General features: G+C 35.3%; 5 protein-coding genes and 1 long non-coding RNA gene across 7 annotated transcripts; 3 read left to right on the top strand and 3 right to left on the bottom strand.

The window, feature by feature from the left end:
- Positions 1-8,950: 8,950 nt before the first annotated feature.
- LOC127849300 (T-cell immunomodulatory protein-like) lies at positions 8,951-29,463 on the top strand. Its single transcript, XM_052382018.1, is given in 12 exon segments — positions 8,951-9,162; positions 10,949-10,997; positions 11,365-11,428; positions 12,485-12,606; positions 20,100-20,179; positions 21,373-21,416; positions 21,820-21,898; positions 23,610-23,728; positions 24,886-25,012; positions 25,424-25,430; positions 27,150-27,267; positions 29,188-29,463. Coding segments are annotated over 12 exon segments (1,038 nt in total). The 5' UTR covers positions 8,951-8,993; the 3' UTR covers positions 29,248-29,463.
- On the top strand, positions 12,040-13,876 carry LOC127848354 (uncharacterized). The gene is made up of 3 exons (XR_008034461.1): positions 12,040-12,132; positions 13,028-13,116; positions 13,743-13,876. It is a non-coding gene; the product is annotated as an uncharacterized LOC127848354 (long non-coding RNA).
- Positions 29,464-33,226: 3,763 nt separating the features above from the next.
- Positions 33,227-44,348, bottom strand: LOC127849298 (uncharacterized). Its single transcript, XM_052382017.1, has 7 exons — positions 44,000-44,348; positions 39,342-39,399; positions 37,967-38,137; positions 37,169-37,339; positions 36,389-36,559; positions 34,139-34,816; positions 33,227-33,615 (listed from the first exon to the last, which is right to left on the bottom strand). Exons 1-7 carry the CDS (start codon positions 44,303-44,305, stop codon positions 33,437-33,439), a joined length of 1,734 nt encoding a protein of 577 aa, XP_052237977.1. The 5' UTR covers positions 44,306-44,348; the 3' UTR covers positions 33,227-33,436.
- Positions 44,349-76,483: 32,135 nt separating this feature from the next.
- LOC127848688 (biogenesis of lysosome-related organelles complex 1 subunit 5-like) lies at positions 76,484-91,142 on the top strand. Its single transcript, XM_052381279.1, has 4 exons — positions 76,484-76,625; positions 77,315-77,444; positions 87,939-87,994; positions 90,676-91,142. The coding sequence occupies exons 1-4, from the start codon at positions 76,518-76,520 to the stop codon at positions 90,850-90,852; spliced, it is 471 nt and encodes a 156-aa protein (XP_052237239.1). The 5' UTR covers positions 76,484-76,517; the 3' UTR covers positions 90,853-91,142.
- A 4,569-nt stretch (positions 91,143-95,711) lies between these two features.
- Positions 95,712-130,046, bottom strand: LOC127848686 (coiled-coil domain-containing protein 90B, mitochondrial-like). Of its 2 annotated transcripts, XM_052381276.1 has the most exons (10): positions 129,891-130,046; positions 124,362-124,499; positions 122,975-123,078; positions 122,073-122,174; positions 119,499-119,612; positions 113,798-113,851; positions 108,314-108,367; positions 101,978-102,092; positions 100,274-100,353; positions 95,712-96,991 (listed from the first exon to the last, which is right to left on the bottom strand). In XM_052381276.1, the coding sequence occupies exons 1-9, from the start codon at positions 129,937-129,939 to the stop codon at positions 100,310-100,312; spliced, it is 774 nt and encodes a 257-aa protein (XP_052237236.1). In that variant the 5' UTR covers positions 129,940-130,046; the 3' UTR covers positions 95,712-96,991; positions 100,274-100,309. The 2 variants fall into 2 exon arrangements, with proteins under 2 accessions (XP_052237236.1, XP_052237235.1); XM_052381275.1 differs by lacking the exon at positions 100,274-100,353.
- Positions 130,047-131,604: 1,558 nt separating this feature from the next.
- Positions 131,605-133,116, bottom strand: LOC127849297 (uncharacterized). Its single transcript, XM_052382016.1, has one exon. The coding sequence runs from the start codon at positions 133,114-133,116 to the stop codon at positions 131,605-131,607; it is 1,512 nt and encodes a 503-aa protein (XP_052237976.1).
- Between the last annotated feature and the right edge of the window lie 11,063 nt (positions 133,117-144,179).

Below are 144,179 nucleotides of genomic sequence, written 5' to 3'. Positions count from 1 at the left end.
TGTTGGAAAACAGAACGAAAACGCTATCGATAAGACTTGTTTTTCAGAGCTAAGGCGTTTTAACACTGTTAACGCTGACTCGGACTCGCTTTCGCACCATCGACCCACGTCAGTGTGTTTACGCTTGCGGGCAAAAAAAGTGTGTCCCTCGCTGTAAACTGAGGAGCCTTGCCCGAGTTTGAGCGCCAACAATGTTTAAACGTCCTAGCTCTATAAATCAAGTCGAATGGACAGTGTTGTTTGTCTGCATGCCAACAGCAGTTATGCTTACCAAAGGAGGTCAATAACAATCGCACATCACAATTATCTCTTTAAGCATACCTGTCTAACGTCATCTTTGACCTTAAAAAATGTTATCACTTAACTTTGTATTGACAGCATTGGCAGAGATGACGGTCCATACTTTAGTCTGGTATAGGTGATCTTCAGCGGTTGGCCATGGTGTATCGGAGCTCATGTAGAGTTTCTGCCCTTACCCCAATGCACGGACAGCTGTTGAACAAACATATGTTAGAGATATCACCAAGACGTATATTTGATACAGACACAGAATATGCGCCAAATATATTTTGTCCAAACATATTGATTAAATTGTGTTCCAAATGACCATTTGCTATATTTGTTTCCAAAGTAGTTGCAGATCAATAACATAAACACGTATAATCATATATAGGTAAATTAGAATACGTCCATTTATAACAAAAAGTCAGAGTTTACGTTCTACTGCTGCCCTGAAAAAAGGGAAAAAATGATGCAATACCTTACTTTCTGCCTTTGGTCAACAGTATTGCTGTTGGAAAACAGAACGAACAGTCTATCGATTAGACTTGTTTTTCAGAGCTAAGGCGTTTAAAAACTGTTTACGCTGACTCGGACTCGCTTTCGCACCATCGACCCACGTCAGTGTGTTTACGCTTGCGGGCAAAAAAGTGTGTCCCTCGCTGTAAACTGATAAGTCTTGCCCGAGATTGAGCGCCAACAATGTTAAAACGTCATAGCTCTATAAATCAAGTCGAATGGATAGCGTTGTCTGTCTGCATACCAACAGCAATAATGCTTACCAAAGAAAGTCAACGACAATCGCACATCACAATTATCTCTGTCTTACGTCATCTTTGACCTTTAAAATTGATATCACTTATCTTTGTATTCACCGCAATGGCAGGAATGACCATCCATACTTCAGATTGGTGTAGGTGACCTTCAGCTGTTGGCTATGGTGTATTGGATCCCATTTAGAGTTCCTGCCCTTATCCCAATGCACGGACAGCTGTTGAACAAAAATATGTTAGAGATACCACCTACGACGCAGATACAGACAAAGAATTTTTCCCCAATATTTTTTTTCCAAATCTATTGATTAAAGTTTATATGTGTTCCAACTGACAATGTGCTATATTTATTCCAAATAAGTTGCAGCGCGAAAACCTTCCATTTACGATAATTGACAGTGTTGAAAGCTAAAACGATCGGTTAAAGAACGCATACACATTTAGACGCACATGTGAATTGTTTAATACCTATCTTTTTCATGGGGAATACAAAACACATATAAATTTGTATTTAGGTTATGCTTCTTTTCATTAATATCATCATGTTTTTTAATACTTCGAGTGGTAAATTAGTCACCTAACACTATTTTGTTTCAAATAGTTTTACATCTTCATTATGTATAATTTTCAATTAACTAAAACTTAATCTAAACAACGTATCTTTCTCTCAAGCACCGACACAATTGCAAAGCACACACCGATACAGCATGCGTAATACAGTTTCATATTTACCTTATCAGGTGAACTACACATCCATCCAATTCAATATCCCGACAACCAATGGTCTAAACAATCAAATTTCACACCGTACCATATCACCTGATCACATCTCAGAAAGGTGCAACACGCAATTAGAACAACTCAACAGATGAAGTGGTGGTACATATTTAACCATTTACCACTTAGGAACGTATTTTGACGCATGTGTAGTCCCATAGAAAGTTAAATTAAATAAAAGACATTTCTTACTAAATTCAAATTTAAAGGCTTCATTTCCAACCCTTAGATACTGATGAGCAGCAAACAGCATAAAATTTTAACAGACTACGAGTTACTCGCAGGCTATTCTGGTTTTATGTTGTTTGCCCATAGGCATTTTTACTTTGCTTCTGAGTGGGAACTGGGTATATGTTTTATACGGTAAAAACATCATCCGATTTCAAATAAGATAATCCTTACATCTAGTGCCAGGAAAGGCACTGAGCAATGCTCAGTTATCATCTATGTATCGGACAAAGCCTGTGCAGACATCAGGCGGCCACCTGTACAGAAATCAGAATGTAAATGCGGCTGCATAAACTCGATTCCTCTTTCTGCGAATTCACTTTGCAATAATGTACAATCGTGCATGAGAAAGAGCCTCTAGGTTAAAATCAAATCACAGGAGCGCCATCCAGACATGTTTCGGTTCCCGCCGTTCTGATCGAGCAAAATATATACACGTATAAAGCATAGCGGTTGTCCGAAAAACTGTCAATGCTAATATAAAACGATATGTGTGTGCACTGTTTATCCCCATATTTATGTTATAGAGATAACTTAGACAAAATAACAATAACATGTCTCTTTTTTGACGTTCTGAAAGCATTAACAATATTATAAAAATGGTATAATAATGTCGCATAATTGATGTATATTTCTTGTTTGCAATAATGCATGCCCTGGTTTACGTCAGTATGGCCGGAATTCATTAGTTTGTTGACAGTAGAAGCGCGCTTGTAAATGGGTTCAGTCCGTTTAAATGATGTTTGTTTTCGTGTCGGTGCAATTACCAGATACTAAATACGCCCGTATATGCATTTCAACATAGTGGTTTGACCCATCAAGTTGACATGTTTATGTAACGATACATGTATATAAGCAAAGCGTCTTTTGACATAAAAAGAAAGGATTTAACCAATAGGAGAGACGCTAGAGGTTTATCTTCAGGTACCCCTTAGGGTTGGGTCCTATAAGAATAGATTTGGACGGATTTTGTCATCTCTTGGAAATGTTGTTAGTTACTTGGAGAATTACATAAACTTGGAAATATTTTATTAACAACTAATTTACAGAAGTATATGGACTTGGAAACATTATGTTAAAAATTGAATAAAGAGCAAAGAACTATCCATCGAGTTGATTTATGTATGTGTTGCTACGGCACAAATAAGAAGCAGTTAATATAAAATAAAATTTGCAATCGCTATCATATTAAATTAATATTGTTTAAATATCGAATACATATCACACTATAATTCCATGATGGAAATTCCCTTTAGAAAGCTTTTTTGACACCATATACAATTCAAAATATTCAATAAGATAATTGATGAAAATAAATAAAAAATAAATCTTCGAGCAGCAGTTTTTACTCACGCAATAGGACAGCGCTGTTTACCCTTACTCTGTTGTTGATGCATTACTTGTTACATTAGTAGTTCACACGGTGTCAACCAGTCTCTGACATAAACATCAGTATAGAACACTCGTGCGTGTTTTTCGAAGTAGCTTTTTGACCCAGCTTTTCTCCTTAAATGACATCAACATGACGCCAGCAGGCACGAATGAATACATTTTAAATAATATTTTAAAGGCTGATTCGAGAGAAATCCCCTGAAATTTGGCTGCATCACTGTGTCTTTGTTCAGCGTAAATGATGTAACACTGTTCAATTTACGGAATTCCGGACTACTCTCTGCATGTTCAAACGACACATAGACACACATTGTGGCCCAGTTACAATCACGCACTAAAGTGACTGTCCAACAGTCAAAAGCGTCGTTCGACGCGAATCGATATTTTGGGGAACTAAGAGAAGTGCTTAGTTAGCTAATAAAGACCTCCGCCTTTGACGTGAGTGTGTATGGTCGAGTAGTAAAGTCGGGAGACATTTAACTCCAAAACTCCATGGTCAGTGGTTCGATCTCTGTGGAGGTTAACGTTTTTTCTTCTTTTTTTAAATTGTATTCTTATTTTTTACTAGAGATTTTTAGTTCAAATGTTTAAATTTATCAATATGAATAATTTAAAGTAGTTAATGACACGCTTAAATACATGCCAAAATATGTTGGACAGTCTCTTTAAAATCCATCTCGCAGATTTTCAGGATCTGAACTCGGTCACTAAATCGTCAAGGGAAGACATAATTGACTATCGATAAACACAGTTTTGATTCAAGATGAAAAAAACACTACCGAAATGGTATAATGTCACGTCAAGAGAAAATTGTTTAATTATCTAAGCACAAATATTTGCCAGTTTGCTGTATTTGCTTTTTATAATTAAATTTTATATCGCAATGACTTGTGCTAAATTATGCCATTTACAACTCGAAATGAGATTTAAAAAGAAAAGCGTCACGCGACAATGGGCATTATGCCATATGCGCCCATAATAGCTATTGCAGAAGATGCAGCAGTTGTAGTAGTAGTAGCAGTAGTAGTAGTAGCAGTAGTAGTAGTAGTAGTAGAAGTAGTAGTAGTAGTAGTAGTAGTAGTAGTAGTAGTAGTAGTAGAAGTAGTAGAAGTAGTAGTAGTAGTAGTAGTAGTTATAGTAGTAGTAGTAGTAGTAGTAGTAGTAGTAGTGGTAGTAGTAGTAGTAGTAGTAGTAATAGTAGTAGTAGTAGTAGTAGTAGTAGTAATAGTAGTAACAGCAGCAGTAGTAGTAGTAGTAGTAGTATTAGTAGTAGTAGTAGTAGTAGTAGTAGTAGTAGTAGTAGTAGTAGTAGTAGTAGTAGTAGTAGTAGTAGTAGTAGAAGTAGTAGTAGTAGTAGTAGTAGTAGTAGTAGTAGTAGTAGTAGTAGTAGTAATAGTAGTAGTAGTAGTAGTAGTAGTAGTAGTAGTAGTAGTAGTAGTAGTAGTAGTAGTAGTAGTAGTAGTAGTAGTAGTAGTAGTAGTAGAAGTAGTAGTAGTAGTAGTAGTAGTAGCAGTAGCAGTAGTAGTAGTAGTAGTAGTAGTAGTAGTAGTAGTAGTAGTAACAGCAGTAGTAGAAGTAGTAGTAGTAGTAGTAGTAGTAAGTGTAGTAGTAGTAGTGGTAGTAGTAGTAGTAGTAGTAGTAGTAGTAGTAGAGTAGTAGTAGTAGTAGTAGTAGTAGTAGTAGTAGTAGTAGTAGTAGTAGTAGTAGTAGTAGTAGTAGTAGTAGTGTACGTTGTTGTGAAATATAATTATCTCCCTGTTAATACACAAATATATTCATGATTTCACTGTATCTTCTAGATCCAACGGATTTCCGCGGTGTTTCTAACATAGAGTGAGGGTAGTTTAGATCGAATCCTAATCGGATCTTGCCCTAATGCAACTATGGTTGCATGTTTGTAAATAAGTGTTTATGTATGTAACATTGTCCATTCTGTGTATGTAAAAATTGTTCCCTCGTCGAGATGTGTTGCGGTTTAAGTGCGAGATATATAACTGTGAATGAACCATCCTTTTTGGGGGGATGGGGATTTCATAGTATGTATGCCTCGTTCTGCACCGTAGCTAGGCGCACACGCCGAAGTCTCAAATGGGAATATGTAAATTTATTTAAATATTAATATATCATTTGATAATAACAGCTGTCAGAATAACATTGGTGTAACTATGTTTTTATGCTTTTATGTATTGTGATATTGTTTTATGCGTTTGACCTAGAATGTAAATAAATAAATAACGTTCTTGTTTTGGCGTAATAAATTCGGACCGTCCTGACCCGAAGTAAGGAACCAGACTGTATTTACAGAATAAACTTCCGTATTAGCGAAATGTGTCATATTTTGTCGAAAATATTACTATTTAACTTTATTTGTCAATGTCTTTCACTATCCGACGTGACAGACAAAATATTTGGTCATACACCTAGCGGTGTGACCCCTATTGATTTTCAGGTCACTAGGTCAAAGGTCAAGGTCACAGTGACCTGAAATAGTAAAATGGTTTCTGGGTGATAACTCAAGAACGCTTATGCCTAGGATCATGAAACTTCATGGGTACAATGATCATGACTAGCAGATGACCCCTATTGATTTTCAGGGCACTAGGTCAAGGTCAAAGTAACCTGAGTAAAGTAAAATGGTTTCTGGATGAAAACTCAAGAACACTTATTCCTAGGATCATGAAACTTCATAGGTACAATGATCATGACTCGCAGATGACCCCTAATGATTTTCAGGTCACTAGGTCAAAGGTCAAGGTCACGGTGACCTGAAATAGTAAAATGGTTTCTGGATGATAACTCAAGAATGCTTATGCCTAGGTTCATGAAACTCCATAGGTATATTGATCATGACTCGCAGATAACCCCTATTGATTATCAGGTCACTATGTCAAAGGTCAAGGTCACAGTGCCAAATAACGTTTTCACACAATGGCTGTCAAGGTCACGGTGACTCAACTTAGAAAAATGGTTTCCGGATGATAACTCAAGAATGCTTAAGCCTAGGATCATGAAACTTCATAGGTACATTGATCATGACTCGCAGATGAAATAATGATAAAACTTGATCAGGATGTTTGTCTGGACAATATCTAGGTCAAGTTTGACATTTGGTTAAGATTGAATGAACCGACTCCTCTCAGGTGAGCGAACTAGGGCCATCTTGGCCCTCTTGTTTTCATTAAACATAATTACATTATTGCATACTGTCAGGTCAGTGACTGTGAAATACTATAGTAACTGCTGTTTCCATACTATTGCACTAACTTGACTAAAAAACGTAAATCTGTTATCACATTGTAGCTTTGTATAATTTAAATAAATAAAAAACATTTACTGATTTGCATGCTTTTCATGATATCCAATGTGCAGCGCTACAAGATTGTGATATATAAAACGATACATCCACTCTTTCCATGTGGTTGTCATGACGTTGTACATGTAGCATGATTTACACGCGCTTTTAATTGAGACAAATTATCAACACGATATACATGAGCAATGTGTGTTTTTTTACAAGAGTTTGTTAACGTCACGTAAACATTAAAACTCGGACGTGCGTTAAGGATTACAAGTTTAATAACGCTCATCTAAGAATTCAATAAAACGTTTACAGTTGGGTGTAATAAATTCAACTATTATTGCTTAAAAACACTTAACATGTCGAATAAATGTTTTGACAATACATTTATTATGCATGAAATGCACAATTTCCGCAAGCATAACACCTGTTTCCCATCATCAGTTTTCTAATTAACTTGCCATGATTTCATCGTAAAGGTGTAAACAGTAGGGTCCGATAAGTGTGGTATGTATAACAAAGCCAATAAACTGCTGCAAAACCACGCACTAACGGCAACTACTTCACTGCAGGTATTGACTGTCTATGAATGCTGTTGCTCATTCAAAGCATGTGCTCTCATTTGACAATATTGACTTTTCAACACAACAACGCTCCCCCTTTAAGTTGCGTAATGATATACATGTAATTGACAAACGATCGTAAATCAGCTTTAAACATTTTTGGTGAAGTTGATATCACTTTGCTATTTAAAAATTACTCATGGATATCGAGTGTGCAAATTTTCTCACACATAAGCTAGAGCGAATCGCGCAATCACCCGTTCTAGAAAGGACACTGATAATTGTCATCATGAAGTAGCATACACTCCATTGGGGATTAAAATGTAACAATACAATTGTAAATAATAGGAGATATTTATTTTACAACACTCTTATTCTACTAATTTAAGTATGTCAACATTGGTGACAGTTTCATTGGGCCGCTAAAATAACAACGAAAAAGCTTTACTTGCAGAGTTCTAAATCCGCCGGCTTTACTTGCAGAGTTCTAAATCCGCCTTCCAAACAAGATGTTTAAATGTTAAAAAGTGCTGTTATTAAACCAGCTTTTGCTCAGACATTAACTTACCGGTAATGTGAATTTTATTATTAGCATTGAATTTTCTGTATTTCATCTCTGATAATGATTAACAAGTCCTATCAGAATGCTGTCACTAGAAGAAGATACACTGAATCTGAATCTGAATCTGAATGGATACGTTGAAGTGACCAAGTTTGGCTTTTATTCAACGGGGAGTGCGCATGAAATTAATATGAGCCTGGCAAATGTCCCACTTTTGCCGATATTGCGGCCTTAAAGCACTCAATAGATGTTGAGTTCACTGTGCTTTCACTGAGTAAGTTCCAGTCAAGGATAGTACGCGATAAGAAAGAGTGTTTGAATTTATCACTGTTTGTGTGTAATGGCTTGTAGCACTTAGAGTTATTGTTCACCGATTTTAACACTATATTGTCGTGGACGTAATCTTCAAACTTCTTAGCCCTAATAGTGCGTTTCGGTCTAAGTCGATGCAAATAGTGATCAACGTTTATAGCCGGTACGTGCCCTTCCACTACCTTGTACAAAAACGTCAATCTTTGGTGGCGTCGCCTCTCTTGTAGTGTGGGGAGGTTTAGATCGTCAAGCATGGCTGTTACACATCCTTCTTGTCTGAATTTGTAATCTCTGGTGATAAAGCGAGCCGCAGATCGTTGGACTCTCTCTAGCTTGTCATAGTATGCAACTTACACAATTCTGGCAAAATAAGTATGGCCTGAACCAGTATGGCCTGAACCAGTATAGCCTGAACCAGTATGGCCTGAAGGAAAAAAATATGTAAGGATTGGTAATATGCATTTATTGAAAAGTCCATAAAATGACAAGGGCAGATGGATTAACATTCTTAGTGAATAAACATATCAATCACCTGACACCATTCCCATCAAATGAATGGTCAAAGCAAACTTGATTTATGGCTTCTTTCTACTTACTTTTTACTGAATATGATACATTTTGCAAACCAATAATTGCTTTAACTATGTCATGAATAAAAAGTTTGTTTTCATAAAATTGACAAAAATTGAAAAACATGCACATAGTGACACATTTTTGTATGATAATAAAATGTTATTTAATAATATTTTAGGTTCATATGTGTCTGTGTACCTGGCAGATAGTGAGAAAAAGTATGAGTTTAAGAACTGATGGAGAATTCTACATTGGAGGAACATGCTACAATATCCAGCGTAGTTCCTGCAGACTTTGATGGTGACCTGCAGATGGACCTCCTGATCACTTCAACAATTCCTGGAAAAGAAAACAGCGCTGTTACTTGTAGGATTTACTGGGGCGATGAAGGAAACTTAGACACAGGTCTCTGCTCATTTTATTACCTGAGCAAATTAAAATTTGAACTATAAACTATGAAATAAAAACTTGAATGTCTATTCAAGATCAGCACTTTTTAGCTCAGCTGTTTTCGGAGAAAACCCGAGGTATTGTCATAGCCATCTTGTCGTCCGCTATCCAGTGTCTGCCGTCCAGAGTCTGCTGTCCGGCGTCCGCCATCCGCCATGCTAAAACCTTAAAATTGGCTCTAAAATCAAAGTGCTTTCACTTACAACTTTGAAACTTTATATGTAGATGCACCTTGATGTGTTCTACACACCACACTCATTTTTGGATCACTAGGTCGAAGGTCAAGGTCACTATGACCTCTAAAAAAAACAATTCTGACAAGCTTTCATTTATTCAAAACTGAACCCACAGTCAAGCGTTGGCACCCGTTATGCGGTGCTCTTGTTTAATAGTGTTTTGATGCCAATACTTGCAGAAAAAACAACAACAGAGAAACTTAAAATATCACTTGATTTTTTCTACTTGTTGAAATGCAGGAAATTTTAGAACTTTTGTTATTGTTGTTGATTAGCCCTGTGTCAGCAACTGGGAGTAAATTACTATTAAACTTCTCTTACTGCAAGCCCTGTATGAAGTTATTTAATAAGTCCACTGTCTGATGATGAATGATGTACATTTAGGGGGGATCAAAGGTTTCTATAGGCTATCGTAAATACATTTCAGGCCTTTTTCTGTCTATTTTGGGAAAAAGTACCTAGCAAAATTGGGATTTTTCGAGTAGCGAAATCTTCCAAATTGGGAAGAATTTTCATCAACAAAAGCATTATTTGGGCAGGGGGTTTTCCAGTCATTTTGGAAAAAATCATATAAATTATGGTTATATATTTCGTAGCTTGTTTAAAAATAAAATTGAGATATAGAGTCTTATAATCATAAGTCATAAGACACTTCTTTTAAAAAAAAAAAAAATTAAATTGGGATTTTTTTTGAGAATTGGGAAAAATTATGCATATTTGGCATTGGGAATGGGTCCAACTATCAGACCCGTGTGATAGGCAGAAAAAGGCCTGCATTTGCCTGTGTGTACCTGTACTAATCACATCACAATGTTCTATGAAGTTTATCTCATGGATGGTTAGTAGACCAGTGTTTTTTATCACCATATTTGGAATGGGGCGGGGTCCCATTGCATTGGGAAAATAGCGTGTTTTGGAAATTAGTGTTGTTTATTTTTTGCTAACAAATACTTTAAATTTGAGAATAAAAGTGATTTCAATATTACATTTACTAAAGTTCTTATAGAGCTGGATTTTATATGAATTAAATGTAAAGACTCATTAATTTTTAATTTTTTTTAACCTTCAATTGGGAATTGTTAGGTCCCATTTGGGAAAAAAACATACTTTTTTCGATTGGAAATAGGTCATCCTACAGGACTGAATTTGAACAAAAAAACAACAACACTGTAGACTTCACAATTTTGATGTATGTTTTGTTCAACTAAATTTTTTAAGCTTGACTCCATCAAAAACCTCAGGATTGTAGGTAAAATATAAGGTCTGTTTCCTATGGGTAAAGCTAATACTTCTTGTGTAAGAAAAAGGATTATACATTTACATGTAGGTACAACATAAGGTTTGATTTATGGGAAAAACTTATACTTAATTTGTAAGGAATGGCCTTGAAAACACTCATGCAGTAATATCAATTATGATATGCCGGCTAGTAAAAATAATACAACATTATATTGATATATAAATAAGAAGTTTACAGTTAAGACTGCACATTTTTTTATTTTTAGAAAACTACCTTGCATTACCAAAGATGGTCGACCAGCCTTTGGTTTTTGAGTAAGTCATTGTGTTTACTTTGAACTGTGCAAGTTTCAAGAACTACAGTAGAAAAATATTGTTTAATGTACATATACTCATATTCTTGCTGTTTTAAAAAAGGCATGAAAAACAATATTGATAGTTGCAATAATATACATTAAATACCTGTAGTTTTTTTGTTTTTAAAGGTCAGTACGACAATTGAGTCATCTTTGCTGGTGGAACCATTGTCCAGTTTCTTTGCGTCTTAAGCAAAGATCTTATCAAACCATAGACCTTGCTTGCTGAATGGACACCATATCCACTATGACTTATCATTTTTTAATCAACTTTGTTATGCTTCAGAATAACTTGTTGTGATAACAATTTGTTGTTTTCTTAACAGTTATAATGCAGACATGATACCAGACCTCTTGGGAGAGGTAGAGAAAAGAAAGAGAATGATTTGGGTATTGAGGTATGTTTCTTAAGATATCATTTTTGTTTAATGGTTGTTAATAAATAGGGACAACATTTTGAGCTTTTATGGATAAAGGCAGTCTCTTGCAAATAAACATTTGGTGTACATACATTTAGTATCGTCCCTTCTCCCTTTCCCACTCAGAAGCAAAGTGAAAATGGCTATATGCAAACAGTTTGCCGCTCATCAGTATCTAAGGGTTGGAAATGAAGCCTTTAAAAATTGCATTTGCTAAGATAGGTCTTAAATTAAATTTGACTTTCTAATTCCCCACAATTAAACAATTTAAACAAGTAACACAGACAGTCTGCTAATCAGGGAAGACACTGTCCACCTTTACTGAATTATTGCTAAGAAGAGACTTCCTTTAAACTATAAATACCATTTAAGCAGAGAGTGTCATCCCTGGGACACGCCAGAGAGTGTCATCCCTGGGACACGCCAGAGATTGTCATCCCTGGGACACGCCAGAGAGTGTCATCCCTGGGACACGCATGCATTAAGCCCAGTCTCCAAAGTGAGACTCACTTAAATTTTGATGTTTTATTGCCGAGTTTTGATAATCCTGAAAATACGTACTTAGTCATTTGTCACACTTTCAGGATGGTGTTTTGACATGGAACGGAACAACTATACCAGCAACATTTGAAAAACAACTGAAAGTATTTGGCCAGATTTCTTTCCAAGATTTAGGTAAGATTGCTGACATTGTTATAATATAACTCTGTTACGGAAGTTTCTTTAAATTTGACATTCATCTGTTGATTTTTTTTATGATAATGAAATGAAATTCCCCTGTAAAAAGTTATCAGTTGCACAAAAAATCTAGATTACATGCATATGTTGTTTATAGGTTATGAAATCTGTCTGTGTCTGAGGCTGTTTTATGTGAGGATGCTGAGTGTGTCACAGCACAATGACCTGATAAAGTTGCTACATTCACTTAAATTTAGATGAATTTTAAATATGGCTGCAATTAATTGATATTTAGCTTTCACTGATAAATACCAGCATACAATTTTGATGTGTTCTTGTGTTTTGGGAGGAAATCCCACCTGTCAAGTATGGTGACCAAAAACCAAACTCACATGACTTCTTCCCACCTCGTGGTGACAGGTTTGATCCCCAGTGTGGGAGCATTCTTAAGATCCTCATAAACTACACAAAGTACTGATTCCACACACAAAAGAATTAAAGAGCATTTCATTTTTAATAAGCCTTAGGTTTTCGATGAAATTATACGTAAACATGATCTGTGAGAAGGAATCGATTTAGAGTCACAAAATGTGATTTGCTCTAATTTGATATCTGGACAGTCCCAAACATTACTAATAAATGACCCTCACTCGTAAAAAACAGTTGTTTTTGCATGTGCGTAAAGTGTCGTCCCAGATTGGCCTTTCAGGGACAACTTTTTGAGTGTACACTGGATTTCAGTTCAGGAGAAATTTTTTTTAAACCCTAATTTCATAAAAGCATAAAGTTTCCCAAATAAGCCTCAGCAGCCTGCACAAGCTACCCCGGAATCACACTTGGTATGTATTAAGCCCTTTTTTCCCAGATCGCAACTCAAATATTTGTTTTTCAGATGGAGATTTAACAGTTGACCCGTTCTTACCAGGCTGTTTAGACGATGTGTGTGCTCAGAGTGTCCTGCTTGTCTACAATGGCAATAAGGTGGCAAGTTGCTCATGTCCATTTTATAGACATATTTGTGATGTCTTATTAATTTGACAGAAATTTGCAAAAACATTTATCATGCTAATTGGTGAGCTCTGTTTGGGTTCCCAATTTAATACAGCACATGAAAGAAGCAAGTATTGAATCATGAAGTAACCAGTCCGGCACGATTTCCCATTACATTCATCTATCCATTTGTTTTGAAGTTAATTTATTATATTTTTTACACGATATAAAATTTGTAAGATAAAATATATTATATCAAATATTATTTGCAACAGAAAATTGAATACTTTATCAATGAGCCTTGCATTGGGAAAACAGGGCTTAATGCATGTGTGTTAAGTGTCGTCCCAGATTAGCCCGTTCAATCTTTACTGGCTAATCAAGGATGACCCTTTCTTCTTTAATGGATTTTTTATTTAAAGGAAGTATCTTCTAAACCAATATCCAGTCCAAGCGAAAAGTGTCGCCCCTTATTAACCTATGTGGACTGCACAGGCTTATCAGGGATGACACTTTACTGTGGACTGCACAGGCTAATCAGGGATGACACTTTACGCACATGCATTTAACCCTGTTTTTTTTAGCAAGGCTAAAATGCATGTAACTTACACTTCCAGTGGGTGAACCTCCCTGTGAACTAATGGACCTTCATCCCCAGCCAGCCTTCTGGTCCCCTGCCCCTCCCCCCAACCCTGAGGGTGGGGGACTTCAACCTGGATAGTCACCCTGATCTTCTGGTTGTAGTGGGCAATGGGAAAGGATTATATGAGCAGAGCTTAAGAAAATGGGGCTTAACGCGTTTTCATAAAGTTCTAAACTAGCCTGTGCAGTCAGCGCGCACTTTCACTGCTATCTTGGCCAGCTCATGTGTCCGACCACCATCGTTGTCACTCATGTACAAATACACTTGTGCAAGTCTATATGATCTGCTGTCTGCAAAAGAGGGTCTTAATGCATGTGTATAAAGTGTCGAACCTGATTAACCTGTGAGGTCTGTACAGGCTATGTGAGGTCTGTACAGGCTATGTGAGGTCTGTACAGGCTATGTGAGGTCTGTACAGGCTATGTGAGGTCTGTACAGGCTATGTGAGGTCTGTACAGGCTATGTGAGGTCTGTACAGGCTATGTGAGGTCTGTACAGGCTATGTGGGGTCTGTACAGGCTATGTGAGGTCTGTACAGGCTAATCAGGGATAACACTTTCCACTGTGAGGTATGTACAGGCTAATCAGGGATAACACTTTCCACTGTGAGGTCTGTACAGGCTAATCAGGGATAACACTTTCCATTGTGAGGTCTGTACAGGCTAATCAGGGATAACACTTTCCACTGTGAGGTCTGTACAGTCTATGTGAGGTCTGTACAGGTTAATCAGGGATGACACTTTCCATTGTGAGGTCTGTACAGGCTATATTTGGTCTGTACAGGCTAATCAGGTAGGACACTTTCCATTGTGAGGTCTGTACAGGCTATGTGAGATCTGTACAGGCTAATCAGGGAGGACACTTTCCATTGTGAGGTCTGTACAGGCTAATCAGGGAGGACACTTTCCACTGTGAGGTCTGTACAGGCTAATCAGGGAGGACACTTTCCACTGTGAGGTCTGTACAGGCTAATCAGGGATAACACTTTCCACTGTGAGGTCTGTACAGGCTAATCAGGGATAACACTTTCCACTGTGAGATCTGTACAGGCTAATCAGGGAGGACACTTTCCATTGTGACTTTTGCAATATTGAAGATAGCAACTTGATATTTGGCATGCATGTGTATCTCATGGAGCTGCACATTTTGAGTGGTGAAAGGTCAAGGTCATCCTTCAAGGTCAAAAGTAAAAAATGCAATCCAATGGAAGTAATAAGCTTTAAAAGGGACATAATTTCTAAACCTGCCAAATGATATATTGAAATTTTATTTCAAAGCGACGCAATAGGGGGCATTGTGTTTCTGACAAACACATCTCTTGTTGTTTTAAATCTGGTCTTAGAAAAATCCATTTTTGGTGGAAAGTGTTGTCCCTTGGCCTGTACTAAATGCACAGGCTAACATGTGATGATATCTTAACGCACATGCATTAAGCCCTTATTTTCCAGAAGGCAACTGAAATGGGTGGTAGTTTGCTATTGGTTGAAAATTAAAGGGAAATATCAATGGCTGATATAGCATTATACTTTCAAAAATAAGATTATCGTTTTAAAAGTATTTATTAAAAAAATTATATGAAACATACATTTCTGTCTTGACTGTCAAGATTTGTAAAGTGTATTTTCAAGGCTTCTTGCAGAAGCGGGCTTTAAAATGTACTTTGGTCCAAATATGTGTGGCTGAAGATGAAATAGAGTGAAAAGAAGTTTTTGTTTGGCACCTTTTTGTTGACCTAAGCAAAATGTTCTTTGTTCACTATTAATAATTTCCTAAATTTTATGTTTACTCATAACTGACAATTTCTAAAGGAGGAAGGCAATATTTTTAAGGATATTTACAAAAATATTTCTGTTGCATAAAGATCTGCTTGCTTGCAGAAACCTACATCGGGCTGTGCTTATGTTCAACAAGGAATGTACGAGTAACTGTGGGGAGTTTTCCCGCACATTTGAGATCAACTGGAACACATGGATTGAAGGACACGACTCGAGATCTCTCCTACCTGACTTCTACAATCTCCGAGACAATGTACGTCCTGCTTAAAGGCAATGAAGCCTTGGTCTGGAAATACTGAGCTTATGCATGTGCAAAAAGTGTTGTCGCAGATTCGCCTTTGCAGTATGCACAGGCTAATCAGGGACGACACTTTCCACTTTTATGCTTTTTTGGCTTAAAGGAAGTCTCTTTTAAATGAAAATCCCCTTATCCAACACTTTAAAGGGACCTTTTCACAGATGTTGGCATGTATTGAAGTTTGTCATTAAATGCTTTATATTTATAAAAGTAAAAATTGGATCTTAAAAGCTCCAGTAAAAAAACAAGAATACAATTAAAGAAAGAACGAAAGCAACCCTCAACTGGGCTCGAACCACTGACCCCTGGAGTAAAAGTCTAAGGCTAATACCACTCGGCCATCTGTGCTCATACAATGAATGATGTATTTTATACCTTGTATAAGCAATCGTTGTAGTGTCACAAAATATGACGACATCAACAGAACTCTACAAATTGTTCAATCGTTTCGGCTCGCAATGCTGTATAGTTTGCAGGTTTTTCAATCATCAAATTTGAAAAGATGTATATAATGGATATTATAGAGCATGGTAAATGTTCAGTATTACTGTTTCCTCACAAATATCAAAACTACAATGAAAAATACAAATGTCAAACATTTTTTAAAATTTTTGTCAATTTACCAAAATGTGAAAAAGTCCCTTAGGCATATGCATTCAGATAGTTTTCCAAGAACGTGTCCAAATTTTCCTTTCTTTGCTTTTTCAGGGATTTTCAACTATAAATTAACTGTTGTTACTTTTTAGTCAATAATTTTGTTGTCCAATTAGACATTTATTAATCAGTGGTAATCATAGAATAGGGTTGCATAACCAAAGTCATTTTCTTCTTAATGTACATGTTGTGGAATATTAAGGGTTAACATGAATCTATTCCTAACCTTATTATTGTTGAAATGATTATGATTTACAGACCTGTGGTATATTGATCTTTTATCATACAATAATAATAATCTACAGTATTGTGTCACACATTATGATTATGTACACAAACAATTGTTCAACTATTGATCTGCAACATTTACTAATTTGTGATATATTGAGCAGCTGTTTGTTGCAGTCATAGATGTTATGACCGAAATATTATTGGAAACAGCTAAAAAAAGTACAAAGAAACACAATTGGCACTAAGTTCTCGTTAACTGCTTAGATTGGCTTTGCCTATCAAGAAAAAGGCAAAAACATGTTTTATTGCCACTGCTAAATGACTGAAATATGATACTGCCCAATGCTGTCTGACTGAAAAAGGTTTACATACAGTAAACACAAGTTATCTCAGCTTTTCAAATGTTTCTAAGGGACTTTTTCACATTTTGATAAGTTTTCCCGCACATTTGAGATCAACTGGAACACATGGATTGAAGGACACGACTCGAGATCTCTCCTACCTGCCTTCTACGATCTCCGAGACAATGTACGTCCTGCTTAAAGGCAATGAAGCCTTGGTCTGGGAATACTGAGCTTATGCATGTGCAAAAAGTGTTGTCGCAGATTCGCCTTTGCAGTATGCACAGGCTAATCAGGGACGACACTTTCCACTTTTATGCTTTTTGGCTTAAAGGAAGTCTCTTCTAAATGAAAATCCTTTTATCCAACACTTTTAAGGGACCTTTTCACAGATGTTGGCATGTATTGAAGTTTGTCATTAAATGCTTTATACTTATAAAAGTAAAAATTGGATCTTAAAAGCTCCAGTAAAAAAACAAGATTACAATTAAAGAAAGAACGAAAGCAACCCTCAACTGGGCTCAAACCACTGACCCCTGGAGTAAAAGTCTAAGGCTAATACTACTCGGCCATCTGTGCTCATACAATGAATGATGTATTTTATACCTTGTATAAGCAATCGTTGTAGTGTCACAAAATATGACGACATCAACAGAACTCTACAAATTGTTCAATCGTTTCGGCTCGCAATGCTGTATAGTTTGCAGGTTTTTCAATCATCAAATTTGAAAAGATGATTATAATGGATATAATAGAGCATGGTAAATGTTCAGTATTACTGTTTCCTCACAAATATCAAAACTACAATGAAAAATGCGAATGTCAAACATTTTTTTTAAATTTGGTCAATTTACCAAAATGTGAAAAAGTCCCTTAGGCATATGCATTCAGATAGTTTTCCATGAACGTGTCCCAATTTTCCTTTCTTTGCTTTTTCAGGGATTTTCAACTATAAATTAACTGTTGTTACTTTTTAGTCAATAATTTTGTTGTCCAATTAGACATTTATTAATCAGTGGTAATCATAGAATAGGGTTGCATAACCAAAGTCATTTTCTTCTTAATGTACATGTTGTGGAATATCAAGGGTTAACATGAATCTATTCCTAACCTTATTATTGTTGAAATGATTATGATTTACAGACCTGTGGTATATTGATCTTTATTCATATAATAATAATAATCTACAGTATTGTGTCACACATTATGATAATGTACACAAACAATTGTTCAACTATTGATCTGCAACATTTACTAATTTGTGATATCTTGAGCAGCTGTTTGTTGCAGTCATAGATGTTATGACCGAAATATTATTGGAAACAGCTAAAAAAAAGTACAAAGAAACACAATTGGCACTAAGTTCTCGTTAACTGCTTAGATTGGCTTTGCCTATCAAGAAAAAGGCAAAAACATGTTTTATTGCCACTGCTAAATGACTGAAATATGATAATGCCCAATGCTGTCTGACTGAAAAAGGTTTACATACAGTAAACACAAGTTATCTCAGCTTTTCAAATGTTTCTAAGGGACTTTTTCACATTTTGATAAGTTTTCCCGCACATTTGAGATCAACAGGAACACATGGATTGAAGGACACGACTCGAGATCTCTCCTACCTGACTTCTACAATCTCCGAGACAATGTACGTCCTGCTTAAAGGCAATGAAGCCTTGGTCTGGAAATACTGAGCTTATGCATGTGTAAAAAGTGTTGTCGCAGATTCGCCTTTGCAGTATGCACAGGCTAATCAGGGACGACACTTTCCACTTTTATGCTTTTTTGGCTTAAAGGAAGTCTCTTTTAAATGAAAATCCCCTTATCCAACACTTTAAGGGGACCTTTTCACAGATGTTGGCATGTATTGAAGTTTGTCATTAAATGCTTTATATTTATAAAAGTAAAAATTGGATCTTAAAAGCTCCAGTAAAAAAACAAGAATACAATTAAAGAAAGAACGAAAGCAACCCTCAACTGGGCTCGAACCACTGACCCCTGGAGTAAAAGTCTAAGGCTAATACCACTCGACCATCTGTGTTCATACAATGTATGATGTATTTTATACCTTGTATAAGCAATCGTTGTAGTGTCACAAAATATGACGACATCAACAGAACTCTACAAATTGTTCAATCGTTTCGGCTCGCAATGCTGTATAGTTTGCAGGTTTTTCAATCATCAAATTTGAAAAGATGTATATAATGGATATTATAGAGCATGGTAAATGTTCAGTATTACTGTTTCCTCACAAATATCAAAACTACAATGAAAAATACGAATGTCAAACATTTTTTTTTAATTTTGTCAATTTACCAAAATGTGAAAAAGTCCCTTAGGCATATGCATTCAGATAGTTTTCCAAGAACGTGTCCAAATTTTCCTTTCTTTGCTTTTTCAGGGATTTTCAACTATAAATTAACTGTTGTTACTTTTTAGTCAATAATTTTGTTGTCCAATTAGACATTTATTAATCAGTGGTAACCATAGAATAGGGTTGCATAACCAAAGTCATTTTCTTCTTAATGTACATGTTGTGGAATATTAAGGGTTAACATGAATCTATTCCTAACCTTATTATTGTTGAAATGATTATGATTTACAGACCTGTGGTATATTGATCTTTTATCATACAATAATAATAATCTACAGTATTGTGTCACACATTATGATAATGTACACAAACAATTGTTCAACTATTGATCTGCAACATTTACTAATTTGTGATATCTTGAGCAGCTGTTTGTTGCAGTCATAGATGTTATGACCGAAATATTATTGGAAACAGCTAAACAAAGTACAAAAAAAAACACAATTGGCACTAAGTTCTCGTTATCTGCTCAGATTGGCTTTGCCTATCAAGAAAAAGGCAAAAACATGTTTTATTGCCAATGCTAAATGACTAAAATATGATACTGCCCAATGCTGTCTGACTGAAAAAGGTTTACATACAGTAAACACAAGTTATATCAGCTTTTCACATGTTTCTACTTGTGTTTGCTATTTCATGGGATGCTTGAGATTGTTTACACCAGTTTGAACACAAAGGGTCAGCCTGTGATTGGTGCTACTGAACATGACTTTGTTGATGATGCCTGCTTTATGAAGGTCACAGGTAAACTCACTTGGAATAGTTCACAATATGAGTCACATTCTAGATAAACTGGCCAGATAGGTTCACCCATTTATGCCCAGTGGACTCTCCCATCCTTCTTAATTGGATCACTTTATTTCCAAAATTAGGGGTGTCTGGTATATTTATTTCTATTTTTAGAATATTTCTTACAGAATTTCGTTTAAGCAAACAGTGTAGACCCTGATGAGACGCCGCATTATGCGGCGTCTCATCTGGGTCTACGCTGTTTGCAATGTCCTTTTTTCAGGACGCTAGGCATGAATGGGTTAATGCTTGTGTGTTTAGTGTTGTGAAATAATCCTTGAATATTTTTAATTCAAGATTAATCTGACTATTTGACCTCAAACATAAGACTTGATTAAAATTGTGCTTCACTGGTCTGATCTTTTGAAATATATTATTTTATTTGCCTTTCATGTAAAAGCACTTGTACACTCTTTGCGATGTTAAATGAACCGACATGCTAGGGGGAGCTATAATAAATCCCATATTAATTATGGTTTTATATTTCTTAAATTTACTGATCCGTCTTAAAGTTGCATCCTTATTATAAAGATTTGTCAAATTTCAGCTGTGTATGCCTGGTAATTACTCGGATGAAAACGATAAAAAAATGTACTCAAAAAAGAATAAACAAGCCCCGAGTAAATTTATTTCTACGTAAACTGTTTTAAGTTCATGTGAAGAAAAGCTTATGTTGATGTCTGCCATATAACGAAATATTTTAGGCAAATTCTAAATGGCAGAAGATAACATTAGAAGAGTTAATTTAAATCTTACTGTTCCTTCATTTTTGCCTTTTTATTTGTTTTCAGCTTGGCCGTTTTCGGAGAAAACCCGAGGTATTGTCATAGCCAGCTCGTCGTCTGTCGTCTGACGTCTGCCATCTGCGTCGTGCTTAAACCTTGACATTTTGCTCTAAAATCAATGTGCTTCCACCTACAACTTTGAAAGTTCATATGTATATGCACTTAAATAAGTTCTTCACGCTACACCCATTTTGGGGTCACTAGGTCAAATGTCAAGGTCAATGTGACCTCTAAAAAAAAATAATCTGACAATCTTTCATTTATTCAAAACTGCACCCCCAGTAGAGCTTTGGCACCCGTTATGCGGTGCTCTTAATTTAATGATACTGTAACTTTTAAGCCAAAATTCTATTTTCTTTTCAGTTGTCAGTGGTAGATGTAACTATGATTGCCCAGATAATAGAAAGGTAAATCATGAACAAACAGAGTAAATATTCGTTTCAATATTTTATTTTCCGTCAATACAAAAGCACTAATTTAACATAATTGGAACCGATATTCTATTTGTTTATACCATGAACATTGCTCAATTTATTAAATATAAAGAATTATTTAAATACCAAACCCATCAATGATTCAAGCTTTTTATTGAAGCTCAAGTTAAACATGAAAGGTCTTGATGATCAGTATACCCTTTAATGAGTAGGGGTGTATTGATTGGCAACCAAGCAATGTGGTGTATACAAAAAAAACATATTCCAGCCAGTTTAATTAGCCATAGTTTAACGATCTAGTATGATAAACTTGTCATCTTTTGTCCGCACAATGTATCGCTTCAAAAAGCATTTCAAATCAATTAATATATTTCAGCCCTATGGTGTGAACCAGCCCGGCCCTACCATACGTTACAAAACTATAGATGTGAAGGGTAAAAATCAGGAGAAAGTTGGTAAGCATGTTTTTTATCCCCGCCGAAATATCGGAGAGGTGTAGTTATTGGTCTCATCCGACTGTCCGTCCGTCCTTCCGTCCGAAACTTTGTCCAGAGCATATCTACAAATTTTTCAATGGATTTACTTTAAACTTAAAATATAAACAGATGGCAACTAGGAGAAGTGCATTTATCAAAAACCATATCTCTATCTACCTTAGTTTTTGAATTATCTCCCTTTATATAATTTCAAAGTAAATTTTTGTCCGGAGCACAACTCTAAATCTTTTGAAGAGATTTACTTGAAACTTGAAATATAAACAGATGGCAAGTAGAAGAAGTGCAGTGACTAAGTACCATAACTCTATCTACCTTAGGTTTTGAATTATTTCCCTTTATTTCATTAAAATTAAATTTTTGTCAGGAGCATAACTCTAAATCACTGAAGGGATATACATAAAACATTGAAATATAAAGAGATTTCAACTAAGCAAGGTGCAGTGACCAAGAACCGTAACTCTATCTATCTTAGTTATCTCCCTTTATATAATTTCAAAGTAATTTTTTGTTTGGAGCATAACTCTAAATCGCCTGAAGAGGTTTACTTGAAACTTGAAATATAAACAGATGGAAAGTAGGAGAATTGCAGTGACTAAGAACCATAACTCTATCTACCTATGTTTTTGAATAATTTGCCTTTATATAATTTTAAAGTAAGTTTTTGTCCGAAGCATAACTCTAAATCTACTAAAGGGATTTACTTGAAACTAGAAATATAAACAGATGGCAACTAGGAGAAGTGCAGTGAACACAAACCATAACTCTATCCGCCATAGTATTTTAATTATCTCCTTTTATTTATTATTCTACTGTCTAAAACAAATGTTTTCATACAAGCAAACACATTTCGGCAGGGATGGCCATGTTAACATGGCTCTTGTTAAAATTGAAAGTGTTTTATTAAATTTTCTTAATTTGGCCATGATTAAGATTGAAGGGGCATTTTCTGTCTTTCGAAGTTAGCTTAATCCCAAGTGTGTTTGTGTCAAGTTATGGGCTGTTGTTGGCAAAGTATCAAATTACAAGTGTACAAATGTTGTTTTTTTATTTCCAAGTGATCGTGAAAAAAGATTATAATGTAACAAATGAATGCAATCTCCAAAGGCAGGTTATCTTATATCTGAAACTTTACAATTATGGCCTGTACTTTTAAGCTTTGAGGCTGCTTCTATGGTCTAGATGTTTAAAATCTTTATGTTTGAAGAAAACAGGGTAAAAATTTGGAATCTTTATTTATTGGCATTTATGCATCGCTACAAAAGTTAAGTTCTGCAGAATCTGTTAATACATTGAACTGACTTTTTATTGTGTTAAATTCACGGAAGATTATCAAATCTATGAGTGTATTAATCTTTACATTGGTTCTCATTAACCAAAGGGTATAAGGGCCCAATTTGTTCACTCTCAAGTACTGCTCTGGAAAAACAGGGCCTTATGCATGTGTGTAAAGTGCTGTCCCTGATTAGTCTGTGCAGTTGGCAAAGGCTAATCAGGATCCACACCTTTCGCTCTATGGAAATTTTATTTAAACACAGTATCTCATGAAGGAAAATCCTGTAAAGGCGGAAAGTGTTGTCTCTTATAAGCTTGTGCAGACTGCGCAGGCTAATCTGGGATGGCACCTGCATTAAGCTCTGATTTTCCAAAATGAAGCTCTCTTCATTTCCAGCCTACCAGTTATCCCTGTCAGCATACCTCCCCTTACAACTGCCATACAACGTGTTTGGTCTGGGACAGGCGCCAAACTTTGTGGACTCCTTGCAAGTTGGCATTGCCACAAACACTACAGTAAGTTGTCATTTCCGTAAGATGACTATTGCATGATATGTTTTACAAATTTGCATTTCACCTATTTCACAGCATTTGTTTATAGCGCTTGACCTGTTTGTTTGTTTGGCCTGTAAGTCTGTACAAGGTTAACCCGAAAGGATTCATTTCGTATCACATGAATAACTCATTGATATTTACATGAAAGTTGACTATGAAAATTGTCAAAACACCTACATTTCCGACCTAATTTTAATATTGAAATACTCCTACTTTTGGACTAAGAATAAGTCAGATGGTCAAAATTATTAGTTTACCCAATTTTCTTTTCCCTAACCCTAACCCTAACCCATCAATACAACCTACTGAAAGGCTTTGCTACTTTCATTCAACATTCAGCAAAGTCACATCACCTCACCTCATTTTCAACTTGACACTGTCCTTACTTTGATCTAAGATTTATTTAAATGGGCAAATAAGTTAATACTGAAAGAATTCCAACGGGAGCATCTGCGTTTATTGAACACAGCCTCTTATACTATTATACAATTACATTATGTAGACTTTGCCACAGAACACATTTCTCATTTGTTTTAAAATTTTAGCTGCTAAGCACAAACCAAACTGATAAGTTCATTTTAGTTGTTTAATAAAAATGTTCTTTTTTTCCTTGAAGTTGTTCACGTGACCTTAATTTTAAGAATAAACTGATAATAATATTGCATTGAACAGCACGATACATTCATAACTTAAACATGTTAAATCATAAAAATATTTAAAGTTTAAAAAAATTAAAACTTAAAATCTGGAGAGGTTTTTCAGTATTGTAAGCATACTTATCTCATTTAATAATTTATAACACATTTCAAAAGAAGCTTAATTTATTGTTGAGCCTTGCTTGGGAAAACAGGGCTTAATTCATGTTTGCAAAGTGTCTTCCCAGAGTTGCATATGTGATCCGACATGCCAATCAGGGAGAACACTTTCTGCGTGAACTGGATTTTTGCAAAGAAGAGATTTCCTTTAAATAAAATTTATCTTGTAAATTGAAAGTTTTGACCCTGATAAGCCTGTGTGAATTGCAGAGGCTCATTGAGGGCGACTTAACATTCATGCATAAAACCCCATTTTACCAGAGTGTAGTACAATTCTTTAAAATATTTTTGATATGTTTTCAGAAGCAGCTCAATCATGAATTCCAGTCGGTGATTCCCAACTCTCAGCTTGTTATCATTCCATACCCCATACAGGACCCATCAAATTTAGCATATTTCTGTTTCCTATTCTTGTTCAAGACTGCTGACTGTAACATTTGTATAATAATTGGTTTTGCTTCAGGTTTCCTTCCATCATATGATTGTCTTTTTTTTTTAATGTAAGCTTGCCACTGATTTTGTTGTTATGAACTATACCAAAAATGTCTAGTAAAAAGCAAAAAATAAATTCAATGCAAACATGAAATACTCATAAATGTTCGTGAAAAAAAAAGATAAAGATGGGTTTTATAAGAAGATATTAAGCATGATTTTTGGTATCTGAGTCTACCTACATACTAACCTACAGATGAAGTGTGAAAATCGTTCCATGCTATTGATTTTTGGCAAAGTTATGGGCCTTGGAGTTAGAAATGTTCAATACAATAAATGTCTGCTGAAGGTTTATTACGCAAGGCTTTCAGATATTGAACTGATTGTTGGTATATGAGTCTACTTACAGATGAAGTGTGAGTTTCCTTACAGTCTGTTGATTTTTTACTAAGTAATGGGCCTTGTTTTCTCTAAAATATCTGCTGTGGGACTATAAAGCGCAGTAGCGGGCATTGTGTTTCACAGACGCAGCTCTTGTTATTTGTTATGTTAAGTAATATCCGCATTGAAGCAATTACATGTGGATACCTTCCTAGATGCTAGTCATCTTTCTTTAAATGTTTTATTAATTATACCCCACCATTGGTAATGGGGGCTATATAGGAATCACATTGTCGGTCTGTCTGTTGGTCGGTCGATCTGTCGGTCAGTCCCGTAATCTTATCCGGGCAATAACTATGTTGTTCATTGTGAGATTTTAAAATCATTTGGCACATATGTTCACCATCATTGGACGGTGTGTCATGCGAAAGAATTACGTCGATATCTCAAAGGTCAAGGTCATACTTTGAGTTCAAAGGTAAAAAAAGGCCATAAATGAGCTTGTCCGGGCCATAACTATTTCGTTCATTGTGAGATTTAAAATCATTTAGCACATTTGTTCACCATCACTGGACAGTGTGTTGCCCGAAAGAATTTCGTTGATATCTCCAAGGTCAAGGTCACACTTTGAGTTCAGAGGTCAAAAATGGCCATAAATGAGCTTGTCTGGGCCATAACTATGTCGTTCATTGTGACATTTTGAAATCATTTGTTCACCATCATTGGGCGGTGTGTCGCACGAAAGAATTATATCGATATCTCCAAGGTCAAGGTCACACTTTGAGTTTAAAGGTCAACAGTGGCCATAAATGATAATGGCATAATAATTCTTAAAAATCGCCATAAATTAGATTCTCTTGTTTTGTGAAGACAGCAAAATAATCTGTGACTCTGTGTCAATTCGGCACGTGGGGGTATACGTCACGTCTGTGACAAAGCTCTAGTTCGGAATAGCAAATATTGGGAGGAGTAAAAACTGTTTTTATATTCATACATAATTTTAGAATAACATGCCTTAATTGTCAGTTTTACCATACAAATCCAGGACCCGTGTTCACATAACTATCTGACAACAATTTTTGATTTCAGCAAACATTAATTTCAATTTTCACCAGTTTTCATTCCCCAGGATCAAATGATCGGGGGAATATTGTTTTTTACCTGTCTGTCTGTCATTGTATCTGTGTGTCTGTGTGTCTGTCCCAAAACTTTAACCTTGGTCATAACTTTTGCAATATTGACGATAGCGACTTGATATTTGGCATGCATGTGCATCTCATAGAGCTGCACATTTTGAGTGGTGAAAGGTCGAGGTCATCCTTCAAGGTTAAAGCTCAAATATATTGCTTCAAAGCGGCGCAGTAGGGGGCATTGTGTTTCACAAACACAGGTCTTGTTTTTAATGGCCTTGCACACAAAATCAAAGCAAAATAAGCTTTGGTGTCGACAAACTTGCATTTATTTTGACTGTTTTCAAAGCAGGCTATATTAAGTCAAATCATTTCAGTTTGCAGTTCCTTATACTTTTGGATATGTCCTTCTACAAGGCTTTTTTTGGGAGTAAGGGGCCTTCCATTTATGGGGAAAATACATAATCAAAACAGAGAAAGGAAAATAGATCTTCAAAGATAAACATACAATTTGGGGAAATAGCATCATTTCAAGGATATTCTGTTTTGCGAAATACCCTATATAAGGCGCCTGTTTTACGAAGGAATAATAGCCTTTTAAGGACTGTGTGGGTATTGTTTCAGATGGAGCAGTAAGCTGTTTGTAATGCCAAGTCATCTCATGTTGCTCACTGGGGCAGCATTGCTGGGTACGTGTGGCTTCATAGCTGGCATTGTTGCTATACTCCACTGGAGGGATCGGGTAAGTTCAGCCTGATGGGATTGTATAGCTTGTTAATATGAACCTGGCCTTGACCTTTATGCACTGACATATTATAATAACGTTACTGGTAGCAAATGAAATTGATTAAAGCATACCTCACTAAATATATACTGTTATGACCTCATTTACTTTGTGCACAATGTTTAAAAACAAAATCCAAAGCAAATCTATGAAACATTTTAAGAGTATAATTTATTCTAATGGAGTTTAATAGGGCTTGGTTAGTGTTGTTTAGCTGTATCAGAGTGTCATGGTTTGTGGGACCCTATATTTCATAAGCAGTATATTTTGTGTTGGTATCAATTAGGATCTCATTAGCCATGTCTGGGAAAAATATGTATCAATCTTCAAAGTAGTGAACCATGTATTATATGTCCATGGTTCTAATTTGTGAACAATGAATCATTATTAAATGCATGTAAACAAATAGATATAAGTTGTCTTTGAAGTGAACAATATATTTTATTCTTCACATGCATGAAATTGTAATCATTCATAAATGTTAAAAAGGTGTCAGTATTTGAATTTGTGAAATATATGTGTCTTTCGTCAAAAGTGTTTACAAAGGTGCCATATTCTTTATATGTGAGAACAAGAGTGTCACATTCTTCATCTGTGTGAACAATATTTTTAAATTATTCATATAGGTGTACACTAGTTTTCACATTTTACATATATGATTGAAAACAGTACTATGATATTCTTCTAAGCATGACATTAAAGGTCATAATAGTTGCACATTATATTCTGTGCTTTTTATCCCCCGCCAGAGGCGGAGGGATATTGTTTTGGCGTTGTCCGTCCGTCCGGCACTTTTGTGTCCGGAGCCATATCTTGGAAGTTCTTTGGCGGATTTCATTCAAACTTGGTATGAGTATTTATATGCATAAGAGGATGATGCACGCCAAATGGCATTGTACACCATCTGTTAAAAACATACTTATGGCCCTTTGTATCTTGAAAAAATGCTTTTTAGTGTCCGGAGCCATATCTTGGAAGTTCTTTGGCGGATTTCATTGAAACTTGGTATGAGTATATATGCATAAGAGGATGATGAACGCCAAATGGCATTGTATCTTGAAAAAATGCTTTTTACTATAGGCACTTTTGTGTCCGGAGCCATATCTTGGAAGTGCTTTGGCGGATTTCATTTAAACTTGGTATGAGTATATATATGCATAAGAAGATGATGCACGCCAAATGGCATTGTACACCACCTGTTAAAAACAGACTTATGACCCTTTGTATCTTGAAAAAATGCTTTTTACTATAGGCATTTTTGTGTCCGGAGCCATATCTTGGAAGCGCTGTCCTCCGTCCGTCCATTTATCATTATGTTCATCCGTCCAATTTGCACCCATCCTCAAACAAAGCATATGTTGCGGGGGATACCTTGGGTCTTTCAGGCCCTCTTGTATATTTTAATAATAAACTTTTAGGATCACAACACTTCTCAGACATATATTGCATAGCAATATGAGAAAACATTCTTTTAAATACATTGAAATGGGTTATAAAGTTTACAGAGAAATGTTGTTTTATTTCAAGGGATACATTTGTTCATTGTATATGCTAAAATATAGAAGAAACAGATTCTCATATAAAAGGTTTCTGGTCTATCACTTTCCTAATACTTGGACTTGCACATGATAAAAAACTTTTCAGGGGTTTGAAAAAATGCAAATATGTCCTACATTGCCTTGATCACTAATTTGAAGTGTTGGTCCCTCCATCACTAACTTAAACATGAAGTGTCTTGTTTGGTTGTTTTAAATATGTCAGTATGATACTCCATAATATGTTTATTCAAGAATGCTTATTTTTGTATGATGAATACTTATTAATGATTAAATGGTTCTCTGTTCCACTGGTCTTGTGATTTCATATTTATTATTTAAGGTTGAAGACAGAAAAGAGAAGCGTCAATAAGCACAGAAATTCCACTTTGATGCCATGTGATGTACACAGTGATATTTAGATCTGAACTGTTAACGAATATTTGTAAATAACTTCATGTTTTATCATTGATTATGCCAAATGGTGTGATTACCTTATAATTATCATTCTGTTCAAAAATATTCTATCGTTATGTCCATTTATTTATTTATTATGATCAACATTTTGTTTGCATGTATGTGAATGAATGATAAAAATAATAATGTTATATGCTAATAATTAATTTTCGGTTTTCTTTTCTTTTTTCTTTATATTTCTTGTCTGACATCCAATGTATGTTTTATAAGTTATTCAATGAAGACACTTTTCAATCTTAATTGTATTAAGTATAAAATAAGCGTTCTGAAACTATTAATCAGCAATACAAGCACAACATAGTGACATTTAGGTAACATTTAAATTGCAAACAAATGCAAACATTAACATATTTTCACATTTTTTATTTAATTTTGATCAGGTTTTTGTTTGATTTGATCTGATTTTATAGTCTATATAAATTATAGATCAGTAACCGATGTGAGGCTTTTTATCACGTAGGCTCATTTCCTTCTGCTTTAAGTCCTATGCTTCAGAACTTGGTATCGTTGTTCATTTACCATTAAACAACAGTAGGGAGCAATTTTCATATAATCATTTGCTTAGTAACAAAACTAACCATTGATGACAAAATGTAAGTAAGAAGTAATTCAAGAATTCCACAAAATTGATACTTTCATAATTCTAATAACACAAATATAAATCTGTAACGTTAAATACTAGAGTACATGTCAAAGTGTTTTTGATCTACCTACACAACCCTACCCTACCCAACCCAACCCTACCCTACCCTATCCTACCCCCATACCCTACCCCACCCCAACCCACCTCAACCCACCCCACCCAACCCCATCCCAACCCACCCCAAACCCACATCACCCTACCCCTACCCTACCCCTATCTACTTTCCTACCTACCTACCTAAAAATATCCACCCACCCACCTACCTACCCACCAACCTTCCCATCCACCGACCGACCTAGCCAAAAGACAAACATTGGCACTTAAAAACAAAACATTTAATGCAATAATTTAACTGAAGTCATACCAGAACAGATGTTCTAGTTTGAAAAAGTATTGTTATGTAAATATATACATTTATGATTTATGACTTTCGTCTTTAAATGTTTCTCACATACAAATGCCACAAGCTTTCCTTTCATAAATTAGTTAGGTGTTTGTGTAAAGCCATACACTTTCAATCAGAGGACACAATTAATATAACAAGTGCATTAAGTTGCGTTTCTAATGATCCAGCTTCTTGTTTGATCATTTAAATATTTCAGTCAATCATATAATAATAAAATAGAAACATGACTTTTATATGATATAGGATATTTCTGAGATATTTTGCAAAATGAACAACTGAACCTTTAAAGGCGCAACATTTTGTCTATAAACATACGAGTGTTTTATATCTTTTTGGCACAGAAACAATACTCCTTTGGCATTTTCTTTGAAACACAATGCAAGCGCTTATAAATAACACTAAAACATATTATATGATAACATTTAAACATGTTCTATGATACAATGAACATTCACAAAGCTGAAAACAGATCAGTAGACACCAGTCAGCACTTACAGATCATAGATGTAAGGCGTCACAAATCCACACCTCTGTAAATCTCACTGTGTTAAGTGACTGGACGATCCTGACAACAAATCAACATGCTGTGTATTACTAAAAAGTCCCAAAATGTTTAAAGGGGTATATTGGTAATTTTCATAAATATATACACTTATTTAAACTGAACACATTCCCTCTTTTCAAGCAGGTATTGATCTTGTAACTAAGTTATGTACCGCATAACGCCAAAAAGGTCTTATTCCATATCCAAACGACAACGAGCGAGGCATAGTATTGTAATGCGCATTGGGGGGGGGGGGTTAGGGTAAGGGTTAGGAATAGGGGTCGGGTTTGGGTTAGGGTTAGCCTTAACCGATACCTTAACCCTAACCCGACCCATTACCCTAACCTAACTATAACACAGGGTTATCTCCCCTATACCATGCCTCGCTCGTTCTAATTGTCCTCTTCCCTATCCAAGCAAGCGTGCAGTATTTTAATGATCTAAACTTAGATCTCACGCAAGGTTTTATTGCCTCATAAGTGGACAGGGTATCTCCTGATCCGAATGCGGGGATGCAAAGGCTAGGCTGGAGCTAGTCTGACCATACAGCTTAAGATACATTTTCGCATTATGCGGATCTGAAATTGATGACATTATGAATAAAATATATACCATGCAACAGTATTGTTGATGCATGCCCCAAGTGGGATTCCAGCCTAAGAAAAAAAGCTTACTTAACCAAAATACTTTAAAAACTACTTTAACGTCCTCTTATTAAAAATGTATTTGTTTACAATGTTACTTAATGCGGATTCCATTCATTCGGATTCCGCAGCTCACGGTCACCTGTCACCCTTACGGACACTTCTTTTGGGGTTTAACCTTTTATGAACTACTTGACTACAAATTGACTGACAAAGTGTGACTACAAGACACAACTTAAAGGTTAAAATTACAGTGTGACTATAAGACACAACCAGAGTGGCTAAGCGTGACTAAAAGACACTGCTTATACTACCACCATGTGAGTTGAAGACTGGAGAAATAACACTCCGTCAGGACAACCGTCGCACTCGTAAATTATCATTAATTATAATAAATCTATAACGGTGAGTCTCGATTATTTTTAAAATCACAAGTTTTCAAATTAAAATATGTTGTAAAATTGTCTGAAGAGAAATGTGTCATGTCTATGTACATTTAAGAAACGTATGAAACGCATGAAAGGAGGATCTTTCTCGTTTAATACGTGTGAGACTGATCCCGGAAAAGCACGAGTTTAGAAAACCCCACTTATCACCCCGGTACAAACAACGCTGGTCCATTAAATCAACCAATGATAGCCTACTTTAAATTATAACGGTTGATACGGTGTGTGATTTTAAAAGGATTATAAATGGGTCATGTTTATTTGTACCTGTAGATTAGTGGGTTTTTCGAAAAAGTTGCTATTTCCGGGATACATATATACCGCATTTATCGACATTGTGACCATTCAAGCACGAAGGGAAAACGACACACTCCAAATAGCACGTATCGTTTTTTTTTCAACGCTGTTTTATGATGAATGAATCAAATGAAGACACAGCAGACGAATGCAATTACAACGCTAAAATGTGCATGTTCATTATATATAATTTACTTCTTTGCAATGAGGGTTTGAAACAAATAAGATTACAGATTGACATTTTCAAACACGAAAGACTACGGAGAATTGTGGAAAAAATCCAGCTTGACATTTCAGTTCTATACATTATGAAAATGTATAGTTATTGTCGCCGAAATATTTCACCTTATATCTTATTATACCCCCACTAAACGAAGTTTAGGGGGGTTTATAGGAGTGAGCTTGTTTACTATACTATAGTTAGTTGGTTAATCGCATTATATTTAAATTTAGGAAAATTAAAATATGGTTCGTGGTATGTTACTGTATTTCTGGTAAATATTGGGATACTGCTTGATCACGATATAAATTACGAGTACGCAGAAACAGGACTATCTACTGCAACATATTTATTTTAACAAAAAAACAAAGAAACAGATAACAAAGAAAATGTAATCAAATTAAATGTCATTGTCATTTTTGTTTCGGTACCACCACAAATAACTTATGGTAAGGTACAGGACATTAAGATGACAAGTATCCGGGGTAGTTCACTTAAGTAATTTGTAATTGCCTACGTAAAATAATCTAATATTTACAGAAAATGATTCATCTTTATCATGTATCTGATTATGAAGTTGTGTTTAGAAAAAGCAGGTCGGTTAACCTCTATAATTTCAACATGTTATGTGACGCATTACAATTATCTGTCATGTGATGGTAAGCAAAGCAAAGTATTTTGCTCTCTATATTTGCTCGCCTATATTAATCTTTACTGACCTGTTTGAATGACCGGTTTACAAGAACTATATGATGAAATACATCCGTTTCCGTTCTGGACTTTAAATTATTACCACATCTTGGCATTTGTCCTCGTGAAACTTGTGTACCAGCAAAACCGAATACGAACAACATTTAAATTATGCTCATAGAGTGTTATGTTAGCGAGCTATACAAAAACACAATTATATTGGATTTAACGTGTGCACGTGGGCTGTACGCCAGACCAGCCACCGGTCGGCGTGCACGTCCGCATGAGATCCCCTGAGCTCGTGTATCCAGGGTTACAGAGGTACGTCACTACGGAGCCCGGCTCGACGCCGCCAAACGTCTTTGTGGCGTCTCTGACGTCATCGGGCTCCGAACAGGTGATAACTGCAATTGTAAAACAGATATTACGGGATGTAAATAAAACGATTGTAAATCCGGCGTCTACAGTCATGTAGTTTGGTGTTCATGCAGAGTCACATTATATGCTTACTTTCCGTTTCCGATGAATAAGATATCTCATATACAACCTTCTGGATAGAAAGTTAATTGATCTGTTTGAATATGTATTTATAGAAAGGGAAGTAACTGAAATTATATAACTCTGAGTATGATGTATATGATTAGTCTCCCCGGTTAATTTGAACACGGTTCATAAACATTAGGTGAATCATATATTAAGAGAAATATGATATTAGGATATTAATATCATATATAAAGTAATTTATAATTATAATAGTTGATATTCAAAATGTAAACACTTATTATAAAATAAGTAAACGACAAATCAAATAAATACTAAAGAAACCTATAAATTACAAAGTACTTCCGTATTGATATGAAGTAATGGTTATGTTTACTGGTATACACTTATTGAATTTCAATACATAATACCAATATTCACACTTACTGAATCGCTGACCAATCGCGACTCCTGTGACGTCGGTTTCGGTTTTTCCGATGCTGTACCCTCCACAACCGCCATGACGGATCTCATAATCCGGTGAAAATATGGCCTCCGGAAGTAACTCGCTGACCGGAGTCGCCAGTTCATACCAAGCATACATCAGGGAAGACTTCCCGCCATTATTTGGTGTATAGCCGGCTTTGTTGGCATTGAGCAGAAGCGCGAAGTAGCTGTTGGGGTTTCCGTCGCAGTTGGTGAACTTGAACTCATTGCCGTTGACTTTCCAGCCCTGTGTGCCGTCTTTAAAGTTGACAGACAGGGGTACGAATCCTGTGAAGACGTATGGTCCCATGGCTGTGTTTATTACGCCGTTATAACCGTCATGCTTGTTGAATTGAACGGAGACTGGTAACGTTTTGAAGGCATCAATCTGTCGAATTGCCGCCTCATACTGTCTGCCATTCTGACGCCTGTGGATGACCTTAACGTGGCTTCTATCGTCAGAGAGGGACGCCAAGTTCAGGTCAACGTCGCTCGGGATCGAGGTTGAAATGTAGACGTATCCGTCACCGTCGCCATAGTTACAGTAAATGTGAAAGTTCCTTCCTCCGCGGTTTATTTGGTACAGCCCGCTCTTCAGTTTTCCATTAGCATTGTTTTGCAAGGTCACACAGTTCTGAACTGTAACATAGTTTATTGGTTTAAAGGTCCTGTATCTAAGCAACCGAAAACGTTTGACGGTAACCTTATATGTTTCGTGACTAATCTGCTTATTTTGGCAAACACATCTAGTCCAGTCAATCTAGCCCAAAAATAGGCTTAACCTCAAACAAATTGCAACAAAAAGTATGCTGACTGATTTTGATACTTCAACCCTCACTCTTAAACATATCAAAAGTCTAGAAGAATCTAATGAGGGGAAAACTAAACTATTCTAACACGGCACGCGACTTGTGTTCTATAGACAAAGAAGGAAATCAAGTGTGGGTTATTTAAGAAATAATATTTTTCTATCATGGTTTGTTGTCGAATAACCCACAGTAAGGAGTATAGATGCGTAGGAATAAAATCACGAGTGCGAAGCACGAGTGATTTGATAACACGCATCTATACAACAAACCACACTTGATTTCCTTCTTTGTCTATAGAAAACATGTCGCGTGCCGTGTTAGAATCTGCAATAACTTATGGGCGGAGCTTATTGTTTCGAAAATAGTTCCGAATAAATAAAGAAAATATTGCTGTAAAATGCACGTGCTAAAACCCGCCCTTAAAGAAATGTAATAAATGTAGTATGTATATAAATGTAATGAAACAATAAATTGTATATTTGGTGATAAGTGGCATAATCACACCTACAAAGAATGTTATTGGTTAGGAAGCGTAATACAGAAAACATTTAGAATCTATAGCATGTCAGCTTTTCAGTAGCATCAATAAACGTGACGTCATTAAGTTTCTACGATTGTTGTTTACAATGAAAGTGACGTCATTTGCAAAATATTTATGAATGAAAACGACGTCATATGTTTGTACAATTCAATGACGTCACTAAATAGTGAACTTTGTACTAAGAAGGGCGGAGTATTGAAAAATATAGTTCACGTCCTAAAGCTTGACCAAATCAATCAGAATCGTGTTAGAATCGAAATAATATTTTTCTATTGGTTTGTTGTCGAATAACCCACAGTAAGTTGTATAGATGCGTGTTATCAAATCACTCGTGCTTCGCACTCGTGATTTAATTCCTTACGCATCTATACTCCTTACTGTGGGTTATTCGACAACAAACCATCATAGAAAAATATTATTTCTTAATTAAAGCGGGATAATATTATTTACAATCATTAATGGTCGGTATGTTTGGTATTTTTATATTAAGTTGATGTCAAAACTATTTGATTTGATTTAACTTCTTAGTGCCATTTGAAATATGTATTAAGAACAGATCGATTAACATGATTCGATAATTGTGTCCAGCAGTTTGTTGTTGCAAAATAAATAAACGCGTAGCGCATATATTCATCCACAAAACGGTAGCTTTTGGTCCTGTTTAAATAATTGTTTTGATTATATTAAGGTAATGGTATACAATTTAGAGTAACAGTATAATATTGAAGTTGCAAATTTGTTAAGACGATCACCATCTGATCTGTTCGACAGTTGATGGAAATTTAATTGGTAATAATGATTAAAATTTATATAATATATACACTTTTAAACAAACGAATGTTTAGATTTCACAAATGCTACCTTTAACACATTCCGTTATGTTCGTCCAATGACCATTTTGACATCGGCTGACTACGATATTGTCGTCTCGGGGACTGTATCCGGTGTCGCAAGTCAAATTTCTAGTTGCACCTTCAAACAGAGAGTCTCCTGTAACGTTCCCTTTGCTGTTGTTCTCAAAAGGAGGGCAGTCTACAAAATAAGCAGTTTCCAAAGACAGCATATATACAACACTTGTGTTTTCGAAGAGGGGCAGTAGTCTCACAACTTAGCTATAATTGACACGTGCGTTGCCATATTTTTACTTTAATTAATTTTATCAACAGCACGGATAATTTAGCAAATAGTAAAACTGACCATATTAGCCGACTGCTGGGGGCTTGTGTTGAAATCAGAGCATCGTTAAACTATTAAAACGGACTAGTATTGTAAGCATTTCAGGTTGATATCTAACCTACATGATATTACAGTTTGTTTGAAAGTAAACTTCGTGTCTGTTTAGTAAATACATTTTAAGTTCAGATGGATTCACATGATTCGATATTTGTCTTCAGCAGTTCCTAGTTGCAAAATAAATGTAAGCATAGCGGTAGTGTTTGTTTCTGTCAAGGTCGTCGTTTTAATGAATAATTGTAAAGGTTGAATATATGAGTACATATATTATATTCAAAATGTAAATGCTCTAACAAAATAACAATCTGGCCTTTTCGACAACTGGTGGTAATACTTTGACATGGTGATGGACATTAAAATCAAACAATACCAACTGTACAAAAAAACATTTAATTTTATAAGTGATACCTTTAATACATTCCGTTATTTTTGTCCATTGGCCATTTTGACAAAGACTCAATACAGCATTGCTGTCTCGGGGACTGTATCCGGGATTGCAAGTCAAATTTCTAGTTGCACCTTCGAACAGAGTGTCTCCTTCAACTTTTCCGTTGTTGATGTTCTCAAAAGTAGGGCACACTACAAATGAACAATTTCCAAAGACAGCGAATAAAAACATCAAAAGAGGGCAATTATCCAGAAATGTGCCTTAATTGGAATGTGCGTTGAAATATTTTAGAAATGAATAGTTTATCGTAAAGACACAGACAATTTAAACAATAGTAAAATGACCATGTAGGCTGCATAAAGTGCTTAGGTTAATGTAGGGAACAGAGCATCGGTATGCTATTTAGGCCGAATGGTATTATTTGAATGTATTTATGGTCGGCATTTGATAAATAATTAAAATGTTTTCACTATTTTGTAAGAACACTTTTATAGGCTTGTGTGAACTATGTACATAAGGAATAGGCTGATGCGATATTTGTCTCAAGCAGTTTCTAGTTTCGTAATAAACAACGCGTTGCGCATTTACTCAACCCCAAAACGGTATCTTTTGTTCCTGTCAACATCGGTGTTTACTTAAATGAATGTAAAGGTTTAATAATTTGCGTAACGATATAATATTTAAGTTGCAAATGCTTTTAAAAGATTATGATCGGACCTTTTCACCGAATAGTGGAAATTTACTTGGTCATGGTGAAGGAAATTCAAATCAAAAATTCACTTTCATAAAATTAAAAATCTAACATTCACAAATGATACCTATAGCACACTCCGTAATTTTCGTCCATTGGCTATTTTTACATTGGCTCACAACGTTATTTCTGTCTCGAGGACTGTATCCGGGGTGGCAGGTCAAATTCTTAGTGGCACCTTCAAGCAGAGATTCTCCAACCACTTTCCCGTTCTTTTTGTTCTCGAACGGAGGGCACACTATAACGGAACAGTTTCCATAGACAGCACAGTTTTGTTTAAAATTTCAATGGCACTGATTTCAAACATATTCCTACATTCAGACGTGTTTAGCCATATTATAATTTGAATACTTTTATTTACACAAACACACACAGAAATAATCATTCAATGTGTGTTAACAATGAAGGATGGTGTGGGTTACATAATATTAGTAGCTACTACAGCGGACCAATGTTGTATATGCAGTCGTTTTCAGTATAGTTTATGTTATGTGTATGTTCTAAATCTCTGTTTTTAAGTTAATTTCTTAATCTTATTTAGCATATGTAAAAAGTACAAATGGATAAACAGAATTGGGAGTGGGTCTCAAGCACTACACACTACTGCTATGCTGTCACAATATGGTCTTCATTATTTCCGATATAACCTGTTCATTAATTCTTCTCTTTTTTATGACACGATTTAAACGTATAATATAAATTACTTTCAAACTATTGCAACATGCATGTGTGTATGTATTGTTTAACATGTTTAAAACTATAAGAGAAATATGTACCTTTGTACTGGAGACAAATAATTGTATTTATTGAATATTTACATATTTGCAATGTGAATGAGTTGATATAATGATAATTAGTTGGGATATACTGATCGAATATATAAACATTTCGGAACGTTTAATATTAGTTCATTAATAATGTTTATTTGTAAAATATGTCGTTGTTTTCGACTATTGGAATTTTCACGTAGCATCCTTTGAAGGTCAATTATTGTAGTGTTTGTTAACGCAGTTAAAGAGTCGGTTGAAATCACCTTTCAATGAACATGTGCATTACCTTTATACTGTACCATTAGATAACGCCGGTACATGTGTGATGAAAAACAATATCTTAATATATCAATATCTGTGAGCCGTTGTTTGTAGCTTGATTGGTTAGATGTTACTAAAAACGGCCGCTGCAAAATTTTGTATTTCAGCATATAAATGGACATCCTGTTGGCCATATATAAATATATATATATATATATATATATATATATATATATATATATATATATATATATATATATATATATATATATATATATATATATATATATATATAGTTTTATTGCACAGAGCTTAAATACCACAAAACTTTTACCGAATGTATTGTACTGCTTAATAAATGAAATATACCATCTGTACGACACATTTCTGAAAATCCTGACGATAACTCACATTTTTGCGAAGTTTTCGTAGAATCAGATGGAGTCTGGTCACCACATTTTTTCTTGACCTTTATTAATAACAAACACAAATGTTAACATTAAACGAAAATTATCATAATAAAAAAACATACACAAGTTTGCATTTCAATTTCATACATTTACACTTTTTAATAAACCATTAAAATTAAAATCAACGCTTTCACTATTTTTATTAGTTAGCAACGCAGTACTACATACAATTATTAAAACAATGCATAGCAAACGGTTCTATGACTTATTGCTTAAACGATGTGGCATCACGATTACTTAAAATATAGGAAACAGTATACAACGAATTAATTTATTTAAAAACAATAGATGTGTTCTTCAGAAACACAATGCCCCCTATTGCGCCGCTTTGAAAAAAAATTAACCTTTTACCTTGAAGGATTACCTTGACCTTGAACTTCCATTACTCAAAATGTGCAGCTTCATGAGAACGCCGCTTTGAAAAAAAAAATTGTTTCGACTATTGACCTAAAATAATGACCTTGACCTTGAATTTCCACCACTCAAAATGTGCAGCTTCATGTTAGCGCCGCTTTGAAAAAAATTGACCTTTGACCTTGAAGGATGACCTTGACCTTGAAGGATAACATTGACCTTGAACTTCCACCACTCGAAATGTGCAGCTTCTGTGAACGACGCTTTGAATTATTTTTTTTACCTTTGACTTTGAAGGATGACCTTGACCTTGAACTTCCACCACTCAAAATGTGCAGCTTCATGAGATACACTTGCATGCAAAATATCAAGCTGCTATCTTCAATATTGAAAAAGTTATGGCCAATGTTAAAGTTTTCGGACGGACAGGCGCCATATATTTTACATTTGACCTTGAAGGATGACCTTCACCTTTCACCATTCAAAATGTTCAGCTTCATGAGGTACACACGCATGCCAAATATCAAGTTTCTATCTTCAATAATGCAAAAGTCATGGCAAACGTTAAAGCTTTTTTTCAGACGGACGGACAGACTGACATACACACATACACACATACTGACATACTGACATACTGACTGATGGACAGTTCAACTGCATTATGCCACCCTACCGGGGGCATAAAAAATTACTTTTTTTAATATTGAAATTATAGTAATGTTCAACATCATCATGTTATTGTTATATTCGTTGATTAATTATTGAAAAATAATTAATCAGTGATAATTAATTGATTATGCACAATAAATCGATTAAAATGATTAAATTAGTATATTACATTTTATTGATCGGTGTCAAATGATTTACAATCATTGGATTGTTCTTATTTGTTCAAATGTAATCAACATTTTAAATAATTACGAATAGGAATATTTTTTAATAAATGTTAAGATTGGCAAAAGTGATTTGTTATCCATCAATACTTCCAAACATACTGGTATTGCTGGTTGCAAAAAGTAATCAAAGGGGCTTGGGGTACATTTAACTGTACTTTTATATCAAAAGATAAATAAATTTAAAATGCTACATAACTTCCATAAGGTAACTGTGCAGTCTTGGCTACAAAGCTAGAGGAATATGAATCGTAAGTTTCATTTGGAGGCATACCTGAAGATTAACTGAAACTGTTTGAAGCATTACAACTTATGGAAAATATGCTAAATTTGAATACCCCGGAGTTTATGATGAATCCTAACCTAGTGGGTTAAAGGTAATTTACTTCATGAACTTTTATCCCTATACACCGGTGCTGAAAAGGCTGGTCTATTAACCAATTTTCTAGGAATATTATAATTGTTTGGAAATGATGTGAGCTGCGGCAAAGTTTTTACAAATTACCAAATCATATTCGGTCTTCCAATCATTCCTAGAAATATTTATTATGGAAATTAGACGAAAAACTGTGTAGTTTTCATCATATAGCTCAATTCACAAGAGGAATATAATTTCATTAAAGAAAGTGATCGACTTCAAACATCGGTAAATGAAACTTTGAAGACCTATTTATTGATCTACACAATGAAATATAAAATATACGGTAATAATAATTAAAAGGGACTCTTATTCGTTATATAGCTAAATTGATAGAAGATGGGGAAAACCATTTACATTCTTGTCCTCACTTGATTCGAACCATTATGGCTGAATGGGTCAAGTTCCCCACGGTTACTACTTCCCCGAACCCTGGGTACTTTGAAGTATACTTCACCGTACACCGATTTTCAAATAATTCTTTTGGGTACCCCGGTATACTTAAAGGTAACACATCTTTCCTAATAAAAAAACTTCGTATCCAAAATTTGTCATACCCATTTTTGTCCAGCCCTAAAGATATCCGAATCTAAAACATGAATTACGACCCTAAAATGAAATAGTTTAAACTGTTTGTCCTGGATATTAAACGGTATATGTGACATTGTCAGACATGATAGAGCCATCAATCGAATAAACAGCAGAGTTTCAGTTTCAGTCGATAATAGTACTATCCAAATTTGTGCTACGTGTCATTATAATTATGTTCGATTCTTCCGTTGAAATGTGGCATCAATTTTATTGATCCACGTCGGCTAAAACTTAATGTAAATGCCATTTTGTTCAGTTTAAGCCGCGTGATCCGATTCGTTTCAGATATGAAAAATCGGCCCGGCAAAGCGGGTCGATAAAATTTATATTAGCACGTTAGATACGAATAACTGCCCGCTCACGACGCTATTTTATTATTATTTATAGAAACGATTTGTAATATTTATTTATATTACACAATGCAATTCAGCACTAAATTAAATTTCTAACTTGCAATATATTACAGATAAGATATACATACTTACAACTTAATTTATGTACCCATCAAATATATGTAATTAAAATTATCTGTATATAACATGCTTGTATGTGTATATGTAATATTTTACCGAGGAAATAAAATTATGCGCGCACACACACTATCAGTTTGTCGTTAGCGTTGTTTGTGCATTTGCCTTTTGCTTTTTTGTGTTTGGAAATATGTTTTGATGTTCTAAATCTAATAGTAGTTTCGTTATTTATGTTATAGTTCTTAATGTTGGTTATTGGTGGGGCTATTCCCGATAAGGTTGATATAAATGATGTTTTTATTTGAATTGAGTGATTGATGCAACTTGTTTTAATAAAAATATATGATTATAAAAGCGTTAAATACTATGTTAATTTAGTTTAAAACGCTTAAATATTGCATGTAAAATAGTCGTGACAAGTCAGTTTTCTTTATCTGCAAAACCATAAATAACATTTAACACGAATATAATAACATATAAGGGACTCTATGCCATATTATAAAAATAATGCATCAATGAATTACATAGATTGTAAGAACCAGATTCGAGACTCTTCGGTTCGTTCACAATTAAACCATAGTCTTAAACTATTAAACCAATACAAATATTCGTTTTTTGAACTGCCGAAGAAAGTAATACATTCACACATTTTTGTCGCGTAACGGTTCTTTCAAGATGGAGAGCGAACTGTATTGTCAACGTAATATCAATATTGGTCCTTTTAATGCGTGAAACGATCACGCCTCTGACCACAAAGCACGTTTGTGTAATTTAACTTCTAAATCTAATAAACTTTAACTTAGGAAATCTAATATAAATGAAATTGGTTGTATTCACATCAGTTTGGATCTGGTTTAATTGCTAATCAACCGAAGTTAAATATAATTTTGTTCTTAGTCGAAATAATGATAGCAATCAGCCGACCAATCTCGCCACGAATTCTTATGCTGATGTTTTAGATAGTGTGAGGGATTTTCACAACTTAAGCTATTTAATCCTACGAGAGTCGGATTGGTTTTAGCAAATTGCTGACCAGATTAGAAAATATTGACGAAAATCAGCGTAAATTGGACACAATCACCCTTAAATCAATAACAATCACTTGGCGGTTAAGCCGTCATAAAAAGAAGCGCAAGTAAATTGAAACATGTCAGTGCTTTCTGTCTGAGAAGTACGAAAACATGTTCAACATTTCCGACTCCAGAAACAACAAAATTGCAAACGTAAAAGTGCATATAAAAAATCGGTTCCTGTAAATCATGATATTAAGCAAACTAACACCTTCTTAAAAGAAGATATCTTAAAAGTCGGGAGATAAATTTTTGGAATTTCCGAATAACTCGATACCTAAATAAACGTTTATATCAACTAGCGGAAGTAGCACTATCGATTATGTATAATTACATTTAAAAAACTACCCTTCATTACTTATTATATAGTTTATGATAGTTGTCGTGTACACCACATGTGCATGTTCAGATATATTTAAACTTTGTCGTTAATAAGCCAGCGTGTTCGAATGAGAGAGTCAATTTCAGAGAACTTAGTTGGCCCAACGATGAATAAAGCACAATCTGTTCATATGCAACTTCTGAAGTAAAACATTCGACATAATTGTTCATAATATCACGTGAAATAATAAGAATAAAAATGCAAGTGGAGAACAATGTCCAAATGTATCTTCGTTTTTCTTTGCTTTTAACCAAGTTTTTTAAATCAAATGTATTATCGTTAGTACAAAAATATTAATTAAATATAAACGTCTCTGTAAACAATATTATATGACTTGCCGCTGGAACAGTTTTATAAATAAATTTCTACCAAATCATATAAATGGAATAAAAATACGCAGCAATTTAACTCTGAAAGGTACCTTTTCAAACGCCGTCGCCTTTTTTTCAGGGTTTCCAGTTTCAATTTTTACCGATGCGCATAAAGTACAATTTCTTTCAAGTTCATTGAATAACAATCCGTGACAATCGTCCTTGCAATCCCTCATGCAAGTTGTCACATCTGTTGTTCTTACAAATTTTAACACTACATGACAAGACAAGTCCTTCCTCATTTCGAACCTTGTACAATCGGAGCATGAGTCTTGTTGACCTGTGGTCAAGTGATCCACAAAAATAAAAGTTATGCAGTAAACTATAAGACATTTCAAAAGAAATGTCATATCCATGTTTGTTGCCTATTCAATCCTGCATCTTCTTACTTCGTAGACATTCCAGTGCGACGTGCTTTCACAAACTGATCATCATATACTTAGACGCATAACATTCCCCTGGTTTGGGAAATTATGCTTCCGCCAAAGTAGTTCTGCGTAGGAATGAACATGTTAATAATGAAAGAAAACTCGTTTATTGATTGTGTGTTTAAAACGGAATGTCGTTTACAGAAATGTTATTTCATTATGTTTAAATGTGATTTTGAATCTCTTTTAAGATTGATAAAGATTGTCAGAAGCACGATTACCTGACCTGCTTTCGCTTTCACTTTTTAGGTGTAAAAGAAGTGCTACCCACAATTCCTTTCGCGTTAGCACACAGGTCAGTAAGACCGTTGTGTACACAATGATAAGAGCGGTTTTGATATGTATGGTTGCCTGTTTCTGCCGGGACGTTTCGGGAGAGTTGACTAAGTTGAATGGCTTGAAACGATAATACGACAGCGGCTCACGTACCAAATTTATCGCAAATGCAAGCAGAGTAATTGTTTTGGCGAGGCAGTGTTATAATTGACCTTTTGAACAATTTAATGTTTGTATCTTCGTTAATAATGTGTTGGCTAATCGTTAAAGATGAATATTACTATTTTTTCGAAGTATCTAAATTTTCGTACGTCCTCGTTTTATTTATTTTGTGAGACTCTTATTTTTCGGATACTAGATGTTCACCTAATATTAATGACTCTCAATTTTCAAACAGTTACATTTTTAGCATAATTAATCTTATTTGCGTTAATCTTATCATACACCACACATATGTTTTAACAACCAGATAATGGGAATTAATGGGAACATTTATACGAGGAATCTGTATACCATAAGATTGGCTTGCTTTGTGTCAATAGGCATGTATATTTGTAAGTATTAATGGATTTGAAATTAAATTTGTTAGGAAATCACTAAAATCGGCTTAATTCATATATTTTGTGTGTTTACACAATTACGAGAATAATTGTTTGCTTTCATTTAGTACCAATGATATTCTCGATGCTATTCAACGCTATTGTTTTATTGGTGTATGCTTGTAACAACAATATGAATTTAGTTTTCTACGGCAACAAACTCCCTTTCGAATTTTGAAGTTTGACCAATTGGATGTTGTATAGTATTTGGATGCGTTATAGTAAATTATTCAATAATAGTTAAGGTAATCATAATAAGCAATAGTTAAGTATATATTAGCTAAATTTTAATGATAAACGGTTCATACCACTGTGGATTAAATAGCAGGCAGGTATTTTACTCGATGTTCAAATTGCAACATTCATTATCTTTTAGTAATTTAAACAATTAAATAAGTGGTATTTACAAACACGCGTTGTCCTGTCGGCAAGTGACATGGGGATACCTAAACATTGATGAAGGGCGTATTTTATTCATCACAATCTGCAGAAAACCAAAACAAAGTTTTTTAAGTGCGCTCGAAAAATAATGACGGTACCTACTACTCCATTATATGAATAACCTGTATGACGGTATCTCAACGACTCCGTAATGTTCAGCTTTAGAATAAATACACAATAACGAATGAAAGGGAGCGGTTTAGACTTTCAGTACTGCCGTCAATACATTTCAATACATTCATGAATTATTCGTTATAGTGTTTGGTCTCAGCCGACTTGTTTCTACTTCATCATTGTCATGTTAACGCGTATATTATTCTTCAGACAAAAGTGTCAAAAGGTATGATTCATGTTCCACCTATGAATTCGTAATGAAGCTCTTAAAAGGCAGACCAGGTTCTAATTGTTTTGAAAGCCAATATGATAGTAATGCCCGGCACAATACAACTTTTGTTCTATAGTATTATGTTATAAATTGCATTGAAAATAAGACAAAAGGTATTATGCAAAACTAGTTGCCAATATTGTCTCAAAAGTGGACAAATGTTATATTTAAACAGAACATTGTGAACATGTTATTCACAAAAGCACGTTGGGTAGTTCAATAGTATTAAAGCTTGAAACCCGATGACTCAGAACCACGTTATAGAAAACAAAAGAAAAAATATATGTGCCGTGCTCTGTGAAAAGGGGGTTTACTGCATGATCGTAGTGTCGTTCATGATTAGCATGTGCAGCCCACACAGGCTAATCAGGGACGACACTTTCTACTTTTATGGTATGTTTCGTTTACGGAAAGTCTCTGCTCATCAAAAATCCAGTTTAGGCAGAAAGTGTTGTCCCTGATACATAAAAGTTGACACTCACGGGCAAAATCCCTCTATGAAATGAGTTGTAATTAACATTTTAAAGGGGCCTTTTCATGTTTTGGTAAATTGACAAAATTAAAAAACGTTGTTTCAGATTCACACAGTTTCGTTTTAGTTATGATATTTGTGAGGAAATGGTAATACTGAACATTAACCATGCTCTAAAATATCCATTATATGCATCTTTTGACGATTTGAAAACCTGAAAAATATAAATCGTTGCAACGCGTAACGATTGAATAATTTGGACAGTTTTGGTGTTGTCGTTTTATTTTGGCAAACTACGAGGATTGCTGATATAAGTAAAAAATGCATTCGGACATAGCATGAGCACGGATGGTCGAATGGTCTAAACGGGAAACTTTTTACTCCAGGACTCCAGGGGTCAGTGGTTCGAGTCCAGTTGCGGGTTACTTTTTTGTTACTTTTTTAAATTGTATTCTATTTATTACTGGAGATTTTTAGGTCCCATGTTTAAATTTATCAATATAAAGCATTTTATGACAAGCTTCAATACATACCAAAATCTGTGAAAAGGCCCCTTTAATATTTTATTTACTGGAAATGCAAATTGTTTTCCATTAACCTATTTATCATAAAATGTTCAGTGAGGTTCTATAGAGTTATACAAATATTATAATCGAACTCGTCTATAACATTAAAATGTAATGCTTGTTGCTGTCAACAGATACAAAACCGGATAGAGATTTACATGCAAACAGTATCGATTTAGCGGACATTGGACATTGATTGATGACACAAGTGTTTGGATTCAGTTAAGTATATCACTCTATAACATGGCAATAAGTGTTCATGCGCAATAGGCCTACATAGTAAAATAAAATTGTCAGTTTAAATGCCTCACAAATTTGCATAGAAGGTTTTTTTAAGATAAGATTTATATGAAGTCTCCCAAAATAATAGAATGACAAGACCCTTACATAGCAGATGAATCAAAATAAGTATATCTTTAGTCTGGTATCTTCGCATTTTTCTCACTGTAGCGGATATATAGAAAATAACAGGTTACTGCCTGATCTTTTTGTAATAAATCAGGTAATGCTTAGAATAATAGAACGGCGAGGCTTGCCGAGCCGTTATTTTATTCGCGCCGAGCCTGATATATTACAAAAAGATCAGGTAGTATTACAACAAGATCAGGTTGTAACCTGTTTTTCTGTTTATCATACCTCTACGTCCCCGATTTTAAAGAAAAAAAATCGCTAGAAAGCTGCTGTTTTAGCGGGAAAGAATATGACTTTTGTCGTTTGATAGTAATGACGTCATGGGCAAGCGCGCTTCATTTTGTAAAAAATATTTTTTGCTGTTTTTGTTGCATTTTGTGTTCAAAATATATTACATCTTGGTATCAAAGTGTTTCTTTTGTTGAATCTGATTCGATTTAACTAAATAATATTGCTTTATAGTTGATTCCGAGTAATATGACCATCCTCCACACATGACTGATATAAGAACTTCCTGTTGACCATGATATAAAGAGAATAACAGGTTACTGTCCCATCGTTTTGTAATATATCATGCGAGGCTAAGAATAATATAACGGCGAGGCTTGCCGAGCCGTTATTTCATTCATGCCGAGCCTAATATATTACAAAACGATGGGACAGTAACCTATTTTTCTGTTTATCATACCACATTTTCCTTAAAATCTGCAAAATAATCCATATTATATTTAAAATGTACGGATCCCCGCTGATTTTGCTGATCCGGCTTTAACACGTTGACATACATGTAGCAACGGCGTTCTAAAAGACGACGCGAATAATCGCTTATTTTAAACATCGCATAGAGAAAAAAAAAGTTGTTTGCACTACGAATGAGAAGAGCAGACCCGCATTTATTCTAAACGTCTTGAATTAGAGATAAGGATGGGACTGCATCGACAAATTTAATCGAAGAACACACTTCACCAAATAGAATGCAGACGCCATTTTGGACATTATTTTGAAAATGACATTTTGATGATGGTGTCAAAATTGACATAAGCGTTTTAAATCCTTCGTTCAAATAGTTGAGGATTAGCATACAGTTATCATTTGTCTTGACTTTCTGTGCAACATTTGCGAGTGCAATGACTATATCGATATTTAAGATTTATTGTCTCATTGATGACGTCATTTAAAAAAATTAACGTTTTTGTGCTTTATGACTTCAAAATTGATTACAATATGTACGTTCTTGGTATCAAAGTGTTTTGTTGAACATGATTCATGTTGATAGAAATTGTTGACTTTATTACAAATCCCACGTTACTCCAGACATTGACATATATAAGAACTTCCTGTCAACCATGATATAAAAAATATATCAGGTAACGTTATATCAGGCCGATATCAATGTTGTGGTATGATACAAAAATATATAATAAGGCAACGTTATATCAGGCAGATATCAATGCGTTGTTATGATAAGTGTGTCGTTCTTTTGCATGGTATAGTATTCTTTTGCATTGGCAGGTTGGAGACCTTCTTAAAAATCTCCAACAAAACAGAACGCTATGCCAGAAATCAGCCACCTTTTTTAACAACGCGATCTTTGACCATTGCAAATAGTTTTGTCCCAATGTATTGCTTAATTCACTAATTTTGCAATATTTTGCGTCAGGCGGCGATTAAAATATCATCAGATGCAGTAAGTCCGATGCCCGGGTCCAGAATATGTCTCGCTAGCAACATCCTACATTACGGACTCCAGCTCAGTAGTAAGTTTACACCTATTTATTTTAACTCGATTGCATCGAAAGCCTCCTGCTTATTAAAACGTTCTCAAGTCCGTTTCCTTGGCCAAGAACCAGTACTTGGTTTCTTTGGGGAAATCTAAAGAACGCTCCCATAGTGGGGATTGAACCCAGGACCAACCGGGCGCAACGCAGACACCTTATCCATTACACCACGGCAACCTCCAGTCAATGGTTGAGTATATAACACCGGAAAGGTGACCATTCCTGTGAAATGAACAGAGTAGAAACATGAATGGCCGTGTTTAAAACATTGTGGACCACGTTTCAAAGACCCTAGTTGACCTTGAGATATCAGTGTTTTATCACTGGTTAACCATGTTTTATGCCTTGATGTTTGGCCGCTTTCATGACCATTTTCGATCATTTTCTTTATAAAGACTACGGTTAATCTCGGTTTATGGTAATAACATGTTAGCATGTTTCGTACACAGCGTGGTTTGGTGGTTTCAATCATGGTTTTATAATGATTATAACCATGATAATTGATTGGATTATATGATTATATGTTCATGGTATGGTTAATTTATATCCTCGATAGTAGTTAACCACGGTCCGACCATGAATATAATGATAAGTTGTGCCCCATGGTTTTGTAAATAGCCATGTAAATCGTGTATTATAGGCTTCCCTAATACTATGGTCAACCATGATTTGATTTCGTTCTTTTAAATAAGCTTCTTCAAGAATGTTCATAGTTCATAAGTCTGAAGCAAGTTCTCTTTTCTCATGTCAATTTATAAACAACCAAGATACTTCCTATACAGGTGGTGGTGGTGTTGGTGGTGGTGGTGGTGGTGGAGGTGGTGTTGGTGGTGGTGGTGGTGGAGGTGGTGGTGGTGGTGGTGGTGGTGGTGGAGGTGGTGGTGGTGGTGGTGGTGGTGGTGGAGGTGGTGGTGGTGGTGGTGGTGGTGGTGGTGGTGGTGGTGGTGGTGGTGGTGGTGGTGGTGGTGGAGGTGGTGGTGGTGGTGGTGGTGGTGGTGGAGGTGGTGGTGGTGGTGGTGGTGGTTGTGGTTGTGGTGGTGGTGGTGGTGGAGGTGGTGGTGGTGGTGGTGGTGGTGGTGGTGGTGGTGGTGGTGGTGGTGGTGGTGGTGGTGGTGGTGGTGGTGGTGGTGGTGGTGGTGGTGGTGGTGGTGGTGGTGGTGGGGTGGTGGTGGTGGTGGAGGTGGTGGTGGTGGTGGTGGTGGTGGTGGTGGTGGTGGTGTGGTGGTGGTGGTGGTGGTGGTGGTGGTGGTGGTGGTGGTGGTGGTGGTGGTGGTGGTGGTGGTGGTGATGGTGGAGGTGGTGTTGGTGGTGTTGGTGGTGTTGTTGTTGGTGGTGGTGGTGGTGGTGGTGGTGGTGGTGGTGGGTGGTGGTGGTGGAGGTGGTGGTGGCGGTGGTGGTGGTGAAGGTGGTGGTGGTGGGTGGTGGTGGTGAAGGTGGTGGTGGTGGAGGTTGGTGGTGGTGGTGGTGGTGGTGGTTGTGGTTGTGGTGGTGGTGGTGGTGGTGGTGGTGGAGGTGGTGGTGGTTTCGTAAAATAAACATAACCAATTAAAAATCAGTGTTCCTTTTGGCAATGCCGAAATTTCAACGCCAGTTGTGGTCTGGCAAAATAGATGTTTGTAGATACAAAATGATCATTTTTATTATTGTTTTTGCATATTTAATTCCATTTTAATTTCCCGCAACGATATCTATTCATACGACACATGAACACTAACATGGTGTTCGTGTGTCGTATGAATAGATATATTCGCGGGAGATTAAAATGGAATTAATTCTGTTACAAATAAATAAAAACAAGCATTTTGTAGCTACAATAATCTATGTAATCATACCACATCTAGCGCTTAAATTGTGGCTTTTGCCACAGTGTGCCAGTCACGGGTTTCTAATCCAGAACTTGTATGCGTACAAGCACTACCGCTTCCGCGTAGCAGATCAGACTTTCAATTGGCAATTCCCAGAAAACACATATCAGCTGAAATCATAAAAAGCTGGTAGCGAATCATTAACTCAAAAATCATAAGTCCAATGAGAACAAAGTCCTTTTAATAGATTTTAATTAATCCCATTTGACGTGTTCCCGCTTTATATGAACAATGTTGACGTAAGTGGTTTAAGGGTGCAAACATGTGATCAACCTAGAACGCCTTATACAGGTGGAGCTATGACAAAGAGGATACTCTGTCTTCTTGGGTCTATTAGTCAAGTCGCTCTTAACGTTCTGGCAAAACGTTCGTTTATCGTTTCGGCGCTCAAATTTGTAGTATATATGACAATAATCAGCCGCCATATGTTTAACTGTTGCCCTAGTTTCTTTGTAAAGTTCAACGAAGTGTATGAATATTTAATAACGCGGTTTTAAGTAATAGTAATCCCACCCCAGGAAACCCGATGCCTGGTGAGCAGCGTAAGACCAATCGAGCAGCGCGGTGTATTTTCGAATGAACTTACATAGGGTAAGTAAATTGGAAAAATTAAAATATTTCAAAGTCCTTTGAAAAAACTGTGAATTAACGTTGATAACAAAGGTATTGGCCTACATGTAGAAAAAATCCTGACAAATTTTCTTTAAAAAATGAGCGTAATGTGGCTCCTTGAAGTAGAAGATCAGGCAAAATGGGCCATGTTTCGGCATTTAGGGGAGAAAAACTGCTTTAATTTGCAAACCCTTACAATAATTAAAATATTTATACAAACATATAGATGTTTGCCATAACCTCTCAGCAGGGTTTCTCCAGAAAACTATTTATTGTGGAGAAATTTGCGTTTTTAATGACCATGTTGGGCAAACATGGATACCAAATGGAGAATACCGGGCCACATTATGTGAGCAGCGACTTTATAATTCTTTTTCGTGGCAAAAAACCTAATTTCCAGCCATTTTGTTGCAATTTCTTTGCTTTGTAGAGACTTATAGTAAGTGTATGTGGGCACATATGCATGCAAATGTACTTGTTATGCCTTATATATTATCAATAGTGCCTTTTCAATATGCTCCAGTTTTATTTCTTTTTACACCGCGCTGCTCGATTGGTCTAACGCTGCTCCCCAGGCATCGGGTTTCCTGGGGTGAATACGATGCTTATTTTAAATGGAAACCATAGAACAATTGCGACTTTGTACATGATGTATCGTGCGATGTACAGAATATGGAACAAACGCAATTTTCGCAAATTGATTCAAACTCTGACCCTGATATTTTAGTGGGAGAATTCTCAAAATATTAAAATTTAAAAGGGGAAAAATATTTTAAGCGCATTATAAAGCCTGAAAATAACCGATTTATATATTCTGATAAAAATAAACAAAAATGGTTTAATGAAAGTGTAAAAACAAACAATCTCAGCCAACATGAGCTTTATACGAGTACAATCTAAAAAAAAATGAACGTACGCGAGAAAAAAATGAATTCTATGAAAAAGGATTACAAGTATGCATGTAGGAAAACGAAATTAAAAGATAACATTCTCAAAAGCAAATGAATGAATAATATGAGACAGAAATCATCTCGTGAATTTTGGAAACTGTGATGAAACCTTCATCACAAATCTCAGACACGATAACGTTAAACGAATTTTATGATTATTTCAGTAAATTAGACAACGAAGGCAGTGTCAATCTAAATTTGTTTGACGCCGTAACTCTCTTGAATAAATTTGACAATAGGCAAAACACACTACAATCGTACCCCGAACTAGATAATTCTATGATATCGATAAAAGAAATAATTAAGGCAACAAAACGATTGAAATACAATAAAGCGCATGCACAGGACAATATAAAATTGTACAGAAACAATACACGTGAGTTCAAAGCCGTTAGAAATATTAATTAATTACAAACTGGATATAAAGTGTTTTCCACGCAGCTGGGCGTCCGGAGTTATCATACCAATGCATAAACGTGGCGACATTACAGACCCCGGGGAATTACGTTAATTAGTTGTTTTTCCAAACTGTTTACAAGTATATTAAATGAACGTCTTAAACAATGGGCGGAAACAAATGACATTTTAACGGATGCGCAATTCGGCTTTAAACCAAACTGTAGCACAGTATATGCAATATTTATTCTTAACGCCCTCATAGAAAGACAGTTGCAGAATAAAGAAAAACTAGTTTGTTGTTATATTGTCTACAGGAAGTACTCAAGCATGTGACTTTCTCTTTCTATCCCTCGTCCAACTGGGCGCTATAAGTTGGAAGGGTGAGCATTTTTATATATGGAAAACGTTACTACGGTGTTAACTAAACAGACTAAAAAGCCCGAGAATAGTCGCACAGGTCCTTTGCTTATAACGTAGGTACATTTATCTCTACAAAAGATATTGTCTTTCTTTCTATTTCACATATTTTAGATGCTTAAGATCAAATCTACGCATGATCTACAAGATTAATGAATTAGAAGTTCCTTCATTCAATCATGAATCTTTTTCCAAAATTCCAAAAAGTGTTTGTAGGTTTCAAAGTTTCTGTTACTTATATAGTTCATGACATATGCAAAATACCTAATGACGTAGATCACCTGAACTTTACTTCATTCTTGAGGTGTAAGTGAGTGTAGCAGGATTGTTAACGTGGTGAAGAAATTGTTTATTGTACAAATAAGATATTTGCCAGAGGAAACATAAAGTTACGAGTTTTTCAGGTTCATGAGGTGCCGAAAGGCAGTAGGAATGATAACTTTGTAGAGGTTGTTTGTTAAACAAAGTCAATGTTTATGAGACAAAAAATTTAATGATAATTAATCAAGATGTTGCGATCATAGAAACACTACTTGCATATTGCGTGAGGTTTAAAGCGATATCATGACAAACAATTAGCTTGACCTAACTTTCCTTTACGTTTTCCATCTGACGTTCCAATAGACCATAACTCCTTCTGAAGAGTTTGTTTTCGTTTTGAAAACAGGACTCCTGTTTCAAAAAAGCAGAAATTGCTCATGATGAGCGATTTCTCCTTTTATCACAATGAGTTCTACCCAACCCAGCCAATTTATAAATAGTCCTTTACAATATTATTTCTCGTCTGCAATCTCTTTCAATTTTGGGCAGTCCAAAAAGTGTCGTTTGGTAAAGGGTTAAAATTTATGGATAGTTAACATGTTGGTCTACCTTTCACGCTCGACATGTATGCATTTATCTCTTATAATTTAAAAGTTATTCCAAGTGTATTTTGATAATTTTTTTGTTTGAGAAGAAAATAGTTTATTCATCCCATAATGAATAAATAACAAAAACGCATAAACATGCAAAGTTCAACGACTTCCTGTGGCCATGTTTTTTTGATGAATCAAATCGTCTTGAACAACATTTAAATGGGAGCCTTCAAGGGATAAATTTGGCCCCAGGGGCATAATTTGAACAAACTTGGTAGAGAACTATAAGATGTCACTACATACCAAATTTGGTACCCCTACGCCCAATGGTTAGTAGTTTCATATTTTATTTAAGTGACACATAGTACATACATATTGTAATTATTATATACAATTTGAAAACAAACAGTACTACCAAGCCATGCAAATGGCTTACGAGTCAATAATTAGACATGGATACGTCTAGCCGTCTAATGTCTGTTAAAGAGTATATTGTTAAATACTCAATAATTTATTATAGGATATAGCATTTTATAAGTGTCATATACAACTTTGTTTAATAGCCATAATAAAGTCATATCGTCACACACAGTATACTTTCTCATTTTAAATAACAATCGTTTGTAAATAAAGCAAATTTATATATCACTCGTTTGTCCGTCATTAAACATTTGAGTCTGTCACTGTAATCCATACGAATCAGGTCTGGTATTATCGTTATGATGGAATTATAGAACATAAGTCTGAGGTTTGTATAACAGGAACATTCAAATAGGAAGTGGTACTCGGATTCGATTTTATTTGGTTCCTTGCAGAGCAAACATAATCTCTCTTCAGGCTTCAGATGTCGGAATCTCCCGGTTTCAATGCGTAGTGGCAAGGTTCCAGTTCTGATCTGTGCAATTAACTATCTGAGATGTTTCGGGATGCACATTGTCACGTAGTTTTCGCACTCATATAGATGTTTTATTTGCCGATAGGTTCTGGGTTTCAGCTGGGTTTCGAGGCCCTGCGTCCATTTGTTGATGTCGTTTTTCTTATAGTGTTCGGTCGCCCGACTGAGAAGACTATCTAATGAGATATCGCCCATCTATCTGGATGCAAAAAAGTGCTGGAGGTTCAGTGATTCAAAGATGTGTTTAATGCCGAAGTTCCAGTCCTTATTCTGCGAGGAGAAGTCCCAAGTAAAAGTCCTCTTTGTTAGCCTATCGTCTGGCATCTTAACAAGGCGGTTCAACAGGCGCAGCATCCCAATATGGTGTCTTGCGGTAGTAGTCTGCCACCCAACGTCGCCGTTAATTACAATATTCGATGCGTGTTTATGAACACCAAGAAAGGCTCGAATCGCCCTATGTTTTATAGTGTCGCATTTCGAGTATGTTTTGTATCCCCAAACACCTGCACTGTAATCCATCACAGGTATAGCACTGCTGTTATAAAGTTTGGTGTATACGGTAAACGTTAGTCCATTTATTGTTTTAGCTTTTTTTTTTAATCCCACCGAGAGCCCTGCCCGTCGATTCCGCCAGTGTGTTAGCGGTAACGGAGAAGTCAAGCGTGTCTGATAAAATGCACCCGATGTATTTATAAATGTTTGTTATGTTTATAGCGTGCTCTCCAATGTTAAAGGCACACGTTGTTTGTTGCTGACTTTGTTTTCGGAAATGCATAACGCTCTTTTTCGAAGGATTTATTTTCATGCGCCATTTTTGCACCATGTATCGATTTTATCCAGCATCTTTTGGAGATTTTGTTCGCTTTCGCTTAAAATTACAATGTCGTCCGCGTACAGTAGGATACATTTATTTTCACCGTTGATCATTATACCACAGTTCATTTCCTTCATTTCAAGAGCAAGATCGTTTATATAGAGTCCAAATAACGTCGGTGAACTTATGTTTCCCTGCTCGACCGAGCATTCGATGTTGAAGTAGTCGGTGAAGTGATTGTTAATATTCACCCTCGCTTTCGAAGTGCTGTAAAGATGACGTAGAACGTGATAGAAGCCTTCATTCACACCTACTGCCAAACGTTTGGCTAACAGACAATCTCTGCCCATCCAATCAAATGCTTTCATCATATCAATGAAACATGTATACGTTGCTAGTCCCTCTGCCTTTCTGTTTCGAATGATGGAACACAATGTGAATAGGTGATCGGTGCAAGATCTAAGTTTGCGGAAGCCATTTTGCTCATCGACAATTAGTTCGTTCTGGTCAAGGTAGTGTGTCAAACGGTTGTTAAGAAAACTCGCGAATATTTTGCTCACGGCCGGAAGTAGGCTGATTCCGAGAAAATTAAGTGGTATACGCGGGTCGCACGTGTTGTTCTTCGGGATTGGCTTGATTATTGACGCGGACCACATAGAGGGCGTTATCCCAGATGTAAAACATTTGTTAAACAGTTCGGAGAGCAGATGGTATGAACTTTCATTTTTTAAGACTTACGGAAGTGAGTCCTCTCCGCATGGTTTACCGTTTTTGTAGTTTGATAGAGCTTGTATCACCTCCGCCACGCTTATTGTTGCGTTAAGCATCTGGTTCGAGTTATCGTCACTAACATGTGCAGCCTCTGTGAACTGTTGTTCGAGTTCCAATTTAAACTTCTGTACTTCTTCGTAAAATTGTTCATCAAAGTTTGCGCCTTCGCATGCTTTCGCTTTGTCAAAAGGTTTTTGGAAGTCTCTCTCCCAAATTTAAGGACACTTTTATTGTCGGATAGTATGTTACCATCTTCGTCGACTTTTTCCATGGGTATGATGTGGTCTCTTCGAGGACTTAGCGCCTTAATATGGCGTCAAAATTCTTTTGGGTTTTTTCGTGCATATAGTTTCCAGTTCAATTTGTTTGTCCCTTTCAAACTTCCGCTTACATCGTTTAATTTCCCTATCAAAACGACGTTGCTTTATGTATACAAGCGCCTGTATTCAAGTTTGTTTCGTTTTGTACTGTTACACTTCAGGAATACATGTTCACTTTCACACACATCTTTGAAGAGAGAGTCATGGTCACTGTTCCACCACGGTTTTGACTGATGACGAAAGCCCTTTTTTGATCGTTTTGACATGTCACTGTGTTTTACTTTTGCAAGGAGTGTTTCAAAGTATAAGTTACACACCTCTGTATATAAATAATCGATTTCACTTTGGCGCAAATTACACGTTTGTTTTATATCGACCATTTTTATCAGTCTGTTGTTTTCGATAAACTGCGCTGGTATTAAGTCGTAATTAAACCTCTTCCCATTTATTTGATTATTATTATCAGTGCAAGTTCCGTTGGCTCTGTTTGATTCATTATTGATTCACGTTTTTACAGTCATTGTACAACATAGTACTGAGTCGTCAGGCATTGCGCAATCCGGTTTAATGTGGTACTTATCGTTGAGTTTTTTAACGGTATGTACCTCGAATCTGTTAAATAAATCGATGTTCGAGTGTGGAGTGAATATGTAGTCTACAACTGCTTTCGCTTTAGTAGAAATTGACGTGAAATTGTCATATTCCGGAGAAATACGTCCATTTAATAAGCAAAGTTTCGCTTCTCTTAAAAATTCTACAAATGATTCACCGTGCCTATTTTTTGTTAAGTCTATTGGGTTTCTGACATTCACATTATATTTACGATGGTGTCTTTTAAATCCGAGATTCGTCCGTTTATGTCACATGGTTATGGACAGGAAGATTTTTAAAGTTTGCACAAAAGAGGATTTGTATAAGCATATGTTTAAGCATCAGTTTTGTGACCCCCGTGGCTGGGTCAAACTTAAGCCCAGGGGAATAATTTGAACAAATTTGGTAGAGGACTATTAAATGTCACTACATACCAAATTTAGTAGCCCGAGGCTCTATAATTATGAACAAATTTTTTTTTAAAGTTTGTACAAAATAGGCCTTATTTAAGCATATGTTCATTTGTGTGACCCCGGGGCAGGGTCAAATTTGACCCCAGGGACATAATTTGAAAAAACTTGGTAGAGAACTTTAAGATTTTAATACATACCAATTTGGTAGAAATATGCCCAATGGTTATGGACAAAAAGATTTTTAAAGTTTGCACAAAATAGGCCCAATATAAGCATATGTTTAATTTTGTGACCCCTGGGGAACGGTCAAATTTGATTTCAGGGGCTTAATTTGAACAAACGTGGTAGAGGACTATTAGATGTCACTACATACCAAATGTGGTAGCCCTAGGCCCTACGGTTATGGAAAAGAAGATTTTTAAAGTTTGCAAAAAGACAGGCCTTATTTAAGCATATGTTCATTTTTGTAACCCCCTAGACAGGGTCAAATTTGACCCCAGAAGCATAATTTGAACAAACAAAGTAGAGAACTATTAAATGTCACTACATACCAAATGTGGTAGCACTAGGCCCAATGGTTATGGACAAGAAGATTTTTAAAGTTTGCACAAAATTGGCTTTATATAAGCATATGTTCAATTTATTGACCCCCGGGTCGGGGTCAAATTTGATCCCAGGGGCATAATCTGAACAAATTTTAAAAAGGTTTACTCCAGGAATACTTGTGAGAAGTTTTATCAGAATTGGACTTGTAGCTTAGGAGAAAATATTTAAAGAAAACGTTAACGCACGCACGGACGGACGCACGCACGACGGACACAGTACCAGGACATAAGCCCCGCTGGCCTCTGGCCAGTGGAGCTAAAAACGAGTATTGTATTCATATTCATAAGTTTATTTAAATTTTCGCCGAATCCAACCGCGTGGCTACCTCAGTTGATACAACGTTTGATTTTTGCAATCCGCCTATTAATCTGCCATATTTTGTATAATGCACACATGTTGATTCACACATGTTTTGGTGATTTCTGCTCATCACCACTGATGTTTTTTTACAGAATCATATCATGTATAAATGCGCATTTAGCTAAATTACGTGACATTAAGCACACTTAAATAGTACTTAAGTCATTGTGAGTTATGGGAAATCAACATCTATTTGACAGATACCAACATTTAACAAATAGCAATAGCCAATAAGCAAAATACATGGTGCATGTCATACAATCTTACGACAGTACTTTATAAAAGGAAATTGTTTCACAGATGTTTATTTTATATATACTTGAAAGATTTTATGTTATATTCCTCCTCGTATATATTAACAGACGTCGATACAGACGTATATATCTGTTGTTTTCCGCATGTTATTGTGAAATGTTGTAAATATATACGCACCACACTCTGTTATGTTTATTTTTTGTATAATCAACACGTGCTTATGTCTTATCACAAAGGTTCAACTACAAGCTTATCACAAATGTTTTTCCTTTTATATTTCGAGTTGGTGTTTTTTATACACATTTTCAAACAAAAATCCCCAGCTGGTAACTACAGTAATACGTTCCTAAGAATGCGTTGGAATATAGAATAGTATTTCGTAACTTTCTTTTAATCTTTTAACAAATAAGTCAAACGTATTGATAAGAATACTTATTAATTGTTGATACTTTAAACAACAATTTCCATGGATTCACTTCGTGCTTTGTACAAAAATTGATCATAATTGTTATGATGAATAAGCAGCTATTTCGGATGCTAGCCAATAAAGTCCGAAAAGGATGAAAATACCGGGTTGAATTTAAAAGAAGTTTGCAGTTTAGTTAATTAAGTATGAATTCTTCACAAAGGTCATCGAACAATAATTGTGACGTCGTCAGCGAAAATCAGTATTGTGTACGCTGACGTTAATGCTGGGAAATCGCAAGAGTAAAATCTGGTACGAAAATGTTTCGTCTTTTTATACAAGTTTTCGGCTAATTATTTGTCATGTTTTGAAAATTTCCACAATAAAACGTGGAAAGCATGTCCTTTTAACACTGGCAAATTGGTGGTTTGCAATATGGTCAAATGGTTACTTAATTTTGCCACCTTTTACCACCGTTTAGGGTACTTACGTACTGTTGTTAAAGCTGGAAAGGGCTGGAAAAACTCTGAAGAAAATATGGCGTCCTGCTATCCTTACTAACGCAGATTCAACTCTCTTCAATTCCCGCGATACGCACCGGGGCCGCAGGTAGAATTAATTGCCCACAAGAAACTCATCCAGTCTGGTTCCCACCTCATAGAGCCTTGTTCCCGCTGCCAATGTAACGAATACTGCACCCTTACTTTATTTTGTAAGGCAGTAACAAACTTTCAAGCAAAAATTAGTAAAAATAATTATTTAAAATAAATAAACAAACATATATACACAATCTGGTTGACCTCCTCCGGGATAATCTCAACAACAAGAAGTACATGCCACCCTTCCTTGAATGATACTAACCGGCACCCAATGTCACGAAATATGTGTGAGCAGTATCATGTCCACCATTTCCACTTCAACGCCCCATGGATCTAGACATGAAAAACATGTGTTGTACCTTCAACCTCCTCATCTCATATTATGTTCAACCTCCTCCACCTCCTCTTCAATTGGCAGTACCTCCTCCTCATCAACATCCACCTCCTCCTCCTCTTCCATTGCAGAAGAATCTCCAGATTACGATCTTCGTCTTGGTCTACAACCAGATCTTCAATTGAAAAATCCTAAATACTTGGTCCACCTGTATCATCCGCATCAACGCCTAAGATCTCAACCCCCCCCCCCTACCATTACTAGTTCAATATGTGCTTTAATTGTCTCCTCCTCCTCCAACAGTACATCTTTAGCCACCTCATGCAATTCTGGATCGCCTGATGGATTTATTTTGTTAATTTTGTACCACCCGGAGTCACGCGCAAAGATTCCAATATTCGAAATTACGGGTCGACTTTCTCCAGACCATGAAATACCACCACCATCATATGTCTGCACCGGTGAGTCTCTAATCAAGTTTTTGGCGTCTTCTTGATCAGAAGTTGAACTCATATTGGCTGTCTCCGATCCACACTTGGATCCTTCCGGAACACCCTTTAAGACCACCAGGGATACGCCCTCAGCCGAACACCTATTTCTATCTAATCTGGTGCTATCCTCCATATCCCAATTAATTTTGGTGCTACCTCCTCTCGCGATCATCTACCTTTGCACACCCACTCCCAACAGTACTGCTTTATCCACCTCCTCCGTGAATCTTGCCAAGTTTTTTGTGAGCCTTCTTACAATCATGGCAATTGGCTTTGAAGCATGGCAAATCTTTAAGTGTTGCTCCCATCACGTAATGGCTGCATACCTTATCCGGCATAGGCGGCCGCGATAAGGTATCTGCATTAATATGTTTCCTCCCTGGCCGATGCTTAAGGATGATATTTTATTGTGATAGCTCCTCCATCCAACGAGCTTACTATCCTTGGGGATCTTTAAAGTTTATCAGCCACGTTAAACTGGAATGGTCCGTTCGAAGTACGAACTGCTACCCTAACAGGTAGTGTCTGTATTGCCTGATGAAGCGTAATACTGCTACTCATTCCCTCCGAGTCACACAGTAGTGTTTCTGCTCAGGTGTCAATACATAGCCACCATAGGCTACAACTTTCTCCTCTCCACCTTGTTTCTGGAAAAGTATTCGTGAAATACTGCCAAAGGCTACAACTTTCTCCTCTCCACCTTGCTTCTGGAAAAGTATTCCTGAAACTACAACACCAGACGCATCTGTGTCCAGTATAAATTCATCCACTGTATTTGGTAAAGCCAACACTGGGGCCTGTGACAAAGCAGTTCTCAGCTTGTCAAACGCCTGTTGCTGTTCCTCATCCAACCTAAACTTGTGCTTTCCAACTACTTTATACAAGTCCGCACTGATTTCATCAATGTTTGGAACATATGTTCGGTGTTAATTCACCAGGCCTAGAAATCTCTGGACATCTTTAGTGTTTCTAGGTGTTGGCCAATCTTTTATCACCTGTATGTCCGCCTCGGCCATAAGTATTCTATCATCACTCACTATCCTCCCCATGAACTCCACCTTATGCTGGAAAAACAAGCACTTCTTCAGCTTCAATTCAATACCATACTTTCGAAAACGTTGTTCGCTGGAGAGGATGATGTGTCATGGGACTATGCACAGCTGGTGCACTACCCCCACTACTCTCATCAGGTATGTAAGCGTGTTATTGTCTATTAATATTTTTGTTCAATGAAACAAATAAGAACATGATTTGAACTAAGAAAAATATTTAAGCTGTACATATAATTGAATATTATGTTATTGTTTATAAAGATTTTTAGAAATGTTTAAGCGCAAATTTAATTATTATATAAAAGTGTTATGTAGATAAATAACCAATAATTTGATATTCTACAGGTTGGGAAGTTATTTTTCAAGACCCCGAGGAAGTGTGAGGTGTTTTGGAATCAGCTGTGAAGGATCTGGTATTTGAATTAGTTATCATTGCTATCCACAAACTGAATCAGTCTAAATGTAATTAACTACCCATTATTTACTCAGTGTGTGCGTGTGTGTGGGATATCATTCTCGTCTTATATCAATCTTTTATCATAAGACAGTAACCATGCATTATCTCAATGTTTCAAACCATTATTAATTAATTGGGAAAAAAGGAACTATTTGGGTATCTCTAGTAAGTCTTTCGGTTTATTTACGGTTTATTTATAAGTCTTCTGTTTCACAGCAAAGCAGATGTTTTACCTCGCAGACAAAGGTCAGTCACATGATAAAGGTGAAAATGCTGTGGTCAGCCAGGTTCACCACTACCTCAACACATACAATCTTGGCGAACTGCATGCTCACTTTCAGTGTGACAACTGTTGCGGCCAAATTAAAGACAACATGGTCATCTGATACCTTTTGTGGAGAGTTCTTGTAGGTTAAAACAAGCCCTTAGTTATTGTGTTTCTTTTTTCAGTATTGAGGAATTAATTTAGCTAAACATGTTATCAAAAATATTTGTTTGCAGTAACGCAATTGCAAAATTGTGAAGCGTATTGATATGTAGTGAAAATGTTAAAATTTACTTTTATACTCTGATATCAATCCCAAAAGGAAACATCTCTTAAATTAGATATCAAAATGGGTCAAATCATTTTTTAAGTCAGTCAATTACTACAAACATACATATTCTAAATTGTAGCCTGACCTTTTTAAACTGATTTTTTAACATTTTAGGTTTACACAGAAGCATCACACTAAGCTATATGTTGGTAGGACATAAGTTAATGTAAAATAACATAAAACAAGAGATTTGTCTGTAAGAAACTTAATGCCTTCTCCTGCGCTGCTTTGATTTATTAAAAAAAATATATCATTTGGCAGGTTCATGACTTACCTACCTTTAAAGCTTATTACTTCCCTTGGATTTTTTTTTAACCTTTGACCTTGAAGGATGACCTTGACTTTTAACCATTCAAAATGTGAAGCTCTATGAGATACAAATGCATGCCGAATATCAAGTTGCTATCTTGAATATTGCAAAAGTTATGATCAATGCACCATACCGGGGGCATAAAATGAGTGAAAATCTCTGACCCAGCCCCACCTCAACCCCCATAACTTTTGACCAAGGGGTCACATCAAAATTGCAAATAGTGCAGGTCGCACATATGCTCATAGCTACCATGTATGTGAGTTTCACGGTTCTAATATTTATAGTGTAGGAGGAGATACTGGCCAGGACGGACGGACAGACGGATGGACAGACGGCTGAGATAACCACAATATCCCCACGCTTAAAAAGCGTGGGGAAAACAACAAAATAATAATTTGATAATAGGATAACTATATTTTGAATTTGTTTCTTTATTAAATGGTAATCTTGATTCAATGTAGAAACGTTGTCCGATGTTGAAGCGTCTGTGGGGTTATCATCAAGGACGGGAAACAACATCCCCCTTCTTGTGGGGGACACTTCCAATCCTGTTGGTTTCTACGGCTGGAAGGATTACCTATCGACATTGTTTCACCCTATAAAGAATGTCACCAAATTTCCTCAATCCCATGTGTCAGTGGATCATCCCGGTGGAGTGCAAGGAATTTAGTGACTCACCAGTAGTCAGAATCACTATCAGGAAGGTCTCGAAAATGAATCTTAATGTGAGCTGTGACGACTTGCCAAAAGAAATGTTTGTGAAAAGGCTTGATCTGAACCGTCGGTGCTATTAATTTGAATACATTCGTGACTTCTGTCGCACAGATAAAGCCAAAAACTGTACATGTCCGAAACCCGCTACTGGTAAGCGAAAAAAACAGACTACCCCCCCCCCTCCAAACAATAAAAAACAGAAGATGCATTAAGATGCACATCCGATCTCTGATCATGCCACAACAATTACATACATCATTTATCAGTGTTTATTTTGGCCAAGGTATTGGGTGATATATTTTCCCCCAAACAGTGCCAAATTCCTCTAAAGTTAATACATGTGTACGAGTGCTAAATCTGTCAGTTGATACAGGTTTTGAACATATATATATATATATAATATTATGTGAGTTTTGGATAAATATCAAGTTTATCATGATGATGCGAGGCTTAGAACCTTGGAATAATTGATCGTTGTTGAAAATAGCATAAGTGACATATGTTAAAAAGGTTGTTTTCTAAATAAAATGTTTGTTATCTCATGGACTGCTTTGTTGTAAAATCTACGCGGAATGACACACTCGGGTCTGTCAACTACGGAAGAACAAAATTGTCAAAAAATGCGGTATTTTATGTAAAGTAACGAAAAAATGGGAAGAAATAATAAGATAAATATAATATTATGTGAGTTTTGGATGAAGAGCAAGTTTATCATACTCGGCTCGAACCATGAGTAAGAATCGGCAAGCCTCGCGCTACCATGGTTCTAAGCCTCGCATCATCATGATAAACTTGATATTTATCCAAAACTATATATATATATGAGCCGTGTCGCGACAAAACCTGTATTCGTGACATCAGTTATGACGTTGGTAAATTCTCTGTAAAGTGACGTCAACATTTTATTTTTAATTTGCGCGATTTCGTCATCACTGAAACATGTGAATATGTGTAGCAGTTTTTGAAAGTTTTGTATTTGTGAACTATCTTTAACATAGTTCACAAATACAAAACTGTCAAAAACCGCTAACATGAAATGACGTGATATGGGTAATGAAATAGAAGTAAGTAATATATTTTATTATAATTATCTATTTAGCAAAATTGGTAATATATTTTATTATAATTATCTATTTAGCAAAATTGGTTTGATCTAAACATTTAATAAAATATAGCAAACTAGACGTCTTTACAAATTAACCCACATGTTAAACGTTTTTTAAGATATTCAGTGAATGAAAATTTTATATTTACGGTATGGGTATGAGCAAATGTAGGTATGAACATTTTGGGAACGAAAAAAATGTGGGTACGACAATTTTGGGTATGAAAAAATTATGCCGCAAAAAAATTTGGGAACGAAATAAAATGTGGGTACGATGTACAAATTGGATACTAAATTTTGGGAACGAAAAAAGTATGCAAAAAAAAAATTGGGGTACGAACACAAATTTGGGTACGAAAAAAAAAATTTGGGTACGACATATTTGGGTACGAAAAAAAATTTGGGTACGAATTTTTTTAGTAGGAAAGATGGGGTACCTGTAAGTATACCGGGGTACCCAAAAGTATCATTTGAAAATCGGCGTACGGTGAAGTATACTTCAAAGTACCCAGGGTACGGGGAAGAAGTACCCGGGGGGAACTTGACCCATTCAGCGATAGTACGATGGCGACAATGCGATAATGCGATGACGACAGTGCGACAATACGATGGCGACAGTGCGATAGTACGATGGTGAATATGCGATAATACGAAGGCGACAATGCAATGATACGATGGCAAAAGTACGATATGATTATCGCATTGTCGCCATCGTACCATCGCACTGTCGCCATCGCATTGTCGCACTATTGCATTGTCGTCATCTTACTATCGCGTTGTCGCATTGTCGCCATCGTACTATCGCATTGTCGCAATCGTATTGTCGCACTGTCGTCATCGTATTTTCGCACTGTCGTCATCGTACTATCGCATTGTCGCCCTCTGGATTTTAATGTGTAACCACGATGGCACTAACGGTATTCCGTACCAAATATACTGAAATTATGAAAAATTAACAACTTTTTTTAAGTAATGTCATATACCAGTCGTGATATTTTAATCAATATAAACTAATAATTGTAAAAAATACGGTATTTTAGAACTTTTCTTTTTTCGTCAATCTGGTTGACAGTCCCTTTAAGAACTTGTGAAATGGATGCCGAACTTGAGGTAAGAACCTTAATACTATATACATTCATTTTAGGTTATGTTTATTTTGCAAAATCGTCACTGAATTAACTGTTTGAAGTTATTTATTAAAGCCCCCTATTGATAATTAAACCACGTCACGTATTGTTTTTGCACTGAATCATTGAATGAAAGACACTGTGGTTGATCGTAGAATATTTTCAAACAATTACTTTTTTATTTTTTAAACCATGATTCACGGTCTAATATGTGATGTTGTATCTAAATTGTATGACTGTTTAGTTCATTATTAACGCCTCTTAATATATTGCTGCTTGCGAAGAGCGAAGTGTACGGCGCCTTAAAATCACTTCTTTCAAAAGCATTTTCCGCACATTCGAATTTCCAAACCTAGAGAGGACGTTTGTGGCACGTGCGAGCGACTTAGCAAGTACATTGTCGGCGCTGTAACAGAAGAAAAGAAGTTACACGCACTGAGCGCAATTAAGAACCCACATCACTGACGCGCGCAAGGTTGTTAAATTAGTTACAACTAAATTGATTGTTAGCCTATAAATTTAAGTAAAAATGTATTTAATATCCCCATATTGTGCATGTTTAGTTAAAATGCCAGTGAAAATGAAAACCAAAGCGGTAATTGGTATTGATAATTAATTCATGTTCATATTTTTACATGAAAGAAATGTTTACTCAGACTGCGTGGAGCTGGCGTAAATGGAAGTCGTTCATAGACGAACACTTCAATGCGCTACCGGGCATCCGGTATGTAGCAGCGATTAAATAAAATAAAAAAGTAAATTGTACGCAAATATTTATTTACACTTATTTCATTTGGACAAACTACCACAAATAGAATGTGTACTTCCGCTACAGGAAATATTTGTACTTCCCGATGTCTGCAACCCCCAGCGTTGTCATGGTGAACACATGTAGCGACGGTGAAGAAACCTCCTTTTGTTTGCTGAAGAACGAATGTTTTCGCTTCACGAACACCGACCGCCTAGTGACGATACTTGCCGCTTGATTATCTGACATAACCAAACAGTAACACATTAACGTCATCGGTATCAAAAACAAAAACATTGAAATTATCAATCAATGATTACGGACATTAAAAATATAAAAGATATCCGTAGTGAATTTGAAAAAACTCCGTACGACATCACGTCAAAATTACGTCGTAATGACACTCGTATCAGCGTTACATAGGTGCACGAAAATGGAAATGATTATAGGCTATAGGAAGAAAAGTATGACGTTTTATACATATTTCGAACCGGAAAAGAACGTACATACCGAAAATGCAAAAAAGTAAAAATCGAAAAATTTGTCAATAAGGCTGGTTTTCTCATGGCGCGATTCATATATATATATATATATATATATGTTTGGATTTATTCGTCGTCATTATTATTAAAAAAATACATAGATATTGAAACTATCTCTCTATATAAAGAAGATAGCTCTAATTATTTTGTACCAGAATAATTATGTGAATTTAAAGTATTCGAGGTCAAGAACTGAAGCATATTGCTTTTTCTCTTCAGGACTTCGGCCACTGTGATACTGTAAACCCAATAGGCTGAGAAGGTACAATAACTGACCGTAACGATCTTCATAAACGTCTTAACGCTTAATTGGAATTTCAAACGCTTAATTGGAATTCATGATGTATAATTATTAAATCAATAGAACAGACTAGACTAGACTAGACAAAACTACACTAGACTTAACTAGACTAGGCTACACTCGACTAGACTACACTAGGCTAGACTACACTAGACTAAACTAGACAAGACTTCACTAGACTAGACTACATGCACTAAACTAGACTAGAATATAATAGTACGTGGTACGTGAAGTTTTCAGTGGTAAACCCAAATCATGATTTTGAGCAAAATATGCATTGACAAATTTGGCATTTATACCTGCTCTAACTGCCACACTTAAAATTATCGCATTACCTGAAAGCTTTAAAATGACGACGAAAATGATCATATGGACACTATCATAGACTTAAATAATCAATTGACATAATCGCGCCTGTAACTAAAGAAGCCTCTCCTAGAAAATATTCAGCAATCAATACAACCATGACCTTCTTGAATACAATGGCTGTTTATACAAGATTAACATGTATATTATGTGATTCACATAGCTACTGAAAAACACCACACTATGACTCATAGGCGCTTACAAGTAACAGGATACAAGATCTTAACTACAATGTAAAGCCTGTTGTTCATGAATGTTCCTTATTCTTGATCATACAAATAGTTTTCCGAAATGGCTTGATGTATAATACAATGCGTTTTGCAAAACATGTACAATAGCAGGAAAATAATATGGTCGGAAGAAATACGTATTAAATATTATTGTATAATGACACATCAGACCACCATGACATGCAACCGTTTGTTCTTAACTGTTAATACTCTCTTGGTTAGTCGTTGCAAACTCTACACATTCGATAATTATCATCCTGCAGTCATGGATAATTAAGACACTATATTCAGCTTGCTGGTATGCAAAATATATTAATGTAGAGCAGGCTTGGCTGGGATATTGATTTTATCAGACCGCGATTCCCGGGCGATGTTTAAGGTTGCAGGATATATTGCGTATTCAAATGTTTGTTTGGAAACTAAGGGCGCACTGTCATGTTTCAGCGCTAACATGCACGTAGGCCGTGCTCAAGTACGTTATACTTTTCCATTATGCCATTGAGGCCTTGACATTTATTATTGCATTTTTAAGTGGGTTTTAACATACGATTTAGTTGCAGTTTCATAACATGTAACCGCTGCGTGCTGTAAACATGAAGCTTTTAATATGATCCGCGGGGAAAAACTAGGCCTGTTAAAGGGAGCTTACACATTTGAAGGAAATAAGAAAACGAATGAGTTTTTTTGCCAATATATGAGGGTGTGGTCCTCAATTTACATGTAGTACTATATGTTTGTGCTTTATTATCCACATATCCTTAATACTTATAATGAGTATATGGAAAAGACGGTCATACAAAGTACAGCATGGTAGATAATAATACGAAACTTCATGTCACTTGCAGTACAAAGGACACTTGTTTTATGAAAAACAAACATAACAATATTCAACATGAATTAAAAACCATCAATAAATATAATTACACAATCTTATGTGTTTCTATTATACAATTACTCGTTTATAGGCTTGTTTCAAACAGAAAATGATAACTCATCGCACTTTATAAAAGAACTCATCCTGTTACGTGTATATACCAGTAAAGCATAACTAGTAGGAAAAGAATATACATACCCATCTAAAAACCTTTAAGTGCATTATCAATAACGTAAATAATGTCCAGCTTGTAGGGGAATTTACTTGTCTTTTCTTTATTTTAGAGTGTGCAAATCTAGTATCAGTTTAACGATCGGTATGTCCAGTTCCGAAAATTGGAATAACAAATATATAGTTCTCATTGATGACGTAATACGTAATGCAAAACAAAGTCTCACCCTTGGCCTATTTGCATGTATTTTGATAAACCCGGTAACGAACCAGACATAACAAACCTTTCAAACGAGTACATTATAGAATTAAGAGAGCGCGCATTTCACAATACGATTTTGTTTAACAGATTTTCAATGGTTTATTACTTAATCTAAATTACATTTAGGTTTATAAGCATGTTAATGTAAGACTTAAGTTCAGATTAAGAGTAACGCACCTTACAATTAAAAGTCAAGATTCGTAATTCGAGGGAACAAACATATAGTAATTGCGTTTCTTTGCATTTTTTAAAGGTTCTTGTTTTAATTTTACAGGGAACATGGTCAGTACGTTTGTATTTCACAGTTTAAATATGTATTAATGTATTAAAGAAATGAACTGTTCCTTACTAATGTAATGTAATGAACCTTTCTTCTGATTTACAGACAAACCGTATTTCATATGCTTGTAGCAAAAACAAACATTTTCTCCTTTTGTATTTTTTAGGCTATGAACATTTTCAATTGCGAATTAAAATCATACCATTTTTATAGGTGTGCATTGTTTAATAAAAGTAATGCGTGCGCTTAAACATGAAACTGTTGACTAACAAAAGTAACGAACCTGTCAACATGACAAATTTATGTTTAAATATTTATAATGTTTTGTTATGCACCTTAAAAAACTAGTTACACTTAGTTTCTATTTAGGGTGATGTAAACTGTAAAGCGCCTAGATATTACATATTCGTTGCACGATTTATAGTAAAGCTCGCCGACTTCGAGTACATGAATGGTATCATGTTATTGAGAATGGGCGACACAAATCTTTATTTTACGTCGGATATGAACAACAATAAACATTAGCTCACGAACTATTTCCCGTCAAACAGATGTATATAGCATAACAAGTATAAATAAGCTAAAAGAAAGATTAAACAAATTAAATAAGCATTTAAAGTACAAAGACATAGTTAAATCACATTAAACACAAATTAAGTTCAAATGTACATTGAGAGCATAATATTTTGCATATAACAAACACATACATATAAGACAGAGGGCAAAATACATAAAACTACATTAAAGTTATCTTGCATGGTTCAATATTAACACATACGTTATACACATTTAAACACTTAAAAAGCAAGTATAGCAAATAATACATGTTTAAAAGCATATTAAAGCACATGAATAACAACTACATAGCACATGTAAACATGTTTAAAACATTTTAAAGCACACAAGAAACAAAACATTTAAGCTCATAGATATGACTGATTTAAAGTATAATAAGGAACATAAGACAAACAGTGCAAAAACAAACAAACAACAAAGCAGGCATTGACATAAATACATGTGTAAAGGCATATTAAAGCCAGATTAACAACTACATAACACATATATACATGTTTAAAACATTTTCAAGCACACACGAAAATAAAACATTTAAGCACATAGATATGGCTGATTTCAATCATAATAAGGAACATAAGACGACAGGGCAAAAACAAACAAACAACAAAGCGGGCATTGGCAGTAAGCTAAGCACTAGGTTCTTACTGACGTGGGAATGTCTAAATCTGTCCAAAAATGGTGAAAACGTCCAATTTACAACATATTTGCTTCTTTAGTACTTGCTTTTACTAGAACCCTAGTACCCACTACTACTCAACTGAAAAAATATAGGCAGGCAGCACGAAAGAAAAAGCTGACATATAATATATAACATGGACAGAGTAACAAAGAAGAACAACCAAACAAGGGGTTAACTGAAAAAAATAAAAATAAGCAGGACAACAAGAGCAAGAAAAAAAAGTGAGATGCAGATTACTCACACATGGTGCATTTGCATTTTGGACCTGTCCAGGTGCGGGTCAGCTGGACAAAGTCTTTGTATTTGTCGACTGTGCGTAAGTCCTCTAGGAGGCTGTTCCACGCCCGGGCAGCTTCAAAACGAAATGAATTTTGTGGCTTCTTTTTATGCTCCTGCACCACTCTGTAAGTTCCATATTTCGTTTTATTTCATAGGTGTATTTTCTTTATTGCATACGCATATGACGCACCTTGTCATTCGCTAGAAATGCGTATTTGTCTGCTGTAAAGATTCCCACGCTGCAGCTAGTTATCCCAAAAATAGAATGCGGAATCACCGTATGACGTCATAGTGTTTTTTAACGGTGTGCCTGTCTGCTACCTATGTTTTATGTTCTTTTTTCAACTGTTTAGTTCATAATTAATGTTTGTCTTATTCAGCCTCAGGGTTGAAAGAAAAATAATCTTTATGCAAAAAGTTTATTTGAAACAACAGTAGCCATATTCCAAGTAAAGGAAGTAACGGCTACAACCAACGAAACACCAAAATAACCAAACATATTGGCGCGGAGAAGCTGTGAATATTATTTGCATAGAGTTTGGTCTCATAATTTACGTTATGTCCCTATTCGTTGTGGGAACTCTTTAGAGCTTTAGTTTAAAGTTAAATGAAGAATATAATTCTGCCCATTTCAATTACGGTATGTTTGTCGTTAGATACCCCTAACACCAATCAGGAAAGGATCTATGTTGTGGGTATTTTTTCTGATTTATTACTTAAGCTTAAAGTACTGGAACAAGTTTAAGGTTTTGAATCGGATTCTGCACTTCCACTTGTTTATGTAATTTCATTTGAGTTTCACTCTGTCCAAACTCTGCTTTCAACATGAGGATTATACAGTGTGTTCTTTATCTGTTCAGCTTTTCTGATAGCATGTTATATTGCCAAAGGTCATCGTTTCTAGTCAAACAGTGTAGATTCCGAACATTGCCTTATATTTTTGAAGACATGTTTTATAATGTTTTTTGTTTTGTTTTGTTTATTGTAGTTTTCACCAACATACATAACATACCATAGGATCGGGGTGAAGCTGTCCGCGGATATTAGAGATAAACTGTCTAACTTTCTCGGACTTTTTAAATTAAATCCTTTTGACGGAACAATCATGAATATCACCTATATCACCTATTAAAGCATGCTACATATCTTAGTTTATATCCCAGCGAATACTTTCAAAATGTCAGTATTTGAAGCACAGTGATTTATACTATTCATGCCGGAATAGCAAACACTTTATTGCACTATGTCTAGTATTTTTATTTTGTTAAAACGTGTACTGATTGTTCAGTTTATGTTGATTTTCGATGTAATTTTCTATTATTTTTTGTAGAAAAATATAATATTCTTAATTGAAATATTTCTTCGCAATACAAAAGGGTGTACAATTTATCAACTCCACCGGTGATCTAGCGTGTCTCCAAAACTAATAGTAAAGATATACGTTGGAAAACGAGGAATTTATCTTTCTTGTGTGAATTGTTTTTTCTCCGCTATCAAAGTGCCATCCGTTATCAAAATATTGCCATACCCTGCGTGCATTCGCACCCAGCTCTAAGTAACAGATGCATTATATAAAAGCGGAACAGTTTTTTTAAAATAATTTCTCGTATTTTCTTTGTTTTGTTATAATTATTATTACTTTTTGTTTGACATGAGCTTGAATGAGTATGATATTATTTTAATTTTTCACATTCATATGTGAAATAATGTTTTAATCATATCATGCTACATATTCTTATTTGATAACTTTACAATTACTGATTATAACTTTGTCATAATAATTTTCTGTTTATTGTAACAAATCTGGTGAAGACCAAAGCGACCGAATCATTGTTTCAGATTAATTTGATATAAGGCCACTCCAAATTGATTTGTTGGTCTACGGATTATTTTTTAAGTTGAAGAGGCGAGCGAAAAATGTCAGTTTTGTCGGGATATGGGTTTCACATAAATAGTTAAGTTTAACTTTGAAGTCCGTCCAGGCAGTGTCGGGGTTTGTATAATTGGTACCAATGAACTCCATGCGAAATTGGTCAATATCTTGCTTCAGCTGTGACCAATTAGCGCGCTTGTAAAGTGGTATTTTTCTTTTAGGTTGGAGTTTACGACCCTGGTTGATTTGTATTTCATGAAAAACTATTTCGTGGTCGGAAATGGCAAGACTTGGTAAAGTTTTTACGGTAAAAATCGCTGATGGCAGATTGGTTAGAAAAAGGTCAAGCATGTTCAAGTTTCTAGTGGGGATTTCAACTATATTTTGAAGGTTATGGTTGACCATGTTTTCATACAATTCCTTGTGTTTGCAAGTAGGCTTAAGGGATTCCTCGGTCCAGTCAATGTCAGGTAAGTTAAACGTGGTTGGTTATTAAGGCTACGATTTGATCCCAGCTATGCTGGTTCCAGAAAATCTCTGCGCGGAGGTTGTTACGTCCTATGTCAATATTTTACACGTGCTGTCTATATTGCGCAAAAGCGGTCCTTATAAGAAAATAGTTACCGATCCACGTGATTTCAAAATACCCCGATATGCAAGTTTCAGCAATTACAAAAACATTGGTTTACGGCCGATCCACTATACAGTTTTGCATTTCCACCCAAAGAGGAGCAGCCGATGTGAAGTAGTTGAGCTAAGAACAGGAGGTGGCACCAATGCACATCTAAATTAAAAAAACAACACTATTATAGTGGCGTTTAGCCTGTGCGCTGTTAACCATGTGAGCTTTCGTTTGGATTTTATGCGATATCCAGGAAGAAAAACAAACAAAAATGAATGATCATATTATTAAAGGCTAGTGTCATTAAATTTAAGTATCATAGCTTGTGAGGTCTATTTATGAAAAGTGCTTGTTCACTTTGTTTGTTTGGTTAATTTTAGTTTGTAAGGTATTCGTGCATTTCATGAAATGCACCAACTGCAATATGTTTCCGCGACCAATTATAAATATGATTTAATCTCACTTTCGTCAAATAAATATGAGAAGCATATGTGGCTGTTCAGTAGAGTATCATGAGTCGTTAATAAACTTTCTGAAAGAAAGCATTTGCTGTGGGTAGTTCTAGCATATGATATGATCTTACTAAACGTGACAAAAATTGTGCAGTTGTATTCAAATGGATATAGGTCCGTCTAAAATGCGTATATGACTCATATCCGCGGATATGAACGAAAAGTGCGAATATGAACGAATATAGGAAATATTTATGCGTTGCACTTTTGTTATGAACAAATCACTATTGAATTAAAATTTCACAAAATGTGATAAATATGTTAAAGGGGCCTTTTCACAGATTTTGGCATTTTTTAACTTATTCATTAAATGCTTTATATTGATAAATGTAAACATTGGATCGTAAAAGCTCCAGTAAAGAATCAAGAATAAAATTTAAAAAAGGAAAAAAACATTGCCCGGAGCAGGTTTCAAACCAGTGACCCCTGGAGTCCTGCCAGAGCCCTGAAGTAAAAACGCTTTAGCCTACTGAGCTATTCCGCCGAGTACACATCCTTGACGTATTTTTACCTTATATAAGCAATCTTCGTAGTTTCACAAAATTTAACGACAAAAACAGAACTTATTCAATCGTTTCGCGTTGCAACGCTTTATAATTTTTAGGTTTTAAAATCGTCAAAAGATGCATTTAATGGCTATATTAGACCATTGTAAATGTTCAGTATTACTGTGTCCTCACAAATATCATAACTAAAACGAAAATGTGCGAATCTGAAACAACTTTTTTCAATTTTGTCAATTTACCAAAGCGTGAAAAGATCCCTTTAAGACTGCCTCAAAATAGAGCAATTTAATAAAAGCGGTGGTCTGACTGGTCGTTCATATTCTCGGATATGAATTTGGAGTCGCTGAAATTAAAATGCCAATGAAAAACGCTTTTAAATTCATTCGATCGTAACATTACACATGAGCGACGTGTAATTTTGTCACAGAACAATTTTCATATAACAAAAATAAAGGAAAATACATTTAAAAAGACATTGTCTGTTCATATCCACACTTTTCAGTCATATCCGCGGATACCAGTCATATACACATTTTAGTTGTTCCCACCAATTCTTCACATTCCAAATGGCCCCAGTTGCCAAAACTGGTGAAAAATAGCACAAGTAGCATTTCTTTTAAATTCAGCTTTAACTAAAATATAACTATTGGGCCCATGAATAATGTGTACTGTCTAAACATCTTGTAAATAGCTGTCTTTATAATTGGCCAAATCAAATCCATTAATAAGATGAAAATCTTTAAGTATTTAAAATTCATGTGACATTCTTATAAACCAGTATATATTCAATTTGGTTGAATGCAGGAACAATAAGAAAAACAATAACTTTGAAGCTGTGAATTTGTAATGGTAGTGAGAAATCTGGGCAAAATGCATGTGCGTAAAATGTCATTCCAGATTAGCCTGTGCAGTCCACTTATCAGGCTAATCAGGGACAACACTTTCCACTTAAACTGGTTTTTCTTTAAAAAGTGATTCCTATATTACAAAAAATTCCATAAAATAGGACAGTGTCTCCCTGAATAGCCTGTGCAGACTGCACAGGCTAATCTGGGATGACACTTTATGCACATGCATGAATTATCTTGTGTTTAACGCAGATATTTTGGAGGTCCATGCTCGCCTGTTTGACCACAGACCCATACTTCAGGGCCATCTAAAAGCATTCATCAAGGAATTTGAGGTACGTTAATTATTTTAACCTTGTAATTTAATGTTATATTAACTGAAAAAACAACAGGGGTTTTCAGCCTTATATAACAGGGACCTATTAAAGGCCCCTTCCCAATTGAAAATTTCTTTAAAATCATGCAGTTTTCCCAAAAATCCTAACTTACACCAGCTTTTTCATTTCCCAAAGCAGCAATTATAGCAAGAATTCTTCCCAAAATGGGCAATTTCATCAAAAATCCATAGGCTAGGGCCTCTTCCCAATGAAGCGAGGAAAACCCCTGAACAACAACATAAAACTACACTAAGAACAAGTTATACAGAATGTTACACATGTAGGTTTTTTAGCATAGCTGTTTCGGCTCACTTTTGTTTTGTTTTAGGGCAAGTCATCTCAATAACAATTTTAATGCTAATTGTTCTGTTTTTTTTTATTGTAAAGAAATTCATATTTCTATGGGTTCAGATGTTTGTTTATGAAGTTAATTATGTGAGTGTAACACATTTTAATTTGAATTATTTTTACAAACATTATTGCAGTTACCAACATAACAATGTATTTGAGAAGATTTTGTTTAGTTACATTAGTCATCAAGTTCAGTCTGTTGATGTTCAAAGGAGGGACCTGTTTTAACCTTTTTGGATGTTGCTTTTGTTTGCATAAATATGATAATAAAGCATTTTGAAATATCAATTTTACAGGAGAAGAGAGGAAACCATGAGACAGAATGCTTGAAAAAGATACAGTCATGTGTAGCCGATGTGAAGGACAAATACTTGGTGGAGACTGCTACAGCCCTGGACACATTTCTAGCCAATATTCAGGCCAAAAGTACTTATCTTACCCTCATTGTGGGGTGTCTGGGCTTGCTGCATTAGTCCATCCAGATAAGCAAGTCTGGGCTTGCTGCATTAGTCCATCCAGATAAGCAAGTCTGGGCTTGCTGCATTAGTCCCTCCAGATAAGCAAGTCTAGGCTTGCTGCATTAGTCCATCCAGATAAGCAAGTCTGGGCTTGCTGCATTAGTCCATCCAGATAAGCAAGTCTAGGCTTGCTGCATTAGTCCATCCAGATAAGCAAGTCTGGGCTTGCTGCATTAGTCCATCCAGATAAGCAAGTCTGGGCTTGCTGCATTAGTCCATCCAGATAAGCAAGTCTAGGCTTGCTGCATTAGTCTATCCAGATAAGCAAGTCTGGGCTTGCTGCATTAGTCCATCAAGATAAGCAAGTCTGGGCTTGCTGCATTAGTCCATACAGATAAGCAAGTCTGGGCTTGCTGCATTAGTCCATCCAGATAAGCAAGTCTAGGCTTGCTGCATTAGTCCATCCAGATAAGCAAGTCTAGGATGCATTAGTCCATACAGATAAGCAAGTCTGGGCTTGCTGCATTAGTCCATACAGATAAGCAAGTCTAGGCTTGCTGTATTAGTCCATACAGATAAGCAAGTCTGGGCTTGCTGCATTAGTCCATACAGATAAGCAAGTCTAGGCTTGCTGCATTAGTCCATACAGATAAGCAAGTATGGGCTTGCTGCATTAGTCCATACAGATAAGCAAGTCTGGGCTTGCTGCATTAGTCCATACAGATAAGCAAGTCTGGGCTTGCTGCATTAGTCTATCCAGATAAGCAAGTCTAGGCTTGCTGCATTAGTCCATACAGATAAGCAAGTCTGGGCTTGCTGCATTAGTCCATACAGATAAGCAAGTCTGGGCTTGCTGCATTAGTCCATCCAGATAAGCAAGTCTGGGCTTGCTGCATTAGTCCATACAGATAAGCAAGTCTGGGCTTGCTGCATTAGTCCACCCACATAAGCAAGCCTGGGCTTGCTGCATTAGTCCAAGGCCTTCAATCTGTCAAATCCACGGCCGAAATTTGGCCGCATTCCCCCCCTGAAAAGTATACTTTTTCCCCCTTTTTGGGGGAAAAATTCCCCCCGAAATTTTTTTTTTTTTTTTTTTTTTTTATAGATAGATGTCTCATGATTACTATATCTCAGTACTATTTTAATTTAATCTTGTCAAACATACTAAATTATGAAATAAGCAATGAATATAGTGCAAACATGTACAAATGTAATAATTAGAGAGTAAGTTAAAAAAATCCCCCAAAAAGTGAAACGCCGCGAAAATTCCCCCTGCTATGGGTAGCGACCCGCTTCCCCTAAAGTGGATTTAGGGCCCTGTAGTCTATCCAGATAAGCAAGTCTAGGCTTGCTGCATTTGTCCATACAGATAAGCAAGCCTGGGCTTGCTGCATTAGTCCATACAGATTAGCAAGTCTGGGCTTGCTGCATAAGTCCATACAGATAAGCAAGCCTGGGCTTGCTGCATTAGTCTATCAAGATAAGCAAGTCTAGGCTTGCTGCATTAGTCCATACAGATAAGCAAGCCTGGGCTTGCTGCATAAGTCCATCCAGATAAGCAAGTCTGGGCTTGCTGCATTAGTCCATACAGATAAGCAAGTCTGGGCTTGCTGCATTAGTCCATCCAGATAAGCAAGTCTGGGCTTGCTGCATTAGTCCATACAGATAAGCAAGTCTGGGCTTGCTGCATTAGTCCATCCAGATAAGCAAGTCTAGGCTTGCTGCATTAGTCCATCCAGATAAGCAAGTCTGGGCTTGCTGCATTAGTCCATACAGATAAGCAAGTCTGGGCTTGCTGCATTAGTCCATACAGATAAGCAAGTCTAGGCTTGCTGTATTAGTCCATACAGATAAGCAAGTCTGGGCTTGCTGCATTAGTCCATACAGATAAGCAAGTCTAGGCTTGCTGCATTAGTCCATGCAGATTAGCAAGTCTGTGCTTGATGCATTAGTCCATCTAGATAAGCAAGTTTGGGCTTGCTGCATTAGTCCATACAGATAAGCAAGTCTGGGCTTGTTGCATTAGTCTATCCAGATAAGCAAGCCTGGGCTTGCTGCATTAGTCGCTCCAGATAAGCAAGTCTGGGCTTGCTGCATTAGTCCATACAGATAAGCAAGTCTGGGCTTGCTGCATTAGTCTATCCAGATAAGCAAGTCTAGGCTTGCTGCATTAGTCTATCCAGATAAGCAAGTCTAGGCTTGCTGCATTAGTCCATACAGATAAGCAAGTCTGGGCTTGCTGCATTAGTCCATCGAGATAAGCAAGTCTGGGCTTGCTGCATTAGTCCATACAGATAAGCAAGTCTGGGCTTGCTGCATTAGCCCATCCAGATAAGCAAGTCTAGGCTTGCTGCATTAGTCCATACAGATAAGCAAGTCTGGGCTTGCTGCATAAGTCCATACAGATAAGCAAGTCTGGGCTTGCTGCATTAGTCTATCCAGATAAGCAAGTCTGGGCTTGCTGCATTAGTCTATCCAGATAAGCAAGCGTGGGCTTGCTGCATTAGTCCATCCAGATAAGCAAGTCTGGGCTTGCTGCATTAGTCTATCCAGATAAGCAAGCCTGGGCTTGCTGCATTAGTCCATCCAGATAAGCAAGTCTGGGCTTGCTGCATCAGTCCATACAGATAAGCAAGTCTAGGCTTGCTGCATTAGTCCATCCAGATAAGCAAGTCTGGGCTTGCTGCATTAGTCCATACAGATAAGCAAGTCTGGGCTTGCTGCATTAGTCCATCCAGATAAGCAAGTCTGGGCTTGCTGCATTAGTCCATACAGATAAGCAAGTCTAGGCTTGCTGCATTAGTCCATCCAGATAAGCAAGTCTGGGCTTGCTGCATTAGTCTATCCAGATAAGCAAGTCTGGGCTTGCTGCATTAGTCCATACAGATAAGCAAGTCTGTACAGGCTAATCAGGGACAATACTTTCCTCTTTTATGTATTGTTTTGTTGAAAAGAAGGTGTCTTCTAAATGAAAATCCAATTTAGGCAGAAAGTGTTGTCCCTGATTAGCTTGTGAAGACAGACCTATAATCTGGGACAACACGTAACACACATGCATTAAGCCCAGTTTTCCCAGAACAAGGCTTGACACTGTTTGGTAAAATAGCAGTCTTACATGGTCATATATTCAAAAACAATGTATAAAGTAAGTTTGAAAACAGAGAAATAACACTCCTGACTAAGAAAAAATTAAAAATACTGGTTCATTAATTTATAATTTGTTAAATAATAAAGCGTTTGTAACGCTTTTCCTCAATAAAATTGATGAAACGTATCCATTATAATTTGCAGATACATTTTAAAGTATGTGTTTCATGATTGTATCACACTAGCTTTTGCTTCGAGAGGTCTGGAGTTCAAATCCTGTTGACAGAAATATTTGTATGCCCCCCTTCGAAGAAGAGGGGGTATATTGCTTTGCTCATGTCGGTCGGTCGGTCTGTCGGTCCGTCCACCAGGTGGTTGTCAGACGATAACTCAAGAACGCTTGGGCCTAGGATCATGAAACTTCATAGGTACATTGATCATGACTCGCAAATGACCCCTATTGATTTTGAGGTCACTAGGTCAAAGGTCAAGGTCACGGTGACCAGAAATAGTAAAATGGTTTTTGAATGATAACTCAAGAACGCATATGCCTAGGATCATGAAACTTCATGGGTAGATTGATCATGACTCGCAGATGACCCCTATTGATTTTGAGGTCACTAGGTCAAAGGTCAAGGTCACGGTGACCCGAAATAGTAGTGCTGCAACAATACGCCAAAACCCGTATTGCAATATATTGTCAGTTCAAAAACCCGTATTGCAATATATCGCAATATATTGCTAACTTGTACCAAAATTATAACTTGCCAATTACCCGATAATCCTGTATATTCCAGTTTTAAAGCAAATTTTGGTAAATATTTACTATACCGGTAAATGTGCTCAGGAATAACAAGAAACACAAACATTCGCAACTTTTTTTAAGTATCAAATACATTTTGGCATTTGTTACTATTTAAAGATGTGATGAAATAACGTCCAACCGGGGCCTTTTTTTTCGCTGAACACGCTTAATTCATCTGACGTGATGTTCCCGTTTTTATACAACACAAAATACACCCATACTTTCCATGCCACGTTCTACATGTCTGTATAATTTTTGCGTGCTTTTTATTGAGACAAAGAATAAAGCACTTTTTATTTGACGCTATAATTTTTTATTGTCGCATTAGCATTAAAATTTTGAAGCGTATTTCCGAAATTTGGATTACAAATTCAATAATGCTCAATTCAGAATCGAATGAAACATTTACAGCTGTGCGCAATTAATTCAACAATAATCTGTTCAAAAGCAACGAACGAATGCTCCAATGTAACAACACTACTCCGTATAATATACTTTTCAGAATGCTATTTTTACGAAAAAAACTATTTACACTGCTTTGTTTTGTTTACCTTGTTATCATTATTTTGGATGGCTTTTCTGGACGAAATGTGAATGAATTTTTGTAAAATTTTCGTACCGGTATGATGAAAATCGTATCGCAATACAATATGCGGATTGCGTATTGCGATATATACCGATATACCGGTATATTGTTGCAGCACTACGAAATAGTAAAATGGTTTCCGGATGATTACTCAAGAATGCATACGCCTAGGATCATGAAACTTCATGGGTAGATTGATCATGACTCAAAGATGACCCCTATTGATTTTGAGGTCACTAGGTCAAAGGTCAAGGTCACGGTGACCCGAAATAGTAAAATGGTTTCCGGATGATAACTCAAGAACGCATACGCCTAGGATCATGAAATTTCATAGGTAGATTGATCATGACTTGCAGATGACCCCTATTGATTTTGAGGTCACAAGGTCAAAGGTCAAGGTCACGGTGACCCGAAATAGTAAAATGATTTTCGGATGATAACTCAAGAACGCTTTTGCCTAGGATCATGACACTTCATAGGTACATTGATCGTGACTCGCAGATGACCCCTATTAATTTTCAGGTCACTAGGTCAAAGGTCAAGGTCACAGTGACAAAATCGTATTCACACAATGGCTGCCACTACAACGTACAGCCCATATTTTAAATATAAATTGTACCTAACAGATGTAATTAAGGTTAAAACTCATGTGATGTTTATAGGTTCGTTTAGTCGAGCGGTAAGTGTGAATTGACTTTACAAAACTATGAATTACCTGGAATACTGTGTATAAGGATAACAGGTCTAGGATACAAGTGTCTACAGTCATTTGTCAAGTTATTTGCCACTTTGATTTAAATACAACCAAGTGGGAATTGAAATCCTAACATCATTTTGTATTTAATCCTGTTTATGAAAATCTTCTATTTCTATTGTTAAATATTTGTTATGCGTAGTTAACTATAATAGATGGTTTGGTATTTCATGTGAATGTTTCATCTGTGCTGTCAGTGTCTGGATTGAATATGCCTTAATTATTCACATCCACGAGTGCTTTTGTGTTCCAGTCAATTTTGATTTATGATCTGTGTTGTTTCAAACTACAAATTGAATATGGTTATACAATTTCTAGTTTAAATTATTTATGTTTTGAAGTTTGTGTTTGATGGTATTTGTATTGTTTAACTTGAAAATGTATTTAAATGCCCTGTAAAATACTATATATATGCAAATGAGTGTGTTCAGTTATTTTCCATCGTAATTGTACCTGTAAATATTTAATGAAGGAATATTAGTTGGAACTGCCTTTTCCACTTTGTGTTTTGCTGACCTGGACAATTCAATGTGCGTCATCTATTGCGCAGTATTTGTTGACATTAGCTACGGTTGCAAAATTGCCAATATGACTGCAACTCTACATGCCTTAAAGGGAACGTCAATCAGATTGACAAAAAAAAGAAAAGTTCTAAAATACCGTATTTTTTTAACAATTATTAGATTGTATTGATAAAAATATCACAAATTGTATATTACATTACTTGAAAAAGTTGTTAAGTTTTCATATTTTCAGTATATTTGCTAATAAAAGTTTACTAGGTATGTGATCCAGGTAATTACCAGCTAACTATAAATAACGCAAGTAGATTGATCATCATTGTCACATGGTAAACCCAGGAAAGCAAATTGTGCATGCGAAGTGAATTGTATATATGTTATATATAAAATGATCAATCTACTTGCGTTATTTAAAGTGTGTATATCGTTATTTCACCTTTTTTGGCGATGTTCTTTCGATTTCACATCGCAAAATTTTAATACGGAATATACTAAAAATATTAACTATTTTCAAGTAATGTAATATACCAGTAGTGATATTTTAATCAATATAAAGTTATAATTGTAAAAAAAATACTGTGTTATAGAACTTTTCTTTTTTATGCCCCCCTTCAAAGAAGAGGGGGTATATTGCTTTGCTCATGTCGGTCGGTCTGTCCCTCCACCAGGTGGTTTCCGCCTGATAACTGAAGAACGCTTGGGCCTAGGATCATGAAACTTCATAGGAACATTGATCATGACTCGCAGATGACCCCTATTGATTTTGAGGTCACTAGGTCAAAGGTCAAGGTCACGGTGACCCGAAATAGTAAAATGGTTTCCGGATGATAACTCAAGAACGCTTATGTCTAGGATCATGAAACTCGATAGGTAGATTGATCAGGACTCGCAGATGACCCCTATTGATTTTCAGGTCACTAGGTCAAAGGTCAAGGTCACGGTGACCGGAAATAGTAAAATGGTTTCCGGGTGATAACTCAAGAACGCTTATGCCTAGAATCATGAAACTTCATAGGTAGATTGATCAGGACTCGCAGATGACCCCTATTGATTTTCAGGTCACTAGGTCAAAGGTCAAGGTCACGGTGACCGGAAATAGTAAAATGGTTTCCGGGTGATAACTCAAGAACGCTTATGCCTAGAATCATGAAACTTCATAGGTAGATTGATAATGACTGGCAGATGACCTCTATTGATTTTCAGGTCACTAGGTCAAAGGTCAAGGTCACGGTGACCCGAAATAGTAAAATGGTTTCCGGATGATAACTCAAGAATGCTTATGGCTACGATCATGAAACTTCATAGGTACATTGATCATGATTCGCAGATGACCCTATTGTTTTTCAGGTCACTAGGTCAAAGGTCAAGGTCACTGTGACCCGAAAAAGTAAAATGGTTTCCGGATGATAACTGAAGAACGCTTATGCCTAGGATCATGAAACTTGATAGGTAGATTGATCAGGACTCGCAGATGACCCCTATTGATTTTCAGGTCACTAGGTCAAAGGTCAAGGTCACAGTGACAAAAAACATATTTGCACAATGGCTGTCACTACAACGTAGAGCCTATATGGGGGGCATGCATGTTTTACAAACAGCCCTTGTTTTGATTCTTTTTATGCCCCCTTCGAAGAAGAGGGGGTATATTGCTTTGCTCATGTCGGTTTGTTCCGTCCACCAGGTGGTTGTCAGACGATAACTCAAGAACGCTTGGGCCTAGGATCATGAAACTTCATAGGTACATTGAACATGACTCGCTGATGACCCCTATTGATTTCGAGGTCACTAGGTCAAAGTTCAAGGTCACGGTGACCAGAAATAGTAAAATGGTTTTTGAATTATAACTCAAGAACGCATACGCCTAGGATCATGAAACTTCATGGGTAGATTGATCATGACTGCAGATGACCCCTATTGATTTTTAGGTCACTAGGTCAAAGGTCAAGGTCACGGTGACCCGAAATAGTAAAATGGTTTCCGGATGATAACTCAAGAACGCATACGCCTAGGATCATGAAACTTCATGGGTAGATTGATCATGACTTGCAGATGACCCCTATTGATTTTGAGGTCACAAGGTCAAAGGTCAAGGTCACGGTGACCCGAAATAGTAAAATAATTTTAGGATGATAACTCAAGAACCCTTATGCCTAGGATCATGAAACTTCATAGGTACATTGATCATGACTCGCAGATGACCCCTATTGATTTCAGGTCACTAGGTCAAAGGTCAAGGTCACTGTGACCCGAAATAGTAAAATGGTTTCCGGATGATAACTGAAGAACGCTTATGCCTAGGATCATGAAACTTGATAGGTAGATTGATCAGGACTCGCAGATGACCCCTATTGATTTTCAGATCACTAGGTCAAAGGTCAAGGTCACAGTGACAAAAAACATATTTGCACAATGGCTGTCACTACAACGTAGAGCCCATATGGGGGGCATGCTTGTTTTACAAACAGCCCTTGTTTTGATTCTTTTTATGCCCCCTTCGAAGAAGAGGGGGTATATTGCTTTGTTCATGTCGGTCTGTCGGTCCGTCCACCAGGTGGTTGTCAGACGATAACTCAAGAACGCTTGGGCCTAGGATCATGAAACTTCATAGGTACATTGATCATGACTCGCTGATGACCCCTATTGATTTTCAGGTCACTAGGTCAAAGGTCAAGGTCACGGTGACCAGAAATAGTAAAATGGTTTTTGAATGATAACTCAAGAACGCATACGCCTAGTATCATGAAACTTCATGGGTAGATTGATCATGACTTGCAGATGACCCCTATTGATTTTTTGGTCACTAGGTCAAAGGTCAAGGTCACGGTGACCCGAAATAGTAAAATGGTTTCCGTATGATAACTCAAGAACGCATACGCCTAGGATCATGAAACTTCATGGGTAGATTGATCATGACTCGCAGATAACCCCTATTGATTTTGAGGTCACTAGGTCAAAGGTCAAGGTCACGGTGACCCGAAATAGTAAAATGGTTTTCGGATGATAACTCAAGAACGCATACGCCTAGGATCATGAAACTTCATAGTTAGATTGATCATGACTTGCAGATGACCCCTATTGATTTTCAGGTCACAAGGTCAAAGGTCAAGGTCACGGTGACCTGAAATAGTAAAATGATTTTAGGATGATAACTCAAGAACGCTTTTGCCTAGGATCATGACACTTCAAAGGTACATTGATCGTGACGCGCAGATGACCCCTATTGATTTTCAGGTCACTAGGTCAAAGGTCAAGGTCACAGTGACAAAAATCGTATTGACACAATGGCTGCCACTACAACGGACAGCCCATACGGGGGGCATGCATGTTTTACAAACAGCCCTTGTTTACTATTATTTGTAGTAAGACTTTTCAAAATAATATAAATACTGACTGACATTTTTCAAAAATATGAAAATCTTTTAACAAGTCCCTGTAAAGCAATGAGAAATATTTTATAAAGATTCTGAGTTGCATGACAGTTTCAGTTGTTATTGTATTTAAGTGAGGGTCTCATAACAATCATAGGCTGAATGGTCTAATAGAACAAAAGTAAAATAAAACCAAAGCTATTCTTCTTGCGCATTTCCAAGGATTGGTTTTTTTAACACTATTTATTGGTCTTCTAATAGATAATATTAAGTATATTTAGTTTAAATGGACTTGGTCATAGATTGGCAAAATGACAATTTTCATAGACTCCAGAACCTAATTATGTTATACACTAAAAACATATTCAGACAAGCTAAGCAAACTAAAGAGAAAACAAAGACTATTAAAAAATACAAATGGCTTTTTTTGGTGATTATTAATAGAAAGATGTTACATTGTAAAGTATTTGTAAGGCTTTTCATCAATTATTTGGAAAACTTTTTCTTTTCTCACATATGGTTTTAAATGTGCTGTTAAGGTCTAAAAGCTGAAAGGCCAAGTGGTAGATAGTACTACATGTATTTTGCTTTTAAAGTAACATAATTACTCAAAATCAACCAATATTCCGCAAAATATTTCATAAAAATAAAGTTTATCCATACAAAATCAGTGTTCCTTTCAGCAATAGCAAAAATGTCCTGCTAGATGAGGTATGGTAACATAGATTTAACAGGATACAAAATGATGTATTTATTGTTTTGTGGCACAATATATTCAGATTTTATTTCCCCGCAATGACATATATTCATACGACAAACAAAAACTTACTTTGTACTTGAACATGTGCTGAAAATATTTTCCCACAAAAAATAAAAGAGAGAATTTTGTATCTTGTTAAATCTTTGTTACCAGACCACATCTAGTGTTTAAATATTGGCTATTGCCATAAGGAACATTGATTTTCTATGTGTTAACTTTTCTATTTGAAATATTAAATTGTACACATTTTTCATTGATTTTCAAGGTTTATGGGATTTTAAGGACGTGAGTTTGAATCCCAGCAAAGGGAAACAATTTTACTTCACTTTTTCATGATATTTTAAGCATTTTACAATTTTCAAATTATTGCAATTTTGTTTGTATATACATTTTATGACATTTTTGTTAAAAGATGAAAAACTATTTAATAACATTATTCAAATATGTAAACACTTTTTAGCAAAGAACAAATGTTCTCATTAAATTCCTTCTAATACTTATTATTATTAATTAATATTATTTTATATTATGTGGAATTTCATTATATAATACATATATGATATAAACAGTTTATGTTACAGTTTCAGTGGCAACAGAAGTATGCAAGAAAATAGAGGAAAAAGAAAACAACGTAGATGTAAGTTTTTATTTCAAACAATTATTATTGCCATGTTAATATGGTTTTTAAAATGCACTACATGTGTATCTCACCTCCTACAAAAATGACCTAATCTGATGGCTTAGAGTGGTCACATGCCCATGGTGTATTTTCTATACACCCCGAGTAATCGAGTCGTTTTTTAGCTCGATTATTACATATGAGATATATATAGTGGAGCTATCCTACTCATCCCGGCGTTAGCGTTGGCGTTAGCGTGCAAATGTTAAAGTTTGCGAACTACCCAAAATATTTCCAATGTCCCTTGACATATTGCTTTCATATTTGCATACTTGTTTACCATCCTGACCCCAACCTATAAACAAGAGCAGACAACTGTGTCAAGCATTTTGACAGAATTATTGCCCCTTTTATACTTGGAGTATGCATATTATTGATAAATCTATGTTAACGTTTGCGTACTACCCCAAATATTTCCAATGTCCCTTGACATATTGCTTTCATAATTTGCATACTTGTTTACCATCCTGACCCCAACCTACAAACAAGAGCAGACAACTGTATCAATCATTATGACATAATTAGTGCCCCTTTTATACTTAGAATACCCCCCCCCCATTTTTTTTTCTCCTTTATTTATTTTTGAAAGATTGTCTAATAAATGACCACACCCCACATTATACCCCCCCCCCCTCTAAAACCCCCTACCCCCCCCCCCCAAAAAAAAAAAAATAATTGTTTTTTTCCTTTTTTTATTTTTGAAAAATCGTCTAATAAATTATTAAATATGAACAATGGCTTTCGTTATACTGTCCAGCACTCAAATAGTCGACCGCTTTCCTCTGACAGCTCTTGTTTAGATATAATCCTAACAACGTTAGTAACTGATGGTGTATGGGATATTAAAAATATTCCCTTTTTCTACATGAAATTTATATGCAGCATTTGGCAATATGTTTTATTTTTCTCTTTATTTGATGTGTCCTATAATTTAAGTTATAGTTGTAGAAGCACACTCAGATAAAATTTGAAATTAATGTACAGGGGTGCTGTTCCGGAGTTGAAAATTGAGACACTGGGGTACCCTTGATTTTGAAATTTAGACACAGGGGTACCCTTGATTTTAAATTCAGACACAGTGGTACTCTTGATTTTGAAATTGAGACATAAGGGTACTCTTGATTTTGAAATTCAGACACAGGGAGACTCTTGATTTTGAAATTGAGACACAGGGGTACTCTTGATTTTGAAATTACGACAAAGGGGTACCATTGATTTTGAAATTCAGACACAGGGGTACTCTTGATTTTGAAATTGAGACACAGTGGTACTCTTGATTTTGAAATTTAGACACAGGGGTACTCATGATTTTGAAATTCAGACACAGGGGTGTCCTTGATTTTGAAACTCAGACACAGGTGTACCCTTGATTTCAAAATTCAGACACTGGTGTACCCTTGATTTGAAAATTGAGGCACATGGAATCCTTTGATTCAGAAATTCAGACACAGGGATACCCTTGACTTGGTAATTCAGGCACAGTGGTACCCTTGATTTCGAAATTCAGGCACAAGTTACTCCTGATTTGGAAATTCAGGAACAGGTTTACCCTTGATTTGGAAATTCAGGAACAGGGATACCCCTTGATTTGGAAATTCAGACATTGGGGTACCACTGTGTTTACAGCCTCTGTGGAAAAGCCTGATTGCTAAAGTATTTTACAGTATGTGTAAACATTCATATTTATTATGCGTCCCAAAAAAGGCGCGCATTTTAATCAGAAAATGTGAAGTCATACTCCATGTTTGTTTAGCATCGGGACTACATTTTCAGTTATTACCTCAGACACTTACTATCTGACTTTGATTACATTTTATATGCACCATCCATATATGGAGTCCTATAGGGGCACTTTTGGAGATTGTGAGGTCATTGTGGTAGAGTTATTTTTCCTAGAGCTAATTATCTTGCGTTAGATACAGAACATTTTTATGTCTGTGCAATATCTCTTTCAAAAGGGTCTTACTTGTCAGGTATTTTCTGTCAGTTGATATTTTATAGAGTTATAGAGCCACATTTTCATGTTTTTATGTGTCGGTCAACCATGCAAGATTGTTTGGGTCCATTGATCTTTCATAGAGAAATTTCACAATTTTTTTTCCCCAAGCTTACACGCTATGAGGGTGCATTATGGGGGGATGCATCAATCGAGTCACTCTGTGGGAAAAAGGTACTTAATGCACATGTGCTTAGTGTAGTCCCAGATTAGCCTGTTACGTCCGCACAGGCTAATCAGGGACAACATCAACCTGATTTTCATTGAGACTTCCTTAACACACAAACATTCATAAGAGCGGAAAGTGTTGTCACTGAATAGTATGTGATGAACTGCACCAGCTAACCCTTTGCATGCTGGGAAATGTGTCGTCTGCTAAAATGTCGTCTGCTGAATTTCTAAAATAAGCATTTTCTTCGATTTTGTTTCAAAGAATACTATCAGAATAGCAAACAGTTTGGATCCTGATGAGACGCCACGTTTTGTGGCGTCTCATCTGGATCCAAACTAGTTGCAAAGGCCTTCAAAATTCGGTTCCAGCACTGAAAGAGCTAATGTGGGACAACACTCTATGCACAGGTATTAAGCCCTGTATTTCCAAAGCCAGGCTAGATCAGTTTCACAGGTATTCTTGTTTTCTCAGGTCGGAGTGCTGGAACTAGAAAGGGGGCGTCGCCGAGAGGCCTGGGACACGTTCATGCAGCAGCAGTTTCAGAAAAGTGCCCTGGTGGACAAAGAAATGGACGAAGGGATGAAAAAACTGACAGACGAGTACGCAGAGTTGGAAAAGAAGCTTGAATTAGAGTATCTATCATCATAAATGTGAATTCTTATTTGTCGTTATGAAAAATGTGTCTTATTTCAGTCCTCTATGGTGACTTAATCATTCCAGATTAGTTTTAAAAGGTGTGCATAACAATTGTTGAATTTATTTGTGGATGATTAAGTGTTTTGGTTGACGTACCATAGGACTTGTTAAGTATATTCCCATGTTTGCATTGTTTTTAACTGCTTAAATACATTGATATAATTTTAAGCACCAAATGACTTTAACTCATGTGAAAACAGGGCTTATTGCATGTGCGTAAAATGTCCCAGATTAGCCTGTGCAGACCCGCCTCTGACCCACAGGCTAATCAGGGACGACACTTTCCATTAAAACTGGATTTTCTTCCATTTAACAAAACGTGCAATAAAAGCGTTAAGTGTCATCCCTGATTAGCCTGTGCCCAGTTTTTTCAGGGCGAGGATTTAATTTATTCAGATTTAATTTATTCAATGTGGATGTGAACATTTTGTTTATAACACTTGTTCAAGTTTTAGAAGGTTTTAACTTTTCAATACAAAATAATGCACTTTTGCAAGTTACAATCCTGTTATAAATCATTATCTGATGAGCTTCATGTACATTGCAGTTGTGCAGATTTTACTAGAACTTTTAACTCGGTAAGTTTCCCACACCTGCAAAGTTGAACAATGACTTATCTTTCATAGGACACGTTGTACATGTACATGTAGTGTTTATTTGTAAACATCAGATGAGACTAATGTCTTATTTATATAGTAGCCTTATTCTGAGAAAAATGGGGTTGATGCATGTGCATTGAGTGTCATCCCAGATTAGCTTGGGACAACACTTTGCATTTTTATGAAATTTCTTCATTTTGGATGAAGTCTCTTCTAAACCAAAATCCAGATTAAGCATTTAGTGTGGTCACTTATTGGCCTGTGTGGACTCCTCAGGCTAATTTGAGACATCTCTTCTAAGAACATGCAGTTTTCCTAGAAGATGGCTCAATTTAACAAAGTTTGGTCTTAATGTAACATACAAACATACAGGAATAGTTACATGTCCCAATACAGCAGGGCTATTTGTTTATGTGTGGTTATTTGATGACCACTATCTAATGCCATACATTTTGGTCCTTAATTTTGAATGAGGCAACATTGTTAACCCTTTCAGTGCGGGAACCGAATTTTAAAGGCCTTTGCAAACAGTTTGGATCCAGATGAGACGCCACAGAACGTGGCGTCTCATCTGGATCCAAACTGTTTGCTATTCTGATAGTATTCTTTGAAAAAAATGGAAGAAAATGCTAATTTTAGAAATTCAGCAGACGACATTTTAGCAGAAGACAAATTACCCAGCATGCAAAGGGTTAATGTTCTATGCTGTGTTATTGTATTTGTAAGTTAGGTCCAGCTGCTATAGATTTCTCAAGTATGAAAGCATTAAGTTTTTGTGATTTTGCGTCACTATGTGCAATATTAAAATATACTGTGATCTTTGTTTTTACTTAATGATTGTACTTATTGATCTACCCAGAGAGCAATAGGAAGTAGTAATAAAAGCCTTAGTAGACAAAGATTTAAAAAAAAAGGAAACTTTGTAGAAATGATGTCTTATGTACAATTTTCAGACCAGACGACAATTAACTTCATTGGAATTGGTAATATGATTACAATTTGGTATTATGTTATTGATGGTCTAATAGATTCTTCGCATATGGAATCGCATAATACAACTAGAAAAAACATTAAAGTATCTATTATGTGTTTATTTCAAGCATATGTGCAGATATTCCTTACAATACATTATTAAAAAAAAATGAAATAAACATCTTTTGAAGTGATATTATGGGCATCTAACAGTTTATAGGTGCCTATCGCAACCGTTGTTTATTTTTGGTGTTTTCACTTCATATACACTTATATTTGTTAATGCAGCATCAACATACTAAAACAATATCCCGGAAAGAGAAAAATAATGCATTTGAATATCAACCGTACTTTCGTTTAACAACTGATCACGCATGTACATTGTGAACCTAAATTTAGTTTTAGTGCAGATACGTTTATACGACACAAAGACTAGTGCTGCAACAATACGCCAAAACCCGTATTGCAATATATTGTCAGTTCAAAAACCCGTATTGCAATATATCGCAATATATTGCTAACTTGTACCAAAATTATAACTTGCCAATTACCCGATAATCCTGTATATTCCAGTTTTAAAGCAAATTTTGGTAAATATTTACTATACCGGTAAATGTGCTCAGGAATAACAAGAAACACAAACATTCGCAACTTTTTTTAAGTATCAAATACATTTTGGCATTTGTTACTATTTAAAGATGTGATGAAATAACGTCCAACCGGGGCCTTTTTTTTTCGCTGAACACGCTTAATTCATCTGACGTGATGTTCCCGTTTTTATACAACACAAAATACACCCATACTTTCCATGCCACGTTCTACATGTCTGTATAATTTTTGCGTGCTTTTTATTGAGACAAAGAATAAAGCACTTTTTATTTGACGCTATAATTTTTTATTGTCGCATTAGCATTAAAATTTTGAAGCGTATTTCCGAAATTTGGATTACAAATTCAATAATGCTCAATTCAGAATCGAATGAAACATTTACAGCTGTGCGCAATTAATTCAACAATAATCTGTTCAAAAGCAACGAACGAATGCTCCAATGTAACAACACTACTCCGTATAATATACTTTTCAGAATGCTATTTTTACGAAAAAAACTATTTACACTGCTTTGTTTTGTTTACCTTGTTATCATTATTTTGGATGGCTTTTCTGGACGAAATGTGAATGAATTTTTGTAAAATTTTCGTACCGGTATGATGAAAATCGTATCGCAATACAATATGCGGATTGCGTATTGCGATATATACCGATATACCGGTATATTGTTGCAGCACTAACAAAGACACCATTTTGTTTTACAAATCATTTCTGCTTACAGGACTGGGTGGGTCACGTAAAATATATAATATATATTTTTATAAACAACTGTTAGCAAGATGAGTTGCAGATAATTAGTCAGTAACCACATTTTAACTTACTCTGTTGACCTGTTGATTCTTTTCAGCTCAATTCAACAGTGAAAAATGCCCATAATATCACTTTAATTTATATTAGAACAAGCACTCTAAACAATCTTTAAATGTATTGAACTAGTTTCTGTTAACTGGGAAAAAATCCTTTGATACTCAAGACGAATACATGTAGTATTGTGTTATCAACATTTGTTAACCCTTTGCATGCTGGGAAATTTGTCGTCTGCTAAAATGTCGTCTGCTGAATTTCTAAAATTAGCATTTTCTTCCATTTTTTTCAAAGAACACTATCAGAATAGCAAACAGTTTGGATCCAGATGAGACGCTACGTTCTGTGGCGTCTCATCTGGATCAAAACTGTTTGCAAAGGCCTTCAAAATTCGGTTCCCGCACTGAAAGAGTTAAATCATTAAGTTAATAAGAAGTTGACAATGTTCTTTAAAAAATCATGTTGGTCAATTTTGTCAAAAAAAAGATTCATTTTGTTGAAGTGATTTTTTTTCTGGGAAAATACTGTATATAATAGTCAATATGAATGCTTAGTTTTGGTCAAACAGTATTACTGCAAACATATGTCTAATTAAGTAAACCACAAGTTAAGTAACCATGTGAAAACACTATGTATCTGCAAACATATGTATAATTAAGTAAACCACAAGTTAAGCAACCATGTGAAAACACTATGTATTTTACACTCTAATGTTTTTATTGATTGCTTTTTGTGACATGTTAATGGACAGGATCAGAAATTGACGAGTAAAGCTTGTATTTATATTTCTACCAACTATCTACCAACTATGTTTCACAGTCTTACAAATATGCCAGATTAAATAAATAATTCCTAGTGCTGCAACAATATACCGGTATATCGGTATATATCGCAATACGCAATCCGCATATTGTATTGCGATACGATTTTCATCATACCGGTACGAAAATTTTACAAAAATTCATTCACATTTCGTCCAGAAAAGCCATCCAAAATAATGATAACAAGGTAAACAAAACAAAGCAGTGTAAATAGTTTTTTTCGTAAAAATAGCATTCTGAAAAGTATATTATACGGAGTAGTGTTGTTACATTGGAGCATTCGTTCGTTGCTTTTGAACAGATTATTGTTGAATTAATTGCGCACAGCTGTAAATGTTTCATTCGATTCTGAATTGAGCATTATTGAATTTGTAATCCAAATTTCGGAAATACGCTTCAAAATTTTAATGCTAATGCGACAATAAAAAATTATAGCGTCAAATAAAAAGTGCTTTATTCTTTGTCTCAATAAAAAGCACGCAAAAATTATACAGACATGTAGAACGTGGCATGGAAAGTATGGGTGTATTTTGTGTTGTATAAAAACGGGAACATCACGTCAGATGAATTAAGCGTGTTCAGCGAAAAAAAAAGGCCCCGGTTGGACGTTATTTCATCACATCTTTAAATAGTAACAAATGCCAAAATGTATTTGATACTTAAAAAAAGTTGCGAATGTTTGTGTTTCTTGTTATTCCTGAGCACATTTACCGGTATAGTAAATATTTACCAAAATTTGCTTTAAAACTGGAATATACAGGATTATCGGGTAATTGGCAAGTTATAATTTTGGTACAAGTTAGCAATATATTGCGATATATTGCAATACGGGTTTTTGAACTGACAATATATTGCAATACGGGTTTTGGCGTATTGTTGCAGCACTAATAATTTCCCTTATAAGTCGTTTCAATAAAAACTTAAATTATTATATTCATTTCATTTTCTTTAAAATGCCCAAAACTGACTTGAGCGGTTTCAAAGACAGCTAAAAGTACAATATAAATGAAGATTTTGAAAATGTATTTGTTTATTTACATATTGAAAATAAAATTACCATATAAAAAGAAAAACATTAAGAACAATTTTCTAAATTCAAAGCAAAACAATTTAACAATACAATACAACAAAATGTGTTTGTCAGAAACACAATGCCCCCTACTGTGCTGCTTTGAATTTTTAATTCAATGGTTTTTTTACCTTTGACCATGAAGGATGACCTTGACCTTTCACCACTCAAAATGTGCAGCTCCATGAGACACACATGCATGCCAAATATCAAGTTGCTATCTTCAATATTGCAAAAGTTATGACCAATGTAAAAGTTTTCGGACGGACGCACAGACTGACAGACAGACGGACTGATGGACAGTTCAACTGCTATATGCCACCCTGCCGGGGGCATAAAAATTGCAAGTTATTTCAAGTAATCTAATGAAGTAAATTCCATGTATATAAGTAACAAGACTATTGCCAAGCAATATATGTTCCCTTCCGGCTCCACCATTGTCAGAAATTCCACCATTGTCAGAATTTTTTTGTTTTTGTTGCCATAGCAACCAGAATTTTTGACGTAGGAACAAAATGAAATAACATGCATAATGTTCATATTGTCATCTATCCATGTATTAAGTTTCATGAAAAAATGTGAAGAATTTTTAAAGTTATCGCAGGACCCAGAAAACCACCATTTTCAGCAGTATTTCTAGTCTATTTGTTGCCATAGCAACCAGAATGTTTGACGTAATAACACAATGAAATGACGTGCATAGTGTCCATATTGCCATCTATAGATGTTTCAAGTTTCATGAAAAAATATTAAGAACTTTTAAAGTTATTGCAGGATCCAGAAAAGTGTGACAGACAGACGCACAGAGCGAAAACCACAAGTCCCCTCAGGTGAAACAGGTAGGGGACTAATAAAACTGCATCAATCATCGTTTGTCCATTAAATAGGTATTTTTATAAATACAATCTATTAAAAACGTTAACATACTTAAATCAAAACAGCACTGAGGTTGTCTTTAAATCTTGACTGTTTATGAATGCTTTAAAAATTCAATGATTATCACAATAAAAACTCAAATATAAAAATTTCTTACCCCCCCCCCCCCAAAAAAAAAGGTCCATTTTCGGTTATATTTCCTCCATCTGTTCACCAGGACATTGGTCATTTCGCCGACTTTTCATAGTGGAATCACAGATGAGGTAGCATAATCATCTACAAGGATCACTTTAACAACCTCAAGTAGGCAAAGTACAGCGAAGCCCCTGTTGTTAGGAAACCTGAAACGAGACAAATAGCAGTTGATATAGCAAGATGTGGTGCCAAGGAGTTAAGAATGGCAATTTCAGTTTATTGACAGAATCATCAAATATATATGCCTTTATAGTATGTAAAGGTATGTAATGGCACAATTTTAGGGCTGTTAGCTAGCTTTTTAAAGGCCCACTTAACCCATTTATGCCTAGCGTCCTGAAAAAAGGACATTGCAAACAGCGTAGACCCAGATGAGACGCCACATAATGCGGCGTCTCATCTGGGTCTGCGCTGTTTGCTTAAAGGAATTTCTATAAGAAATATTATAAATATAGAAATAAATATGGTAGACATCCCTAATTTTGGAAATAAATTGATACAATTAAGAAGGATGGGAGAGTCCACTGGGCATAAATGGGTTAATAATGTCCCGTTGCAAAGTGGATATAGTAACTGCCTAGTCAATGGGAGGATATGTGTTTGATCCCCATCGTGGGAGCACATTAAAAAACTATTTCAGAGACATTTATATTTGGTTCTACCCAGGGCGCAGACTCAAGACCGTCCCGATTAGAATTGGACTTTCAATGCAATCGAGCTAAAATAAAGAGGTCTACAAAGTCCAACACTTTACTTAATAAATTATTTCACAAAAAAATTGCCATGGGAAATTTTTAAAACAAATTTCTTATGGACATCTTACCCACCAAAATACAAAAATCTAATCCTAAACAAATCAAATAGTAACAGCCCAATTATTGATAGCTTTTTTTCATATTTGCTGTGGAGAGGATAGCAGGTAAGGTCCCTCATGTAAATCTAACTTGTTCCAAGCGTGGATCATATGAATTCCACGATTTCTTACAAACAAACTAGACTAAATAGTTTACAGAAAAATCAGTTTTTTTAATTTTTAGTTTTTCTTACTGATGCACTTTAAAAATTCATAGAATAATTTTTGTTGGACTTCCAACTATGTTTTGCTCCTGAAGTGCCCGTTTCTGTCTGTTTCAGCAAAGATTCGCTCCCTGAAATAGCATGCATCTTGAAACTCTAAACTAAATGAAAACTTTGGTTCACAGGTTTATATGTGACGGTTTGTTTGAGTGGGAACAAAAAGTATCTTGTTCATAAATGTCTAAGTTACAATATCAATAATCAAACTATAATACTCTAAGGATTTGTTCAAAGGGCATGAATGCCCCAAAACTCCATGTTTTTCTAAAAGCTCTATAATGCTGTCAAAAGCAACCTGTTTTAGGCCAAATCTGACATTTGACCTCTAAGCATGACCCTGACCTGAAGCAGTTGGTACATTCAACATGCTGTTCTCTGATGGTGGTCATTTGTGGTCAGTTATTTTATTTAAACTTGCCTGATGAATGACAAAGTTGCAGTTCAAATTAGCTGCTATAAAGCCATATTTCACATTAGAACTTGACTTTTGAGGTACAGAGACAGGTGTTACATGCAATACGTAATCTTAATATTGCATACATTGGTACCAAGATATTGTAATTATAAATATTTGGCAAAGTAACGGCTCAGACAGAAATTTTCGGACAGACATCTGGACACAATGATGGACATACTGACAAACAGCGTTACAGTTGTACCGTAATCTGTCTACCACCATTTATGCATAGTAAAATATTTTTAGAGACCAAACACTAAGATTTATTTTTTTGGAATAGGTGCTTTTCACCGAGTACATTAAAATTAAATCACTTTGCGCTTATATACTTGTTGAATGCATTGTTATATTAATTTGCATCCCTGTAATTACTATTGATATGAGGCTAAAATTTGGCAAACCTTCATACGAAAAGAGCACCGCATAACGGGTGACACGCTCGGCTACGAAAGCTTGTCAATTTTTTTTATAAAGAGGTCACAGTGACCTTGACCTAGTGACCCAAAATGGGTGTGGCATGTAGAACTCATCAAGGTGCATCTACATATGAAGTTTCAAAGTTGTAGGTGGAAGCACTTTGATTTTAGAGGCAATGTTAAGGTTTTTATTAAAGTTTTATATTAGAGGTCACAGTGACCTTGTCCTTTGATCTAGTGACCCAAAAATGGGTGTGGCGTGTAGAACTCATCAAGGTGCATCTACATATGAAGTTTCAAAGTTGTAGGTGGAAGCACTTTGATTTTAGAGCCTATGTTAAAGTTTGATATTAGAGGTCACAGTGACCTTGACCTTTGACCTAGTGACCCAAAACTGGGTGTGGCATGTAGAACTCATCAAGGTGCATCTACATTTGAAGTTTCAAAGTTTTAGGTGGAAGCACTTTGATTTTAGAGCCAATGTTAAGGTTTTACCATGTTAACTGCGGAAGAGCTGGCTATGACAACAGCTCGGGTTTTGTCCGAAAACAGCCTAGCTAAAAATTCAACTTTGACAGTGCTTTGATTTAGAATTGAAAGTCATAGATTTTGTAAATATGCTAACTTTAAACAGATACAACAATTTCATACTCGGCCCTCATGTTTTTCATGGAGCACTTCCTTTCAGTAACAAATCTCTTGTGAAAGACATATTAGATAGATAACAGTGGTTTATTGGGTGGTAAATTTGGGGCGAGGGTATAGTAAACATGTGACCAGGAAAAAATTGATAACAGAATGGGGATAATTATAAGACAAGTGATAATAATGAGTGTCTTGTTCTGAGAAAACTGGGCTTAATTCATGTGCGTAAAGTGTCGTCCCAAATTAGCCTGTGCAGTCCGCACAGGCTAATCAGGGACGACACTTTCCGCTTTTATGGTATTTTTAGTTTCAAGGAAGTCCCTCCTTACTGACGGACTGCACAGGCTAATCTGGGACAACACTTTACGCACATGAATTAAGCCCAGTTTTCTCAGAACAAGACACATTATGACATTATAAGAACAAGAAGTGGTTTCTGATGTTTTTTCTTTAAATAGCATGTTATCATTTTGTCATTAACTGTATCTTTACAACCATTTATATACATTATTATAGCGTTATTTTGAAATGTTTAGTTGTGTGAAATCTTGTTGCCTTAACCCTTTGCATGCTGGGAAATTTGTCGTCTGCTAAAATGTCGTCTGCAGAATTTCTAAAATTAGCATTTTCTTCAATTTTTTCAAAGAATACTATCAGAATAGCAAACAGTTTGGATCCTGATGAGACGCCACGTTCTGTGGCGTCTCATCTGGATCCAAACTGTTTGCAAAGGCCTTTAAAATTCAGCTCCAGCGCTTTAAGGGTTAAAATATATATATTGTTCTAAATACCAATGTTTTTGTATTTAAATAATTCATATATAATGCATGCACCTTTGTAAATAAGGTTTCTGTACATATTTTCATGGCCTAAATATGGTTAACTGACTTCTTCGCCATTTTTCTTGGAAATCCTGAAGAAAACCAAAGATTTGTATCAAATACTTAACATATTAAAATATGCACTTTTCATTCTTTTGTCAAGGAAGGTAATTGCCTTTGTTAAACTTTATTAGGAACAAAAAAAACAATCCAAAACATAACTATAACATTATGTCGTATACAAATATTTCATTTCCATTGGATACATTTTTGTCAGATCAGGTTCCCATTAGGATTATGTGCCCTGGAATCCTTTCCCTCAGGCGCTTGCTACATGTAAATTCTTATACTTAATATGCACTCATTGTAAATTCATAAAATACATTTTATTAACTGACACTTCTTATTTCTTGATATTGATTAATTGCTTTTCCATGTACTCATACATTGAAGACCTCACAGGAAAATTAATATGAACACAGCTCTAAGAATTACGGAGTAAACTTGTTAAAACAGAGCCCTATTTCATATTTTTTACAGTTAAATATAGGTCTGATAGAAAGTTAAAACATTCAGACAAATTTTGTATTACATTTCAACAGTGTATTACAGTGATTAATTTTGCCCCAAATAACAGCCTATTACAGGATGTTTTCGAATGGCAAAAAGTACCATTTTCCCCCAAAAATCTCACCAAAATTTCCTTAAAGAGATGCCAAACTTTTTCAATAAACTCAATAATTTGTTTATTGAGTTTCATATACAGAAATATAAGTATGAAGCACTTTTTTAATATCAAATGTAACAAGCAGTTGAACACGCACTTATAAACAAATGGAATACTGTAATTTATAATAATTTCATGGTTAATCACACCTTTTTCAAATTCCAAAAGGCACATGCTGTTAAATAAAACAAATCACTGTAGAAGTATTCATGTAATTTGTTCACTGTATCATATACAGGGCATATTATGTGAACATCCATGGCTGGCAACTGGCAGGGGGTGGTGTCCAAGAGAAGTATGTCCCATATTGGCTCATAACAGTTTTAAATTGGATTATCATGAAACTTGGTTATAATATTTGTGGGCATAATATTTCAGACAAGTTCGATAACAATCCATGCCTCGTTATGCTGGCCATATATGGTAAAAAAGTTTGAGAGCATAACATTTCAGACAAGTACAATAACCAGCAAATATTGACTGAAGCACTTTTTTTAATTATGGTCCTTGCATGATTTGAAACTAAAAACATTAATGTTGACCACTCTCTAACTCCAAAACATTAATGTTTACCACTCTCTAACTCCAATAGTCATGATCTAATAACAATCAAACTTGATCACTGTTACCCAGACCTTAAAACCTTACATTCTTGTTTATTATGTAAAGAGCTGCGTTCCATGAAAACTGGGCTAAATGCATGTGCGTACAGTGTCATCCCATATTAGCCCGTGCTGTTAACACAGGCTTATCAGGGATGAAACCTTCCACCTAAACTGGATTTTCGTTTTTCAGAGACTTCCTTGAAACAAAAACTACCATAAAAGCGGTAAGTGTTTCCCTGATTAGCCTAGACTGCAAAGGCTAATCTGGGACGACACGTAACGCACAATCATGCATAAAGTCAAGTTCACCCAGAGAACGACCCAAATTAGGAGGGGAGGGAATGGGACCATGTGTGCTGAAGTAATATGTAACAAATTTCTTACCTATAAAAGAGTATATGGCTGTGTTTCTGCTCTTTTCCTGCCTGGTTTTCATGTTAGAGATCTCAACATCAATTTTGTTATCCAGGGACTTTAAGTTCTTTTCTGTTTGAGACTCCTGAAACATCAGAAGAACACCAATGGATCCTTGCTATTATAGACTGGGGGACATATTGTTTTTTCCCTGTTTGTTTGTTGGTTTGCGTCAAACTTTAACATTGGCCATAACTTTTGCAAATATTGAAGATAGCAACTTTATATTTGACATGCATGTGTATCTCATGGAGCTGCACATTTTGAGTAGCGAAAGGTCAAGGTCATGCTTCAAGGTCAAAGGTCAAATATATGGGTGGGGGGCATAGTGTTTCACAAACACATCTTATTAAAAACTATTGTTACTTGGAAACAAACAACCATTTTAAAATATACATACTATTATATAGTGCTGCAACAATATACCGGTATATCGGTATATATCGCAATACGCAATCCGCATATTGTATTGCGATACGATTTTCATCATACCGGTACGAAAATTTTACAAAAATTCATTCACATTTCGTCCAGAAAAGCCATCCAAAATAATGATAACAAGGTAAACAAAACAAAGCAGTGTAAATAGTTTTTTTCGTAAAAATAGCATTCTGAAAAGTATATTATACGGAGTAGTGTTGTTACATTGGAGCATTCGTTCGTTGCTTTTGAACAGATTATTGTTGAATTAATTGCGCACAGCTGTAAATGTTTCATTCGATTCTGAATTGAGCATTATTGAATTTGTAATCCAAATTTCGGAAATACGCTTCAAAATTTTAATGCTAATGCGACAATAAAAAATTATAGCGTCAAATAAAAAGTGCTTTATTCTTTGTCTCAATAAAAAGCACGCAAAAATTATACAGACATGTAGAACGTGGCATGGAAAGTATGGGTGTATTTTGTGTTGTATAAAAACGGGAACATCACGTCAGATGAATTAAGCGTGTTCAGCGAAAAAAAAAGGCCCCGGTTGGACGTTATTTCATCACATCTTTAAATAGTAACAAATGCCAAAATGTATTTGATACTTAAAAAAAGTTGCGAATGTTTGTGTTTCTTGTTATTCCTGAGCACATTTACCGGTATAGTAAATATTTACCAAAATTTGCTTTAAAACTGGAATATACAGGATTATCGGGTAATTGGCAAGTTATAATTTTGGTACAAGTTAGCAATATATTGCGATATATTGCAATACGGGTTTTTGAACTGACAATATATTGCAATACGGGTTTTGGCGTATTGTTGCAGCACTACTATTATATAAAACATGAGTAAACAAACATTTGATTAAAACCATTAAAACTAAGTCTGGATGATAAAATACAAAATGAGACCCAAATTCCAATTCTCTTCCTTGATATTGTATCGAGGTAAACATTCTGACAAATATTCATTAAGAATGACTTATAAATGTGGTCTCTTGAGTGGCAGCATGTTTTTTCCTGATTTTATCTGATGACCTTTTTTTGGAAGCTTTGATTGGAAGCTTAATATATTACTGATTTTATTGGTAAATGACATGTTTATGTGTTTATATATAAAATACTTCCTTTTACAATTTGTTCAATTACTTGATATATTGCAAGTACATTACAAGTAATGCTTGAATTAATAGAGGATGATAAAATACATGCATACAATTATACAGAAACAAAAACACATTAATGGCTTGTTGTTATATTTTTTCATTAATTGTAACAAAATTAAATCATCTCTTGTGTTCACTAGAATGTTTAAATTACATGTAATATTCAATTAGATTTTCAAGTTAAGTGAGTAGCAAATTCTGATCTTATTGCATAATAAACTAGAAATGGCGCGGCAGAGGCCGACACGTATCCCCACGCCGCATGTTTGACACAGGGGTGCCCCAGGGTTGGTAATGGGGCCATGCATAGTTGAGATTGACCGTATTGTCATAAGAGATGTTCCTCATCCTGCTCTCCAAACAAATTTCCCACTTGAACATTTTGACAGATTTTCAGTAATGAGTCTAAAATTATATTGCACAAATTGAAAGTTTCAGCCCTTCTATAGATTCTTGAGGCTCTATTCCATGAGTTTCTCATGCTTTTTATGCTTGACTGCATTGTATCTCTTCTCTCATATACAGGTGTCCCTTTGCGCCAATATTTTATAATCCCTTGTTGGCGTCGCTCTGGAGAGCGGAGACTAGTATGTAATGCATTTTTTTTTCGCTTATGGGAGGAGAAGTTATTTTACGGATCGATGTATATATTTTTGTTTTAAGAATATCTTGCATAGTGGTGATTTTTTGTGTAAATTAGTGTAAATAAGTACTGCTTTTGTGCCTATTACATTTATTTCAACATTTATTGCCAATAATGCAAAGCTAATTGTTTTAATTAATAACTGATCTGCAACTGATCACAGGGGAAAGATCACAGGGACTGGGCAAATACGTGAAACTTTCTGGTTTTGTATAAAAACAAAACATAATCAAAATATATTTATTTTGTGGTTTTTCTAATTTGCTTATTTAGTGGAGAATCAATGTAATACGATGTTTGACGACCTATCGCGCAAGCAAGTTTATTGGAAGGCGTAGTGGTACGAAAACATACAATGTATTAGTTTATTAATACATATAATAACGATCGCTATACTAGTGTTTTTCCCAGGCCATTTTAGCGTGGCAAAAAGCCACGCCGCCCTCCCGGATCGCCACGCTGCCCTTTTCAAAGGCAAATTTCGCCACGCGCCATTCTTTTCAAAGGAAAATTTCGCCACGCGCCCTTATAGATAACATCTTTATTGCCTTACGATCTAACTTGGTCCGCAAAATCAGCGTCCTTGATTGTCTGTGACGCTCCGACTGTGCTTGATTTACACGTGAGACGTTAACGTCTAATCGACTATATTATTTTAGCAGATTTAATCTATTATAGTGCTCGATCTATAGGTAGACTGCTCCAAAGCTGTGAATTAGTTATGCGTGAATAAACCCGTGTCAGTCTCAATCGATAATGCCAGAGGCTATGTTTATACCAAGCGCACTTTTCGGTCGGCAATGTGTACTCCTCCACGTTAAAATCGATACTTCGGAGACTTTTGATTTTTACGCATAATTACATTTAAAAACACAAACAAATTTATTCTTTATCGCTTTCGTCTTTAAGATAATTATATCTAATTATTGAAATAATTACTGAGACGTACACTAATTTAACAAAATGCGAATCGCGTATGCGATTTAACGTTGCTAGGCGCACCTGTAGCTTACATCATTTGACATTTTAACAACATGGCGGACTATACAGAATTGAATTGCGACTTGGCAAAAATGGTAAATAACGTCGCAAACGATCAAATTAAAGATGGAGATTATACATTAAGATGGAAGTTATGAAATGTCTGTGATAATCAACGATGCATAAAAATGTTTTAGATAGTAACAACATTATTTATTTATTTGTAATCTACTTGGTGGATGTATGTCACGGAAACGAGTGTTTGCATATTGTTAGCGATCAATTTACTTGCAATGTTATTTTGCATATTGTTAGCGATCAATTTACTTGCAATGTTATTTTACATCAATTACCATTAAATGTGCTTGTTTATATGTTATTTTTCCACAACTGCTTCAGATGCGATTACATGTTGCCCCGTAATTAAGTATTCAGGGAACGTTTTTGCCCTTTTTTGCCTAAACTGCGCGGTAAAATGCCCTTTTTGAAAGTAATGCGCCATGCCCCTTTGCCCTCCTGGGAAAAACACTATATACATGTACACAACTTGACCAAATGGCAGTACATAAATGATGTCAGCCGGAATAGCTCAGTTGAGAGAGCGTTAGACTGAAGTTGTTTACGCAACAATCATCTAAAGGCCCCCTGTTCAATCCCGGTTTCCGGCACGAACGGAACAGTTCGGCGGCTGACAATTTTTTAGTCAGGTTAATAAATATAATAAAGCTTTATTTTATGTAGACATTTTAAAATCCATTTTACTACAATTGGACATTTTTATTAAAATTAATGGATGCCGCGTGGTGACAATGTTAATTAAAATTTCTTACATCACTTAAATATCTTATAAAAATACACGTGTTTTTATATTAAAAAATAAATGCAAACAACACATCTATTATCCATGTATTTTTATGGTTGTCTATCATAGGCCCTAAGTACTATCCCTACCACATATATAGCGCAAAGCGCGACACGTATTATTGATTGTAACAATGAGTTGCGATAAAGGAAGCAGACGCTTATCAAGGAGGAGCTGTGTCCCAGCAAGCCGTTTCCCTAGAGTTAAGCACTCCTTGGATTTTTTTTTTTAAGAACCACATATAGAGCGCGAAGTGCGACACGTATTACTATCCAGGTGGTATGGACCCATTAGCATTATCCAATCATTACGTCAATAGATATCTTCCTTAGAATTTGAGAAAATTTGAAATCGTTGTTCGAAGTCCAAAATTGTTCCCAAACTTGCACAGATGTTTTTTTTATCAATGAAGACCAAACCCAAACTCTATATGAGCAATATCGGACCATAAGTCCAGAATTATGTCTCTTTGAATTAAAAAAAAAGTAAAAAACAGCTTGGTTAGGTGATTATGTCAACATTTTTCATCAGATTCTTTCAAAACTTACAGTGTCTTCATATCAATGAGCATTTTTACCTCATTTAAAATGAGAAACATCGGGACAATAAGTCCAGAATTTTTTTCTATTAAATTTGACAAAATAAACAATTTCCACTTGTTTAAAAGATTTCACAACTTTCGTCTGAATCTCTCCAAACTTGTTAAGTGTTTTTATATCAGTATTACTCGAACCCTATTGAAAATGATGAATATCGGAGCAATAAATCTATTATGATCTTTTACTGAATTTCAAAGTATTGTGAAATGCAGCTTCTTTATGCAATTTACAGTTTTCATTCATTTTTTTTTTTCAAAATTTTACAGTGTTTTCATATCAATGAGTACTCAACCCCTATCGTAAATGAGCAATGTAAGAATAAGTTCAGAATCATCTCCCCTTGAAGTTGAGAAAAATATGAAATTATGCTTACAAAATGAATATTTTTTAAAACCTACAAAGTTCTGTTCCATTAATGAAAACTGCACACGGATGCCAGTAAAAAAAAGGAAACCAATGTAAATAAAATGAACTATGAAATATTTGAGGGTTACAACACAAAATCATAGATAATGGTTATTTGGGGGTTATAACACAACATCATAAATAATGGCTATTTGGGGGTTATAACACAAAATTATAGATAATGGTTATACCAGTATCTTTTTCTATTTTGTTTAAAATAATAGGCCAATATATTAATATTTACAGTAGAAAAAATCGTTCCATGTAACTTCATTGAGTGCCTTTTACACTGAAATTCCAGACGCCCTTTGATGCTTTGCATCAATACTTAACTTGTATAAACATTAGATAGATGAGCTAAACCATTTCACAGATGATTAACACAAACAATTGAATACTAAATTCATCTCTGCGCCACTACTGTGTAATTCTATGCGCAACTTTGATTTATTTCATTTTTCTATATCATTTGGCAGGTTATTTACTTACCTCCCTTTAAAGCTTATTACTTCCCTTGGATTTGTTTTTTTACCTTTGACCTTGAAGGATGACCTTGACCTTAACCTTTAACCACTCAAAATGTGCAGCTCCATGAGATACACATGCATGCCAAATATCAAGTTGCTATCATTAATATTGCAAAAGTTATGGCCAATGCACCATACCAGGGGCATAAAAATAAGTGAAAATCTCTGACCCAGCCCCGCCCCAACCCCCATAACTTTTGACCCAGGGGTCAGATCATAATTCCGTCACTGTCACCGTCGCACATATGCTCATAGCTATCATGTATGTAAGTTTCAAGGTTCTAGTGCTAATAGTGTAGGAGGAGCAGGTGGCCAGGACGGACGGACAGACGCACATCACCACAATATCCCCACTTTTTCTCCGAAAAACGTGGGAATAATAAGCAATAATTTTAAAGACATTTCATGCGCCCATGGAATGCAGAGAAATTTATTTACAAAAAATATGTTTCATTATTAAATCAATTGATCATATATATCAAGTCAAAATACAGCATATGTAAAAATAAAGTTCTTATTAGAATTATAAATATTGTTTTAAATTTTTAAATGCACATCTTCTCTTTTTAGATTAAAAATTATCTTTGTTCCAATAGTCAAGACACATCTCTATACATGTAATACAAATTCCTGTAGTTATTTAATTAATTAGCAATTAAACAAGGACACAAAATTTGTGTGATTATACGTACCTGGACTTCAATTTTGTTATTAAGTGACTGTTGATTCTTTTCATTTAATGCCATCTGGAAAAAAATAAGGGAAATGAGAAATATCAGCTTAGATAATTAAGTTCTGGGACAGAAACAATTTTTTAAGCCATGTTTGCCCAACCTCATTCACTCAATAGTTTTCGTTCTGAAGATTGTGTTTCTTATTTTCATAAAATATAAGAGTCTTACACAAACTTCAAGGGCCATTATGACTTAAGTGGGCCCCTGCATATCTGCTGCTTTAAGGTTTATGACTTTCTCATGTTCATACAGTGTACTGGAACAAATACAACATACTTTGCCAGTCTGCCTAAATAAATTACAGTTATAAAATTTGCAATACATAATATTCAAGCAATATATTACAAAATATTACAATTAATAACAAGAGGGCCATGATGGCCCTGAATCGCTCACCTGACTAACCTTGCCACATCAGCTTAAATTCTATCAGCCCATATACAATCCCAAGCCAGATTTCATTAATTAATACATTCTGACAAAATTTCATTAAGACCTGATGAAAACTGTGACTTCTTTCATCTACACAAGGTTTTACAAGCATTGGCCTGGTGACCTATTGTTTGACCCCAGATGACCCATATACGATCAGGGCTCCCCCTGGCCCAAAAATTTCTATAGCCAACATTTTAGCCAAATTTAATTTTTTTGTAGCCAAATTTTAGAAACTGTAGCCAAAGTTTAGCAAAGCATTAGGAACCACTTGTTGTAAGTCTAGGCTAAGGGGTGTAAAAGAAGAAACTACAAAACAAAGCTTTAATATGTTCTATAATCATCATGTGTGCATAACAAAAATAAACAGTTTACAACAAACCATTTATAGAAGTACAAACATCATAACTCAAGCAAATGTTCATAAAATAAGCATATGATAAATTTACATTACATGAGCACATGATATCCTGAACATACATTTAAGCAGAAGGCCATAATCCACATCATGTGTGCATAACAAAAAAAACAACAGTACAACAAAACATTTATAGATATACACACATCATAACTCAAGCACATGTTCATAAAATAAGCACATTATAAATTTACATTACATGAGCACATGATTTCCTGAACATACATTTTAGCAGAAGGCCATAATCCACATCATGTGTGCATAACAAAAAAAACAACAGTACAACAAAACATTTATAGATATACACACATCATAACTCAAGCACATGTTCATAAAATAAGCACATGATAACTTTACATTACATGAGCACATGATATCCTGAACATACATTTTAGCAGATGGCCATAATCCGCCTCAACTTCAATCCAGCCCAAATCTTGAAAGCATGTTTAAAATCAAACTTTTCCATTGGTGGGCTGTCTATGGACAAAATCAACAAGTTCTTCTAGTTTTCAATTTTAATAGAATTTCTGAGAGATGTTGAATGTCAATTCCCTTTCTTCCAAGCAAATTAGCTACATTCTGATATATGATCTCTACATTTGCTCTTTGAAGTTCAGCCATTCCAAATTCATCAGTTTCCAAAAGTCTAACATAGGTCACTAAATTTTGCTTCACTGAAATGTCTGTACTCTCATCGATCATGATACTGTACTTCATGATGTCTGTATCTTTTGGAGAAGATCACTCCTCAGAACGTCTGCCATACAGTTTTGAAATTCCTACACACTGGAGCTGTGTTCATATGACGTGTGGCAGTCAACTGGAAGGTCATTGAGCTGGGTTGCACCCTGAAAATATATTAATACAAATTTGCATCCTGAAAATATTATTTATGATTTCAAGTTTATTTTGCTCAATATTTGTAGCAAACTTAAACAAAATCAAATTTTATCAATCAATTTAAAACAAATCAAATTCGTTTTAAAGATGTTTTATTTATTTTTTTACCTGCAAGACACACAATCTGTTCAGGTCTGGAACCAGCGATGATGCTAGAGTATGTTGTGCAGCAAAGTACACATTAGTCATAGCCGACACTACAGCCGCTTCACTTTTGGATATTGCTGCAGCCTGCGCATTTGTCATTGATGTTTTCATACTTCAAGCTTGTGAGGCCTCTTTGTGATCTTAAACAAGAGCATCGAATAACGCTCGGCTGCGAAAGCTTGTCAGAATATTTTTTTTAAGAGGTCACAGTGACCTTGACCTTTGACCTAGTGACCCAAAATTGGGTGTGGCGTGTAGAGCTCATCAACGTGCATCTACATATGAAGTTTCAAAGTTGTAAGTGGAAGCACTTTGATTTTAGAGCCAATGTAAAGGTTTTAGCACAACGCCTACGGCGGATGGCTGACAGCGGACGACGAGCTGGCTATGACAATACCTTGGGTTTTCTCCGAAAACAGCCGAGCTAATAAATGAAAGCTTGTCAGATTTTTTTTTTTTTTTTAGAGGTCACAGTGACCTTGACCTTTGACCTAGTGACCCAAAAAAGGGTGTGGCGTGTAAAACTCATCAAGGTGCAGCTACATGTGAAGTTTCAAAGTTGTAGGTTGAAGCACTTTTATTTAAGAGCCAATGTTCAAAACCTTAACAAAATGTATAGGTTTTAGCATGACGCAGATGGCAGACGTCGGACGGCGCACGACGAGCTGGCTATGACAATACCTCGGGTTTTCTCCGAAAACAGCCGAGCTAATAAACAAAATTAAATATGCTAAATTTCAAAACAAAAAGCTCATTTTGAAAAGTGTCAATATATATTTATTATCAACATAATAAAATATTATTGTTATTTTTAATATATTATTAATTATATAAAAATTGTTCATGTATATTCATTTTAATATTGATTGTCATACTTTTTTTATTACCTTTTGATTTTTAGTGTTTTGAAATGTTGTCTTTTATCAACATACATGTACTACACCTAAAGTGAATGAATTTGATTTTTGAAACTGTATGCATATTTTGCAATAAATCTTTTTTGATTTTGCATTATAGTCTAACCACTGGAATTCCGAAAGTCAAACATCTTTGAATGATCTATTATCAGATTTGATTTTTTTTAGACCGTGTCTTTAGATTCGTCAGAGTCCAAAGGACCCTTATTGCCTATGGTCGCCATAATGGCAGTCGCAATTTCCGACACTTTCGCCGAAAATGTCAAGGGTTTTAGACCCGTTCATCTATGGTCCTTCATAATTGTAACACATTTAGCCTTTAATCATTACAAACATTACAAACTTCTCGAAATTAAAATCAATTATCAACTTCTTTACTTATGTTCATTGTGTGACTAAGTTGATAATTCGCTAACGGCTTTTACTCAAATTGATTGAAATTGGCAGCAATCTTTAATCTTTAATCAGATGTAATTGTTTATTTAAGCGGATAAGATGTACTATTACACCATTGTTTTGTTATCACACCAGTCATTTTCCTTTGTCTCGATGACCGGTTCTGACCGGTGTTAATGCCGCCTGCGTATCAATTTATTGGGTCAATAACATGGCAATGTATTGAAGCACAGTCTACAGCTGCAAGAGTTTATTATCTGGGACGGCATTTGTCAGGAAAAAAATCGTTATATTTTTATTTGCTTTATTTGCTAAATTTTCGCCATTGGCGAATCTGGCGAACGGCAGCGGGAGCCCTGTCACGATTTAAAATCAGTTATTAGCAGGATAAACATTCTGATCATATTTCATTAAGATCAGATGAAAACTATGACCTCTATTGTCTACACAAGGTTTTTTCTATTATTTGACCTAATGACCTAGTTTTTGACCCCAGATGACCCAAATACAATCCCATCCCAGATTTCATCAAGATAAATATTCTGACCAAATTCATAAAGATTGGATGAAAACAGTGACCTCTATTGTCTACACAAGATTTTTCTATTATTTGACCTAGTGACCTAGTTTTTGACCCCAGATGACCCAAATACAATCCCAACCCAGATTTCATCAAGATAAACATTCTGACCAAATTTCATAAAGATTGAATGAAAACTGTGACCTCTATCGTCTACACAAGGCTTTCACAAGGTTTTTCTATTATTTGACCTTCCGTAGTTTTTGACCCCAGATGACCCAACTACAATCCCAACCCAGATTTCATCAAGATAAACATTCTGACCAAATGTCATAAAGATTGGATGAAAACTGTGACCTCTATTGTCTACACAAGGTTTTTCTATTATTTGACCTAGTGACCTAGTTTTTGACCCCAGATGACCCAAATACAATCCCAACCCAGATTTCATCAAGATAAACATTCTGACCAAATTTCATAAAGATTGGATGAAAACTGTGACCTCTACTGTCTACACAAACAAATTGTTGACGGACACACACACACGTACGCACGCACGCACAACGGACGCCCGACATCACACGGTCACATAAGCTCACCATGTCAATTCGTGACAGGTGAGCTAAAAATGGTGATGAAGATTATGATTGTGATAAAAGGGATGATGATGAATACATAATATAAATTAATCCATCAAAAATGATCAATTACAAAAACACTTTGTTCCAATAGTCAAAAGACGTCTCTATAATTAAAACTCCAATATTGAATAATTAATTAGCAAAAAAACAGGGTTTTTTCTAGCCATTTTAGGAATAGGAGTCTGGTAGATTTGGGATTATTGTAATCAATAAAATTGCAAATTTGGGAATATTTTATCGCAAAAAATGAACCATATTAATTAATTTTTTTAATCAACAAATATTGACACATCAGGCCTTTTCCTGGCCATTTTGGAAAGAAAAAGATCATATGAATTATAGTTATATACTTTGTTAGATGTTTGTTAAATAAAATTGCAATATAATAAATATAACAAAACCTTTTTCCACACAAAAAAAATATATAAAAAAACAAGGAACAAAATTGTCACAAAACCAGGTTTTCATTGTGAAAAAATAATCTGATAAAGGGAGAAAACTCAAACTGAACTTTTGAAATGAACAAACAAAATTAACCCCCTTTGTAAGTTTGTTTTTAAAAAAAATCTATTTTTAGTCGTGGCGACCTTGACATTGGAGATATTGACGTGATTCTTTCGTGCGACACACCGTCCCATGATGGTGAACAAATGTGCCAAATGATTTTAAAATCTCACAATGAATGACATAGTTATGGCCAGGACAAGCTCATTTATGGCCATTTTTGACCTTTGAACTCAAAGTGTGACCTTGACCTTGGAGATATCGACGTAATTATTTCGCGCGACACACCGTCCAATGATGGTGAACAAATGTGCCAAATGATTTTAAAATCTGACAATGAACGACATAGTTATAGCCCGGACAAGCTTGTTCCGCCAGCCCCCCAGCCAGCCCGCCAGCCAGCCCGCCCGCATTTCCCAATCTAATAACCAGTTTTTACCTTCGGAAAACCTGGTTAAAAATGAAAATTGGGATTAAAAAAACAAAAATCTGTTTGGGATCAGGTCCGTTTTATGGTCTTTTTTTTACTAAGCAGAAAAAACCCTGTTGTGAGATGATACTTACCAGGACTTCAATCTTATTATGGAGTGACTGAAGATTCTTCTCATTTAATGCATGCTGGAAAGAAAACGAGAGAAATTAGAAATATCACTTAAATTATTAAAGTTCAGAGACAGAAACAAACATTTCAGCCATGTTTGCTCACATTCATTATTTTGACAGTTGTTGTTCTAAGAAACTCACAAATCCTAAGGGACATTGTTATTTGTTTAGTTCGCACCATCTTATTTGTGGCCCTAAGGTTTATTACTTTCTGTTGAATGTTTTATCACTGCGGGGAATCACGTGATCACAAAAGTACATGGTACGCACAAAATGGCGGAAAAAGCTCTCGCTTAATGACGAAAATCAAAGTATTCTCATATTTCATAATATCTAAACTAATGATAACTTTGCGCAAAGTACCTGCTTAGTCTCCTTATGTACTCTGGTAATTGTCTTTTTTCTTAGATTTCTGTAGTTTTCTCAAACATTCAGACACAATAAACAATGAAAATTGTACATCTTCTTAACATACTTTATTTTGACGCGTTTGCTATTCGAGATGACAAACAAACAAATAAATACAACAGTTTTTGCTTTCTAACATGCTTGGAATATTTTGTACAAGGTTTTCCACGTTGTTTAAGCTTTTTTGGATCTGTGGCGAGTAATTTGGAAAATAGTACATCGTCTGAACGTTTTTTGTTTGTACATCGTCTGAACGGTTTTGAGTACATCATCTGAACTGCTTCTGTTTGTACTTTTAATGCGATGTTTATCATAATAAAATTGTAATAACATCTGTGATCAGCCAATAACTTTATTTATAACGCTAGTATTCTTTTAATTTTACTACAAAAATCAATAGGCAAACAAATACTTCATGCCCATCTGTGAATGTGTGTTTATTCAATGTGTTAAAAATGTATTTGCTGTTATATTGTCAACTGTATGCTATTATATTTAAATTTCAGAACTGAGATCAGATTGTACTACACAAGGTCGAGAAGAGTTTACCATGTATGCCAACAGCAAATCGATTCCGGTAATGTTCTCTCTACATATCGATGGGCAAATAAATTAAGCCCTCAATATGAAGTGGACAAATTACACTGGATTGCTTTTGATTGTTTCATAGTGAGAAATAGACAACAGTGAACGGAATGAAACAAGATTCAGTAAGGGCAATTTTATAACTGAACTACCATGACCACGAATATTTGTGCTTAGGTACAGCTGGCTTGGTTTGGAAACGTCACCCGGGCACGAATCTCTGTGCAAGACTGTTATCCAGGGCACTTTATAGGGAGGTCGACGCCGAGGCCGTCAGAAGAAAAGCTGGATGGATAATGTAAGAGTGGACATCCCTTTCTATGGATGAATTACTCTTAGCAGCACACAACAGACCTGACTGGAGAAGGATTTCGGTATTGTTGCCCCTCATTCCCCCAAACAGCCGAACCAGTCAAGGGATTGATGAGAAAATTATCACCGTGATATGACTTTAATAAATCTTGAGAATGACTGTGATTAAGAATTTATTTAATCTAACAGTCATATATATGAATTTGTGAACATGCCAATCTATGTACTGTATATGAGCATAATCTTTACCTCTCTGCCTATGACATAACCAATACAAAGCACTGGAAATTTAGTTTAGTGCAAATAAAAATTACATTTGTTACATAAAACATATAAGGTTCAGTTTCTTATTTTTTGCTCAACTGAGCAAAAGGTGCTCAAGGTGTGCTTTTAGCATCACCATTGTCCTTAATGCGTCGTCAACATTTTTCCTTGGTAGCACTCTATAGGTAACATTTATTGCTTGATTGTTATGAAACTTGGTAAGAAAAGTTGTCCCAGTGATATCTTTGTCGTGTTAAAAACTTGGTCACACCAGGTCAAAACCTAGGTCACTTGGTCAAAATAAAGAAAAATATTGTTAACACTAGAATTCACATTTATCGTTCAATCTTCTTGAAACATGGTCACAACGTATGTCTTAATGATATATCAGCTTTCTTTGAAAATGGTTCAGGTTCGTTGAAAAAGATGGCCGCCAGGGGGGCATATTTACTCACATGGCTATAGTAAAACCTTTTTTACACTCTAGAAGTCACATTTATACTTCAATCTTCATGAAACTTGGTCCAAACATTTGTTGTTATAATACATCGGCTTCATTCGAAAATTGTTACGGTCCGTTGAAAAACATGGCCACTAGGAAGCGGGGCAGTTTACCGTGTATGGCTATAGCAAAACCTTGTGAACACTATCGTTTATAAAAAAAAATATTGCTGCACTGATGTTGTCTATTGGAACTTATATCTGACAATGAAGAAAATACACAAAACACTAGTTGTAATGCATAAAATGCTGAAGTGTACAAATGCATAATTTCAACATTGCGCTAGGCTATCAACAGCAGTATATTCTGATAGGAAGACATTCATGTAACGGGTATAATAGATATAAAATAGATAATAAATATAAAAGTCCTCAAAATGCTTTAATCCAGTAGATTTCTCTTGAAGCATCATAACTTTTGTAAAGTGCATTTGCTGTTTTTTGCTAATGTATTATATCTGCCCTCCCCCCCCCCCATCAAATTGGGCACATGTCCGGTAGGAAGTTATTTTATCAGTTATTTAGCTTCAATAATTATAGGTTATAAGACGTTTCACTGTACAATACGGAGATATATTTGAACGAGCACACAATTTGACGTCATAATGGACGAGCCTTAAGGCGAGTCCAATATGACTTCAAACTGTGTGCGAGTCCAAATATATCACGTATTGTACAGTTTAAACGTCTAATAAGCTTTTTATTCTATATCCCTTTTTTCTGCCTTTGTTTCATTTAAAAATTAATTTTAAAATTTCTTTAATTGCATCTATGCTATTTTCAAGACAAGCGCCCGTGTGAGTCGATTATAGTTCATTCGGATACTTTTTCTCGGTAACGGCTTTTATTGTTATAAAACAATTGCTTAGTGCACATGTACTCAACTGTCAATTATGGAAAAAATACAGACTTTTTGGATCCAATACCGGAATATATTGGACGGCCACGTGGTACATATGAAGAATGCCGATTGGATGAATTTATTGGATATAGAAAAAAATATTTTATTTCCTGCGTGTGGCTATTCTGACCCCAGTCAAGATTAAATAACACATACATGTATTCGAGGGCCTCTATATGATGTCGCATATAAAATATAACACTAAGTCATAATGACTTCTTTATTAACATAAAAACTTTAATTCATGACATAACATTAACATAATTTGTATTTGGCATAAAATAGCACAAAGCATTCTTAAAGCATTCGGAAAGTCTATTACAATTCATAATATTGGTACTTAAGGAGGTGGTAGAATCTGATAAGAGTTAATACTTGAGATGTAGATATACAACTATTGCATATCTTAGATACATTAGTACAAACTATTTTACGAAAATGTATCACGTTAAATTGTCTCCTTGTGTTGTAGTAGTCTCATAGCTTTGAGATTCACACGATATCGATTCCACTTAACTGTTCGCTTTTCGTTTTGACTGATCCATTGTTAATGTTAAGAAGAAAATCTGATTCAGTAGCGTCATGAATGCCACGGCATATTTTTTAAAAGATGACTGCTGCTCAAAAAGAGCCCTTGCAGAAATGCTTTTCTTTGCTCGCTTTTTGGGTGGAGATACTTTATACAATGGTGAACGAAATTGTGACTTAATGGGCGTTAGCACAGGTGTTATTTGTTACAGACAAACTCCAGTGTGACATGCAGTTGAAGAAATGCACTTTGGTGTAACTAATCGTGTTGTTTGCGATATTTTCAAGCGCTTTCTCTTCAAGCGATGAAGCGATAGACTTGACTTTTGGCGCATTCTGAAATAACAAAATAGCTATATATAACAGACATCTAATTATACCAATTTATTTTATGACATCAATATTTTATCTTCACAAAAATAATTATATATCGATTACCACATATATGTAATTCAGACTAACATTTACATTTAATATTATATACTACATAATAATATATTATTGAAGCTTGGCAAAATCACCGCAAGCTCAGAGCTGCCACTGTTTCGAGCCTAGCATTATATTTTTAATAAGTTCTCACATGCGCCAAGTATGTAAAAAGAAATGTCACATGCGCCAAGTATGTAAATAGAAATGTTAAGTTCAGTTTAGTTTTAGTGCAAACTACATTTGGTCTTTTTAAATAAAAATATGTGAAAAGCCAAGGATCTTTTGCCAAATGACATACCTCCTATTACATTATTTTCATGCTTTTATATATATAAATAACAACCTTTTTCGAGTGTGACTTGTATTTAATTTAATTTAATAAATTTAAACACTATGTAAACATGTAAAAATAACTCAGGATTTTGTGTTTTCTGATCATAGAACGGAACGTCATTTGGACGAAAAACCGCTTGGCTGATCACAGATGTTATTACAATTTTATTATGATAAACATCGCATTAAAAGTAAAAACAGAAGCAGTTCAGATGATGTACTCAAAACCGTTCAGACGATGTACTCAAACAAAAAACGTTCAGACGATGTACTATTTTACAAATTACTCGACACAGATCTAAAAAAGCTTAAACAACGTGGAAAACCTTGTACGAAATATTCTAAGCATGTTAGAAAGCAAAAACTGTTGAATTTATTTGTTTGGTTGTCATCTTGAATAGCAAACGCGTCAAAATAAAGTATGTTCAGACGATGTACAATTTTCATTGTTTATTGTTTCTGAATGTTGGAGAAAACTACAGAAATCTAAGAAAAACGACAATTTCCAGAGTACATAAGGAGACTAAGCGGGTAATTTGGGCATAGTTATCATTGATTTAGATATTATAAAATATGAGAATACCTTGATTTTCGTCATTAAGCGAGAGCTTTTTCCGCCATTTTGTGCGTACGATGTACTTTTGTGATCACGTGACTCCCCGCAGTGTTTATGTTCAGAATGTGTTTATACAAAGCATTCTGCAATTTACTGAAATACCTAAATGTAAGCTATTATAAAACTACACAACAATCAAGCAATACTTCAGTTTGCGTATTCAGGATCTTTTAAAAAGACATCAAGTACTGGTTCTACCCGGGAAAGGGACAGTGAGAGTGTTTCAATAAGCCTCCATTGATGCAATTATGCTTAACTAAACAGGAATAAACAAATAAAACAAAAAATTAAACTATTTGAGACCTGCTCAGGGAAACGGGGCTTAATGCATGTGCATAAAAAGTTGTCACAGATTAGCCTTTGCATTATGCTAGAGTACAGGACAACACTTTTCACATTTATGTTTTTTTTGTTTAAAGGAAGTTAGAAATCCTGTCTAGGCAGAAAATGTTGTCCCTGATTAGCCTGGGGACGATTGCACTTTACCGGTACGTAAAAAAGAATGAAAAAGTTATACGTATAATTATATCGTTGCTAAGCCACAACATCTAACACAACACCTAATAATCCTTCTTATCCTATACATTTCCTTAGTATCGGGTGGCTACCGCCCCCAAACCCCCGCTTTGTCGATAGTGGTAAACAACTGCATACCGGTTAAAAGCAATCTAGCCTTAGCCTGAGCGAACTGCACAGGCTAATCTGAGAAGACACTTTACTCACATGCATTAAGGCCAGTTTTCCCAGAATGAGGTGCCCAATTAATCAAACTATATTGAGCTTACAGCCTCTGTTGCTCGACTCCTCTCAAGGTTGATGTCCAATTTCACTTGGCCTTCAAGCCTCTTGATCGTATCAGTTAGTTTTCCCTCAAATTGCTTGATATGGATGCCTTGTTTCTGAAAACGACACAATTGCCTTTGTTTGATGATAATGACAGAGCTCCAGATAAGGGTCGTATTTTCGTAATTACGAATTATTTTCAAGTCCGTTACGTATTTATTTTAAAATCTTGTCGTACCATTAAGAATTACAAAATCAAGTTACGAATATTATTTTTACATCGGTTCGTATCGATTTTTATTGAGTTCTTTTCGCATATTAAAGATCTTTGCGGTGCTTATATAGAATGGTTTTTTTGCCGCAATTTTTTCCAATGAAAGCGGCGTATACAGTCTATCTGTCAAAAAACTATGGCGGCGCCCAGAGAGCGTCCTTAAAAAACAGCAAAGCGTCCAAAAACACGCTTTTAACATATTGTACGCAAAGTGAGCCGAAGTTAAATGTTTAGAAAGAAATGATCTTATACGATGTTGTATGTTCAGTTTCCGACACAATCGGAAAAGCTAAACAAAAACGCGACACGACGGGTCCAAACTTAAACACTTAAAACATTGAACGAGTGGAAGGGACAAGTCCCGTGGCTAATCGTTGAAAAGATTGAAGGGGAGACCTGTTTTAATTGTGAAATATGTAAAAATTCATCTAAGGCATGCAATCTAAGCACAGTTTGGGCATATGAAGGTATTTGAAAAAAAAAATTGTATAATACTGAAAAGACACTGTTGAACTTGTATAAATAAAGTTGCTAGTATGTTTATTTTGATTTTTTTGCATGAAAATAACAATTATTATTTATTTTAAGGTAATTTATAGAAAATAGGAATTATTTTCCAAAACGTAGTAGTAACGTTAAGAATAAAATTTCAGAGTTAAGAATTCTTTTTGAAAATCCGGTAGTAATTTAAGAATTTCACAAAACCTTATCTGGAGCTCTGAATGATTTGTTGTCGTTTTCAGAAGAATTTCAGTTATATAACAGCTGTCACAATGATTTTTGTTGTTATTGAAATGTATTAAAGTATTTTGACTTTTATCATTGGCCAAAAAAAAAAAGTCATATTTCAAACAATGTCAATAAAAATAAGAGCACAGCATAATTGGTGCCATGCTCGGCTGCGGTTGCAGTTGTGAATAAATGAAAGCTTGTAAGATTTTTTTTTTTTGGAGGTCACAGTGACCTTGACCTTTGACCTAGTGACCCAAAAATGGGTGTGGCATGTAGAACTCATAAAGGTGCAGCTACATATGAAGTTTCAAAGTTGTAGGTTGAAGCACTTTGATTTGAGAGCCAATGTTCAAAACCTTAACAAAATGTTAAGGTTTTAGCACGACGCGGACGGGGGATGTCGGACGGCAGACGCTAGACGGCGAGCTGGCTATGACAATACCTTGGGTTTTCTCCGAAAACAGCAAAAGCTAATAATAATTACAGAACAAAATTAAAGATAATTATCAAGTTGATTGCAAAAAGAAAGTAGCACTTTTTATCATACTGCTACATTGCTATCTGTCTTATATAATGTTGCCTGATATATTTCGTTATATCTGTTCAACAGGAAGTTGTTGTATCAGTAGATGTTTGGAGATTGGTCATATTGCTCAGGATGAGATATAAAGTCATCAGTTTTAGTAAAATAAAATAAAATTTTACAAAAGAAAAAAGATGATTTCAAGATGTAATAAATTTTTGTCGCAAAAAATAACACAAACAGGAAAATAAATATTTTTCAAATATAGGCGCAAGTGCTCATTGTGTCATTATTAACAGGTCAAACATCAAAAATCATATTCATTTCTGCTAAAAATTTAGCATTTTACTGATTTGTTTTATTATTTCTTTTAAAATGGGGACGTAGAGATATGATAAACGTAAAAGCAGGTTACCGCCCGATCTTTATGTAATATATCATGCTTGGCACGAATAAAATAATGCGAAGGCTATTCTAAGCCTTGCCTGATATATTATATTATATATATATATATATATATTACAAAAAGATCAGGAAGTAACCTGTTAATGTCCATGTATTATTTGTGATACGTACTTCCGTCTCATTACAATACAAACTTCTGTCTCATTTCTGTCTCATTTTGGTACTTACTTCTGTCTCATTTCGATACTTACTTCTGTCTCATTTTGGTACTTACTTCTGTCTCATTTCGATACACACTTCTGTCTTATTTCTATACATACTTCTATCTCAGTTCGATACATGTACATACTTCTATCTCATTTCGATACATACTTCTGTATCATTTCGATACATACTTCTTTCTAATTTCAACTCTTACTTCTGTCTCATTTCTATACACACTTCTGTCTTATTTTGATACTTTCTGCTGTCTCATTTCTATACATACATCTGTCTCATTTCGATACTTACTTCTGTCCCATTTTGATACTTACTTCTATTTCATTTCTATTCATTACTACATATTTCCATACATACCTCTGTCTCATTACTACGTATTTCCATACATACCTCTGTCTCATTACTTCGTATTTCCATACATACCTCTGTCTCATTGCGTATCATGGTAAATTCACTCTTCTCCAGGATGATCATATCTTTCTGTACTGCGCTGATCTGGGCTAGCAGCTGCTGAGATTTGATTTCCTTAGGAAAAAGGAAACATGATATCCACATTTAAAAATAAAAATATAAAAATATATAAATTATTAAAAATAAAATGAGTTAACATATCTCATCTAAACTGCTATAGAAGGTAGAAGTGGAGTAACCATTGGGTGCAGGTGTCCATGAAGGATTTGTCACTCATTGTTAATGTAATTGTTGTCAATCTTAACACCACCCATTGTACCCCATTCATAACGAATTTAAAAGGATGTCAAAAATGACACTTAAATGAATAGCATCCACACAAATCTGCAGAAAATGTTCATCCTTGCTTTTATATTGATTTTGGCAAAAAAATAATATTTTGGGAAAAATAAATTGACAAAACAGAGAAAGTGTAAACTTGAACTTTAGCGATCATAGTATTGTTTTTAAGAAATTTTCTTGAGGAAAGGAACTATAATATGTATCGAATAAAGAAGTCAAACAGGCACTGGTAATACATTAAATCAATGCTGATTTTTAGAATAGTTCAACTTGAAAAAACTTGTATGCTGCAAAACAATATGCTTAAGCTTCAAATTATGTGTGTACTGTTAAAGCCTTTCTTACATCTATATAGTACAAAATGTAAAGACACAGGCATTTTTCTTCTTAACTTACCTTAATGCTTTGTAAGTCAATGACTTCTATTATATCGATAACTTAAAATGAGTTGCATATGCAGTCTGTTCATCTCTGACTGCATTATATTATTGTGATATTTTCCATATTTTGTATGAATTTGCAGTGTTAAAATAAAAGCAGTTGGAAATAAAACAAATAAAATCACTGCTTACTAGTCCAGACTTTGTGACCATCATCTTCCCCTGGGAGTCTATGGAGGCTCTTACAACATCAAACACAACCTCTGTTAGGGCCTCTGCCTCATGGTCAGTGAACCCTGTACAACATATAAGCTTTGTTCTGGGACAATTGGGCTTAATGCATGTGTGTAAAGTGGTGTCCCAGATTAGCCTGTGCAGTATACACAAGCTTATCAGGGATGCTGATTTACAGTTTATGGTATTTTTTGTTCAAATGATGTCTCTCCTACACAAAAATCCTGTGTATGTGGAAAGTGTCATCACAGATCTGCCAACGCATATTGCACAGGCTAATCTGGGAAGACACTTAATGCACATGTATTAAGACACGTTGAATGGGGCTCATATGACACACCAAGTGGTTTTCGTTTAGGTGCAATTCCCTTACTTAGAATGAATATACATGTATGGGCCATGCTCTGTGAACAGAGGGTTTACTGCATGTCAGGGAAGACACTTTCCATTTAAACTGGATTTTTGCTAAGAAGAGACTTTCTTTTAACGAAAAATACCATAAAAGCAGAAAATGTTGTTCCTGATTATCTTATGCGGACTGCACGGGCTAATCTTGGATGACACTTTATGCACATTAATTAAACCACCTTTCACAAAGCACAGTCCATATCTTTCCTCTGAAAAAACTTTCAGATAATGTGTCAAAGAAGTCGCTCACGTAAAATAGCAAGGAACAAAATTACTCTGAGCAGATTGGGTTCACAAGGTTTATGATAGCCAGAGGAAAAACGTCTGCCAAATTTGTCACGGGAGCAGGACGGGTAACTCTGGGGATAAATATTTAGACCAAACGTTCTGAGCAAGTTTCGAAATATTTTTCTTCTAGAGTGTTCACACATATTTTCTTTAATTTGACCTAGTGACTTTTTTTTCATCCCACATGACACAGTTCCTAATGGTCAAGATATCATTTGGATAAACGTTGACAAGGTTCATGAAGATTGAACAAAATACTTGGCCTCTAGAGTGATTGAAAGATTTTTCTTTAATTTGACCTAGTGACCTAGCTTTTTAACGCATGTGACCCAGCATCAAACTTGGCCAATATATCATGATGACAAATGTTCATGAGGAGTGGGGAAGTAAGAATACAACACGCGATAGACCTAGGACAAAATGCGTTGTTGTGCTCACATTAGCTAAAATATTAGGTAATATAAAATTATTTGGATTATTGAGATTTCAAAGTCATGGCATTTAACAGAATGCAAAAAACATAGCAATTGGTTCAACATTTCCAACTCAACCTTTAAATTATTAGCCTAAAAGTGAGCTGAATATAGATTCTTTCCTTAACAAAGAATAACTATTTAATATTTGTTCTTTATTCAGTGAGTCCACTTACCAGCTTGTTTGAACTTCTTGCAAATGGACAATGTGTCGATGCTGACGCCAGACAGATTCTGTGATGGTTTCACAACAGGTGTCCCAACTGAGTCTTGCATGCTTTCCATTGTTTGACACATACATCGTCTGGGTAATTCTGCAAGTAACCAAACAATTATCGCTTACAATAACAGAAATAAATGGATCTTAGTGAGTTTACTTAACAGACATTGTTAATACCGGGGTATATTTTGGTATTTTTGAAACATGTTATTTGATGAGCTTAACAAATTTCATACATGTACCTTGTTTCAATGCAAAGTCAACTTTCTTTTTTTGATCTTTGACATTTTTGTCATTTTGAAAAACGTTGATCATATTGTCCAAAGAAAAAATTAACTTGCACAAGAGAATCAATATAGTTTGCATATTTCCATGTTCACGTTTAAAACCTAGAAACAAAAACCTGAGCAAAAAGAGTGTCAAAAATGAAGTATGTAAATGCAGTTTAAAAAAAAAAGGTTCACAAACTACATTGCGCAAAATTTAAAGTTGATATCTTAAGCCGTTTTTTGAAAAAATAATAATGATAAAGTGTTGAGTATTCATACAACACAGACATGAAATATTTGATAGGTTCCAGTTTATTACGACATATTCTGTAAGATGTTAATATGCAGTAATTTGTAGATTTAAATTGATTTCTTGTTCAATGTTGGTTTCTTTCACACCTTAATATCAGTGGAGTCTATGCAGTGTTTTTTTCCACCATTTTGGGAAGTGGATTGGGAAATATCGCGTACTTTTGTCTGCCATTGGGACATTTATGTTGTTTATTTTATGATTACATATACTTAAAAATTGACTATAAAAGTGATGTCAGTATATTTTCTATGGTCCAACTAATAGAGTTGAATTTGGAGATAATTGAGAATTATAAAAATAAATATTCTTGTTTCAGTTTGGAAACCTTCAAATCGTAATTTTTAGGTCCCATTTGTGAAAAATGTATAGTTTTTTCCATTGGGAATGGGTCCCACTACTGGACCCAAATTTTAACGAAAAAAACAACACCTCTATGTGTTTTTAACAAATGCGCCAATACATTTTCACAATACTGTTGATGGCACTGTAGACATAATTTTCCCATGGCGTTTTTTTCTTCATTTTTTTGTGATCCCAACATTAAGCTCAGAAACCATTTCTGTGTGATTTTTGTGTGAGAAATAACACAGGGAACGAATATTTTTAAATGAATATTCTGACTAGTACATGTATTTGGATTTCATATCTGCATGGAGAACAATTATTAGGCCCAAATTGTAGTGGGCTAAAGGAATTTTACACCCCTTAATAAAGCTTGGATGGTCATTGTCGACTCGGATACTACTTAAATGTAACCCGGGTACGGTAAATATACTGAAATAATGTAACCCGGGTTCGGTAAATATACTGAAATAATGTAACCCGGGTACGGTAAATATACTGAAATAATGTAACCCGGGTACGGTAAATATACTGAAATAATGTAACCCGGGTACGGTAAATATACTGAAATAATGTAACCCGGGTACGGTAAATATACTGAAATAATGTAACCCGGGTACGGTAAATATACTGAAATATACCAGGGAATAATCTAGAATTTACTATCTATGGGTCCCTGAACTCGCAGATTTTAGACCAATGAGTCCCAGGCCAAAATAAATGAGTCCACCTTGAAAACGAATGGGTCCCAAATTTTAAAAGATACCAAGTAGTGAAGAAAATATGTCTAAATCACACTAGCTCAATAACTATACTTGCATTAAACTTGTAATAATCTGAAAAACTTGTTGAAACAAAAAAAAACTAATTCAGAGTTATCACTATCTTGTTTGCCTTCACATAGGCTATAACATTATCTGTTAAATGAATGTAACCTGTTATAACATTTCAACTTGATTCAAATCGATGATAATATTATTGTTAACATCCGAATTGCGAGCTTGATAATATTATTGTTTATGTCCGAATTGCGAGCCTTTGACCTACCATTATTAAAGGTCTAAGATTTGTTTGTTTTGGATTAAGCTTCAACACATTATTTCGGAGGCATTTTTTCTGTATTATTTATGACTAAGTTGCACAAAGTTATAAAGCAGGTTTTCATCCAGGGACTCTAGAAAATATCATAACACATTCTATGTAAAAGGTTGATTCTAATTGGTTCGTATTATACATCAGCGGCTCGACTAGAGCCAATCAAAAGACTTGCTGGAGTCTTCAGGCCTCATTCGGTTAAACTCTGCGTTCATTGCTACACTTTTGACTCGTACACAAGATGGTTCGTACTTATCGTGATTCGCGTATGCGTTTACGGATACAGTTCAGCAATGCGTCTGAGTGGACGCACATATTTCAAAACGATGGGTCTATTTCAATATTTGTGCGTCATAGACGCGGAACGCACATGTAGATTATTCCCTGTGTACCTGGGAATTCTAACGCTAAATTGGTCGTTGTCAGCTAATTTTTAAAAATTAAATATGTCCATATTTATGTCAATATTTTTTTAATTGCCACTATATCATGAAAACTCCTACTCAAAAAAGCATGTTGCGAAAGGTATTGTTCAAAGATAATTTTTTCTTATTCTGTATAGCATTTTAAGAAATCAGTTTTTTTTTGCTGGAATAAAACTCGAGTACAGTGTTAATTCGCCGGGTTCATTTTATTATATTATTTCGTACCCAGGGTACATTAAAGTATACTTAAGAGTAACCGGGGCACATTTTATGATTTAAGTAGAACGCAAGCTGACAATGACCAATTGAGCCTTAATAAATGCTTCCATCCATAACAATGTACCATTTCACTGTCGACTATTAAATAACTAATAATGATATAGAATTATTGTATTGATATAAATTAAACCTTTTACTGCTTCAACGATCATCTTACTTAAAGGCCTTTGTTGAAATATTGGTGTTTTATGTTTTTGTGGTAAAATTTTGGGCAGACCTTTGGTCGAATTACCAATCTCAAAAACTTTAAATGTACATGTGCATATTTTCCCAAATTACTGCCTTAAATTCTCAATTGAGGTAACAACAAAAATAAAAATAAATTTCAACAGTTACTTAATTTCCATATCCCGCTTTGTAAGTTTAACCTTACTAAATATAATATTAAAAACAATGTTAGTGATGAATATTATTCATCAAACCATCCATATCAACGCATGTGTATTTGTCATTATAGGTTTGTTTATAATGGACATAAAAAATAAATTAAATCAGCAAAAAATGTTGTATCCAAAAACGACAATCCGAAAAATGTACATGTCTTGCACATGAATTAAAAGATGCAGGCTTCCTGAAAAGGCCAGACCGCCGGTCTTGTCCGACAAAATTCTTTACAGTCCGGCGAAGTTTCTAATATCACCGGTCCTTGTGACAGGCCAAACAAATAATGACTAAATACTGAAAAGTCTAATACTTGCCAAAAGAACGAAAACACCCCATTAGAATCACTCTTTTCGTGAATTTCAAGCCTTTTTGTCATTAAGAACACTAACACGTCACTAATTCTTAAGAGTGCTCTCCCTTTGAAATGTTGTTATTTCGAAAACGTCAATTTCAATGGTCCGACATATTACCATCTATCCAATTACAATGGTTGTAACAAAAAACTACAAATGAAAAACGTATATCGTTGCTAAAGTTCTTCAATGGCAACACCAATCGTGTTATGTTATTTTGTTTTGAGTCTGACTAGAATTTGAAGCTCTTGTCCATCATACACAGTAATCACTTGAACGAATTTCCCCTACCCCTCGGAGTCCCCTCCCCCCCATTTCAAAAACATATCTAATAAGATTCTTATTCATCTCAAAATCGACCCTAGTCGGCTGAAATCCGGATTTCCGGAATAATCCGGAAAATTGACACCCCTGTAATTAGTCCACAGGGCTTGACACTAACTTTTTTACCTACTGTCCCAAAGGACCACCAGCTTTCAGAAATTACTGGTCCTGCAAGATATAAAGTGGTCCAACAATTTTTGTATGTTATTTTACCTAAATTTCAAGCTTCTCTTCATTAGTTTTAGGTTTTTTAGGCAGAGGTTCAACCAACCCCGGAATGAAATTCCACATTGTGATAACTTTTAATCTTGAAAATACGCACGTTTAATTACTTTCCGGCAATATCAAAACATTATTCGGCGCCCTCCAGTGTAAATTCGCACGGTAAATAAAGTATCTTCTGATGGTACTAAGATCGATTAAATGCTGATTATTGCTGCTTTTTCAAAATAATAAATACCATTTTGTTTATTTCTCGATCAACGCTTTGAATGTTATGTTAATTTGTGTATCGATCACGGCAAAGTCCAGAGACATTTGTGAAACGCAAATCGATTTTTTGATCCAACAACAGGTTTTTGTTATCCGGGCATCTAGAAAAATTGGAATTTCCTATATGTTGCTATTTTTATCCCGGTCTCGAGTCGGCCCATAAAACAATGATGAAATTATCAGTTTATTATGAACATATAAAGTTGTTTTATTAATTAAAACGGCTTTCCACCAGTATTTCACAACTAGCTGGCCAGGATTTTTAACTGGTCCGACGGATCAACCAATTTCTAGTTTCACTGGTCCTCCCTATTTTTTACTGACCCCGGGTCAACGGACCACCGTTAGTGTCGAGCCCTGAGTCCATATAAACGGACTCCCAGAACCTTTGATAATTTTTGCTATGGCGGCTCTGGCAGTCTATATGCATCCCTTCATAAACATGGGTGCAGTTCAGCGCAGTGAATCCGTGCGCTTCACTAAACAGATTTACAGACGTCGTTCGAGACAAATTGAGGAAAATAATGAATGAACTTCAATACCATGTTAAATTTACCTGAATGGAAACCTACGGATGTTATCCTTTGCATGCATCCGTTAAAACACGACGATGTTTCAACACACTTTTCTCACTGACATTGTTATGTTTAAATTTGAAACAGTGTATTCTGTATTGAAAACCATATCGTTATCGACTTTTTGGCTCCAAGACATAACACAACGCACAAAATATTGGTGTAATGCGACCTGACCTATATTGGGTCAATTTTCCAATATGGCCAATACAGCGTACAAAACAAAACCTTAGTCAATACAAATCAATCATTTCTTGCTTTAATGGTACCATTTGGATGAGTTTGTGGTTTAGATAAGTAAATTTTAAAAAGCTCTTGCCGTTTCAGTGTTCATTTACCTTTGAATTGTTGATAACATTTTGTACCCATGGACAAGAGAGAGGGCATTGCAACTCTCAGCCTAAGCTGAGAGTTGAATTATTGCAACTACCATGTAATCACAATTATGAAAGAATTTGCTAGCAAATAAAAAACAAATTTTCTTATATAAGTTAAAACGACACGATTTTTCCCAATCAAAAGGGACCCAGCCTCATTCCAAAAATGTTGAAGAAAAACACACTGACGCAACACATCCGAATAGTTCTGTCCGAATTATACAGAGATTAAACAAAAACTAAAAACCGTAGTTTACCCAGAACGTGTTTATAAACTGGTAAAGATCTTCCCACATGTCGCAGCATGATCGTGTGATCCGCTAATACTGTAAGTTGTTCGTAATTTATAAACCTTTAAATATGGTAAAAATGTTGCTTTTTGTGTTATCATATATGCATATTAGTTTGTTTTGTGATTGTTGTTGTTGTTTTTGTTGTAAAAGGTTAAAACATACCAGTTTAAATTGAGATGGCGAAAAACAGTTTACGTCCGTTGGCATGGTTTATGGTAATTAAGTCACATGCATTTCAATTATGAATGTTATATTATTTTGGATTAAACTCGGACGGACGGTAGAACGAACGAACGAACGGATTGGGTAATCGCTATAGGTCTCCCGGAATTTATAGATGCTTCGGTAAACAAATCTAAAAATCATATGAAATAACAATAGACACCAATCATATTATACAGTTTCTTTGCTTTTTCTCAATATATCATCAACGTTGCAATAAATAAAGCGCACATCAAGTTGTGAAAATGGTATTGGTTAACATTAATGAAATTTAAATAAGTATAAGGTTAATTATGAACCCCATGTACACTAACAATAAATGGTGCAACAAGGACTGCATGTACAGCAAGTTGTTATCTTTTCAATTTTTTTCTACTCACAACAATTTCGAGAGCAATGAGAGCAATGGGGTTTATACGCCCATCATCTAACGTGGACTCCAATCAACATTCATGCCTTCCTGCAATTAACGGTAACTTACTAGACTTACGAACAGCTCGGACCGTTTTTGAGATATCTCCAGATATTAATTTATTTTACTGGCATTTATTCATATCATTTCCAATGTGATCTTGTTGTATGGAAAAACCCGAACACTAGAAGATGGCCTCATCTCTCTGGCATGATGACCACCAACCTAAATCGCATTCATTGTGAGTGACGATTGAACAAGCTTAGAGTCCGCTAGAAGAAAAGCGCGTGTAGCAACAATTGCGCTAAATAGACCGCTTTAAAAGGAACACTGTGTTTTTGTTCATTTTGTCTACGGTAAAGTGAAAGAATAAATCGAAATGTGTATGTTATTCATGGAAAAACTTCACACAAGTCGTGTTTGAATTGAAACTGAATTTTTATTTAAAATGACATAAATAAACTAATATATTATAATATTTTAAAATTATATATAACTAGCAATAAAAATGTAGCTTTTTATATTTGACATAATGGATGGACAAAAATCGGCCATGTATATACATAATTAGGTTCTATTTACGATTAAAACACACACGTTTGTCTTCGTAACGAAAATCGAGTTCCGGAACATAAATGGACATTTATTCTAAATACATACAATACAATCATTCAAACACACACACCGATTTTCACACGCTTCGTTATTGTTTTTGCACGGTGTGTTCATAATTATATTGTTACATAGCAAATACAGCATGTAATTTTGGCATTTAAAGTATTGACTCTAGAAAACTGTGGTATAAATCACAGGTTAACAAACTCGTTAAAATGATATATACTAAGTATAATTTATGTATATACCGGTAATTCGTGATAAGACAAATTGCAATCACTTTGGTACACACATTTCATTTGTTGACAGACTAATTATAAAAGTGCATGTGGTGAAAATAATAAAAATATAACGATTCGCTTTTTTAGTAAAAGTAAATGTCTCATTTATGATCTTTCTATAAATTAAATCAACATTTGTTTTGAAACATTATTCTTTCTTAAAAAATCCCAATATCTTGCGTAGCCTAGATTTCCTCTTTGGATCAATCGGCATATAAGACGGTTGAACAGAGATTATTGGTAACACTTGGACTCGGCTGTTAGTGGCACTACTGGGGCGGTTTGTAGAAGGTGTTGTGACCCAATGGTCCGTTTCTTGATTATAGAAATATTTGGGAAGCTCGTGCTCGACTAGATAAGGGTCCCACCAACCCTCGTCTACGTATCTCTTTTCACGCTCTTCCTTTTCGGCGACAGGGTCGGCTTGGCTTTGTTTGTTCAGTTCGTCTAGGAATAGTTTAGTGTCTTCAGTCATTCGGCCTTCTTTCTTCACTTCTTCCGCGAATGTTTCAAATTGCCCATCGTCTGCTTCTCTATAACATACGGCGAGAAACATGTCCGTGATGAGGCGAAAGTCTTTGAGCTTCAAGTAGAAACCACTCGACCGTAACGCTAATTCCTGATAGAAAGGCGTAGACCGAGACTCGTACATCGCTTGAACGCCGTACACTTTGACTCCCATCCCCACCAGCACGTCCAGCTCATCCTTCCAGAACAGTTTTTGGTCCGTGTAGTGTTTGTGATGAGGTGGCTCGTCCCCAATCATCACCAAGGCTTTGGCGCTGTCCTCGCCCCAATCCAACTGCTGCGCCCTCCGCAGGGCCCATTCGTAAGCCTCTCCGCCATTTCCTCCACCACCCGTAGGCGGAACGTTGTTTGCGAAGTCGCATAGCGCACGGACGTCAGTCGTTAAGTCTACGTACCGGACAACGTACACTTCCGAGTCACAGTAGTCCCCATTGGCAATTATGCCGATTCGTATACAAGGTATGTCAGATATCAGCCGCGAACAGATCTCGTTTAGCTTTTGGCGGACATTTGTTAAGACGCTGTACATGCTTCCAGTGGTATCAAAGCAGAAGACCACATCAACTGGTCGCCCTCTGCTGTCAAAAGTGCTTAGTAGCTCTTCTTTTAAATCCTCATTCACTTCATTGTTTTCGTTTGCATTCTCCGTATTGGCGCCTGGAGTTTGCGTCGGCTTCTTTGTAACACTCAAAACAGATCCGCCCGTAACTCCTAGGTCCGTTAAGATCAAATCTCGTCTGTTTAAAGTGGCATTGCCTGATTTGATAAGTTGTTCGGCTTCCGATAGTCCAGTCAGAGCAGTAATTTGCTGATGTAAATCTGCAAGTGTATCAACAGTCTGAAATGTCACGTGGTGTTCTGCGCCAAGAAATCGTATCGTTACTGCGACATCTTGCGGGAAAACGATATCAGCCTTCAATATTGTTTCTGAACAGATTCCTAGGTATTGGATAGTTTTTGACTTGTCAATGATTTTTCCTTGGTATTTCAAACGCACCCGATTTTCGCGCACTTTTTCGCTGTCGGCGATTTTCTGCGTGATTTGCCGGACAGTTTCTGACGGTAAATGTTGCAGCTCTATTGCTTTTCCTGTCGGAAGTTTCACGTATATAACAATACACGCAGAAGCCATTATTATTTTTCGCCAAATAGTCCTACATGCAATACCATAAACTTTAAGCGCAAATAATTCTATCAGCGATCATTTATAGGTAGGTTGCAACGTTAAAAATAAAAAAGCTAAACATAGATTTCACAACTTCGCTAATAATAGTATTGTGTATATAGGTAATCATTTCATTGGTTTATATTTTTAGATAAAAGTGAACTAAGGGAGACAGCAACGTTCGTATACAGAAGAGACCGCTCACTAGTTGTCGCTCTTGTTGTCTAAGCCTTTCTAAACAATGCTATATGTGTTCATCCATAACTTTGTGAAATTACCGATTTATATACAAAATGAAACATGTTCCGTTTACTTTGTATACGCATACTTATTCAGAGATTAACATTAGAAACTAACTTATAATACAAACTAATGGTAAACTGGTGCACAGCTTGGGATAATGAAATTGTGAAATCACTGAATGATAAAACGTCAAATAATGCTCTAAATATATGAACGTCATATTAAACAAGAAATATCTTTAAAAAAGATATACGGCGTTGATTGTGGTTGGAGTTGGTGAAAGATCAAGAGTTTAATGAATGAGATCATAGATAGCGAATGTCTTTTTCCATGCAGTTCTTAGCTGCATCACACGGAGAACGGGATGTTACGCGGAGTTTTTGCGGCTTATTTTACATTGTTACATATTGCTTATCATATATTTATAGATACAAAACGGAAAAACAAAAGAATGAAAGTGAAATCAAAACATATAAGTCCACCGGCCACACGCGAAGTATCCGTACATATTTTAAATATTTATACGCGCGTTCTTCGAACAAACCTGTTTTAGTGGTGTGTAGGGCATTGCTATTTGATTCGATTATTAACGGTATCGGGAATCATCGCGCTCATGCTTAACAAATTAGTCAAAATGGTGGAATAATGCTTGTTTAATTAATCAAAAATAAAATGTATCATGGTATTGTTGAAAACACAGTAAGAATATATAATTGACCTACCATAATTATATCGCCGAATATCTTCATTTAACATATTTCTGGCCTAGTTAACGCGATAGCGTCTAAAAACAAAATAAATGGCAATAAAATTTCAATACATGCATTCAAGGATTATTTTGAACATTTGAGTAATACTATTAATCATACTAATAATGCCGAAGCTGAAGAAATTTGTTCAAATAATAATATTAACGAGGGAAATTGTACTTTTCCAGAACTAGACCAGCTGATAACATTAGATGAAGTTAGGAATGCAGTTAAACGCTTAAAACGTAATAAAGCGGCTGGTAGTGACTTTATTTTAAATGAATATTTTCTTGAAAGTTTGGATATTTTATCAAATCATTTATGTGACATGTTAAATAGTATTTTAGTTTCTGGCTTTTTCCCCGATCAGTGGACAGAAGGAGTTATCATACCTCTTTATAAAAAAGGCTCTGTTGATGATGTTAGTAATTATAGAGGGATAACACTTGTTAGTTGTTTTTCTAAGTTGTTTACAACCATTTTAAACAAACGTATCGAATCGTTTTGTGAAGACAATGCTAAAATTTCTGATGCCCAATTTGGATTCAGAAAAGGATGTTCAACTGTTGATGCTATTTATATCTTGTTGTCTGTTGTGCAGCATTATTTAAATGAAAACAAACGTTTGTATGTTATTTATGTTGATTTGCTCAAATGTTTTGATAGTATATATCGCAATGCATTATGGTTAAAATGTATAAATCTGGTGTACAAGGTAAACTTTTGAGAATAATTAAGAATATGTATGAAAATGTTAAATCTTGTGTTAAGTCGTGTACATCATATTCTGAATACTTTAGTTATGCTGTCGGTCTAAGACAAGGGGAGGTAATGTCCCCGATTCTTTTTTCACTGTTTGTAGAAGATTTGGAACTATTTTTGCAACATTGTCTGGCCTAAATATAGACGACATAACCTTAATTTTATTATTATTTGCGGATGACATGGCTATTCTAGGTAAATCACCAGAAGAAGTACAGAACCACTTAGATAACCTACATGCCTATTGTAATACATGGGGGCTTAATGTGAATACTTCAAAAAAAAAAAATTGTAAAAGGGGTAAAATTCGAAATGATGAAAAATGGACATATAATGGCCAAGATATAGAAATCGTAGATAATTTTAATTATCTCGGCACTGTTTTAAATTTCACTGGTAGTTTCACTTTAAATCAAGAACATTTGGTTGGCAAAGCCCTTAAGGCTATGAATATTTTACTCTATAAATGTAAGCAGTATGATCTTAAACCGAAATTATTTTGCCAGTTGTTTGACTCTTTTGTTGGATCTATTTGTTGTTATGTTGGATCTATTTGTTGTTATGTTGGATCTATTTGTTGTTATGTTGGATCTATTTGTTGTTATGTTGGATCTATTTGTTGTTATGCCTCTGAAATATGGGGCTTCAATAAATCAAAAGAGATCGAACGCATTCATTTAAAATTTTGCAAGAGATTGTTAAATGTGAAAATAAGCACATGTAACGCTACAGTTTATGGAGAGCTAGGCAGATATCCATTATAGATGTATGTAAATAGATATGTACGCATTGTTAAGTATTGGTTAAAAATTATTAACAGTAAAAATATTATTATACAAACTGTATATTCAAGCATTAAATGATTGTAATAAGGGATGCAACAATTGGGTTGCAAATGTTAAACAATTGTTAAACGATTACGGATTTTCCTATGTTTTTGAAGCTGCAAATATAACTAATAGCTCATGCTTTTGTTTGTGAATTTAAATGCAGAATTATTGACACCTTTAAGCAAGAATGGTTTGGTGATATGAATAGAGTTTCTACTCTAGATATGTATAGAATATTTAAAACTACACTTGAATATGAAAACTATTTAGATTTATTACCCAAGAGTCTACGTTTATACTTTGTGAATGTTAAGGGCTTCCGCCCATCCATTGAGAATTCAGACAGGAAGATACTCACGCAACAATATCCCCCGTGAAGAACGTTATTGCCTTTGTTGTAATAAACAGGATATAGAGGATGAATTCCATTTTATTTGTGTTTGCTCATGTTACCGTTTTCTACGGCAAAAATTCATTAAACGTTTTTATTTCGTGAATCCATCGGTTGTTAAGTTCCATAGTTTATTAACATCAACTTTTAAATTTGAAATATTAAACGTGTGTAAATATGTTAATGAAGCATTATCTGTACGAAATGCTATTTTAAATAATACCACTGAATTATAGTTTGACTTTCTTCAAAGAAGTGTATGTATCACTTTGCAGTCACTGATAGTATTTGTAATACATTGTCCTTACTGCCTTTAAAATTATTATGTTTCTCCTTGTCAAAATCGTTGTTTATCTCTGTTCTTATTTTGTTTAGAAATGTCATTTCATTGAATTTAGTTCTGAAATGTCATTTAACTTACTAACATATATACATCATTATATTGATTTGGTTACCTACTATAGTATAAGGATACGTGACATTACTTTATTTATAATTATATGCATTAAAGACGATGTACTTATGTATAAGTCTTAATAAACTGTCTGTTCTGTTCTGTTCCTATATTATATAACGATCCGTTTACTGGCCGCTAACTGACCCTGATACCTTGCGGGTTGGAATGCAATGCATTAAAGTGAGGTCACGATTCCACTGCTGGAACGACGACTTGTTTAAAACTTTATACTTTTACATGTTTAATGTTCAATTTCGAAAATAATTAACCCATTTCTATATTTTGAATATTTTTTACAGAAATTCCTTTAAGCAAACAGTGCAGACCCTGATGAGACGCTGTTTGCCAATGCCTTTTTTCTAGACGGTAGGCATAAATGGGATAAAAATGGTTAGGCCAAAACGAATGCCAGGATAGGGAAACACGATACTTTTATGAACTAAAAAAATTTAGTACACAGGCAGCAATATGGTAATAATTACTCAATTTGAGAACATAGCCTTTAAAGGGGCCTTTTCACAGATTTTGGCATGTTTTGAAGTTTGTCATTAATGATTTATATTGACGAATGTAAACACGAAATTTTAAAAGCTCCAGCAAAAAAATCAAAAATAAAATTTAAAAAACGAAAAAAAAGTAGCCTGCAGCAGGGCTCGAACCAGTGACCCCCGGAATCCTGAAGTAAAAACGCATTAGTCAACTGAGCTATCCTGCCAAGCATACATAAGCGTATTTTATACTTTATATAAGCAATCTTCGTAGTTTCACAAATTTAAACGACAACAACAGAACTCTCCAAATAATTCAATCGTTTCGCGTTGCAACGCTTTATAATTTTTAGGTTTTTAAATCGTCAAAAGATGCATATAATGGCTATATTGGACCATGGCAAATGTTCAGTAATACTGTTTCCTCACAAATATCATAACTAAAACGAAAATTTGCGAATCTGAAACAACTTTTTTCAATTATGTCAATTTACCAAACCGTGAAAAGATTCCTTTAAATGGTAAAATCAGTTAATGAGCTTCTCACAGATAAAAAAGTGAAACCAATCGTGTACGGTTGACTCAGTTGACGATTTACATGAAATGAGATTAATTTTGTTCTTTAAAACAATGACAAGCAGTAAATGTATGATGGTGTCAACGATTTTAGCATTACGAAAATCGCAACACAACTCAGTGCTAATGTATCCGATCTGTTCCCATCGGTCAGCCAAGAAAATATAACATTCTAAGACGAAACAGCAAAAGCTAATTGTTTTCAATATGCTGTTGAAAATTCTAGCAACGAGTCCATGTATTGTACATACAACATTAACAGTAACTCTGGCCACATATAACAGTGCACATAACAAGAGCGCGACAAGGATTCAAGGTTTTCTATAATCACGGAAAGAAAAGAAAATTCGCGTGTGAACCAATAACATTTGACCCGAATAAGAAAAAGGTCATCTGCAACCATTCTATCAGAAACAAACTGCACTATTCAGCAACCATTTAGACTGACTACAAAGCGAGAAGCTCCAAAGGTCGACAACTCTACGAAGCGAAACAACTCTGCCACAGGAACGTAAATTCTCTTTCCTGCCTGTTTCCTGTACGTAAAAAACGCCACATTTACTGAAACATTATACTTTAACAGCAACTCACGAAATTTGACAATTTAATCAACACTTAAAACTTTAAAAGGCAGCGGACAAAAAGAACATAAACCTATCGTGTGGAAATCTGTCTACTAGTTCACATGAATCAGTGGGCCACCACCTGATGCGATCCGTAGAGGGGTCGAAATATGTTTGAATAGTGGCTTTACAAAACAAAACAAAAACAATAAACAGATGTGTATCTGCAAATCAACAACCCGTATTTTCAGGATACGTGATGCTTACACCTTGATAACGTTCTATAACGTGATTTATAAACCAAACATCAGAACGAGAGGCTTACATATATGGCATATAGACAACACTAATGCATTCACTATTTCGATACTAGAATGATGTAAAACTATTATTCAAAAGAATACATTTCTGCATCTTAATGTGATTATTGCATTGCTTATCGTAGGGACCTCTTTTTTACATAATTACAATGATATTTTATATTTTAGGCTTGCATTAAACTATCGGAAGTATTATACGTGGGTTATATCTGAAAATATGTAAAAACAATATTTATTTCTCTCTATTAAGGGCAAACCAGTAACACATTGCACTGAGATTTATAAAAGTTGATTTTTTGTTATCTTCGCGTGGAATTTATTATAGCGTCCACTTTCTATTTTAATGATATGTTATGATAACCGAAGCCTTATAAGTCACCTTAAAAACATGAAGCTAAGGTTGAATGTTAAGCCGACAGTATGACATGACATGAGTCTATGTCCATTACTTATTTTACTGCACCAGCTATTTTTTGAAATCATCAAATACACCCTGATTCATAACGTTGTATGATTAATGCAAGTATTGTTAAATTATATGAACTTGCTAAATCCGAGTTCAGTGCGTTTCATTATGTGAGCTGCCGAATTGCGGTGATTGTAAGTAATGTATTAATGCGCATCAATGAGCATCAGTCAAACTGACATTTTTATTAGACTGTCTTATGCAGAAAATAATATATCGACCACCCAATTGAGAGCCCGTTTAATGTACTGACGGATATTTTAACGTACTGAAGGTCTTACTGCCCGCCCGATTAAAACTGTGTGTGTTTTCAGAAATATGTCAACTCTCCGGATGAATTTCTGAATTTCATTGAATATTATCGCATTTACTTAGATATGATTTCTCGATCGCTTAACTAGAGTATTAACTGTGTACGGCTTGAACGATTTACTGATCGCTTAACTAGACTATTTACTCCCTTGAACAATATCGCAATTAGGTATACATGATTGACTGATTGCTAAACTAGATTATTAACTGAGTACGCGCTTGAAAAACATCGCATATACTTAGTCAGACATACGCACTGCCTGTCATATGCTCATTTACTGATCATCATGAATCGACATCAGGCAAAAAAGACAAATAATAAAGCGCTAGTAACACTTGTCATTAATATTTTAGCAAAATTGATTATATTCTAATCTTTATGAACTAGCGGGTTCGAGCCTCAGGACATGCCGATGTTTTAATTATCGAACGATTCCCTTATTTCGAGAGTAGCCTAATTTCCATCACTTTGTTTACATTAAGAACGCGGCTCTCGTGATTACGTAATACGCATGTGCTTGGATTGTTTTGAATCAATAACATTACGACACTTGAAAATAAATACAGACACGACACACATTAGGAAAAGAAAACAAGTGTTATTGAATTTCAAAACCTTACTTCAACTGAAATAATCCAATTTTTTCCTTATTGCATTCACTTTTTGCGGTCCTCGTCATACAATTTCCATATATATTGCAAAGTGAAGCAGACGACTGCGCTAGTGTAAACACAAACTGTTCATGTATTTGTATACTTTTAACGAACATTATTTTACTTTTCCTGATTCTCATATAATGTTGCATGGTACAATCTGTGTGCGCACATCGCGAAAATATGTGATATGACGAAATACACATGTTCAGTGGGTATACCCTGTCCCAACTTTATCAAATCTGTTAAAAGTAACACGTATGCCGAAATGTTTTTTGAACAAATTGCGAACCTTTGGTCCGTGTATATACCGTCTTTTTCTTTTTCATTTATTATTCGAAACAACGAAACACGAAAATCAACGCATATAAGTTTATATTCTGATTTTCAAATAACCGTAACTTAAACAAAATACGAAAACAAAATTAACTTCTTTATATCGTTTTCGTTGTACTTATTATAAAACAAAAAACGAAATTGATTTCCCTGTTCATATTTTGTTTCAATTCATATGACAAAAATAAATGTTTGAAAATTGGAAAGGATTGTTTGATCTCGTTTACCGTTCTTGGTTTGAAAAAACGGTTTACGAAAAACGAAAAACGAGTATCGTTTGCAAGATGTGCTGCTGTCTTGGGGAGGTAACTCTTTAGTGGCTTTTTGCGCGTATTTTTCACCCTTTCCATCAGCATGACTTCCTACGTGCTTTTTTCGTGGAGGTAAAGACACGCCCGTAAGGGACAGAGACGTGGATATTTTCAGTTGTTTTCCAGGTATTGTATTTTTCCAATTTGAAATGATCATAATCTTGACATCGAAAGGTTTTTCAACGTACCGGTATTTCATGCCGATCCAGCCGATTAGATATGGCTATAATTAGCATCTTATGACACTTCTTGTTCTTTGCCCCTATGCTATGTAAATTCAGTACTTATTTTACTAAAAATCAAATTCGTTTTAATCCTATTATCATTGGGGAGTTCCTTACATTTTAAGAGCTGCGATACCCCGTCCCCTGAGTCCCGTATTCCTATTTGTATTAACCGTTAGACCCGCATGACAATTTAAGGACACAATAATCGGCGGCTGCTAAAATGTCCCTATGTTTTACTTTTAACATTCACCTTGCATAATAGAATAAATTAAAAAAAATGTTTTAATCTTATGGAACGGTAAAGTGCAAGGTGTCTAATACATAATTTCCAATTCGTTCGATTAATAGCAAATACATGTTGCATTTAACAACTGCATTGTGATGTGTCTAGTGATTTTAGCTCTAAGACAAGAGTTATAACCAAACACCTTATATAAAACCGCTTTGCACTTGAAGAAAATAAAATTAACTTAAATATAATAAATAAATGTGCCAATTTAATAACTTATTAAACAACATATTTAATGTTCCTGAAAGAGCGTCCAAGATATAGTTAATGCTAACAAGATATATACATTCTAATGATATTATAACGCCGCTTAATATTTTTTCCTTTAAACGTTACGTTACTTAAAGCAGGCGAATATCATGAGTCACGCCTATAGAATCTACTTGCACTCGTTGAAATGTTCCGTTTAAGACCTTGGTTGTCTCCTATAATGAAACTCGAATGCCATTATAGAAAAGTGTTTACATTTTTAACAATGCGTGTATGATTTGCTGAGTCAATGATATATGAGGAGCGTGCCATCAAGCGTTCGCTTGCATGATCTGTTAAAGTACATTTATTAGTCGAAAAGTGTATTATTTTATTTGTTTTATACACATCCAGTTCATTTTAACAGTCCTTCAAAAATTGGACAAAATCTGTACACCAAACAAAAACGTTATTAAAAATAAATAAATACATTTGTAACAACGTCAGAGTTGTAACTTATAAAATAAAATCCATTGACATAATGTACTATACTTAGCGTTGATTTTTCTGTTATTTGGATGATGTGTTCTCGCAAAGAGTTTCAAATAATTTTATAATTGTTATAAGCAAATGTTCTTTATTCTATAAAGGGAGCACCAAATATAATCATGCTGATAAAATTTAAAAAGAACCGAATGCGTGAACCGATAGCTTTATAACAACATAAATGAATACATTCAGGACCAGTGTCGCAGCCTGCATTTGCAACTTGTTGCAAATCACTGGTTGGATGCAAGAACTGCATGGCCACCTGGTACGAGTTACCCGAAGTGTATGAGCCAGGACGGCACACGACGTGCCATGACAGGGCTTTATGAGGCCGTGCATGCTCTTAGGAATAATTCACCATACTAATTGAATGTACATGTGTATATGTTTAGCAATAATGTGGATTTTTTTATTTCATTTCTTGAACAGATATGAATACAGTGTAGTAAATAATTCGATTTTTGTTTATTACTTGAAGAGAAAGGCTACGCCGAACAAAGATATTTTATTGTGAATGATTATTGTAATGCATGTAATACATTAAATCAAATCCAATGACTTGGAACAAAAGCAGGCATGTATATTGGTATATAACTTTACTGTTGATCTATTCATTATTCCATTAGACTAGCCAAAAAGAGCTGTGCCAAGACTCGTCTATTCTTCCTCTATAATACATGTAATAGTGAACATTTAATTATTCAAAATAATAGTTTCAAAGGGAGGAAACTGCGCACGCACTAAGATTAATCATGAGTTATCATCCAAATAAAGCTGCGCAGCGCCCCTCGTTTTCCGTTTTCCGTGTATCGTTTTATCAAATCAAGAACGATAAATTAGAGCAGGCGCTTTGTTTCAATTTTCAAATATTGATTTTTTTTTAAATTTAAATTGAAACGAAATAGGAATAGTCATACACGTTTCGTGTTTTTGTTTTGTAATTAGTAAAACGAAAAACGATATAAATAAGTCGATTTGTTCTTTGTTTTTTGTATTTGTTTCGGTTATAAGAAAATCGGAATATGAACTAATATGCGTTTATTTTCGTGTTTCGTATTGTCGAATGCAAAACAAAAAACGAAAAGACGGTATGTACACGGACCACCTTTGTGTTGTTTTTTTTTGCAATTCTTGAGCAATTTAAGGTGTCAATGTTTCCCAAGAGAAGATTGACCGATAAAACAAAACCTTGCTAAATTGTGAAAAGAAGTTATACAAATTAGAATTCCCGTTTCAGTCTGTATAAATATATTCATTGCATCGAATGTTCGATGTTTGGTTGGCCTAATTCCAATTGCAATCGAGTACTCTCTCTTTTCGGAGGTGATGTATCGATACCAGGAAACAAAGCGCGTAGTGTATGTATTTTACGGATGGGTATGGGACCATCGGTTTTGCGTGGTTAAACACGCTAGACAATTTCGACCTTAAATGTACGGGCGATAAATAAATCTCTAAAGGTAAATCGTTTATTGCGACATTGTTAGCATTAATTCAGAAATTCTTTCACTTGTTTGCTTTTTCGCTCGATACACGGTAATTTGATGATTGTTTTGTTCCATTATTAAAAAGGGTAAGAATACAATAAATTGAAAGAAGACACAAGTTCAAACCACTTATCTTTTGGATTAGAAAGCTATTGTCTAAACAACTCAGAAATTCATCCGGAGAGTTGACATATTTATGAAAACACACACAGTTTTAACAGCATATAAACTTTCACAGATAACATATTTCATTACACTTACTTCTTTTCGAAAATGTTTATCCGATTTTGGATTTTTGTGACCATTGTCCTTTTTTAGTAAAACATGTCACACTGGAGGCAAAGTGATTATATAATTGTTATTGATTGTGTTGATTTAATCACTTTCATTTCATGAACCTTAAAAGGACCTTTTCACAGATTTGGAACCTATTGAAGTTTGTCATTAAATGCTTTATAATGATTAATGTAAACTTTGGATCGAAAAGGCTCTAGTATAACACAATAATGCAATTTAAGAAAGAAAAAAAGTAACCCTCAACTGGGCTCGAAACACTGACCATTGGAGTAAAAGTCTAAGGCCAATCGGCCATCCGTGCTCAAGCTATGATTGCAGTATTTTATATTTTATAATAGAAATCCTCGTTGTGTCACAAAATATAACGAAAACAACAGCGCTCTCTAAATTATTTCGCCTTGAAACGCTTTATGATTTTTAGGTTTTTAAATCGTAAAAAATGCATATTCTGGATAGTTTAGAGCATGGTAAATGTTCAGTATAACTGTTTCCTCCGTAATTTAATAATTACAACGAAAATGTGCGAATCGGAAA

Source organism: Dreissena polymorpha, chromosome 10, assembly GCF_020536995.1.
Source record: "Dreissena polymorpha isolate Duluth1 chromosome 10, UMN_Dpol_1.0, whole genome shotgun sequence".
In the NCBI taxonomy this organism is placed as follows: Eukaryota; Metazoa; Mollusca; class Bivalvia; order Myida; family Dreissenidae; genus Dreissena; species Dreissena polymorpha.
This window is presented reverse-complemented; position numbering and strand designations above follow the sequence as displayed.

What these genes read in the sequence shown, in the direction of transcription:
- LOC127849298 (XM_052382017.1), bottom strand. Translation starts at nt 44,305, where the DNA reads ATGGATATGACATTTCTTTTGAAATGTCTTATAGTTTACTGCATAACT. An exon ending in AGGCGACGGCGTTTGAAAAG is followed by an intron (nt 39,400 to 43,999) that starts GTACCTTTCAGA and finishes TTATTAATAAAG; the next exon opens with GTCAAGAAAAAATGTGGTGA. An exon ending in CATAACGGAATGTGTTAAAG is followed by an intron (nt 34,817 to 36,388) that starts GTAGCATTTGTG and finishes ACTATGTTACAG; the next exon opens with TTCAGAACTGTGTGACCTTG.
- LOC127848686 (XM_052381275.1), bottom strand. Translation starts at nt 129,939, where the DNA reads ATGCTGCGACATGTGGGAAGATCTTTACCAGTTTATAAACACGTTCTG. An exon ending in AGTTTATAAACACGTTCTGG is followed by an intron (nt 124,500 to 129,890) that starts GTAAACTACGGT and finishes GGTTACTTGCAG; the next exon opens with AATTACCCAGACGATGTATG. An exon ending in TGATACGCAATGAGACAGAG is followed by an intron (nt 119,613 to 122,072) that starts GTATGTATGGAA and finishes TGTCGTTTTCAG; the next exon opens with AAACAAGGCATCCATATCAA.
- LOC127848688 (XM_052381279.1), top strand. Translation starts at nt 76,518, where the DNA reads ATGAATTATCTTGTGTTTAACGCAGATATTTTGGAGGTCCATGCTCGC. An exon ending in AGCCAATATTCAGGCCAAAA is followed by an intron (nt 77,445 to 87,938) that starts GTACTTATCTTA and finishes TTTATGTTACAG; the next exon opens with TTTCAGTGGCAACAGAAGTA. An exon ending in AAAAAGAAAACAACGTAGAT is followed by an intron (nt 87,995 to 90,675) that starts GTAAGTTTTTAT and finishes TTGTTTTCTCAG; the next exon opens with GTCGGAGTGCTGGAACTAGA.
- LOC127849297 (XM_052382016.1), bottom strand. Translation starts at nt 133,116, where the DNA reads ATGGCTTCTGCGTGTATTGTTATATACGTGAAACTTCCGACAGGAAAA.